We start from the raw sequence: 121,896 nt of genomic DNA, 5'->3' as shown, positions 1-121,896 counted from the left end.
CTCCTTCCTGAACCAGCACTGGAAAAGGAAAATATAATCAATGTGAGGTTGCTAATACTTAGTCATTATGTAAACACACTAAAAATATGAAACCTGATTTTCAGTGGTGTTGAGCACCTGCAGCTCCCACGGATTTCAAATGACATTCTGGGTGTTTGTCACCTTTGAAAATCCGGTTCTTTGAGGACTTATGGTATCATCCTGCTCCTACTGACTTTAATGGAGCAGGATCCAGCCCTTGGTGCTTAGTACCATGTTGAACAGTTTCTTACTTCGTGAGAATTCCGATTGAAATCGTGATCCAAATGCATCTCTGATTTAACTTCACTGACTTCATTGGAATGTCACCAGGATGAATTTGGGCCATTATTCCAAATACAAGGAATACATACATCTATAGCTATCACCCATCCAAGTATTACAAAATGCTTGACAATGGGTCAGTTATAAGTTAAAAAGAAAAAGGTCTTGAGATAATATTTGAAGAAGGCAGATCACTCTACAGCTTCGTATCTGGAGGGAGAGCGTTCCAGGAAATTCACAGGTCTAACACTGGCCCTTTCAGAGGAAAGAGGCCAGTACACCTGTGACTGGTCAGCTGACCTCCAATTAGGCCTAAGATGGCACCTGGGCCTTAGAAAGAAGGAGACTGAGGAAATCTAAGAGCTGAAAAGGACCAGCTGAGAACAGCCAGGGAGTGAGAGATCGGCAATTGAGAGCTCCCAGAACCAGGAGTCTGCAGGAGATCCCTGAAGGAAGCTGTAGGTGGTTCCCTGGGGGAAGCTTAAGGCAGGAGAGCAGCAAGAGGGATTTTCTGGTTGACTTCCCCAAGCCAGAAAGCCAAAGAAGAGGGCTGCAGGCAGGGGAGCAGTGGAGGAGCTTACCCACTGTTGTCTCCTCGCTGGAGCCAGAGGGCTGGAGCAGACTGACAGCCAGTGAGCGTGAAAGATGCCCCCTTGACTGAGATGAACTCTCACCAGAGAAACTGTGGGGGTTCCCCTGTGGAGGAGTAGGGTCACACTCCAAGTGGAAGAGCTGGGAGGGCTCTAGGATTAGAGTGAAACTAAGAAGATCCCAGTTACTGTGGAAGACATCAAAATGTGGTATGTACTATGTCAATGGACCAGAGAATATGTCAGTTAAAGGACTATACATACTGGGTGTGAGACATGGTCTAGGTCTGTGACTTGTGTTGTGTACTGTTTAGACTATGTTTCTGTCAGACACTGGCCCCAGTATGAGTATAACTGAGTCAAGAGAAAATGTCCTAGTGTGCTTGGTGCGATTGAGAAGGGAAACTGAGGCAGGTGTGCCTATTCTACCAGAGCCTACCACTGTAGGGCACTCCAGGCAGGCTGCCATATTACAGTAATGTTATGCAAGTTTATGAGGAGTTCTGAAAATAAAAGTTTTTAATTTGATAGAAGTGAATAGGAAACCAGTAAAGGTGACAAAGAACGTGGGTATTATGTGCTTATTCCAAGAAGGAACATGGACTACCTGTAGCATACTAGACCTCCTAAACTTTAGATAAGGAATTTAAGAAGACAATAAAAGAAGGAACTGCAGTAGGCAAGGCAGAAAATAATTAAAGTTCTGAAACAGAAAACAAGAATATGGATGAATTCTGGCAATACTGAAGTAGACAAACTTGTATACAGGAGATGGGAAAAGAAAGGGTCATTGCTAAATCTGTATTTCCTCCAAGACCTCTGGAACTGAGACCCAACTTAAGGAAAGCAATAACAGAGTGTCACATGGCACACAAAGGATGTTTTATCCAAGAGGAGGATTTCAGGCTTTGAAGCACTGAGTAGGAGGAAATTAAAGATAACCAGGATATATCCTTCATGTGGATAAAGTGTGTGTTTACATAAGGATTATGCATGGTAGTTCATCTATACAAATATGTGAGTGCATTCACAAGAAAATATCCCCCTTCTGTCTCCTCCACAGCTGCTTCATAGGATCCAGGCTGTTTATTCACTCAAAGAGAAACGCTTTCCTGGACCAAAACAACAGATTACGAATGAGTTGTTGTGTGTTCTATCCAAACAATTCAACTAAGCTTATATTAAACAGGACATTTAAAATAATTATGAGTTGAATTTTTGGTATGGGCGCTCTTTCATTTCTTAATTTCATTCCAAAACTCTGTGAATTTGGGACATTTCCAAAACCTATGTGTAGCGAAGCAAGGACTCACTGGCGTGGCACCTCCTGCTGGTTGTCTTGGGAATTAGCTCTTCCAGCCTGGAGCACCCTCTGCAGGCTGGTATCTCACCTATCACTGACCCCTGTGTTCCTCCCAGACCCTGGTGCCCTTTAACTTTGGGGTTCTGCCCCAGCAGTACCCCCCCATGCTCTGGGTCTCCCTTCCCAGGGGAACCCCCAAGCATCTAAACCTACCTCGGCTCAGTGGCTACTGCCAGTCATCATCTAGCCCCTGCTCGCTGGGGCAGACTGCAGTGTAATAGCTGCTCATCATTGGCAAGGGGTTAGGACCAGCTACCTCTGCCTATTCCCAGACTGCCCCTCTGTAGCCCTAGTACCTTTCTGGGCCTTTACCAAGCTGGAGCACCCCAGCTCCCTTTGCCCTTCCCCAGCACTGCTCCAGCTCAGGTACCTTGCTCCCAGGCAGCTAGCCTTTCCCACTCCAGGGCTAGAGTAAGATGCCTCCAGCTTCTGGCCTGCAGCCCTCTTATACGGGCCAGCTGGGCCCTGATTGGGCTGGCCTCACTCAGCTTCCCCCAGCTGTTCTCACTCTTCTTCCCCCAGCAGCAGCCCTCTCCAGGGCTGCTTTTACTATTGGCCCTGCAGGCAGCCCTCTCCCAGGGCTGTTTTAACCCCTTAAGGGCCAGAGCAGGGTGACCACCTCCCTACTCTATGATAAAATATTCATGGGCTGGCTATATCAGGACTGATATACAAGACTGACCTGTGCAGGGGACAAGTATTTTCTTGTAATACTAGCCATAGTTGAAATAATGAGGAGGTGGGATACAGCAGGGTTTTGTCACTGTGCTGTCCTGTCCTTTTATGTGTTCAGGGATCTTTGTGCTCTCCTCTCCCACCTCCCCTGTGCAAAACCTCACTTGTATATTAGTTTTGGTTTTGCAGCCAGCACAGCACACAGTTAGGTGTCCATCAAAGCTCCCTCTGCATCTGTGTGTCTGTCTCCTTCACTGTTGGCTCCAGCAACACTAGAGTGCATCGACACTAGCTGGTTTTTCTGAAAACGCTTGCATCACTGCTCAACCTGGCGCACGTCCACTGGTTGCCGTGTTGGAGAACACAGGGTTGCAGGTGGTCACAAACTGCTGGCACTGTGCTTACCCAAACCTACTCAGGCACAATCTGTGCCACAAACACCCAGGTCCATGACAGTCTTGTTCAGACCAGTGCTACCCACCGTCCTTGCTGCCATGGGTGGGAAATTTTAAAGACAAAACTGAATGGGGACAAGAGAGCCTGGCAGCTGGAAGGGGATCAGAGCATTTGTCCCAGGATGAGTGAAGGAATGGGGAGGTCTGCTAGGAGTGCTGATCACAGGAGATAAGGGGGTTATTTTATCAGGTAAGGAGGCTGGGAGGCTTTGATTACTAGCGGGTATGAAAAAGTTTAGCAGGCAGGGTTAGGGTGAGGGAGCATCTCAAAAGAGGGCACAGGAAAGTATAAAAGCAAGGAGAGAGGTTAGTTGAGGTAGTCCCTTTTTAACTGGCGAGTTTATAAAACTGGGGAAAGATTGGGTGAAGGAAAGATGTAGTAATTGCGGGAATTTGTAACTGGTCTCACCACTCTGTATCACCCATTTACTTTCCACTCTTCCTACCCCTCTCCACTTCCCGAACCTTCGGCTATATGTATGCCAGCTTGTGCGTGGCAGACACAAGTTGAATTACTGCATAATGTAGTATACAATTGAGTCTGGATGCCCTTCAAACCCTGGATTATTTTGCATCATTGAAATAACTAACACACTTTGAAATTATCCTTAAAAGTTTGGCAAAAGTAATATATACACTGTGTCCTCCAGAAAGTGGTGGGTTCATGCAGCACAGTGTGAGAGATTTTGTAGTTTCTAATAAAGCTTATTTTAGTAGCAGTTCATGTTAATTACTACTTAATATTTTTGAATGACTCTGCTTGGGTCTTACCAAGAGGATCAAGTGGAACACAGACCTAAACCATCCCTGTCTAACCTGTTCTTAAAAAATCCTCCAGTGACAGGGATTCCATAACCTCCCTCTGGAACCTATTCCAGTACTTAACTATCCTTCTTTTTAGAACACTTTTCCTAGTATCTAGACTCCCTTGTGGCAGATTAAGCCCATTACTTCTTATCCTATCCTTGGTGGACATGGAAAACAATTGATCATCATCCGCTTTTATAACAGCCTTTAATACATTTGAAAACTTATCAGGTCCCCCCTCAGTCTTCTTTTCTCAGACTAAACATGTCAATTTTTCCCCAACCTTTCTTCACACATCAGGTCTCCTAAATCTTTTATCATTTTTGTTGCTCTTCTCTGGACTCTCCCATTTGTCTTAAAGCATGGTGCCTCAAACTGGACACAATATTCCAGCTGAAGCCTCACCAGGAGTACAGCGGAACAATTACCACTCCTCTCTTACATACAACACTCCTGGTTTTTTGTTTTGTTTTTTGCCGTTTCATCACACTGACTCTCATTCAATTTGTGACCCACTACAGTCCCCAGATGCTTTTCAGCAGCGGTACTACCTAGCCCCAATTATTGTCTGTTCTATATTTGTGTATCTGATTTCTCCTTCCCTAGTACTTTACACTTATCTTCATTGAATTTCATTTTGATTTCAGACCAGTTCTCCAATTTATTAAGGGCATTTTAAATTCCAATCCTGTCCTCCAAAATGCTTGCAACTTCTCCCAGCTTGTGGTCATCCACTCCATTATCCAGGTCATTAATGAAAATATTGACTAGTACTAGCTCCAGGACACAGACTCCTGGAAGACCCCAGTACACACATCCTCCCGGTTTGAAAGTGAACCAGTGATAACTACTCTCTGAGTTGCAAAACTTGTTACAGAAAGAAACCACCTAAATATTGGAAATAGCTTTAGTCTATTCTTCTTTTGACTATTATGAGCAAACTCTATTTTCCACTTTGCTTTCTTATTTTCAAGAGTTATTTCCTTTGGTAGCAAATGAACTGTAATAAATGTCCTAGCATGGGTAAGATATTGATGCAAACCACTTGTGAATTAAGAAGTCTGTCTGATTTAATAAATTACACTGACCGGTTGAGTTTTACTGGCCATTTAAAACGTTTTCTAAAATGTGGTTACTTTAGCCAACATTTTGAAAGTGGTTTCCTGGTAAAGGCAAATAAAGGGAGCCTTGTATCTCCACTCACCAGGAACAAGTCCAGTATCAAAATATAACCTTCTTCAAACCACCACTACCACACAGCCACACGGCAGTGCTGGGCGTCTAGCCACACGGCAGTGCTGGGCGTCTAGCCACACGGCAGTGCTGGGCGTCTAGCCACACGGCTATGGAACCATTTTTGTGTAGTAGTTGGCACATATGGGCCACGCATGCGTTCGGAATCCCAACATTCCAAGACCAACTGCTGGAGCAGTCGCAGAACCAATTCCCTCCCTTCTTCCACTGCAAGAGCAGTAGATGAAGTTCTGTAAATAGTTCTTTACTGGATTGGATAATTGGTCGATAGTCTTAAAAAAAAAATCTAAAGTTTCCATACATTTTCTTCCTGCGTTTGTATAACTGGGGGCCCTTCCCACACTGCCACATCCAGTGAAAAACCCACCTTGTAAAACTGTGGGTTTGGGTTATCTTCTTGCCATGCTAAACGCCCCACTTCTGACAGGAATTATAACTGCTGGTTAGGGGCAGGAAGAAAGCCTTTGATTGAAAAGGCTATGATGTCTATAAGCTCTTTTTAGAAAGCTCAAAAAGACAAGCTGATGCCGCTCAGGAAATAATAGTCTGGTCAAAGTTCACTCTGGTAAAAAGATCCTTCTTACCAGAAACTTTTCCTACTCCTAAAATAGGCTGTGGTCTGCGTTCTTTTCTAGAATTCTACAAATTTAACAGACTCTAAAGGGAAATCAAATTCCACCTGGGTCCTCTGGGGAGCATAATCACTGCTCTCAACTTTCAGGGCTGGGTTGGTAAAGGCACAGAAAATACCTGAGTTTCAAGCTAGGCAATTACCTGTACCTGTACAAAGTACTACCCTTCAGGCTGGCAACAGCTCCCAGGCTATCAACCCAAGTGCGAGCCAAATGGACACTGCTACTTAAAATCTTTGATTAGATGCGCAGATACACCTACAGTGGAGCATGCATAGAGACACTACTCAAAAAAGGAAAAAAAGCAAACAGATTGTTGGGAATCATTAATGGGCAAAAAGGGATGGATCACTTGATGATTACTTCTTCTGTTCATTCTCTCTGGGGCACCTGGCATTGGCCACTGTCGGAAGACAGGATACTGGGCTAGATGAACTACTGATCTGACCCAGTCTGGGTTTTTTTATGTTCTTAGGAAAGCATAGTTTTCAGAGTTTAATTTATTTTGCTTTCATATAATTCATGCACTGTTAGAAACAGAAAGAAAGAAAGTGCATGTTCTAAGCATATTAAGGGTTTTGTTTGTTTGTTTGTTTGCAGAAATGAGATATAAACTCAACAAGGCTGGAAGCTTGCTCTTGGGTTCCATTTCTTTGATAAAGTTATCTGCTACAGAAAATAGGATAGCAGGAAAATTAAACCTTTCTTCATTGGGAAGCTTAGGAAGGTTGAGCACAGAAAAAAACTGAAGTTAATCAGTCAGAGAATCCTCTTTTTACATCCCTGCAGGGCATGACCATGACTTCTTGGGGAGGCCTAATCATTACTTTCGTAGTGGCTTTCATACTAGAACTTCAACACTGTGCCAGTAATTTTTTCCCCTCACATTTACAGATGTATATTTTAGTCATCTAGAGCTATCAGCATTTTATTTATAAGCTATGTCATCCAAGCCAAAAAAAAAAAAAAAAAATCTGCTCACACACTAGCACTGACAGGAGAAAACTGAATGATCTAAATTTGTCCACGCAAGGCCGTGGCACTAACATTCTAAATCGCTATGACAAAGTGAATGCTTTCATCATGAAAACTGAATTCTGGGAGTCCACAAATATGGAGACAAAGACTTTACCTGTTTTCCTCTACTTCGTGCCTGTCACTGCTGTCTGCACAGGGGAAAATGAGCACAGCAAAATTAAAGAAATAACAGTAGATCATTTAGCCCACTTGCCATCTGAGTTAACAGATTTAGACTAGTTTAGCCTTTTGATTTTGTATCCAAGATCAAGCTACTTCTTAAATATTCTCCTCCTGTTTAAAAGTGTAACTTTTAATGTAACAATGTGACAAATGCCTTTAGCTAAAGTGTGTAACAGAAAGGTGCAAACCCTAAAAGGCAAATGAATACACAAAGGCATCCAAATATGGAAAGATGCAAAAGAAAACAGAATGAAATTATAGCAATTATAATATGATGCTAAAACTATATACAGATTGCAAAATAAAGCACTCCAAAATTGGGAAATGCCCAAATTAAGATAGCCCATGCAATCTTAATTCAGCCCCATTACAAGAACAAACTGGCCAAGTTTAGGCTTGAAATTAGAAGATTTCTAACCCTCAGAGGAGTGAAGTTCTGGAACAGCCTTCCCAGGGGAAGGGAGGCCTAACTGGTGTCAAAAGGCCTAACTGGTTTCGAGACGGAGTTTGATAAGTTTATGAAGGGAATGGTATGATTGCCTTCAATGGCATGTGGCACGTCTGCGACTGCTAGTAGCTAATATCTCCAGTGGCGGGAGACAGGATAGTAGACAGGGAAGACTCTGAGTTACTACAGTGAATTCCTTCCCAGGTGTCTGGCCAACATCCTCAGGGTCTAACTGATCGCCATATTTAGTGTCAGGAACGGATTTTCCACCAGGTCAGATTGGCAGAAACCCTGGGGATTTTTTGCCTTCTTCTGCATGGGTCGGATCACTTGCTGGTTTGAACTAGTGTAAATGGTGGATTATCTGTAATTTGAAGTCTTTAAACTATGATTTGAGGACTTCAGTAACTCAGCCAGAGATTATGAGCCTATTCCAGGAATAGAGGAGTGAGATCTGTGGCCTTCAATGTGCAGGAGGTCAGTCTAGATCCCTGGTTTTCCAACCAGGGATAGGTGTATCCCTGGGGGTACGCAGAGCTCTTCCAAGAGGTACATCAACTCGTCTAGACATTTGCCTCGTTTTACAACAGGCTACATAAAACACACTAACGAAGTTAGTACAAACTAAAATTTCATACGATGACTTGTTTATACTGCTCTATATACTATATTAAATGGTAACGTAACATGCATATATGAACTATTAGACATGCGTTATGTCATTTACTGATTGTGCAAGCATGTTAATGAGGTGAAGTTGTCATGGTGTGTATGCTGTTGTGATGTAAAAATGGCTAGATTTTTAAAACGAGGAGTTGGAAGCAGCGGTAGTGGTGACACTAAATTTGTAAGAAGTTGAAATGACCTGGAAAAAAACATCGTCATTTCTGCGAAGAATATATTGCTTTTCAATTCACATCTACAAATAGCAATCCTCCTCAAGATTTGCGTTTCCTTTGCACAGAAACTATCAGATAATAGTATGAAGCTGGTGTGTTTGCAATGACATTTGAAGCCAAAACACCTTGTGCATGTGGGTAAGCCAGTAGAATTTTTTCAAATAAATCCAAGTCCAGACTTACCAGCTCAAAATGGAAAAAAGCTTCACTTTTTCTACAAAAGCACTTGAAGCTTCATATGCTGTCTCCTTTCTTGTAGCAAAATAAAAGAAGCCGTACACAACTGTAGAAGATCTGATTGTCTGTTGTTGCAGCGCTTGCAGAAAACACGCTTGACAAAAAACAGTTGATATTCTCAAGAAAGTACCCCTATCTAATGACACTGTGTTGTAGAACTGAAAAAATGGCTGAGGATATTCTCTCTCAACTTGCAGAGAAACCAAATGGCAAAAACATTTGTCTTTCAGCTTGAGGAGTCCATAGATATTAGTAGAGAAGCTCAGCTGATTTCACGGTATTGAATGTAAGCAACTACGGATGTCAAAAAGCACATACTGTTTTGCAAAAGTATAATGGCAAACTCAACCAGAGGCGCCATTTTTAAACTAATTGACTTTTTTTCTGAACACCATTTGAGTTTGATTTTATGCAAATTCACCTGCACTGACAGGGCTGCTGCAATGACTGGGAGAGTGAATGGACTTGTAGCTAGAATCAGAAAAGAAAATCCTTCCTTCCAGTGGGTGCACTGTATCATACCCTCCAGGCACTTGCTTCAAAAAATGAGTTCTGAGCTCCTTGAAGTTTTAGATGAGTCCATCAAAATTGTCATCATTATCAAGTCCAGGCCAATCAATGCTTGCCTGTTTCGCTTTCTTTGTGAAGAGATGGGGTCAGAACATCAGCAACTGTTGCTTCACATAAAGGTTCACTGCCTTTCAAAAGGGGAAGTACTTGACAAACTGTTATGCACAGAAGTTCACATGGTTTCTTCCAGATCATTCATTTCCCTCTTGCCTCTGTATTTAACAATACTGTGTGGTTAGCTCAACTGGCCTCCCTCACGGATATATTTAGCAAGCTGAATGATCTAAATTTGTCCACGCAAGGCCGTGGCACTAACATTCTAAATCGCTATGACAAAGTGAATGCTTTCATCATGAAAACTGAATTCTGGGAGTCCACAAATATGGAGACAAAGACTTTACCTGTTTTCCACTACTTCGTGCCTGTCACTGCTGTCTGCACAGGGGAAAATGAGCACAGCAAAATTAAAGAAATAACAGTAGATCATTTAGCCCACTTGCCATCTGGGTTCAAGTCATATTTCCCCAACATTCAACATAACTCAGCTCAACTGGGTCAGAAACGCATTCATCTTGTCACGTTAGCAGCAATAACCTCTATCAGTCAGCAAGAAAATCTTCTTGAGCTGTCCTCAGACTGTGGTGTGCAAATGAAGAGGGGGCGAGACCCTCAAAAGTTTGGAAACTGCTGGCTTATAGGCAGATCAGTGGAAAGCAGGACCATTTCATGGTCAGGATTTTTTAAAATTAGCCAGTTTCATATTTTCAGATGTTTACATCTGAAATTTCAAGGTGGTGTAATCATGGGAGTCCCAACACAAGAGTCGGAAGGGGGAAAAGGGAGGTGGCAAGGCTATTGTAGGGGGATGTACGGGGCTATTGCAGGGAGTCGTGGGATCACTACTCTTACTTCTGCCCTACTGCTGGCAAGAGCACCGCCTTCAGAGCTGGGCAGCCAGAGAGGAAGGCTGCTGACTGGACACCCCGGTCTAAAACCAGAGCTACTGCCAGAAGCAGTAGTTTACCACCTACTCTTCCCTAACTTCATCCTTAGAAATGGCTAAATCGTTTTCACTGAAATGTTCCAAAAAAATTCACACTGAACTGAAATTAGAGGGAAGACACAGCCCAGGGGCAAGAGAAACTCAAGCCTGCAGGGGTAAAGGCAAGGAGCATCCTCAATAGTTACTACCATTGCAGGGACTGTCAATCCTGGATGTCATCAGACTGCTTTCTACAATTTGAATCTGGCCATTCTCTCCCTGTGCTGACTGGTCTGCCCCCTTGCTCAGTCCATTCACCTCAGCCTCATTCCATCTGCCCTGTGTGCTCCCCCTACATTCTTCCCTCCCTTTTTAACACTGTCCTTATCCTCCTTATGCTGTCCCTTCTGTCCCTTGTTTTGTCTGTCAGCTTCGCTAATCCACTCCCCTAACAAGAACCCACTGCAGAGGTCTTTTTTAAATTTTGTGCCAATAACATATCATTTGCAAACCATCCCTCTGTTCTATCCATTTTCCCTACCCCCATGTCTGTCTTGTCTATTAAGCTCTTTAGACAGGGACCGAGTTACTCTATTTGTACACTGCCTAGAACAATGCGGCCCTGTTCTCAGCTGGTCCTTAGGCACTTCCATAATACAAATAACTAAAAATAAAAACAAACATGGAAAGTTTCACCTCAATTGATTAAATTCTGGCAATGTTATAAATAACTGAAAATAGAAACTTATAATGAAGTGTTAGGCAGCATTAATTATGGGCATTGCTACTATCTCTGCCTATAAGGGGGAGCAGAAACCTGTGTAGATGCAAGCACAGACTCTATGATATGACAATAATAATTTAGCAACAGAATATGTTATGTACCATTACTGAAATACTCTCTGAATTCTTTATGTTCACAAAGGAGAATAGAAGGCAGACACCAGAAGTGCCTGTGGTTCAATAGGAAAGGGTCAGTGAATCTATAATGAAAAAAACATAATTCAGTGATTCAGATGTACTACTGCTAAGATCCTTGGTCCACCATCCACCCCAGGTGGCCAGGCCAGACTGTCTCCAGCTGAATTAGGCTCTGCAACCCCCAATGTGCACCGAGGGCCTGAAGATACAAAGATCTCGAAGATGGTGGAACCCTAGCCCTGAACTCATCCCTACCACAGGATACCTAAAGCCCAGCCCTTCATTGAGCTATTCACCACCCTCACCACCAGCCCCCCCAACACTCTTGCACACAAGAATGCCCCCTTTCCCAATGTTTGTGGAACTTCTGAATCCCTGGAAACAAAGGCTGGATTTTAGCCCTGAAACATAGTTCCTTTTAAAAAAGCAGATTTAGTCAAGTTAACGTAAAGGAAATATAAAGGTATTATTATGTAGTTAGGGACAGAACAAACAACCAGTAAATATTCTCACTGGCCCTATGCTAAAAAAAAAAAAAACCACTGAACAAAACAAATGCAACACTTTGGTCATTAGTCAGCAGAACTCTAAAACTTTGGCCCAATGCTTGCTGGTAATAGGACAAAATACGTGGAATGCCTGTGAGAGTGGACCTTCTCACAGTGGATACTTCCTCCATTCTTTGCAGTTTCCCCTTACGTGCTTTATTCTAGATGCAGTCTTGCCAGTGCTACCCAGAGCAGTACTTTTCATTCAGTGATCCATGGAGGAATGCATCAGTGGACCCAGCCCAAAATCAAAGAGGCAGATTCTTAGCTGTTGTAAATTGTCATCATTCTAACAGCAACTCCCTCCTTCCACTGGAAGTATGACAGTTTACGTCAGCTGATAATCTGCCCCATAATTTGTTTTGATGTTTTTTATCTGACTACCCTATCACTTTGCAAACTCAACAGCATACCGATTTCCTGCCCATTACCACCCACGGGCCTTTAAAATATTACTGCTTTCCAAGTATCTCAAGCCAATTGAATATCTGTTTTTGATTATTATATCCCAGTTATATAAGCTTGCATTTTTGTAGCTGAATCTCATTGTGTTACTTCCTAGTCATGTTTCTAACTTATCTTGTTTTATATCTGTCTCTACATATCTAATTCAACCCTTCTCTCCCCACATTTAACCTGCAGATTTAATTAACATGATATTTTTCTGCTTCCAAACTATTAAAGTTGTTATATTTACAGCTCTTCAAAATTTCATGGCAGAAGCGCACACACACTACACTAGAAACATTACAGCTGGTCTTGGCAGACAATGATTCAGAAAGAAATTTAAAATTTCAGATATGTACTTTTGATAGCAAATATGGGCACCACACCATGCTCTTCAAGAGGTGAGTGAATAAAAGCTGTTTGCAGGTAGAGCTGAATTCAACTTCAAATTCAAAAATGAACATATCATAATAACAGTTTAAGTAATATAATTTGTTACAATTTCCACGACTACTCTATTTTCAAACAAGGGAGCGGTTGAATTGCTGATACACTTTATATTTTAACTCACAGAAATCCAACTAATATTTGAAACCTTGGTCCTTTCAAAAATTTAACATGAGGCTAGCTCATCAGTTCCTGAATTTAATAAACAGTCTTTGGGCTGGATATTTTCCCTCCCCCAATTCTCCTAAACAAACCTTTTATCCCAGCTGCCAGGTCTTTTTAACCAGCTTCCTTCCCACCACACCATACCATACCTTTCCATAGCAGCAATACACCAGCATGATATTCCCTTTTGGCTGCCCAGTTTACCTCTAATTCTCCATTTTTTTTCCCTTAAAGAGCAACCTCTTCCTAGACCCTGTGTTCCCAGCTGCCCACTGTTCCCATAACCTTCTTCTCTTCCTCCTCTCACACAACTATACAACCCTCCGGAAAACACAACCCACTATGCCACCATCCTTTATCATCAGCACACATAGGTGTGAAAGCAGAATGAATTATATTGAAATTATAATTCATTAAAGAAATGCATCTGGTGGGTTTGTTGAAATATAGTTGTCAGGAAGAGAAACATTAAGGAGTGTGAGACAAAGGTCCTCAAACTAATTAACTTAGAGCTCCTACTGAGCTAGGAGATTGGTAAATGTTAGTATGCAAATAAGATATGTATGTATATTTGTCAGTTTCTGCTTCCTTTTGTCTCTTATGTTAAATTGGCTTTGGCTGACCTGTATAAATAAGCTAGCTTGAGCTTTTGCAGGGGGCTCACAATCACATGGGTGCATTGGCAAAGCGCTTTGCTAATAAAGAGTGGTCTGACAAATTCTGTGAGCCTTGAATCTGACTTTGACAATTTGGAGGTCCCACCGAGATGGCAACCATCTTCACTGGGGACATGTGACTCCTGACACTTCTTAGGACGGCCGTGGCAAGCCGGCACCTGGGCATTTGGCTTGAGCGGTCCTCCGCCAGAACAGAAGGGTGCATGACCACAGTGACGTCTACGCCATCGAACCTGTTGGTTCCCACTCTGTTCTGGTAAGGATCCCAGGATCTGACATCAGGAATCTGGTCAGGTAATTATTTCTGTGTTTTGTCCAGACTGAGGACTGTCTTGTCTCTGTGTCTATCCGTCCTCCCTGTCGTGTGTTTGAGTCTGGGCGCCGTCTCCATCTGGGGATCGGCTGACCAAAGGGTTCCTGTCCCCACGGTCTGAGTGAGTGAAAGCTGCACAATCGCAGCCTCACCGCACCTTGGGTAAAACCCTTGGTGTGAAAGCAAGGGCGATTGAGGCAGTAGCCTCTGGGCTCCTTTTGTGTGTTGCACTGGGCATCGCTCTGACGAACCCGACTTTCCTTCTTGTGTGATTGATGTGTAAAGTCCTCCTGTATGGGTAACCAAACGTCTAAGTCGGGACAGTTCCCTAAAGGAACGCCGGTGCATTTTATGTATTTTAGGAAGGGTCCAGACTCTTGTAAATTTCTGAAAAAATGGTCTAGGCTAACTCAGGAGAATCCCAAAATTCAGTGGCCACTGTTAGGATCCTGGGACAAAGACCGAGTAGACGTCTTAAAAGACAAACTCGGCCAACCTAAAACTAAATTGGCAAAAGGAGAGGTTGATTATTTCATGCAGTGGTGGGAAGAGGCAAATCATAGGTGGACAGAATCAAAACATGCCTCTCTCAAAGATTCTGGCTTCTATCCCACCAGATGCAACTCATTTTACTGTTGTTGATTTGTGCTCTGCTTTCTTTTCTGTCCCGGTTCACCCTGACTCCCAGTTCCTGTTTGCCTTTTCTTACAAGGGGCACAGTACACATGGACCACACTGCCCCAGGGGTACACTGAAATCCCGTCGTATTTTTCCCAAGCATTAGCCCGAGACCTTGCTGACCTTGTTTTCCCGTCCAGGTCCACACTAGTCCAATATGTAGATGATCTACTCCTCTGTTCCCCTTCATTGTCTGCCTCTGAAACTGACTCTTTAGTGCTCCTTACTGCCTTACCAAATAAGGGTCACAAAGCTTCTCGCTCTAAACTACAACTCTGTCAAGCTTCTGTCACATACCTTGGCTTTCTCTTCTCCCAGGGTTCCCGTGCATTTTCTCCCATCCGCGTCCAAGCTATCCTTAGCTTTCCCCGACCCCGCGCCCCACGCCAGGTCTGGAAGTTTTTAGGCATGGCTGGATTTTGCAGACAATGGATTCCCTAATATGCCTCCCTTGCAAAACCTCTCCAGGAACTCACTCGATTCTCTGTGCCTGACCCCATGCCGTGGCCCCCTGAGGCCAATTCTGCCTTTGTTTCCCTCAAACAGGGTTTGGCTTCTGCCCCTGCCTTAGGGCTGCCTGACTATTCTAAGCCTTTTACCCTTTTCTGCCACAAACAATCTGGGTGTGCACTTGGAGTTCTCACTCAGATGCACGGAGAAAAGAACCGCCCAGTGGCTTATTTCTCTGCCACTTTAGACCCTGTTGCCCAAGACTTACCTCCCTGCGTGCTGTGGCTGCTGCAGCGTGCCTAGTCGAAATGTCTGATTCCCTTGTTCTCTGCTCTCCTCTTACCCTCCTGGTCCCTCACTGACCTCACCCTCCTCCAAGACTCTGCCCCAGAAACCGAGAAAGAATCCTGGGTTGCCCAAGGTTGCTCTCTACATCCCGATTCTTTTTGGCGCTCGCCTACTGGCGCCTTTGTAGCCCCCTTTTCACTCTATCCGCCTCTGGCCACCCTGCTACATGGTGTTTTGCATGTCAGAAAGGAGGGGATGGTCTCTGCTGTAACAAAGACAGGATGGTGGGCCCCCCCATTTTAGCTCTTTTGCAGCCCGCCACTGTGCAGCCTGTACCATTTGCCAAAGCCATAATATTGGTAAACCTGTAAAAGTGGCCCAGGGGTTCTGGGGCCTGCCTCAAGCACCGTTCTTGCATTGGCAACTTGATTTTCTACAAATACCTAAGTGTCAACAATATGAATTTATATTGTTATGGTATGTTTATTCTCCGGTTGGATTAAAGCCTTTCCTTGTTGCAAGGCTGACTCACTGTCTGTTGCCAAATGTTTGTTAAATCATATTATTTAGGGAATTCCTGCTACTCTGTCCAGTGATCAGGGTACACATTTTACTGGACAACTTATTCAACACCTGGGCCGTATATTGCATATCAAATCCCTGTTGCACTGTCCTTACCACCCACAGCGTGCAGGTGCAGTTGAAAGACGAAATGGTGTACTTAAGAATAAGCCTGCTAAAATTTGTGACTCTATAGGATTAAACTGGCCAGTAGCCTTAACATTAGCCCTTATGGACATGAGATCCACTCCATCCCAAAGGCATAAATTAAGTCCCTTTGAAATTGTTATGGGATGCCCTATGCGAGCTATGACTACCATTACTCCCGTTCCAGATTTGAACTCGACTCACAGTGCGCTCCTTCAGTATTGCAAGGGACTGATGCAAGCTGTAAGTCACTTCCATTCACAGGTTCGAGCCGCCTGGTCCACGGAACCCACCTCCGACACTTGCCAGAACCTCGAGCCAGTGATTGGGTCTACGTATGGTGCCATCATCGAAAGAACGCCTTGGAGCCCCAGTGGAAGGGTCCTCATCAGGTACTGCTTAGTACACGGATGGCTGTTAAACTATCTGGCATCGCAACGTGGATACATGCTTCACAGTGTAAGAAGGCACCATCCCCAGAGAACCAATCATCACCTCAGGACAACGCAGAGTCAATTTTGACTCCAGAATAAGACGTAGAGGAACAGTCTGCAATACCTTACAATCTATGCTCTCGTAAGGGTTGCCAGAAGCAGACGCTGTTTCTCGGCTGCTGGTATCTTACGGTCTGGGGAGACCATGATGACAATTCTTTTATCCAGCAGCAGGTGTGGATAGCTCAGACCCTTAATATTTCTAATTGCTGGGTCTGCAGCCATATCCCAGCCCACTCTCAAACTGGTGTTCCTGTCCTGGCTATCCTACTCAAGTCCCCAGACCTCACCGGAGGGCCTCGTCTGTTTAACAAAATATGGAACAGCAATGACACTTAGCCCTGGTCTACACTAGGACTTTAGGTCGAATTTAGCAGTGTTAAATCGATGTAAACCTGCACCCGTCCACACAATGAAGCCCTTTATTTCGACTTAAAGGGCTCTTAAAATCGATTTCCTTACTCCACCCCAGACAAGTGGATTAGCGCTTAAATCAACCTTGCCGGCTCGAATTTGGGGTACTGTGGACACAATTCGATGGTATTGGCCTCCGGGAGCTATCCCACAGTGCTCCATTGTGACCGCTCTGGACAGCACTCTCAACTCAGATGCACTGGCCAGGTAGACAGGAAAAGAACCGCGAACTTTTAAATCTCATTTCCTGTTTGGCTAGCGTGGCAAGCTGCAGGTGACCATGCAGAGCTCATCAGCAGAGGTGACCATGATGGAGTCCCAGAATCGCAAAAGAGCTCCAGCATGGACCGAACGGGAGGTACGGGATCTGATCGCTGTTTGGGGAGAGGAATTCGTGCTATCAGAACTCCGTTCCAGTTTTCGAAATGCCAAAACCTTTGTCAAAATCTCCCAGGGCATGAAGGACAGAGGCCGTAACAGGGACCCGAAGCAGTGCCGCGCGAAACTGAAGGAGCTGAGGCAAGCCTACCAGAAAGGCGAACGGCCGCTCCAGGTCAGAGCCCCAAACATGCCGCTTCTATGATGAGCTGCATGCCATTTTAGGGGGTTCAGCCACCACTACCCCAGCCGTGTTGTTTGACTCCTTCAATGGAGATGGAGGCAATACGAAAGCAGGTTTTGGGGATGAAGAAGATGATGATGATGATGAGGTTGTAGATAGCTCACAGCAAGCAAGCGGAGAAACCGGTTTTCCCGACAGCCAGGAACTGTTTCTCACCCTGGACCTGGAGCCAGAACCCACCGAACCCACCCAAGGCTGCCTCCCGGACCCACCAGGCGAAGAAGGGACCTCTGGTGAGTGTACCTTTTAAAATACTATACATGGTTAAAAAGCAAGCATATGAAAGGATTACTTTGCCCTGGCATTCGCGGCTCTCCTGGATATACTCCCAAAACCTTTGCAAAAGGTTTCAGGGGAGGGCACCTTATTGCGTTCTTCATGGTAGGACACTTTACCACTCCAGGCCAGTAACACGTAACTCGGGAGTCATTGTAGAACAAAGCATTGCAGTGTATGTTTGCTGGCATTCAAACAACATCCGTTCTTTATCTCTCTGTGTTATCCTCAGGAGAGTGAGATATAATTCATGGTCACCTGGTTGAAATAGAGTGCTTTTCTTCAGGGGACACTCAGAGGAGCCCATTCCTGCTGGGCTGTTTGCCTGTGGCTAAACAGAAATGTTCCCCGCTGTTAGCCACAGGGAGGGGGGAGGGTTGAGGGGGTAGCCACGCGGTGTGGGGAGGCAAAATGCGACCTTGTAACGAAAGCACATGTGCTATGTATGTAATGTTAACAACAAGGTTTACCCTGAAAGTGTGTAGCCACTGTTTTATAAAATGTGTCTTTTTAAATACCGCTGTCCCTTTTTTTTCCTCCACCAGCTGCATGTGTTTCAATGATCACAGGATCTTCTCCTTCCCAGAGGCTAGTGAAGCTTAGGAAGAAAAAAAAACGCACTCGCAATGAAATGTTCTCCGAGCTCATGATGTCCTCCCACACTGACAGAGCACAGACGAATGCGTGGAGGCAAATAATGTCAGAGTGCAGGAAAGCACAAAATGACCGGGAGGAGAGGTGGCGAGCTGAAGAGAGTAAGTGGCGGGCTGAAGAGAGGGCTGAAGCTCAAATGTGGCGGCAGCGTGATGAGAGGAGGCAGGATTCAATGCTGAGGCTGCTGGAGGACCAAACCAGTATGCTCCAGTGTATGGTTGAGCTGCAGCAAAGGCAGATGGAGCACAGACTGCCACTGCAGCCCCTCTGTAACCAACCGCCCTCTTCCCCAAGTTCCATAGCCTCCACACCCAGACGCCCAAGAACGCGGTGGGGGGGCCTCCAGCCAACCAGCCACTCCACCACAGAGGATTGCCCAAAAAAAAGAAGGCTGTCATTCAATAAATTTTAAAGTTGTAAACTTTTAAAGTGCTGTGCTTAAAGTGCTGTGTGGCATTTTCCTTCCCTCCTCCACCACCCCTCCTGGGCTACCTTGGTAGTCATCCCCCTATTTGTGTGATGAATGAATAAAGAATGCATGAATGTGAAGCAACAATGACTTTATTGCCTCTGAAAGCGGTGATTGAAGGGAGGAGGGGCGGGTGGTTAGCTTACAGGGAAGTAGAGTGAACCAAGGGGCGGGGGGTTTCATCAAGGAGAAACAAACAGAACTTTCACACCGTAGCCCTGGCCAGTCATGAAACTGGTTTTCAAAGCTTCTCTGATGCGTACCGCGCCCTCCTGTGCTCTTCTAACCGCCCTGGTGTCTGGCTGCGCGTAACCAGCAGCCAGGCGATTTGCCTCAACCTCCCAACCAGCCATAAACGTCTCCCCCTTACTCTCACAGATATTGTGGAGCACACAGCAAGCAGTAATAACAGTGGGAATATTGGTTTCGCTGAGGTCTAAGCGAGTCAGTAAACTGCACCAGCGCGCCTTTAAACGTCCAAATGCACATTGTACCACCATTCTGCACTTGCTCAGCCTGTAGTTGAACAGCTCCTGACTACTGTCCAGGCTGCCTGTGTAGGCTTCATGAGCCATGGCATTAAGGGGTAGGCTGGGTCCCCAAGGACACATATAGGCATTTCAACATCCCCAACAGTTATTTTCTGGTCTGGAAATAAAGTCCCTTCCTGCAGCTTTTGAAACAGACCAGAGTTCCTGAAGATGCGAGCATCATGTACCTTTCCCGGCCATCCCACGTTGATGTTGGTGAAACGTCCCTTGTGATCCACCAGAGCTTACAGCACTATGGAAAAGTACCCCTTGCGGTTTATGTACTCGGCGGCTTGGTGCTCCGGTGCCAAGATAGGGATATGGGTTCCGTCTATGGCCCCACCACAGTTAGGGAATCCCATTGCAGCAAAGCCATCCACTATGACCTGCACATTTCCCAGGGTCACTACCCTTGATATCAGCAGACCTTTGATTGCGTGGGCTACTTGCATCACAGCAGCCCCCACAGTAGATTTGCCCACTCCAAATTGATTCCTAACTGACCGGTAGCTGTCTGGCGTTGCAAGTTTCCACAGGGCTATCGCCACTCGCTTCTCAACTGTGATGGCTGCTCTCATCTTGGTATTCATGCACCTCAGGGCAGGGGAAAGCAAGTCACAAAGTTCTATGAAAGTGCCCTTACGCATGCAAAAGTTTCGCAGCCACTGGGAATCGTCCCAGACCTGCAACACTATGCGGTCCCACCAGTCTGTGCTTGTTTCCCGAGCCCAGAATTGGCGTTCCACAGCATGAACCTGCCCCATTAGCACCATGATGCATGCATTGGCAGGGCCCATGCTTTCAGAGAAATCTGTGTCCATGTCCTGATCACTCACGTGACCGCGCTGACGTCGCCTCCTCGCCCGGTATCGCTTTGCCCGGTTCCGGTGCTGCATATACTGCTAGATAATGCGTGTGGTGTTTAATGTGCTCCTAATTGCCAAAGTGAGCTGAGCGGCCTCCATGCTTGCCTTGGTATGGCGTCCGCACAGAAAAAAGGCGCGTAACGATTGTCTGACAGAGGGAGGGGTGACTGACGACACGGCTTACAGGGTTGGCTTCAGAGAGCTAAAATCAACAAAGGGGGTGTCTTTACATCAAGGAATATTTCAGGCAGGACTTCACGGAGGGTTCCAATAAGAAATGGTGCACCTAAGTTATTGTTCTTATTGGAACAAGGAGGTTAGCCTGGCCTCTGATTGATACATGGCTAGATTTACCTCGCTGCACCTTCTCTGTGAGTGACTGCAGTGTGACCTAGAGGAATGAGTCTCCTAGACAGGGGAGGAGGCAAATGAGTACAAAACAAATCTGGTCTATTTCTTGTTTTGATCCACTCCATCTATCTTTTACATCTTTGGCTGGCAGCAGACGGTGCAGAAGGACTGCATGCCATCCATATCTCATGGCTGCTCGGCAGAAGATGGTACAGTACGACTGCTAGCCATCCTCATCTCTTGCCTGCCTGGCAGAAGATGGTACAATACGACTGCTAGCAATCCTCATCTCTTGCCTGCCTGCAGAAGATGGTACAGTACGACTGCTAGCAATCCTATCGCCTGCCTGCTCACCATAAGACGGTTCAATAGGACTGACTGCAGGACTAAAGAGAATGACCTGGTCAAGTCACTCTAAATTAAGTCCCTGCGCCCATGTCTGTCCAGGCGCTCCCAGCCGACGTGGCCAGGAGCACCTCGGACATGACGATGACAGCTACCAGTCGTATTGCACCATCTGCTGCCACAAGGCAAGGGGTTGCTGCTACTGTGTAGCAAAGCCGTACCGCGTCTGCCAGCACCTAGGAGACATAGGGTGACAGTTACCTAAGCGGGCTCCATGCTTGCCGTGGTATGGCGTCTGCACAGGTAACTCAGGAAAAAAGGCGCGAAACGATTGTCTGCCCTTGCTTTCACGGAAGGAGGGGGGGAACGGGGGCCTGACAATATGTACCCAGAACCACCCGTGACAATGTTTTAGCCCCATCAGGCATTGGGATCTCAACCCAGAATTCCAATGGGCAGCGGAGACTGCAGGAACTGTGGGATAGCTATCCACAGTGCAATGCTCCGGAAGTCGACTCTAGCCTCGGTACTGTGGAAGCACTCTGCCGAGTTAATGCACTTAATGCACTTAGGGCATTTTCTGTGGGGACACACACACTCGAATATATAAAACCGATTTCTAAAAAACCAACTTCTATAAATTCGACCTTATTCCGTACATACCCTAGGAAGCAGTGGGAATAAATGCATCTAAATGGATAAGTGTGGTGAAGGGAAAAGGTCATCGGTGTTGGGTGTGTATTGGGACAGGGCTGGATCTGGGGAAAAGCCGTTGCCTTCAGCATATTGTGGCTAATGGTGTATGGGATTATTCAAACAAAACTAAAAAGTGGCGGGCCGGGTATGGAGATATGAATTTTTTTCTCAACCTGGGATCAAACAGAGAAATCAATCTCATGTTCCCCCTACAGTAACCTTAGTGAAAATGATACAATCTTTCAAGGTCATGCAAATAACACCACTCCTCATAAGGAGAATTACCCTGTACCCTTTGGGGGATACTACTCCTCCTTTGCAAACACCTATATGACAAATGGGTGCAACCGACTCTTCCCGGCCTTAATAGGCCATCACTGGGTGTGTGGGACCAGAGTTTATACCGCACTACCAGCTAATTGGTCAGGAATCTGTTATCCCGCCCGACTCTTCCCACAATTCCGAGTGCTAGGAACCTTCCCTCGAGAACACCTCCGCAATTTCAGGCGAAAAAGAAGGGATTTAACAGGTGCCCAATGGTATGTAAATAACATAAGCCCCTTAACCTGGGAAGAGGCCATTGGCGGTTCCGTCATACCATTAGGGGGAATAATACACCATGCAAAAAGGCTCCTAAGGTTACAAGCAGTAGTTGAAATAATGGCAAATGAAACCGGAGAAAGTTTAAGAGCCCTGGCCAAAGAAACAGGGGCAATCCGACAGACGGCCCTCCAAAACCGTCAGGCATTGGACATAGTGCTGGCGACAAAAGGAGGGACTTGTGCTCTCATTGGAAAAGACTGCTGTGAGTATATACCAGACAACACCAATGAGGTAACAGATCGTTCTAGCCACTTAGAACAAATCACATATCTTCCCCACAAAGAGCCAAGATCTTTATGGAAGTGGCTAAGTAACCTTTTCCATTTCTCTGGCATAGGAAACTGGTTGTTTCAGGGAGCCCTAACTCTCCTGTCTGGAATCCTCATAATTTTTGTACGTTTTCAGTTATTTTCCTGTTGTATCCAAAATTGTGTCAGGCATGCTACACAGATAGCTGCCCCAAACCAGAGTACTAATTTGATGATTTTAAATATCCCTGATGAACAAAGAGATAAAGAACGATTGATATGTGGAACCCAGTCATTGCTGGTCATTGCGTAGCTTGACCAAAAGGAGGGATTGTGAAAGCAGAATGAATTATATTGAAATTATAATTCATTAAAGAAATGCATCTGGTGGGTTTGTTGAAATATAGTTGTCAGGAAGAGAAACATTAAGGAGTGTGAGAAAAAAGGTCCTCAAACTAATTAACTTAGAGCTTCTACGGAGCTAGGAAATTGGTAAATGTTAGTATGCAAATAAGATATGTATGTATATTTGTCAGTTTCTACTTCCTTTTGTCTCTTATGTTAAATTGGCTTTGGCTGACCTGTATAAATAAGCTACCTTGAGCTTTTGCAGGGGGCTCACAATCACGTGGGTGCACTGGCAAAGCGCTTTGCTAATAAACAGAGTGGTCTGACAAATTCTGTGAGCCTTGAATCTGACTTTGACATAGGTCAACATGAAAAGATTTTCAGAATTAAGAACACACGTGTGCCACTTTTGAAAACATCTTTTTGTAACAGAAGTCTACACATTTCTACCCATTTTTAATAGAGGCAAATTTCTTCTTCAAAACAATCCTGAATAATCTGTGTGTGAAATTCATAGTTCCAGAACATTCACACAATATTTTAGTATAATTCTTTTAACATTTGGACATCAAAATGATACATTAACACTAACACAATTTTTTTTATACACACGCTTTGCTCAACAAACAGGAAGCAAGTGATTTGTTGCTAAGAGTAGATTTCAGACAAAAACATGTTTAGAAGTCCAGTTAATTATGACTTTATTTAAACAAAAACAAAAGACAGTTTAATGTTTTCATGCAACACACACACTCTGATCTTAAATAATCATGACAAACAGCAAAAGTAGATAAGGAATGCTGCACTAATCATAGACCTTAGTGGATATACAAAAAGACTCAATATTATAGGTTATATAAAGTAAAGAATATCTTAAATACTTTTCCAAAATACTGCAGCAGCCAAGACAGTGATATGCCTTACAAGGGCATAGGAATGGAATTTACAAAATCACACAGGAACTACCCATTTCCTTTAAAATCATTGCGCAAGACAAAAGCAACATTCAACTTCACATACTAATTTTACACAGAGTTTCTATGAAGTACCTTTACTTTTTATCCAAATAACAAAAGTTAGAAATGTCTTTGTTTGGTAAACCTCAATTACATTTTTCCTTGATTTTACCTGTAGTAGCCATTTTATTTAAAAGAGGGCAGGTTTGGCACTTTTATACTGATGTCACCAATATTAATATTTCTTGGGATCTCTGGAAGATTCATATTCTTTACAGCTGACACAGCCCGGGCTGGGGCTCCTGCTAAACCAGCCTGTATATAGATGTAAAGAAAAAAAATACAACACAGGTGAAGCCTATTACTACAAGTGGTATAGGCAGACAACACTAACATTTAAATTGTTTGCACGGTTATGAGATTAGAAAGACCAGATAGTAGTTTGGGTTGGAATGAAATGGGTTATTTGGAAATACTAAACCAGAAAGAGAAAACAGTTCACACAACGTCTAAAATATTATGGAAACACGCTGTGTCAATTTGATGAAAAGTATATGGGAGTAGGGAAGGACCAGAGGAAACCAGGCTAAGTAATATGTACGTTGTAAAACCACCACACTGAGATATAGCTGAAGCTAACATACTGTCTTTAACTTGTACTGATCCTAAAGCCACTTACATGATCCATAATCTCAAATCATTCGAGACACCTGCAATTCCTAAGAATACTGAGACATTAACAGTCATAGCTTAATTTTATTGGCTTGAGTCAAGTCAAACACTAAACAATTGTATTTAGTGTTAATTTCCTCTGCTCTGGTCTTTAATCAGTTAAAGTCACTCATTAATCTGTAAAATAAAAGAACATTTTACAACTAATTTTATTCTAGTACTGCCATTTAGACAAAGTTGCTGCCATGCCTAAGTACCACGGGCTAGATCCTCAGCTGGTGTAAACTGACATAGCTCTGCAAACTTCTATGCAGCTACACCAATTTACAGCGAACTAATGATCTGATCCCAAGTCTGTACAAGGGGCAAAAAACCCATACAACTCTTTATTTTAAAGATTTTTTGCACAGTAACTGGTTTTCTAATGATTTATTCTAGTATTTCTTTTAAAAAGTAATGACTTGAAAAATACATAAAATACATTTAGGATCAAAGGCCCATATTTTTAGAATTGCACCACCACCAACAAAAATGTAGTACTGGAATGTACACAACTGCACACAATCACAGTAATTACGTGCATGCAATTCTGAAAAGCTGAGCCTAACATTTTCAATGGAATGCAAAACAAAGCATGAATCATTTGAATTTCTTCTGCCCACTTACTAACGATGCTGATTTTTTCCCCTTTAATATTTAAGGGGAAAAAATGCTCATGAGTTAAGTTTTTTATGCCAAGCATTATTACCCTGTAGATTTTTTGTATGGCCAAATGACAAGTTGTATCCCCTGAAAACAAGGATTTGTAGTAGAAATACTGACTAAATAATTTCCAACTCAGAGCTCTATGGGATACAGAGAACCTCTCTCCATTATTAGTTTCTAAATACAGGTGTTCCTAATTGAAAAGCATAAAGAATTATTTAAAGATAGAAACTAGAATCAAATCACCATTGTATTTACTAGTGTGCAGAAAAGCTAAAACTTATTTTAAACACCATAACTTTCCCCATTAATAAAACAACTCATTGCACATGTATGGTCAGATGTAGAATGTGAAAACAAGACTGACTGTCTTGCTGAAACATATGTAGAATTTACCTGTATCAGTATTTCAGGTTTACAACACAGGAAAAAAGAAAAGGAGTACTTGTGGCACCTTAGAGACTAACCAATTTATTTGAGCATGAGCTTTCGTGAGCTACAGCTCACTTCATCGGATGCATACCGTGGAAACTGCAGCAGACTTTATATATACACAGAGAATATGAAACAATACCTCCTCCCCTATTACCAGCAGGAGAGTGAGTTTGTGTGTGTATGGGGGTGGGAGGGATGTGAGAATACCTGGATTTGTGCAGGAAATAGCCCGACTTGATTATGTAAAGAGTTGTCACTTTGGATGGGCTAGCACCAGCAGGAGAGTGAATTTGTGTGGGGGGGTGGAGGGTGAGAAAACCTGGATTTGTGCTGGAAATGGCCCACCTGATGATCACTTTAGATAAGCTATTACCAGCAGGACAGTGGGATGGGAGGAGGTATTGTTTCATATTCTCTGTGTATATATAAAGTCTGCTGCAGTTTCCACGGTATGCATCCGACGAAGTGAGCTGTAGCTCACGAAAGCTCATGCTCAAATAAATTGGTTAGTCTCTAAGGTGCCACAAGTACTCCTTTTCTTTTTGCGAATAGACTACAGACTAACACGGCTGTTACTCTGAAACACAGGAAAGAGACCCATAAGCAGCTAGAGTGTTAGACAGGCTGCTGGCTATTCTCACTAATATTACTTTTTTAAAAGTCTGCAAAATGGTTTTAAAAAGCAAAAGGTATTTGGAAAGATAGAGATTTAAATTTAATATTCTCTAGATTAAGAACATTAAAACTTGTCTATCGAGGCTTAACATAGTGCTTAATACATTAACAATTTTTTTGAATTAAATTTACATAGGCAATTCTCAGAACTAACGATCTTAGAAAGCAATATTCCTGTACAATATTTATACTTGGGGGACTTAAGTAATGAGCTAATATAAACAAATGGCAAGAAAAAAAATGTAAAAGCTATTCCAATAAACAAAAGATTAAACATTTGGAGATGGAAGGTATCTTAAGATTTTATTCTAAACTGGGTAAGGACCCTGAATTCTGAGTGAGCAACATGGCAAAAAAGAATGGTGGTTTTCTGGAGACATCTGATTCATACTTGTTCATAATAGTATTTTCTGTAATTAATTACTGCTCAAAGTACAGTCTCTACATGTAATGTATAATGTTTTTAAAAGATAGTTTGTAGTATTTACAGTAATTGGGGTAAGGTGCATGTGACATCTGTGGTATCAGCTTGCAGTGGTGAACAAAACCCCCACAGATATGCAACAATTCATTAGATATTGCTACGCAATATCCAGATTTAAAGACGGACTACAAAGTGGAACAGTATTTTTTCTCTCCACTGCTCTTTTACAAGGACTAAAGTTGATCTAAGATTTTCCCCAACCCCATACAATTTTGTTTTTATACAAAAGACAGAAAAACCGAAGATGAAATCCTCACTTCTCTGGACTTTTTATGCCCCATGGAAGGGTTAGTGCAGTGCAAACGGGCTCTTAAACTTTTGGATCCAGCCACAGGAGGATCAGGGTTGAAGCAGATAGCTGTGAGTGTCTTCTGTGGACCCCTCACAAACACTGGCATAAGAGGCATGCCAGGTTGAGAAGGGCATATCAGGGACGGCACTGTAACACTAGAGATTCTAGGCAGTGCTGCAGCACATAGGAAGCCAGACCATGCTGCCGTAACTTAATCGGTGCCCCATCCCCACCCTGGCTGTCTAAATGGTGCTGGGGAACATGAAGTACACCAGAACTGGGAAAGCTTGAAGCCACTTCATGGGCTGAGGCACAGTACAGAACCTCACCTAAAAAGAATACCAGAAGTACTGTACCCTGACTTCCCTCTTGTAGCTGGAAAACTGTCACCATCATCTCAACTCCATGAGAGAGGAAGTCAGGACCTGGTATTACTAATATAAAAACTCACAAGTAGAAATTTAAAAAAAAAAAACCTTGAAGCTCACTTTATACATCACACAAGAGCACTGCCAAGCACAGCACTACCTTTTTTATTGTGGTTTGCCTTTAAAAAAACATAATGCAATGAGATAATGCAACAAGAAATTGATTGTAAAACCTCCTTTTTGATTTGAGAGTCTTGAAACATCTGTATTAATACACAAATAACTGTTCAGAAAGTTTTACAAGATACCAAAGAAAATGTGAATTTCCTCCTCTAACTTGATTTCTCTCTCTTTTAAATACAATATTGAGTTGCCGGAGAAAAATCCTTTGAGCAATTCCAAGAATAGGACAATGTAAACTGTTTTCCATACAGAAGACGTAAATACTGTTAAAGCAACAACAAAAGCAATGAATTATACAATTCAAAACTTAAACAATGGGAAACCAGCAAAATACTATAAATAATGCACATGGTCCACATAGACAGACATGGGTGGCAATTTAAAACACAGATGTCTTTCTAGGTGACTAGGATGGAGATCCCGTACCCTAATTTAATGCAGATTAGGGTTCAGGCAAAAATTTACTCTAATTTAATGAAGGATAATTTTTCTTTTTTGAATGGACAAATAAAAACTTGAACATAACTGGCCATTATTTTTACCTACCTGCAGCTATCCTCTTTACATAGACTTACAGTCCCTGACTCCCACCCCAAGAAAATGAAGACATAATTGAGAATTATTTAAAATACCATAATTGACACCCAAAAAATAAAATAATTAAAATAAAATCAAAAATACAACACCACACTTTTAACTAAACTTCATCTATGACAATTTTGGTTTAAGATCAAAGAATATCCATGATAGGAGGACTACGGCATTTCAGATTGCCTCTTCTCTGCCTGCAAGTGAAACAGTTTCCAGAGTGAAAGATAAGGATACATCTTCATACACTAGAGCGTAGACATTCTCAAGCCACCACTCCCTTTTCTCCTAAAGTCCTCCTCTTTATTAAATGGATTTGTGATTTGACATGTCTCATTTACATACTGCAATGCCCTTTTAGCACAACCATTCTCACAATTTTATAAGCACAAGACAAAGTCATACAGTACTTCTAAGACACACTGAACAGATTTTTAGATTAAGAGGTCTAATAAAAAAAATCTGACAAAAGGTATTACAGTAACAAAAAAAGTAATCCACAGTAAAAGTAGTTTGTGTTTGTATTAAGTTGTTATATATTGAATGCATCAGCAGACTTATCAATGTTTAGTATGTCAAGTAGTAAACTGGTGATCAATTCTGCTATTTTTCTGTAATTCCTGCTGCCAAGAGAAAATTTAATTTATGAAAGAAAAAAGGAATCACAAGAAATACTTCAAATTCAATTTGTTCATAAAAGGTTTGCGGCAGGTACCTGATGAGAAAGTAGTTACTGTAATATTGCACAGTATAGCTTTCAACTACTTTTATTATTCAATACTTTAGAAGAAAAGTTAGGGTGGCGAAGGAAAAATTATAACACTTTAAAAAACTAAGTGGCAAGCCTTGATCATGCAGTGAATTATGAAGGTTCACAGCAAGCAAAATGACCTAAGCAAGTGAAAATGACATTTTTCAAGCAAGTTCATGAAGTTTTAGAAGTACGGTATGAACTTGCATATAGCTGTTATTACAATGAACCAAACACCGTATTTTCCCCCTAGCTGCTTTGTATTCTCCATTTCACTGTTAAAAAATGTTGTACACTAATCCTGAAACACCTGACATGTTAATGCTTTATTCACAGCCACTGCAAGAATGTTTGTAAATCTGATAGTATACTTAAAGGCTTGTGGCTTCAACATGAATTATCAATGCCACATAAGAAACTTTAAATAATATGGCTGTTTTGCTTGAGATCAAAGCTAGCACATTCCGTTGAGTAGCATGAACAGAAAATGTTCTTCTATTTATCAAATGAGAAATTTCAATTCACTTAAATACTAAATATGTGAGGTATAATTTGAGGTCATTATTTTGTTAATAGGGCAGTTATATGTCACAATATTCTTTCCTGATAATCCTGGTATAATGTGTTACATGAAGATAACCCTAGAAATGTTGATTTTATTCACATTTTTTAAAAGATCTCAAGTACATAGGAACAGATTACTGGTGCTTTTGAAAGTTTAGGTAATATCCATGTATGCTTCTTACTACACAAATGGATAAATATTTAGCTTGTGGAGCTGTTGGAAGGGCAGCCTAACTGTTATAGTGAAAAGGAGGGACAAAAACATGAAGCTTACTTGAAAATGAATTAATGAAGGCTGAAACCCTGCTAGAGAAACTGGTCTTTTCCATATGTATTGGAATGTACTTGGATATCACTGCTGCTGGTGTTTTATACCAACTTCTCCTCCCAGAGGAAGTATGATTTCAAAGCAGCAGGGTTATGAATAGGATGAAAGGATGCAATACAGAATAAAAAGGAATGATCATGTTCTCTGCTCATGAGGTTAGATAAATGAACAGAATTAGAGAAAAAACAAAATGAAGTCTGCAGGTATATCAAAATGAGGCCAAACAGATAGAAGACTTAGACATACTCTTAGAAATTTCAAGCACTTGAATCACAAAGATAGTAATGGATGGGAATGATTTTTTGTTTGATTGTTTTTTCTTTAAATTGCCAGACCCAAAAATAAAAAACAGAACCTGCGAACACAACAGAAAACAAAAAAAGTAGCAATATGCCAAAAACTATTGAAAAATTAGCTCCTCTTTCTTACATAGTGAAATATGGCTTATTTTCAGTGACTTGAGGATGAGGATGGTAATTTGTTTAGATTACTTCCTTCATATAATACAAGAAGTTTCAAATTCAAGTAAAATATGTTCTTACCATATAAAATATTTCTACACTAAGCCTTTAAAATGCAGAATAGTAAAACCTGACTTCAGATAAGCTATACTTGTTGAAATATTCTTTAAAAAATCATTTTAAAAAGCAGATTTATTTCAAAGGTATTCTACAACTAATGCACATTGACATTTAAATTACTGAGTTGTACTTAATGTTTCAAATAACCAGGGTCAAAGGGGCAGTCGGCACATTCTGAACTTAAAATGTTCACTTCCTTGTCCTTTTCCAAATTCTTTTTTTTCATATCTGACTTGGATCGCTGGCTGTTGCTCCATAAGACTCCCTGTGAAAATACCAGAGTGTCTCCTGAAGAAGGAGCCAATGATCCACAACTTCTCTGGACATCAGTACTTGCAAAAGGAGAAAAATATACATTTGAAGTTCATTATGTGCAGACTGTCCTTTGACCCTATTCATTAGTGACATTCAGCACAATAACTTCAACCTTAAAAAGCCAATTATAACATCTGTAGGTCATCTTTACATTTCACCTCTATAATTTTAAATTCTATGGATTATTCAATATTTATTTGGGATTAAACTTTTAAAACAAAAATGCTTTGTTGTTTATGTGCAACTTGTTCTAAAATTTCACTCCAATACAAGAGCATAAAGGTTCTGATTTTTAATTTGAAATACTGAGTTTGGAAGCTGTACCATTAGAGCAAACACTCACTATGTTAAGGCTCTCATCGGTAGAATGTTCCTGACCATACACTTAGAGTTTAAGTTTTTCAACCACGTGACACTGCACTTGTAATGTCAGCTATTTGTGTGCTCAACTGTTATTCAGATTAATATTTTTTAATTAAAAAAAGATCCACAATTTTTGTAATTTAAATGCTGACACAAAAAAACCCAAAGTTAAATTCTACAATGTAGGAAGAAAAATAAAATAAAATAAAGAACATATGAAGTAAATGACAAGCTAGTAAAATACACTCTGGCCAATAAAAGATGAGGGAACTACAAGAAGAAACTAGCACAAAAAGTAGGCTACAAGGACTGGCATGGGTATATTAACACATAATTTTTGAGTCTGGCCTAAATAATTTATTGCCTTTGACATCATTTTGCTTTCCCTTTTTGTTAAAAATACATTTTTTTCTCAAAGTCAGCAATACCTGTGTCTACCTGTCCTGTCTGGGAGACTGAAAGATAAAGGTCTGTAAGAGAGAAGAATGGAAAGAGCTAGAAAAGATCAGGAGGTTTGGAAAAATGAGGTCCGACTTAAAAGTAAGACTAAATTCACACCCATCTTAACACCCCAAATAGAACACAAGTAGCCCAGTTTTAGCTGTGGACCTGATAGCATCCCAATGATCTTCTCCCTTAAGCTTCCCTCCCTTAATCCCAAATCACAGTAATGTTTTTGGTTCAGAGGGATTGACCAGGAATCCATTCAGGGACCAACAATGCTGCTCCGTAGTCACATGTGTCAGCAATGAAGCGCACGCGACACACTTCCCCTCCCTCCAGAAAGGGGCATATTGCCTCATATTCTCATAGTCCAGGTGACAAAGGATTATAGCCAGAAACCAAATCTGAGACTCCATCACAACAATGCAAAGTGCTACTATTCTGCCAAGGGCCCTGGCTAAGCAGTCTTTGGTTTGATAAAGGAGTTTGTTACTCACATTTGTGAATGCAATAAACACATGTTTAATTCTTCATGTTAAATTTCAACTGAAATCCAACAAAAAAAACTTGGAGCAGCTTAACTGTTCAAATGTTTGACATACAACAGTAAGGCAGACAAAATCTACATATAATCATCTTGCATTTTATTCTATTGAAACTGAACCCAAAACTGAACCCCACACCTATCCACCCACTTTATATTAAAATTTAAGTGAAATGTAAGTAATTTCTGAAGATGTAGGCTAAATATATTTCATGAAATTTGCCATTTTAGCTGCAAAAGGAAAAGCAGCTTATCTTTCATACAACTACTTTCTGGACCCAAGCATTTCTAATAGATGGAAACCATACTAAAAGTCAAGAGCTGTAAAGCGTTTGGAAGCCTTGGTAATCTTACGAGTATGAAGTACAAGATCCCATTGAAAACAGCCTCTGGAGAGCTTTTGTTCATTTATTTCTAACGTTGTTTCAATCAAAGGTTATCAAAATGACAAGATCCACTGGTTTCTAAAAGTTGTCTGCTACAAAAGAACTTTAATATATACCATGTAGATATATGTTTCAGTTTAAGGTTTGTATCTGGTCAGTTCACCTTTGGGAAAATGAGCTGAGACACAATACCTTTAGTCAAAAAGGAAACAGGAGAAGAAATAGAGATCAGGGAAGAAATGAAGATTAGGTATACATGTAACAAATGACTAATGAATTGACTGAGTAAACATTCACGATGGACTCTAGAATATCATAATATTACATTAACTGTCAGAGCTGAAAAAGAAACAGTAACTGTACTCAAAATCTGCATTAATGAAGAGCAGATTGTGAAGCTATCCACTCCATCCCAGTCACCAAGTATTTCAGTTTACTACTATTATAATTTTACCTTCTATAATTCATTGCTCTATACAACAGGCAAAATTGCTATGTGGCTAATATATGGAGCCAAACTTCCCATGAGCCAAATTAATTACTTGTTTGTATTTTTCTATTAATTAGTTTTGTATTTCAGGCATCATATTAAGAAAAAGGTAGTTAACTTGCAGATGAGGTAGTGGGAAACAATAATTAATAGGGCTCACTGCACTCAACTGACAGATTTGAGATGAGTAATCAAAAGACTGTTCTCTGACTGATTTAGCAACAGAATTAACAAGTTAGTGAATAAATACCTTAACTAGTGTTTTTAGGCAGAGCTTAAAGAAGTTCTTCAAACACCATGACATAGTAATCTTAAGAAATTATGCCTCTTAAACCTTAGGTTACTGTCTTGCTGTATCCATCATAGAAAACTATGTAAAGAAGTTACTCAGATAGATCTTACCTTATTTTATAAGGGGGAAAAAACAAACAACATTTACTTGGGCAAGATCAATAACTTCGTCAGAAAGTTAAACGGCATTTTGGGCATCTTATTAAAATTCTATAATTTATTATTGGGCATACATTGGCATAAACAGTATCATATCATTGTCAACTTGTGTGTTTCTCAGTCAGTGCTGTGCTGCTTCTTTGAAGCGACCAAGAAGTGGTGCAAAATGGAAAATCAGAGGCACAGACAGACTGAAACGGTTGCTATGCCAGATTACGAACTAGGAGTAACAGTATAAATGGCTGGACATAACATAGCTTCAGAGCTCATTTCTCATTTAATTTGGTAGATGTAATAAAAATATTTGTTAAAATGGAAACTATTAAATTTGCAGTGTTTTCCCAATTTGAACGATAGCAATGAGCTTCCAGAAAAAGATAAATTGGTCAGACACAGGATTATCGCCTCTCACAAACAAGGATCAGTCAAGGAGGTTTAGCTAACATATTGCTGGTTTACGCTGCAAGTGACACAATATATAAAGATCATAACATTTTATGTCACAGTTATATTACTTCTAGCATTCTCCCCACTGCAAATTAAATTCAGCAGTACTAAACTAAGCCAATTAGATATCAGGTTCTGCAGAATCAAACACTTGGCACTGAATTTATTTAAACTACAGTTATATCCTGCCAGTGAATTGGTGATAGCCATAAGTATAAATTTGAGCACATTTGCCTACTCAAATTTATTTGGCCACTGTACATACAGAATGCAATCTTCCTATTTGAAGGTACACTGAAGACCAAATCTTAGGGTTTGTCTGCATGAACAGTTAGACTGTGGCAAACTGAAAAGTAGATTCTAGCCAGCACTTGCCTACTGCAGTCTCGCTGTCCATGCGCAGCCTGCTGACATGCCTGAACAGTTCATTACTGCGCTTTAATCTATATTCCTCTTTGAAATGGGACGAGCTCAAAGTGCTCTAACAAACTGTGTGCATCAGCAGGATGCACAAAAATAGTGAGACTGTGGCAGGGTTGCGTGGGGTAGCTTCAGATTCTAGGTTCTGCAGTCAAATTGTTCATGTAGACAAACTCTTATTGCTGCAAATAATGGCAGAACTCCCATCTGTTAAATGGGACCAGGATTGGGCTTTAAATGCATAATCACCCTCCCACTTCCACCCCAGTTTATCATTTTGTGTTACAGTATTACTATGACACCGAATACACTACCACTTATTTAACACTTTACAATCTTGTTCGTATAGGTATATATATATATACAGGTATATATATCTTTTCCCTTAAGTTCTACAGCCAGTATTGGGTTCCATCATGAAAAAACAAACAAACAAACAAACAAACAAACAACAAGAAGCCAGAGGTCTTGAGTGAAAGAAATTTAAAGGACTATCAATGCACACTGATACCAATGGCAGATGTGGCTTTGTTTGATAAAAGTAACAAAAGAATAATTAGCTACTATTCTATGCAGTTATCACACAAGATGAAATGTACCACATACTAAATGTGCAGTGTCAATGTTTAGCACTATAAGCAAGCAACTGTATCTCGTATGGTATTGAAGGACAAACAGCACAGGCTGCATATCATGCAGATATTATGATCATGCTTTAAGTTAAAGGTCATTATAGTCTCTCAGCCTTACCTCAGATTTCTCCAGTTTATTTTGTGCATCAATTTGAGTGACAATTTCATTCATGTTGGTCTCCAAAACCATTCCACCCATGACCATCTCAGCAAGAATGTTATGGACCTAAGAAAGGTCACAAAACAATATTTATTTTAATCCGCAAAATACTGTCTGAGTGTTAAGGTGCCAACTACACCATTTACAGAAAATTTATATTTCTGGGTAACATCTAAACAGCCTTTTAAAAATTGTAGGGTACAGAAAAAGTTGACATGAGTCCAAAGTCCACACAGCGAGATCAGCAGCCCTGCCTGTTTGATGACTAACACCGGAATAAGTGGGAACACTAGTCTCCATTCCCTTTTTAGTCTTTTCTGCAGAGACTGCCAACAAGGGTGCCAATTAATACCAGGTACACTAATGTTTTTAAGAAGGGAGCATTTATGGGATTAAAAACATTGTTCAGAAACATACATAACAGCAATGAGCACCTTGGACAGGCAGTTTTTTGGTATGAAATAAAAAAATATACAGTTTAAGCTAAAATAACCAGATAACTTTCATTCCGTAACAAACCAGGCAGGATTAAGGGAAGTAGACTTCAGCTAGACAAGGAAGTTGAGTTAATATCTTTTATTGGATCAATTTCTGTTGGTGAGAGAGACAAGATTTTGAGCCACACAGAGCTCTTCTTCAGGTCTGGGAAACAAAAAAGCAAAATGCAAGGTGGAACAGATTGTTTAGCGTAAGCAGTTAGCACACACTGTAAAGTGGCCCTTTAACACCTCTGCAGTCATAAAACAAAAAGAGGGGGTTAGTGGGTTATAGATTATAGTACATACATCCAGTGTCTTTGTTCAGTATATGATTTTTAGAGTCTAGCAAAATAATGAATTTAAGCTCCCAGGCATGTCTTTTGATAGTGTTGTACATGTTTCCTTTGAAGATGAGGACTGATAGGTCAGACACAGAGTGATCGCTTTGTGAAAAGTGTTTGCCCACAAGTGATAAGGTTTTTTTGTCTTTCATGATTTTCCTGTGTGAGCTCGCTCAAGCACACAGTGATTGTCTGGTTTCACCCACATAATTGTTATTGGGGCATTCAATGGACTGGATGAGGTATATCACATGTTGTGATAGGTACATGTAGAATGTGTGGAAGGTGTGTTGTGGTGGTGGGGGGGGGGGGTGCCGATCATTGTAGCAGTGGAGATATTTCTGCAGGTTTTGCATCTGTTGTTCTGACAGGGCCTGAAGCCACTTTGAACTGATATGTCCCAGTCTGTGGGGACCTTGCTTTTGATGATGAGTGCGGAAAGGCCAAGGGGCTGCCTGAAATCCAGAAGTGGGAGTTCAGGAAAGGCCTCCCACAGGATGCGGTACCCACTGAGTAAGGGTTGTAACCCTGCATGGGCTCAAGTGTGGGGTGGCAGGCGCCAAACAGGGGGATGTGGTCAGAGGGGGTCTTATCTCTGTATTGAAGCAGGCTCTCTCAGGGCATTTGGGTGGCCCATTCCATGACATGATCTACTTCTCTGGTGGAGTGTCCCCATCAGACAAAGGCAGCCATAATGTGCCAAGATTTACATCCTGTAGCACACGCTGTGGCATCACAGATTTCTTGGGGTGGTTACTGCATCCATGAAGGTAGGCATTGTGTTCTGTGGGTTTTTTGTATACGGTTGTCTACAGGGCTCTACTGCTGAAGTCAACTGTGGTGTCCAGGAAGTTGATGCTAGTGTGGGAGTGTTCCAGAGAGAGTTTAATGGATGAATGGTGGTTGTTGAAGTTGTGGTGGAAATCTATGAGGGAGTTTAACCAATCTGTGCAGAGGATGAAAATATCAGTGATGTATTTCAGGTATATCATTGGTTTCATAGTGTATCGGTGCAGAACTTCTTCTTCAAAGAGGCCCATGAAGAGGCTGGCATATTGGGGAATCATCCTAGTACCCATGGCTGTTCCTATGGTTTGAAAAAAAAGTGTATGTTGCTGTATATAAAATTGTCATGAGTGAGGATGAAATGGATGAGTTTGGCAATGTATTTGGGGTAGATATGAGGATTGCCCATTGTCTTGTAAATATCTGAAGCAGACCGCGATTCCATCATTGTGTATGGGCAAATGACATCCATGGTGGCAAGGATGGTGTTCTTATCAAGGTTAATATTGCTGAATTTGTGAAGGAAGTCAGTTGTGTCCTGGAGGAAGCTGGCCCTTTGTGGGGTGAGTGGTATGACGTCAGTTTCTATGAGCTCTGATATTCCATTAGTAAGAGTGCCATGGCCAGATATGATGGATTTATCCGGGTTCCCTTGTTTGGGTACCTTGGGAAGCAGAAGATCTCTAGAATGGGTTTGTGGGGGATGAGTTTGTAGACTCTCTCTTGGTGTTGTCTGGGGAAGGTTCTGATGGTATCCTAAAGCTCCTGGGTAAACTGTAGTGTGGGGTCTTTTGTAAGTTCTTTATCATAGGTTGTGCCGGAGAGTAGTCTGTTGGCCTTGTTAATGTTGTCATCACGGTTGAGGACTACAATGGCGCCCCCTTTGTCTGCTAGTTTGATCATTATCTGGTGGTTAGATCTCAAGGACTGCATGGCTGTCCTCTCGGCAGTGGAGAGATTATGGTGGATCTGAAGTTTGTTAAGGATTTCGTGGTTAATTTTTTTCCTGAACCATCTTTTCTCTCTAATATCCTGGGACTGAAACAGCTACAACTGCGCCTGCAGACTTTAGATGTTCAGTCTAATCCTAGAAAATATCTGACTAAGATTGTTCTTGCCCTCCTAACCCCCGAAAATAGTTTATTACTGCATTCAAGGTTACTCTTTTCTTCTTGAGAGATTGCTAAACCATTACTTTGCCACAAGAGTTGGTTTGGTTGATAATTAAATGGAAAACTGATCAAGCTTCTTTAGAAATGAAAACTTATGGAAATAAATCTATCAAAATGAAGTTCAGTCCCATTGCTGTATTCTGTTCACCTTTAAATCCATCTTATGGCATTTGTTTCCTGAAGTCATTCATTTATGTGAAACACATACTTAAGAGAACATTGTCCATTGCAGATGCTTTAACAACTTCTAGGTCAAAAGTTACATTTCTCAACATGACATCCTCCAAAACGACTCATGCAGAATATTAAATTTTTGTGCTTTGCAACTGCTACAATGCTACATTTACTAATAATTTAATTTTTTAAATAAATTATACGTATTTACAGTTAACATTGCTAATTCCCAAGAGAGTCTGAATTTTCAAATTGTCCCAGGTATTATAAATCAAATAATTTTGTGCCTCTCCAGTAAGCATTTTCAAAATTAGACAAATTGTTTTTTAAGATACTGTTTGAAACACAGTTTAAGTGTGTAACACACACCATCTAAGTAGTGTGGCCTACTCTCTTCACCAACTTATGGCAAAGCTATTCTAACTACCTCTAAGTTCTCATGAAAATTTGATTACATTCTCAGAAACGGATAAGTAATATAACAGATGTAGGTTCAATGAACTTGAACCATAAAAAATTGTAACTACGTGGGATGTTTAAAAGACAAGGGAAGACCCAGTGGGGGGAAAACCTGCCCTATTCATTGCTTTTCTTTGCTTCAATTTAGAAAATTCACATGGTGAAAACGTTCTAGAACATGTATTTAAAACATTTACCATACATGTAGCTGCAAAGATGCAGGAGGCAGTTTCAAAAAGAGTAAAATTGCCAATAAAATCATCTTGATAGTTCAAAAATAAAAGCCATTTTGAAGATGAAAGTGCTGATGAAAAACATTTAAATCTCTGAGCCCTAAATTGTGGAATCAGCCCACTATTACTACATTAACAATTCTTTGAGTTATCCACATTGATTCAGATGTATTCTATGCTTATGTCCTGGTTTCAGGCAAAATAGTTTTCATACATGAATTAATCTTGGCTATATATTTAGTAATGTGCAGTATTTCAACCCCACAGTAACTGTAAAGACAACCAACATTTGATAACATTTGTAGAGAGCTAAAGAGTGTGACGTGCAAGCAATCTGGCACATCAAAGCATGCTTCTTTCATCATTTTGGCTATTTGTAACATTTCCCAGTTATGGAGATAGATCAAAGAAAGAAGCAAACAGAGACAAAGTATAATGAGATAGCAAAATGTGAGGCACTTATGTACTGATCTAAAAAGAACCACCACAATTCCTGTTTTTGTGCTACAACTTTGAAGGAATAGTCTAAAGAACAGTATTGAAAACTAGTTTGTTAGTCTATTTCAATTGAAACATGATAAACACATTCAGAGAAGAATGAACAGCTCTCTTCCCTCACGTGCCTCTGCTGCAGAGTTTTAAGAGTCAGACTATCAAACATTAAGGGAAATGATTAAAAAAAAATCCTTATTAGAGTGGATTATTTCCCCTGGAAAGGATGTGCACACTGTACATATGCCTTGTAACACAGCCAACAGAACCGGCCTAGAAAGAGTAAACTAGGGGTGGAGAAAAAGAGTTGTCACTCCTCCAATACTGGCTTGTACCTAGATTAATTCAGCACCTTCCAAATTCAGAATTAAAAAAAGGGGAAAAGTGTTATTTTGGCTTTAATATATTATCTAGATCATTCAAACTAATTAAAGCGGAAGAAAGAAAAAGAACAATCCCTCGTCCTCCCCCAGTAGTTTTTATTCATTTAGACAAGGAAATAGTTTATTGCACTATATAAATGCACAATTTCAGTAAGAGAAGCACATGACTAAAAAAGGCTTATACCAAAATGAGGAGAGAAAACTGATCCATCGCCTAACACTGTGAAATATTTATCACAAAATTAGATGTTCTGAACATTTTGCTGAAAATCTGCAAAAACTGATTTCTCTCTCTCACAGGACTCCTTTCCTCCCTCCCTCTCCCACAACATAACATGTCACTTTATTAAATAGAATCAACCAGGAATGAAAATTAAATCTTTTTCAAACAACGCAATTTCATTCAGATGGAAAGAAGTTTTTTGAATTTAGACACTGTTGGCCATTGCTCAAAAAGTGAAAATTTCTTAGTCACAAAAGTAGCTCTGAACAATGTTTTTGCACCAAAAAGTAAGTGGTGGTCATTTTCATAAAGGCAAAAAACATTATGGGGAAATCGTAGCATATTCATTACTAACAAAGGCCTCACTCAAAAAAATGCTACAGTTCCTAGAGCTATGGCTAAGACGACTGAGGAGCTACAGTGTGAGAGGCAACAAGAGCAATGTTGGATTTGGTTAGCCTTGGAGGAGGAGACAGTACATGATGAATGTGTTTTTATCTCAACAGTAGGCAGAAGCTCTGCAGTATGTAAACGCCAATCATCCTTCATTAACCAAGAAACAAAAGGTTCTTTTGCAGAGTTGTGATCATAAAATACCTTGCAGACAAGTTTACATTCCTTTCTCACCCTATCTCACATCAGATATGCCAATTGGGGGAGGAAAAAGCTGTCCAAACAAGGATGTAGAAGGTCCTTAATTTTAAAAATATGCACAATAATTGTAAGATAAAAGTTTAAAACTGTAAGTTATTCAAATTATAGCCTGAATAAACTAAAATATAGTTTATGCATAAAAGCTATATTTTTACATTGTTTAACAAACATTTAATAAGCAAAAGTAGTTTATATATCAGATTTTTGTGAAATTCTATGAGACTCGGTCACTGCTTTTCTGGTTTCTATATGTATAGTACACACACAATATGGTGGGCGATAAATGGTAATCTGGCTCCTTTTCCTCAATGAGTAAGGAGTAAAATTTTCAGACCAATCTTATACAATGAAGAAATAAATTATGGAATATTTCTTCCATCCTTCACTAAGGCTCTTAAGTACAAATATTACCGTTTTCCATTGCCACTTATTTGCAGATTTGCACTATTTTATTTTCTCTTTACAAATATTACTGTCACCATCTTGCCTGCCATGCATCAGAGTCTGTTATTTTAAAAATCAAACTAAAAAAAGAGAGAAATCAATCAGCCCTAGCATAAATGCCAAGTGCAAATCCAGCTTTGGGAAAATATTTCCACTTTGCTCTGGCAGAATTCTTCTTTTGACCTAGCTACTACCTCTCAGAGAGGTGGATTAATTACATCATCAATGGAAAAAACCCCTTCGTTGGTGTAGGAAGCATCTACACTACAGTGGCAAAGCTGCAGCACTTGTAGTGTAGACATAGCCTACGGTTCATAAATTACAAATGGCTGAATAGACTTTATCTACACTTAGACAGAAGCTCTGGATGCCACATTACAGTTTAAAATGAGTCTCAAATTCATTCACTGTAAGATCAGAAAGGAGCATTGGGATCATCTAGCCTAACCTCCTGCACATTGCAGGCCACAGAACCTCACCCACCCAACTCCTGTAATAGACCCCTAACCTCTGGCTGAGTTACTGAAGTCTTCAAATCATGGTTTAAAGTCTTTAAGTTACAGAGAATTCACCATTTACACTAGTTTAAACCTGTAAGTGACCCATGCCCTATGATGCAGAAGGCGGCGAAAAAACCCCAGGGTCTCTGCCAATCTGACCTGGGAGAAAATTCCTTCCCAACCCCAAATATGGCAATCAGTTAGATCCTGAGCACGTGGGCAAGATCCACGAGGCAGATACCTGGGAAATAATTCTGAGCCCTCCCCATCTAGCTTCCCATTTCCAGCCATTGGGGATTTTTGATACTGGCAGTCGCCAATGGGCCACATGCCATTGTAGGCAGTCACCATCCCCTCCATATATTTATCAAGCTCAGTCTTGGAGCCAGTTAGGTTTTTTGCCCCCACTAATCCTCTTAGGAGGCTGTTCCAGAACTTCACTCCTCTGATGGTTAGAAACTTTCGTGTAATTTCAAGCCTAAATTTATTGATGGCTGTTTATATCCATTTGTTCGTGTCTCCATATTGACGCTTAACTTAAATAACTCCTCTCCCTCCCTCCCTGGTATTTATTACTCTGATCTATTTATAGAGAGCAATCGTATCGCCCCTCAGTCTTCTTTTTGTTAGGCTAAACAAGCCACGCTCCTTGAGCCTCCTCTCACAAGGGAAGGTTTCCATTCCTCGAATAATTCTAGCAGCCCTTCTCTGCATCCTGTATTAGTTTGAATTCTTCTTTCTTAAATATGGGAGACCAGAATTGCACACAGTATTCCAGATGAGGTCTCACCAGTGCCTTGTATAATGATAGTAATATTTCCATGTCTCTACTGGAAATACCTCTCCTGATGCATCCTAGGACTGCATTAGCCTTTGTCACAGCCACATCACAATTGTGGCTCAAAGTCATCCTGTGATCAACCAATACACCCAGGAATTTCTTCTTCTCTGTCACTTCCAACTGCTAAGTCTCCAGCTGACAGCAAAAATTCTTGTTGTTAGTCCCTGAATGCATGACCTTGCACTTTGCACTGTTAAATTTCATCCCATTTCTATTCCTCCAGTTTACAAGGTCATCCAGATCTTCTTCTATGATATTCTGGTACTCCTCCATATTGGCAATACTGCCCAACTCTGTGTCATCTGCAAATGGTATTAGCACACTCCCACTTTTTGTGCCAATGTCAGTAATAAAAATGTTAAATAAGAATGGTTGCAAGACCGATCCCTGAGGAACTCCACTTGTAACCTCCCTCCAGCCTGACAGTTGACCTTTAAGTATGACAACTGTAGTCTCCCCTTTAACCCATTCCTTATCCACCTTTCAATTCTCATATTTCATTTTGCATTCATATTCTCATATTTCAATTCTTAATCCCCAGCTCTCCAATTTAACTAATAATTTCCCATGTGGGAACTGTATCAAATGCCTTGCAGAAATCCTGGTAGATTAGATCTACTGCATTTCCTTTGTCTAAAAAAATCGGTTATCGTCTCAAAGAAAGATATCAGGTTGGTCTGACACTTTTTGTAAAACCGTGTTGTGTTTTATTCCAATTATCATTAACCTCTACGTCTTTAACTACTTTCTTTTTCAAAATTTGCTCCAAGACCTTGCATACAAACTAACAGGCCTGCAGTTTCCTGGATCACATTTTTTTCCCTTTCTTAAAAATCATATTAGCAATTCTTCAGTCATAGAGTATGACCTCCTTGTTTACAGATTCATTAAAAATCCTTGCTATTGGACTTGTAATTTCATGTGCCAGTTCCTTTAATACGTCTTTATGGACCAGTTACAAATCCACTGAAAAAAAACTAATAGCCAGAGTAGCTCAAATGAGACGGTTATAATCCTGGTAACCTTGTTCATTGCACTATCTTGAAAACGGTCACAATACAATCCAAGAACTGTAGAGATTAATGCCAGTAGTTTCAAACCTGCAGGCCTTAAGTTAGGCCACTTAGCAGAAGTGTCCTGATTTTTCATCTTCGGAAAAAAATAAATAAGGCCACTTTTGCTTAACTATGGAATTAATGGCCTAATTTTAGGCTGCAGGTTTGAAAATATTGGCCTAAGCCATTAGTGGATTCTGTCTAGATTCAGTTACTTTCTTTGATGAAAAAACTGTTTTGTCATAAAGAGAAACCCACAAGGTTATAATAAAATATTTGTCTATCACTATTTGCAATCTCAATATTATCAGCATAATCAAAAAAATTAATTTTTAGGAGCAAAACCAACTTCTCTTTTGGGATGGGGAAAGCACAATTAATTTATTACTGTGAAATTTTAATGAACTTTTCAGGAGTATCAAATCAGTTCAAACACCAACACAGATCTATTGAAATTTTCAGTGATCAGTGTCAACAGGTAAGCATTCTTTTTTTAAGAAGGATGTGGTCAGCTTGCAATCAGCTATTCAGCTTCAAAAGGTGAGTTTCAGGTAGTACACTTGCCCTTCTTCCTCTTTCCAGTTTTTGCTGCATCAATATCACATTTCCCTTTAATGTTTTTCTTGCTCTTTTGAGATGTGAAAACCTCTCACAAAGAGGGGGAAATGACTGCACACACAGAACAGATATATGCACAAAGTAAACACAATGAAAAAATTGAGAGGAATAACCATTTTCCTCCAATCTCTCTCAACTATAGTCATTTTAGATGTTACTTGTAGTCAGAAGTTTACAGTGTCCTTGTAAATGACAGACTGCATTAGTAACAGCATGTCCTTATACCAGACCAATAAATAAGTCAATTATACCATCTAGCTGGGAATTCACACAGAACCTTCTATTTAAACATGAGAAAAGACATTAATATGTATTAGGGGGTTCAGTACAGAATCCATCCCACCCCCAGTATACTAACTTCATTTCTGAGTTATGTTCATAATAAAATATGTGAAAGGCAATTGCTGGATTTGGAATGCTAAAATCCAAAGTTAATGTCAATTCTGAGTAACATATCATTAAAAAAGAAACCTGGACGAAAATATTTCTTGGAACCATCAGCTTCCCTCATCGAAGAACAATATTCTGGTATCTCAGGTTTTGCATTTATACACACAGTTACATTGCAGACACCTCCTAAGTAAATGTACTAATGAATTTCATTAAAGACATGTTCCAGCACACTTTTTGCACTTTAAAAATAACTTGATAGAAACTGACAAGATTTCACCAACAACAAGGATAGGCTTGTTATACACTCTGTCAGATTCAGGACCAAATGTTTCTTGTCAAGAAGAATGTTTGGTTCAACTGATATTATAGTAGCTCAGCACAGTACCTTGTCTACATGGAAAATTAAATCCAGTTCACAGACGTTTTCAAAACATTTGTCTAGTGTTTCCACGAATACCTGCGGAAGAAAAAACAAAGCAAAAGGTCAAGGTTTAAGAGCAACGCAATCATTCCAATATTTATGAACTTCAGACGTGGCACATATGGAAAATAGAGATCATGTAGATTTTACAAGGCCTACTGTATCTGAAAAACATGTGTGGTTAACACTATTATTGGGATCCTCTAATGCTGGCAGGCCCCAGGCAAAAGGGTATGTAAAGTAAGACAGCTTTTAATACAGCTCTGCAACGTGGCCAAGGGATTACACATATACAAAAGTTAAAGAATAGTCACACATTGAAAGAACATTCCAAGAAAATCTATACTGCAATTTTATGCAGTTGTGATCTGAACTGTTTCTTCTAATTTTATTGGGATGCCAACTATCTAGTAAAAATGAATTTCAGCTGTTTATTTTTACCAATTTATTATTTATATTCCAGTAGCTCTTGACGGCCCCAGCCTGCTTCCACTTCTCTCCTCACAGAATCTCGCCAATTTCTTCCAAGAGAAAATTGCTAAAATGTGACGTGACCCTCACACTTCCCTTGGCTTGCCTTCTCTTCCCCTCCTACAACCCTCTCTTCCTCGTCCCCTGTCACAGAGGCAGAAGTTTCTCATCTACTTTCCTGCTCTATCCTCTCCATTCGCCTCAGTGATCCCATCCCATCATTTCATCCCCTCCCTTCTTCTTCTTCTTAACCTCTCATGCTCCTCTGGTTCTTCCTCCCACTCCCATAACTCAAGCATGACTTAGTCTCTCCCATCTTAAACAACACCCATCATTGACTCCACTTGCTTCAACTACTGCCCATTTCCCTTCTCCCTTTCAACTCTAAGATCACGGAATGAGCTGTCTATAACTATTGTCTGAAGTGCCTCTCCTCGAAATCCATCACAGACTGGTTTCAGCCCCAGCACTCCACTGAAATCACTTCTGCCAAATTCTCTAATGACCATGTCCTAACCTAGCTAAGAACTTGTTCTCCATCCTCTTCCTCTGTCACCCACCTTCTACACAGTCAACCATGCTCTCCTTGAAATGCTGTCCTTCTTTGGCTTACATCGCTCTCCCCTCTCCTTGTTCTCCTAATCGCTCCTTCAGCAGATCTTCCTCATCCCTCTTCCATCTTTCTGTGAGGGTTCCACAAGGCTCTGTCCTTGCTCCCCTTCACTTCTCCCTTTGCATCCTATCTCTGGGTAATTTCATCTGCAAACACAAATTCAATTACCACATCTCTGCTGAGCACTCATAAACCCATCTCTCTGCTCAAGACCTGTCTCTTTCTGTCCAAACTAAAATCTCAGCTGGTGTCTCTGACATCTCCTTGTGGATGTCTAGCTGTCAGCTCAAGCTCAACACAGGTAAAGCAGATCTTAATCTTCCCCCATGTCTTTCCCATTACCTGCTTTCTCAATCACTGGACAACACCACCATCCTGACAGTCACCTCGGTGTCATCTTCAAAGTGAACATCTCTTTATGTCCAAGTCTCGCAGATTCTTTCTGCATAATATCTTGAGATACAGACTTTCCTTTCCATCCATACAAATAAAATTCTCATCCAGGCTCTCATCATACCACGTTGCAATTACTGCAAGATCCTTTTATCTGGTCTTGACAAATGCAATCTTGCCCCACTCATATCCATTCAATATGCTGCTGAATGGACCATTTTCCTACCCCATTGATTTGACCATGTTGCACCTCTCTTTATATCCATCCACTGTGCATTCCCACCAGCGGAAATATAGATGCCTACTGAATTTAGGCAACTACAGGATTAGACGGCAGCGAGCAGGGGTTGAAGATCTCAATGGTGCCTAAATGTTTTTGTAATGTAAATGGATTTAGGTGCCTCTGCCTCTTTATGGATCTAGACCTGTGTTATTTCTTAAATGGATTTAATACAAGAGTTACTATGATAATTAACCTTACAAATAAATATCTTAAATTTAATTGAATACTAACCCCAACAAGCTGCCTCTTTTCTTCATGCTTAAAAAGTACTAATTTTCTTCATATAGCTAACTGTTAAGACACCAAATGTCTTCTAGAAACAGGGCACGTTTACAAATGATTAGTTCATATGTTAAACTGCTTAAATGATGTTTACAATGTGGCTCAGAGAAGCCATGATTGCCCAGGGGAAATTCTCTTAACTTCTGTGTGCCTCAAGAGGGATGTATATATAAGAGCAGTTTTGTCTAGCATGTAGCCACAAAAATAAGTGTATCCTCTATCTAGAGGAAGTTATCCTGATTCTATTTATGTTTAGAGGTTGGGGGTGGGAAAAAGCACAGGTTTCCAAAGCACAGACAACAAAGATATTTATAAATTCTGACCTTAAGACACTCATTTAGTGCCTTGAAAAATGTTCCTTTATACAAAATGACATTTTAAAATAAGGCATAAGAAGCGAAGTGTCTTCAGTAGCGATATTTATGTTCACAGACAGGGGAACAGAAAAGGAGCAACTGAACAGTATTTCACTCTTACACTGTCCCAACAACTAGGACCTCTCCTCACAACAGCCTTAGATCCATAACTTCAGTGGCTGCCCTTAAAAAATTTTATTTAATTAATGCAAATATCAAGGTATCATAATTAGTTATCTAAGACAATACAGGAAAGTTTTGGAAGATAACCACTGAAGCCCAAAGACCTCTGTCTACACAGCATGATCATTAAGCACTAAATACACTGGTAAATTAAGAGAAAACTATTAGTTTTGCAGAGCCCCACAGTTGGAATTTTCACAAGATAAAGATTTCTATTAATAAAATAGTTGAAATTTCTCAGTCTTCTACTGGTGACAGCTGGGATTATGTGTGACACTGGTAGGGCAGAAGCCCAGAATCAGACTGTAAACAGGTTTATAACCTTTTATGTCATATTCATTTTAAAAAGTATTACTCTAGAATACAAGTTATGAGAAGGGAGATTAATTAAAATTAAGTATTTTTAAAAAGTCTCAGAATAACTGCATCAGTGGATAAAATAAGAGCCAACATGCTTACAACACAAAATTTATTTTAGAGTCAAACATGTGCACCAAGAGATAAAAGCACACAGATCTCGAACAAGGCAGTAATTGCTTCAGATGCGTTAGCACTTATGGGTCATGAGAACCGGGGTTTCTTTCTCCTTAAGAGAAAAACTAGTTCAAATGTACTATTGGGATGCCACTGCAGCTGAGACTAACTATAGGACATTAAATTAATCATGAAACTGACATCCAAGGAATTGCTGGCTACCTACTGACTTTCACAAAGCAACTTCATAAAAAAGATTGAGCAACAATGCAGGAACAATGTGAGTCACAGAACTGAGAATTAAAAATGACTTCTGCAGGCAAATAAATCTCAAGCCAAGACCTGGTGACTAGAGATGTAGAAATAGCGTGTTTTCCGTAACTAACTATGCTCCAAAGTGAATTTTTAGCACCCCCTTGTGCTTTACTTTTAGAATTACATGAATTATTACAATAAAGCTGTATTTTATTTTTTGTTTTAATTTTACTCAAATATTAATAAACCTAAATACACACAATACTAACTATAGCATACATAATCAAAACGTCAGCTTGTTCTTAGTGTTATGATAAGACAAATTAAGAGTCCATTGTCAGCATCAGGGCCCACTGTGCTCAGCAACATAACAACACAGTCCTTGTCCTGAAAAGCTTCCATTCTATATGGACAAAGTGGGAGAAAAAGGACACACACACAAGCAGAAGATTGGGAACTGAGGGACAGAACGACTAAATGACTTGCCCAAGATCACACAGGAAGTCCGTAGCAGAGAAGGGAATTAAACTCAGATCTCTGAAGTCCAGTGTTTTAGCCACAAGACAAGACCATCCCTTCTCCTCTTGCATTAAGTACTCACATTCTACTACAGCATTAATGGCTGAAAAAAACAGATAACTAATCAAATGCATCTAAAACACAGATACTATAAAACGATAAATCTATATAAGAAATATTATGGAATGTCTATTTCAGATCTAGAAAATCCTGTTTGTATTTGGTGTCAATAGACCTACTTTCTTAACTCAGGTTTTCGTGTGTCACCAAATCTAGAGAGCACTAGCAAACCTCAAGAGTCTGCCTGTGAAAGGGTTTTTACTACAGTGCAAGCTGTAATGTCATCATTCAGACAACTGGCTCAAAGTGATTTCTGATAGATGCGTGGGACAATCATCCAGACATTTAATACCTAAATGGTTGGACATTAGTAGTTATAGCAGTAAATAAATGCAGCACCACCACACATGGGGCTGACTTTGAATGAAACTTGGAAGCTTTAATAGTGCTGAGTATAACAATCCATGTTCCTAGTGGAGCTGGTCAGCATGAGCACATTACACTTGTTCTACATAAACTATACTGACTTCCCCTCTGCTTCTGGGTGCAATCTGAAGTATCTGGTTTACTCTATAAAACCTTATATGGTTTAGCAGGTGGCTGCTTTAAGGATCACAGAATTCCCTGTGCACTATTAAAAACTGCTCAAGTCAGCTGAGATGCTTTTGCTGAGAGTCTTTTTGATCACAAGCTCCTTGGGACAGGGTCCATCTCTTCTTATGTTTGTGCCAGGTCCTGCACAACAGGACTTGGGTACTGACATCTGGGAACTACTGCACTTGAAGCACTACAAAAGTTAAGTTTCAGAGTAGCAGCCGTGTTAGTCTGTATTCGCAAAAAGAAAAGGAGTACTTGTTGCACCTTAGAGACTAACCAATTTATTTGAGCATAAGCTTTCGTGAGCTACAGCTCACTTCATCGGATGATTTCCACTGAATGCCACAAGTGCCACAAGTACTCCTCTTCTTTTTACAAAAGTTAAAAAAAAATTTTGAGCATTTCCAGCCTCCAGTACATAAGAGGGAGGTCAGACCGTGGAAATCACTCCCTCTGGTGGTCAGCCAAAGCACAAATCTGTCAGTTTTCAGGCAAATCTGTCAAATGGACCTTAACTACAGTTGATTTTTTTAAGTTTTCAATTTCATCAACCAGAAGAAAGTTTTTTGGATTTCTGCCCAGCTCTAACCTAAACTAAAAGAGCTGACCTCGTACCAGAGCCAGTCAGGAATTTTTCAACTAAACATTTTCATTAATAAATGCCTATTTGTTGAAATCAAATCTGTCTGCAGGATAAGGTTGGTTCTGATGAACATCCTGTGGGAAAAAAAGATTTGAAAGAAGTTTTGAAATTGCTGACATGTCCCCTGAATTTCAGTTCAAAATTGAAGTTAATTTACAGTAAACTAAAAAAAAATGTAAAGGAAAAACGTAAGTGAAATATTTTGAAGTTATCAAATGTTTCAACTGAGCCAATCTGAATTTTTCCCCGGATTTCTGGTTTGTGAAAATTTTAGATGGACTTTTTGTCCCAAGTTGGGACAGGAAAATTTTCTGAAATCTCAAAACTTCTTCCAGAACAGGAAAATCATTTCCCACCCAGTTCTACCTTGTATCTTACATACCTGTTTGAATTAATATTAAGCTTTTTGGACCCCAGACTTGTTAAAGATTACAGTAGTCTGTTGCCCCAGGACCTCTAGGTTTAGTGTGCCTCTAAAGATTGCAATATTTGCATGTGATTTACCTTGCTCTACTTGGATGCATCTACGGTCATGATGACTTAAGATTAAGAAATTAAGAAATCCACCTTTCAGACCAAACTGCATTATGCCTCCCATAAAACTGTCTGATTGCACAAATGCAACTTGCAAGGCTCTGTACAGCTTTTAACCACTGAGATCTCAGTATTCTTTGTGGGTACTTCATGGGGAAGTGAGCCTCAGAAGTCAAGACTATACATAAGGGGTAAAATTTTCAAAAGTGCTAAAGCAATTTAGAAGCTTAAGTCTCACTGAAAGTCAAAGGGACTAAGTTAGTTAGGTTCTTTTGAAAGTTTGATGCGACTCTCCCTCACATTGCCATGGCTCTGGTTGTTCACCAAGGTTCTAGTTTCATTTTGCTTACTGTGGCTATAATATCATAAACTCTGCTGAGAGAAAAAAGATGAACCAAGGCCTTGATTTCCTCTTGTAACACTTCAAGGGAGATTTAAGAATAACTCACATTTAACCCTGTAGACTTTACATACCCACTGATAATGATGCTAACCCATAGCACTCTCCCTTTTCTAGTTAATCACAAACACCAATACAAAGAGCCTTTAAACAATTTGTATAGAGCCTTAAAAGTGATTGTATACAAGAAGTGTAAAATTCATAACACTAAAATGTCTGCAGTATTAAGGTGAAAGGTTTCACTAGTCCCTCCTGACATGAGAATCCTCTGAGGCAGAGACTGGAAGCTGGACAAACATGTACAGTATATCCTCTGAGTGAAAGTCAAAGATTAATATCCATGGAACACCTTGATCTGTTAAAGGTGACCTAGAAAGCATTTATAAATATATTGTTTCCTTCCCACAGTTGTTTATGTTTCCAAGCATTATAGCTTCCACAGGGAAGATGTCAAACTGGTATTGGGAGATGAAATGGTGTTCATAGGTTGAATTACTTCTTGTGATAGACGTGCTTTTGTGAAGAAGTTTGAGAACAAAGATTTAATTTTGATGATGATTGCACACCTACCTAGAGGCTTCAGTATGCATAAAGCCATTGTCCTAAAGACACGAAAAGGAAACACAGGCTAGACAGTGCCATTGGATAGTGGAATTATTGGGAGGTTGCTGAAGTATCATCATTGTACATATCAGAGCACAGCAAGAAAGAAATCAGTTGGAGTTGCATAAGTGGCCCTGCAAAATGCAAGGGATCAGACTGGATAACTCAAGTGGTCTTTTCTGATCCTATTGTTTCTAATTAAGAATGAAGATGTATATTTTGTAGATAGAGTGAATATTCAGAAATACCTGAGAAGTTGCATTAAATATTAATTTGCTGCTCTTCTCACTTTGTAAATATTTTAACACATTTGAGTAAGAAGATATGCTACAAAACAAAGCAACTCTACTCTGTAGAGCAAACAGCTGTGAAAAGATGATTCATTGTATGTGGTATCCAATATCTTGCACTGTTCAGACACTACAAAATGCCAAAGTGAGCAAAGAGGAAACAAAAATCTAGGAAAACAGCCATCTGAACTGAATGAATCTGTTACCAAAACTAGACCCCAATTCTCTGCAAAGATGCAACAAAATATGGCAGATTATAATTTAGGCTCATTACCTGTCAAATGAACTGTTTTCTTACCTAAACATTAATTTGTGAAAAAAGAACTTTCTCTAGTAATGGTAGGAAACTGTACAACGATTAACACAAGTATGTTGTACTTTACACTATAATGGAAGTCATCTTTATTTTCAAGCAATTCAGAAAAAGGTAAGCCAGAAGGCAGAAACACCAAGTATCTTTAAAAATATGGCATTTCCTTTAAAAACAACACTTACTTGTATTAGGTCTAAAATGCCAAGTTCACTTTCTGAAGAATCCACACAGAAGACAAAGTACAACGTGGCATAGTGTCGGTAGATTAGTTTGTTATCAGATCCACCTATTAGTCTAAATAAAGAGAAGCTAGGTCAGTGTCAAGACAAGATGAGCAAAAACTCATTAACAGCAAATTGTATCCTGAAAAGTTTATAGTTTAAATTTAAATTACATCATGAAATAAGTATATGTTGAAAATACTTCAGCCATTAACAGTATAATAGAGAACCTCATAATTTAATGTAAAGGTGCTCTGGAAAAAACCAAGCCAAACCAACATGACATCTTAACTCTGAACTGTAATTACTGTTAGTAAATATCCTCCTAGACAGTAGTAAGCACACCGATATATGCACCTGCACATCAGAACTATGGCAAACAGATCAATAAATACACTCTTCCACTAAGATGTGTGCAAGTGTCACTCTGACATTCTAGCAGGCACTGAGCAGAGAGTAAGGAATACTACTCAGAAGGGGGTCGGTCACATGCCCAAGCATCTTTCCCAGTCCCACTCAGGGGAGCCATGGAGAGAAGTTGAAAAAATTTAAGTACACATGCACTGAAGTCAGTGATTAGTACACATGGATTGCACGGATATTCACTTAAACAAAATTTATGATCTTAGGGATAAACTGAATTAATACAACAGTTGTGCTACAGAATATTTGACATTACAGAAAGTATGAGTGCATTGCACTCAACTGGTTGTATTACAATATTAAAAGAGATGCAGAAATTTAAATTCCTTATATTTCTCCTTAATCATCAAGTTAGCGAACTACAAAAAGAAGAGTTATCTTAAGTGAATCAACAGTGATATGCTTCAGCCCATCCTCTATAGCCTCCCCCTGAGAGAAACTTTTAACTGTAAATATCAGAAGGCATGTATCTCTCTTCTTTAGGTGGCTAAAAATTCTATGTTAAGCAACAACATGGTTCATGTATAAATGAAAACATTTTGTGACACATGGGTATACAGGTATTAAGCTGATGATTCTGAACATTGGGGAATAAGCCATTAAAAACCCCTCCTAAACTGGATTTACAGAAGAAATCACCAGAGTCTAATAGATCACAAATCTGCACAAAGAAATGATCCCTCTAATTTTCTATTCTTTATTTGTAAGTTAAAACTATTAAGAACCTTTAGAACACCTGCACTTTCCACACAGCTTCACATTAATGCTTGAAGAGACAAGTCCCATGCTCCCAAATACTAAACAAAAATAGCTAAACAAAAAATTTACAGAGTTTTCGTGATTTGAAAACTTAAAAAAAAAATAAAATGTGAAGTAAAGGTTTATACGGTGTCCTTAATTTATGACAATTATCTAGATATTGCAGTGCATGTGAAGTTGTTCCACACTTATTGCTAGAACCTCCAAGTACCTTACAAGTATTATATTACAATTATGCCCAAAATGTGCAAATTGCTCTACAGAGATACAGGAAGACTGTCCCTGCTTGAAAAACTATATCAAATGGGGACCTGAAGAAAGGAAACAAAAGTTGAGCTTGTGCCACCCACCCCCCATACTTTTTTTTTTTTTTTGCGCACTTCTTTATGATGTATAAAAAAAATGCCTGAAAGGATGGGCTTTTGCTCTGTGGCTTTTTTTTTTTTTTTTTTTTTAAACATTAGAAATTCAGGTCATGTCCAGCCTGGAAGACTATGCTAACTGGAGAACTACTGCAATGATACTTCCAAGAGTGAAGAAAGCAAAAGTGGAATAATTAAGAGGAGAAAGGATTGTTCGTCAAATGTTAGGCCTTGTCTTGACTAGGAAAACAGGTCATGGTTGGTATCATGGTAGCTACCACAACTTTGATCATGATTGTGCTCCAAGCGTAGACACAGCTTTTAACATGTTAACTGGCTTTAGTCAACCCTAGGTTCCCCCCACAGAGGAATGCAGCTAGTTAACTCGTGTTAAGTGTCAATAGTGGTCTACAAAGAGACCAAAATCATGGCAGCTAAAACAATGTCAATCATGACCTCTTCTCCCAAAAATTGTGGTTTTTGTTAATACCTATGTAACTTCAATTACTAAAATTTTGAATGAACACGTCTCTTATTTCAGCACTTCTGCCCTCTGTTAAGGTGTGAGACCTCACAACAAACATGCTCTAAGATCGCAAGGAGTAAAAAAACTTGACATTTTTACCTTAAAAATCCAATCATCACTTCAGCACTGACAACACCTGTCATCAAAAATATCTGCCTCCTTATCAGCCACCCCAATACATCAGAGGAAAACACTCCACAGTTTTAACCAAAGGTCAAACAAATATGCTTTATTTAAACACCAGGCTCAGAGGGCACAACTAAACTAGGAAAAACAGACATGTTTTGAAACACATTAGCTAAACACATTGTAAACAGGATTTTGTACCTAGTGTAGACAGGGAAAGTCAAGTTCAAAAACCTGCTACATGGGAGAAGCCTAGGGTTGATCATGGCCAGCAAACACAACTTGCTGTCTACACTGTGCAAAAGACCCACTTTTAAAAATGCGTTTGATAACACAGTTTTTAAAACAATCATTTTTCTTAATCCAGACTTGCTCTGCAGCTGTGTTTTTCAAACCGTGGGTCGTGACCTAGTACTGGGTCACGGCATGTCAGGCACTGGGTCGCCTTGCTCTCATCAGCACCACCGACCGGGACATTAAAAGTCCCGTCGGTGGTGTTTCCCAACTAAGGCAGGCTAGTGCCTACCTTTTCCGACACCGCACTGCACCCCAGAAGCAGCCAGCAGTGGGTCCGGCTTCTAGGCAGGGGGCCCACGGGGCTCCGCGCACTGCCTCCACCCTGAGCACCAGCTCCACATTCCCATTGGCCAGTTCCCAGCCAATGGGAACCAGGGGGAGCGTGGTGCCTGCGGGCGAGAGTAGCGCGGAGCCGCTTGCGCGCCTCTGCCTAGGAGCCGGACCTGCTGCTGGCCGCTTCCGGGAAGCCTGCCTCTTCACCCCGGCTGCGCTGCTGACCGGGAGCCACCGGAGGTAAATCCGTGCCCCAATCCCCTGGCCCAGCCCTAATCCCCCCCAAACCTGGAACCCCTTCCTGAACTCCAAGCCCCTCATCCCTGACCCCCCCAAGGCCTGCACCCCCAGCCCAGAGCCCTGACCCCCTCCCGCACCCCAACCCCCTGCCCCAGCCTTGAGCCTCCCCCCAACCCAGAGCCCCTCTTGCATCCCAAACCCCTCATCCCCGGCCCCAGCCCAGAGCCCCTCCCACACCCCAAACTCCTCATCCCCAGCTCTGTTGGGTCAAAGGCATCAACAGTTTTCTTCAACTGGGTCCCCAGAAAAAAAGTTTGAAAACCACTGCTCTACAGACCAGCAAACTTGGACTCTGGCAGAAATCCATGGAATCTTTAGGTCAGGAACCCTCTACCAAGAGCACACAGCATCCAAATATTAGGAGCTCAGGCCTAAGTACCCAGTAGACAAGTTGCCACTGATTTCAAGTTTTGCAATGGTGTAGTGAAAGTCTCTCAGGTTGACCTCAAAGCTTTAGCTGGGCTTTGGGAATATAGTTAGGTGCCATCTAGGCTACTATATATTTGTTTCTGTATTGTCTCTGGATCAGGGACAGCTGTGTTGTAACCATATCCCCTAATTCAGTTACAACTGTACAACAGACAGGGCCCTAGAAGAAATATTTTTGTTAAAGTCAGAGAACACTTTATAACAGAAGATAGTTATAGCTACTTAACTGTAACAGCGTATTTATTACCAAGATACAATGGAGACGGGTAGATGGTCTTTCTCATGGGTGCATCAGAAATATTTAGACAGAAATTTTAACTAAATTACTGCTGTAGCTCACGAAAGCTTATGCTCAAATAAATTGGTTAGTCTCTAAGGTGCCACAAGTACTCCTTTTCTTTTTGCGAATACAGACTAACACGGCTGTTACTCTGAAACCTGCTCTAAAATATGGTACTCTTGAAGGTTTTTGTGACAGCCCCTGTTATTCATTAATACTAGAAATTTCTGTTAAATTTCAATACTTACAAGCCTCCTTCTAGGAAATTACAAACATTTTCATCACGTTTGGATACCAAATGGAAAGTTTCTCTGATAATTTGTTGCTGTGTATCTTCACTCTGTGAAAAAAAAAAATGTATTTTACTATCAGACTAAAGTGGATTAGTTAACAGTAATTTATATTTATAGGTCATATAGTTTGCACTCCGTTTATTAACAGCACTAGCAAGACAATCATCTTTGCTGCCTTCTAATCAGCCAACCCTCAATTTATTGTAACACTATTTCATTGTCTTTGAGGTCCGTCATTAAGCTATATGGTGACACTTCTCTAAACTAAACTGAACAAAGCTGTTAAACAAGTTGCAACAGTAAATAAGTTTTACTGCTCTCAAAAAACCTACATTGATTTAACATAAACTTTAGGACAAGTTATTTTGAGTAGAAACATTCCCAGAACCATCCCTGATAACTGAACTGTAGACTGAACAAAATGTTATTTTGCATTTTAGATCTTGTCTACAAACAAATTTCCACCAGTTTAACTGAATATATGTTTTTAGTTAAAGCAATACAAACCGCTGAATTGATGCTCTTAAACCAGTTTGAAGACTGTGTATTGATTTGGTTTATATCGATTCAGCCTAAGATTTACCATTTCAAAACCTATTTAAGATAATCCACACAGGGGTTTGCAGTGCATTACCGAAAATTATTTTTTTTAAAGTATCTTTAGTACACCAGTACAAGTCTGGGTAAACAGGACCTTATCCAAGAGTTGTTCAGGAACCTATTTCACACTTTTAAATTATGACAATGGGCCTACATTCTAGAACCACCATGAGAGTACAACTTTCCAATAGAAAAATCACCCAGATTTTTCAGTAGCAACTCTCCCTATCCTCTCTACCAGATTAGACCTTAATTTAGTTATGGAAGGGATCTGTCAGTTTTGCTATCAACAAAGCTACACATTCCAAAAATCTCCAGAAAACTGGAAGAAAGCTAATATTGTGGCAATTTTTCAAAATAGGTAAACATGATGACCAGAGTAATTATAGCTCTGTCAGCCTCACATCAATTCCAGTCAAGATAATGGAGGATGCGATAAAGAATTAAAGGAGGGTAGTGTAATTAAGGTAAATAAACATGGGTTTATGGAAAACAGATCCTATCAAATTAACATATTTTTTGATGAGATTATAAGTGTGGTTGATAAAGGCAATAGTGTTGACATAATATGTTCAGACTTCTGTAAGACAGTTGACTTGGTGCCACATGGCTTTTGATTAATAAACTGAACATACAATTAACATGTCACACATTAATTGGATAAAACAATCAGCTAATTAATAGTTCTCAAAAGGTAATTGTAAAATGGGGAATCGTCACACAGCAGGTGTGTTTCTAGTGGGATCCTGCAGATATTGGTTCTTGGGCCCTACGCTATTCAACATTTTTATCAATGACCTGGAAGAAGACATAAAAATCATCACTAATAAAGTCTGCACATGAAACAAAAATTGTTGGAGTGGTAAATAACAAAGAGGATCGGTCAGTGATACAGAGCAATCTAGATCACTTGGTAAGCTGTGCACAAGCAACTAAGATGCACTTTAATACAGCTCAATGTAAATGTATACATGTAGGAACAAAAAATGTAGTCCATACTTCTATGACGGCTGATTCTACCCTGGAAAGCAGTGACTCTGAAAAAGATTTGGGGGTCCTGGCAGATAACCAGTTGAACATGCGCTGCCAGAGGGGTGCTGTGGTTAAAAGAGCTAATGCGATCCTAAATGGATAAACGGGAATCTCAAGTAAGAGCAGAGAAGTTATTTTACTTCTACATTTGGCACTGAAATGACCGCTTCTTGGAATACTGTGTCCACTTTTGGTGCACACAATTCAAGAAGGATGTTGATAAATTAGAGCGGGTTCGGAGAAGAGCCACAAGAATGATTAAAGGATTAAAATATATGCCTCATAGTGATTGAGCTTTTTGAGTCTATCTATTTATCTTAAAGAGACGAGTAAGCAGTAACACGATTAAAATCTGTAAGTACCGACATGGGGAACAAATATTTAATAATGGGCTCTTCAGTGTAGCAAAGAAAGGTATAACATTATCCAATGGCTGGAAGTTGAAGGAGACAAATTCAAACTGGAAACGGCATACATTTTTAAATGGTGAGAGTAATTAACCATGAGAACAATTTACCCAAGAGTCATGGACTCTCCATCACTGACAATTTTTAATCAAGATTGGATGGTTTTCGAAATAATCTGCTGTACGAAGCATTTTGGGGAAGTTCTATGGCCTATGTATACAGGAAGTCAGACTAGATGAACATCTGGTCCCTTCTGCCTTGGAATCTATGAGTGTCTTATTTTATAAGCTTGACAAAAGATGACCTGTTATGCTCAGTGCAGTGCATCGGATACCTAGCAGAGACAGGAGAGGTTTGTCTCCAGAACTGGGTTTTGTTCCACTTAAATCTAAATCTGCAAAATCCTCTTAGAGTGCAAGCCTAATTTTCATTGACCAGAACACACAAATGGTTCTGCCTTTTAGAAGGGAAAAAAGTGTGTAATTAAAAAGACTTAAAATACAAGCACTGGAAGTCAGATTGGTAACTAACAAGCATTTTCCAGTAGCTATTATGAAGTACTTATTCAATGAACCAGGTAGCTTTTAAATTCAAGTGAAGCTGGGGAAATCATACATAGCCATTAAGTTCCACAATTGTTACATGGTACAATTATGCAACTGGTGGTGGGTGGGGAGGGAGGCTGTTCTTCAAATTAACATGTAATCTTCATGTTCTTTTTCCTTTTACATTTCTTAGCATAGCTGCGCTTTTTGAATTTCAGATAGTCCCCCACCTCCCAAACACAGAAACTGGATTACTTCATTTAAGAAGAATCTCTTTCTTATTGGTTAACAACATAACAAAGTCAGTCCGTGTGCTAAATGTAAATTAGGTTCACTAAATACTAGAAGTTTCCTCTGAAATTGTACCATATTACAAGTTCTCAAATATGGATTTCAAGAAAGAGGGGGAAATCGTAGGTATCACCCACAATTGTATGAAGAACACATTTCTGTCAAAACATTCCATTCAATTAAAGTCATAATTACACAAAATGTAAAGTTTTCCTCCTCCTCCCAGGGTATCTGTACACAGCAAAGAAAAACCTGTGGCTGGCCCATGACAGCTGACTTGGGCTCACGGGGCTCGGGCTGTTTCATTGCTGTGTAGACTTCTGGGCTCAGGCTGGAGTCTGGGCTCTAGAGCCCTACAGGGTAGGAGGGTCCCAGAACCCAGGTTCCATCCCAAACCCAGAAGTCTACACAGCAATGAAACAGCCTCACAACCCGAGCCTGAGTCGGCTGGCACAGGCCAGCTGCAGGTGGTTCTTTGCTCTGTAGATATATCCTCCGCCTTCGCAAGACTTTAGGCAAGGGCAGTTTTCTAGCACAATTCAGAAGTGTCCGGTTTTAAACACTGTAGAGGACTTGCACTTCAGAAAATATTTTCATTTAAATTGTTTAGTTTCATTCATATATCTGTAATTGTTCACCCAGACGCAGAACCTGTTGTTCTACTGAACTGTGTTTTTTTGTCCTAATTCCAGTATGGGTGGTGCAAAACACTAGTGTAGACAAGGAAAGCTGGATTTGCACAGTGCAGCTCACCCCAGTTTCAAGTACAGGGTGAGCTGCATTGGTGCAAAGTGCGGCTACATTCTGGGCCAAAATTAAATACTGTATTGTGGACATACTGTTAGGTAAACTAAAACAAACAAACAAAAAGACTTATCACGGTGCCTAGGGCATACTAAACGAGTTGTAGATGTGTAGAAGGAAACTGTAAACAAAGCAATGATCATACACAAATATTTATTCAAAGTAACAGTAACTACAGTACAACCTCAGAGTTATGAGCACCAGAGATATGAAGTGACCAGTCAACCACACGCCTCATTTGGAACTGGAAATACACAATCAGGCAGCAGCAGAAACACCCCCCCCCCCCCGCACACCACCAAAAAAAGGAAATACAGTACTGTAGTGTTAAATGTAAACTACTAAAAAAAAAGGGAACTTAGCATTTTTCTTCTGCATAGTAAAGTTTCAAAACTGTATTAAGTTGATGTTCAGTTGTAAACTTTTGAAAGAACTACCATAACGTTTTGTTCAGAGTTACAAACAACCTCCATTTCCGAGGTGTTTGTAACTCTGAGGTTTTACTGTACATTCTACTGTCACTAAACTATGGATCAAACTAATTAGTGTTTTACAGTTGCTGCAAGATTATTGAATTGTGAAGCTTTTAAATGTTCCCACAATTTTACTGCTCCTCAGGCAAAATAATCCTGCTTAACAGGAAGGGACAGCAACAAATCTAAGTCAAGTGGGAGCAACCCCACTGTCCTTCAGTTCTTTGGACAAATGCAGCTCAGGAAAAAGGTGGGCAACCACAAAGCCATCCCCCTACTTTTCCCAGAGCTGCTGCAGCTGCAACAGGCATGGACAATAGCAAGGAGACATACAAGAAAACAAATCAGTGATTAAATAAATCTTAGGATAGGAAAGAGAAAATAGAAGTGAACTGATTCATTTTAAAAAGAAAAGGAGTACTTGTGGCACCTTAGAGACTAACCAATTTATTTGAGCATAAGCTTTCGTGAGCTACAGCACACAGTATGCATCCGATGAAGTGAGCTGTAGCTCAGGAAAGCTCATGCTCAAATAAATTGGTTAGTCTCTAAGGTGCCCCAAATACTCCTTTTCTTTTTGCGAATACAGACTAACACGGCTGTTACTCTGATTCATTTTAGTAAGAGTTTCCTATAGTCAAGTCCCTTTCTGCTACCAATCCAAGTAACAAACACTGTAAAATTAACAGACAAAGGAAAATAACAAAATCCCTTCCCTGAAATGTCTGAAATCCCCCCTTTGAAATTGGGAAGAAGAAAGGGAGATTCACACACACAAAAAATGAAATTGAAGTCTTACAGACATAGCCGGCCTGAAACTCTTCACATAAATTTTAATTTTGAAATGGTAAATCAAGATAATCAGTTTGCTGGCTGTTAAGTGCTAAGAAGAGGTAGTGGGTTTCTTGACCTGTGTTATAGTTTCTCCAGGTTCTCTTTCCCAGGGAGGGGATGAAATTCTCTCACTCAGAGAGAGTGGTTTACTGCCAGCAATGTACTCATTTATTAAACACTGGCAGTGCCACCCAGTGAGCCACAGTCATCATTTCTGCAAAGGTACATCCTTGATCAAACATATTTTTAACAGTAAAAGTTGTGAAGTTATATAATTCTGAACAATGCAACCTTTGTGTATTTGACTGACTAGCCACAGACATCAAAGGTGAAATCCTTTCCATTGGTACTAATTTTAATATCTAGATGTATGTAATTTTGCTGAAGACAAGTGTTTTTGTGTATTTTTCTACACCCAATGGTAACTCCACAGCTGGGAAATACAGCACACAGCTTAAAAGATTATACTTTAGTTTTATCCTGGGTTAACTCTTTTGTTTTGTTCATTCCCCAATCAAGCCTGCGGTGGTAATTCCTGACTCCAAAGCACATATTTACATAGAATTTTGCATAAACTTCACTTTCCCACAGGTTAAAAAAAAACCAAACATGTGCATAGAATCACATAATATTAGGGTTGGAAGAGACTTCAGGAGGTCATCTAGTCCAATCCCCTGCTCAAAGCAGGACTAACACCCACTAAATCATCCCAGCCAGGGCTTTGTCAAGCCGGGCCTTAAAAACCTCAAAGGATGGAGATTTCACCACCTCCCAAGTAACCCATTCCAGTGTTTCACCACCCTCCTAGTGAAATAGTGTTTCCTAATATCCAGCCTAGACCTCCCCAACTGCAACTTGAGACCATTGCTCCTTGTTCGGTCATCTGCCACCACTGAGAACAGCCTAGCTCCATCCTCTTTGGAACCCCCATTCAGGTAGTTGAAGGCTGCCGTCAAATCTCCCCTCACTCTTCTCTTCTGTAGACTAAATAACCCCAGTCCCTCAGCCCCTCCTCGTAAATCATGTGCCTCAGCCCCCAATCATTTTCGTTGCCCTCTGATGGACTCTCTCCAATTTGTCCACATCCCTTCTATAGTGGGGGGACCAAAACTGGACGAAATACTCCAGCTGTGGCCTCACCAGTGCCGAATAGAGGGGAATAATCACTTCCCTCGATCTGCTGGCAATGCTCTTACTAATGCAGCCCAGTATGCCGTTAGCCTTCTTGACAACAAGGGCACACTGTTGACTCATATCCAGCTTCTCATCCACTGTAATCCCCAGGTCCTTTTCTGCTGCTTATCCAGTCAGTCCCCAGCCTGTAGCGGTGCATGGGATACTTCCTTCCTAAGTGCAGGACTCTGCACTTGTCCTTGTTAAACCTCATCAGATTTCTTTTAGCTCAACCCTCCAACTTGTTTAAGTCACTCTGGATCCTATCCCTACCCTCCAGTGTATCTATCTCTCCCACCAGCTTAGTGTCGTCTGCAAACTTGCTGAGGGTGCAATTAATCCCATCATCCAGATCATTAATAAAGATTTTGAACAAAACTGGCCCCAGGACCGACCCCTGGGGCACTCTGCTTGATATCGGCTGCCAACTAGACATCGAGCCGCTGATCACTACCATTGAGCCCAACACTCTAGCCAGCTTTCTATCCACCTTACAGTCTGTTCATCCAGTCCATACTTTTTTAACTTGCTGGCAAGAATACTGTGGGAGACTGTATCAAAAGCTTTGCTAACGTCAAGATATATCACATCCACTGCTTTCCCCATATCCACAGTGCCAGTTATCTCATCATAGAAGGCAATCAGGTTGGTCAGGCATGACTTGCCCTTGGTGAATCCATGCTGACTGTTCTTGATCACCTTCCTCTCCTCCAAGTGCTTCAAAATGGATTCCTTGAGGACCTGCTCCCTGATTTTGCTGGGGACTGAAGTGAGGCTGTATTGGAAGTCTGTAGTTCCCCGGGTTCTTTCTTCCCTTTTTTAAATATGGGCACTATATTTGCCTTTTTCCAATCATCTGGGACCTCCCCCAATCGCCACGAATTTTCAGAGATAATGGCCAATGGCTCTGCAATCACATCAGCCAACTCCCTCAGCACCCTTGGATACATTAGATCAGGACCCATGGACTTGTGCTCGTCCAGCTTTTCTAAATAGTCCTTAACCTGTTCTTTCACCACTCAGGGCTACTCACCTCCTCCCCATACTGTGTTGCCCCATGCAGCATTCTGAGAGCTGACCTTGTCTGTGAAGACCAAGGCAAAAAAAAGCATTGAGTACTTCAGCTTTTTCCACATCATCTGTCACTATGTTGCCTCCCCCATTCAGTAAGGGTCCCACACTTTCCCTGATCATCTTCTTGTTGCTAACATACCTGTAGAAATCCTTCTTGTTACCCTTCACATCCCTTGCTAGCTGCAACTCCAGTTGTGCGTTGGCCTTCCTGATAACACCCCACATGCTCTAGCAATATTTTTATACTCCTCCCTAGTCATCTGTCCAAATTTCCACTTCTTGTAAGCTTCCTTTTTGAGTTTAAGCTCACTGAAGATTTCACTGTTCAGCATCTGCTGTTCATTAATTTTTTTCCTTTGTATGAGAATCATCACTTTTCTAATACTATAGGAGTTTACAGAAAAAAAGTTTGCTGACTAACCTCTACCAAAGGCTGGAAGCCTTTTTCTCATGTTCTCAACGCTAGCATCTCTGTAACTACAGAGGCACGTAATGGTGCACAAGAGATACAGAAAGGAGCGTAAAAGAACTCTCCAAAGCATATTGTCTAAGATTTTAATTCTTTTTTCCAATATTTTAGACAATTACTATGAATCTGCAGTAACGGCTCCATAGTTAAAGCTGTAAATCATTTTTATGGGAAGTCAGAATTCTATATTCCTTCACCTTCAAAATAAATTTTGTTTTGATATTAAACTGTTTATGACAGAAATAGTGCATGAATGATTTTTGGTTAAACAAAATTGTCAGTTGGGTGGGAAAGCTTGAGAGCTTCTGTTTTTTCTTGTAAAATCATCTCTCAAAAAAAACACTTGGTTTAGAATAACTATTTAACAGTCCTGGACAGTATTATTAACAGACATAATTAATGGTCACTTATTATTTCATATACAGGTTGGTGCAATATTTTGGAATGTGAGCAAAAAGGAACAGCAGATGGCTGAGGTCTCTGTCTCTATAAATTTGGTCAGCTATGAATCAATTAGGTTATAAGAGGTTAAAAAAGTACTTTGGGAAAAGTAATTGATTTGAATATATTTTCTTGTATTTCAAAGAAGAATATATAATGTCTCTACATCACATCTCTAATTTTAAGACAGTATGGCATATCAGAAGAAAACCATATAAACCACGTTATCACCTATCATGATTTTTAAATTTTTAAAAGAATTATGATTCAAACACATTAAACAGATATAACTATTTAAAATGAATATTTAAGACTATTGTTTTAATTTCTGAAATACTAGAAACCCATAGTTTCACTACAAACCTTAACATGAAACCTATTATCAGTGTCCATCCTCTGTCTGCCCAACATCCTCTTACCTAAGTTCCCTTTAAGTCCTCTCTCTCCACCGCAGCCCCGGGGCAGTATGCACCCCAAAACCCTCATCCTCAGAGCCCACACCTCCAGCCAGAGCCCTCGCCCCCCTGCACCCCAAGCCCAACCCTCTGCCCTAGACCTGAGCATCCTCCCACACTCCAAACCCCTCGGCCCCACCCCCACCACACATCACCTCCATATTGGTGCACATCATAGAACTCATTCGGCACATGGATGTAAAAAATTAGAGGGAACATTGCCTTTTACCCCAAATTATAAGAGATCCTGAGTTACCAAGTTTGGATATGAATTAGACACACACCCAAAAAAATTAAAAGCTGGTCAGAATCAGGTATTTAGCTCAGTTCCAGGTCTGCATCTAAGCAATGTACTGGAAAATCATCTTCGCTTATCACATAGTCAGTATCAATCACTGTTACTGGGAGCCTCAGTATTGGTGGTGCATGATTTTGGCTAATTTGCACTGGAAGTGCCTGTGCCATAATCAACGACTGCGTTGTAGATACAGTTCTAAGCTCTGGACTACCATATGGGTATGTCAGATACGGTTGTGATTTTTATCGTTACACTGATACCATTTTAAGCCCACTATGGATGCAGTTATACCAGTACAAAGGTACCTAACACTGGTATAATTTATTTCCCTTTCTAATCTAGAATAAACCATACTTGTATAAGCACTTTTATACCCGTTTTACTGCATCTACACTAGGGGGTTACTGCTTTAATTATACTCGTATAGTTCAAACAATAAGACTTCCTAGTGCAGACAGGCCCTGAAGTCAGACATGGGCCACCAACCCCAAAGAGACCCAGATCACATCAATTGCCTGCTGATACCAAGACCCGCCAACACCCAACCACCTACCAGCGAGAAGTCGCCGGCCCGCCGACAGGGAGCCTGCATCCGCCACCCTGCACAAGAGTCGCCTGGACCCATGGCTCAGGCCGGCGGGTGCTGGGAAGCGGGCAGAGTGACAAGGGGTCACCTCCGAGCTGCGCTCCGGCGGGCTAATAACTGCACCGTCCCCCAGAGCAGGGGCTGCACCCTGATGGGGAAGGCAGCCCACGGCACAGACCCACTGCCCGGCCCTTCCCACTCCTCGCTACTGCCCCTACCCGCACCCCGCCTCTCAACAGCCTCCTGAGGCCCCGGACTGGCCACACTCCTAGGGCGGGACAATCTCAGAGAGACAGAGACCCCCCGCCCGCCGCCGCCGCCGCGCCCCGCCCCCGTACATAGCGCTGGTAGAACTTGGAGAGCCGGGGTTTGCCGTGGTTGTTGAAGATGAGGATCGCTTTGATCATGGTGAGGCGGCGGGAGGAGGCCGCTCCAGCCGGCCGGGTCACTGCGAGCTCTGCCCCTCCCCCTTCACCCGAGCAGCAGCTCCCCCACGACTCGGGCCCAGAGCGGAAACAGAACAGCTCCGGCTGCCCACGTGACACGAAGTCACCTGACAAGGCGGTGCGGCTCATCGCGATTGTCAACATTCGCTGGGAATGGTGCCCTTCGGTCACGTGATCTCAGTGGCCCCCTGCCAGGAGTTACTATGGGTCACGTCACGTCCGCCCTTACTTGCCTGTAAGCAATATGGCGGAAGTGGAGAAGCAGCTACCGCTCTCTCCTCAGGATGGTAGCCGAGGCGAGTGTGGAGAAGAGCGCCCGAATGGGGGAACTGCGGTGGGGGTTGCCGAGCCGGCTCCCCCTTCAGCCGGCTCCCCGGTGACCGAGGAACCCGCCGAGGACACCAAGAAGAAAAGTAATAGGAAAAGGAATTATTGCTCTGGGGGCGGGGCGAGATCCTGGGTTCGCTCTGATTGCCAGGCGCATTGGCCAATCGGGTGAAAGAAGGAGCCGCCTACTTCAGCTAGTTTAACCAATTAGAAAAAGACAGAGGATACGATCGGGGCGGGGGGGAGAGAAGAGGAGAAAATGCTCCAGCCCCGTCGTACGGGCGCCTTGGTATCTCCCGGCCGCGGGTGGGCCCACAGGACAGCGGCCAATAGCTTGTCCCGGCGCGAAGGGGCGGGGCGGGGCCTGTCGCTGTTGCGCTGTCGGTGCGGCGGGCTGCCTGTGCCTTGGGGCGGGGCTCCTGCCTCTGCGGCAGGCAGGTGCGCGGGGCTGGTTTCCTTCGCTCAGTCTCGGCTTTCGCCCTAGTTGACGTCCTGCTGAAGGCTGTGGGGGACACGCCGATCATGAAGAACAAGAAGTGGGCCGTGGAGAGGACCCGCACCATCCAGGGGCTCATTGACTTCATCAAAAAGTTCCTCAAGCTGGTGGCCTCGGAGCAGCTGGTACGTGCCTTGCCTTGTTTAGTCTCTGAGCCGGGGAAAGATGCGGTGGGCACTGGGGCTGCTTGGTGTCTTGTAGACTTGCCAGGTAATAAAAGGGTGTTGAAGTGCGGGGCGTGTGGAGCTGGCAAGGCTGCAATCCGTGAGGGCATCATGTTGCCTGCTTCTTAATTGTGTAAGTTGCTTTGTATGGTGACAAGGGAACTCTCCGCCGGGAACCTGAGAACAAAAGGGGCTGGTAGTACTTCCTGACCTTGGAGCCCCTACGGTTGCAAAGCTATGTTAGCATCACCCCAGAATGCAGCTGCAGCCCGCACTAGGGAAGGGGTTTTTCCATCAGTGTAGGAACACCAGCTCCAAAAACAAAGTTAGCTACCTCACCAGAAGCATTTTTCCATTGACCTAGATGGGTCTACATTGGGGTGAGGTAGGGTGACCAGATGTCCCGATTTTATAGGGATAGTCCTGATATTTGGGGCTTTGTCTTATATAGGCACCTGTTAGCCCCCCACACCTGCGTCCCGATTTTTCACACTTGCTGTCTGGTCACCCTAGGACAGGGGTCCCCAACATAGTGCCTGTGGGTGCAGTGGCACCTGCTGAGGCAGTTGTGTGTGCCTGCAGGACACCACGCTGCCGAAATGCCGTCGCCGAGCGTGGCCGCCAGAGAACATCCCACCGAAATGCTGCCGAGAAGCGTTGCCGTTTCTCGGCGGCATTTCGGCAGCAGGGTGTCTGGCGCCTGCCACAGTCTCCTGGGAATAGGAATATGCTATTCCCACTGAAAGGTTGGGGACCACTGCCCTAGGATGAGGTTAGCCTAGCTAGGCTAAGCACAAATTCAGCTGTCTAAATAAGTGAAGGAAGTGAAATACATATATAATAAAACATAAGGAAAACACAAATCATTGTAGTGCATACAGGAAAAAAATCTCAAAACCCTTATATTAAATAAAAGCTATTGCATTTTCCTTATGCAATTGTATAGTGCCTAGCACACCAAGGTCCTAGGGCTCCCAGGCACTATAGTAATACAAATGATTAATAATAATATAGATACATACATCTATGGTCTTACCATCAGTCTCAGACACTCCTGTTCCCCTGGAGGCCAGTTCCTGGTTTTCTTTTAATAAACTTAGACGTTTTCAGCACTTAGGTCTTGTCTACACTAGCGGGGTAAATCGACCTAAGTTACACTACTCCAGCTACATGAATCATGTAAAAGGAGTCAACGTAGCTTAGGTCGACTTACCGCAGTGTCTTCGCTGCACTGCGTCGATGGGAGATGCTCTTCCGTCAACTTACCTTACTCTTCTCAGAGAGGTGGAGTAAGGAAGTCAACTGGAGAGCGCTCTGCTGTTGATTTAGCAGGCCTTCACTAGAAGGGGCGGCAAAAGGGGCAGCTGCCCCAGGGCCCGGCGATTTAAAAGGGCTTGGGGCTCCTGGCTGCCGCTACTGCCGGAGCCCTGGGTCTTTTAAATCACTTCCGGAGCCCTGGGCAGTGAGGGCTGGGCAGCGCAGAAGGGCTGGCTGGGGGAGGCTGATCCCCAGCCCCACCCCTTCCACCCGAGGCCCTGAAATTACTGGTAACACTTTTATGTTACTTTCACCCCTAGATAAAAGTTTCCATGGGTATGTTTGATGCAAAAAATTTTACACTAGACAGGAGGTCTTGGTGTTGGATATTCAAAGCAAAAGAGTGAGGACCACACCATTGGCTTGATGGCAGTGTGCAAGACAAGTGCATGATTGCAGGTCCTAGTACAAATGGGTAGCATGCTCAGACTCTGGGGAAGCGGGGGTGTCTCACATTGTTCCAGCAAAGACCCTGTTGGCCAGTTAAAGAACAGAATTGGTAGGTTCCATGCAGTACCTCTCTCCCTAAATAGTGGTGGCTCTGATGCAGAATTTTCAAGGTGTAAAGAGAGGTAAATATGGTGAACAGAAGGTAGCCTTCACCATATCCCTGCCAGGGGCACAGGTTTGAAAAAGTGCTCCTCATAGGTAGGAAGATAACTCCCCAGGCAGATTTTTTCACTTTCTGTTTTCTTCCCTCACAGTTTATATATGTGAATCAGTCCTTTGCTCCTTCTCCAGACCAGGAAGTTGGGACACTCTATGAGGTGACTTTAGTTTTGAGTGTTATTCTTTCTTAATATTTGTTTAGTAGAATCTGTCTGTACCCTTGTCTGCCTTTTTAAATCTGCTATATGCCTGCCATGCCCAAAGTGGTGACATCATAAATTTGTCACATCATGGATAACATCACATAAATATATTAATAACAGGTGACACTGTTTCATGATGCATTTGTCCAATAGTAATAGTTTAATTAATGAATGGACTGCTTCATTGGTAATCTAACCCCTTGTTGCTTTTCTCTTTCTCCATTCCCTTTTCTTTCCCCCTGTAGTGTTTTGGAAGTGATGGCAAACTTGTACTGCATTACTGCAAATCTCAAGCGTGGGGATGAATGGTAAGCAGCCACTGATGCATAGGACTTCTGGCCTTCAGAAAGGAAAAGGGCTCTGATAATCTTCAAAAACCATGCCCATGGACATGCTGAAGAGAATTGTACATTACTGCCTATGAATTTATTTTATTCTGTGCATTTATGTACAAAATGATGCAGATGACTTGCATAAAAGAAGAGCTACATAGGCTTTTCAGCCACGTAATTCTTTCTTCATTGTGTCATTTGTGGTATGAAAATAATTTTGCATGTGCCATCTGTAGAATAGAGCCATCTTTCCTGCTGCAGAGCTCCTTGGTTGCCACATATGAAAGGACATTATTTCATGCCTTGTGAACTGCATAACTCTCCATTGCTCTGAATGCTGTATTGAGGATTTAGCTTCCCTTTATTAGGAGGGATATTTATTGCACATGTGCACAGGGATTTAGTTTACGTCTGACATAATGTTCATCTCTATTATGTGCAGTTTACTCTTACATGTTGTGAAGTCTTTACTTTGAATGCGTAGTGTCTCTCTTATGCCTCACTTCAGGCAAGTATTTTATAGTGTTTTGTCTCATAAGTAACCTATATAAACAGTTGCACACAAGGTAGAAGATGTATTGTCATAGCATATAGTCTCTCACACCTTAAGCTATGTGAGTATCTGATACAACTGCCTTTCTTGAACTATTTTTTTTAATAAAATGTCTAATTTTTTCCTTTAGCAATAGCAAGACACATGCTTCTCAGCTTTTTCTTAATTGTTTCATATTTTCAAGAAAGCTATAATATGCTTGGGAAAATGTCCCTGGCAGCTCTCACCCACCAGTAACAGCAGAAAGAGAGTGACCCAGCTATTGACTCTTTCAGTTCCGTGGAAATAGATGTTGGATGGCTAAAGCCTACTGTAAGCCTGCTTCCACTTGTGCTCCTGGTCCCCTGCTTCATCTGCTGTATCGTCACTGTTCCATCAAAAGAAATGCAACACCACTTCGGGACATTTTTACAACTGTCACAAAGTAATCACAGGAAGTGGCTCTCCTGAAGAGGACTTACTACCACAATAATGGGAAGAAGGATACTGAGTCTCCATCCCACCCATGCACTGACATCTGCCCTGTATGGGAAAGGAGGTTTGCCAAACAGCTCTGTTTAGGGATGGGCAAAGGCTTAATCAAGTTCCTCTACCAAATAACTTCCCCTGTTATTAACATGAAGGAATACTAAAGAATTATCTGCAGCCTGCTGATCTATTAATATGTGATTGTAAATTTGGCTGCTTGCTAATATATGCTACCCAAAAGTGTGGCTACATCCTCTGCATGCATAATTTTTGTTCTCTTTAGGATGTTTTAATAAACTCGGTATTTTTTTCATATTGAAAGCTAAATCAAAATTCTTTGATTTCAGCTAATCAAGTTGCAACCAACTCTAATTTATGCAAATGTGTTGATTAATTAAGTGTGTGTCTGTGTTTAGATGATCAGAATTCTGAAGGTTTATGAATAGGTGTGTTCTAAATCTGTTTCCAAATGAATTATTTTAGTGATAATTACTACATTTTTAGAAAACTGGTATAATACCCAAGGTTATAACTCCTTATTTATGGAATGATGTCTTCCAATAAATACAAAAACATTCTAGAACAGTTAAACGAGTACTCCTTTGATTAAAATTCACAACCAGAAAAATAAATACCTGTTATTCTTTCAGAGCCAACTATTGGGTTGCTCTGAAGCAATTGTAACCTTGAACAGCCACTAGAGGGTACTTGAAGATAAAAAGACTTGCATATTTTTCAATAGATTTTGAAAGTGATATGGAATTCCCGTTTTGCCTGCTAAACACATGTGCGTTGAGGTTGCTCTCAAGCTTGTGGCTCCTACGTGGCAATCTGTTTGGCTAAGAGAGAAACCACAACCCTGGCTCTCTTTAATTAGTTTTAGACGGAGACTGTAAATCTTAGTTGTCTTAGTTAATCAAACTACTGGTGTGGTGCATATAGCCATTTGGAATGATGCGAGAAGCAGAAAAGGAAAGAATAGAAATGAGAGGTGGAAGAGATGTAAGTCATCTTATCTATCCACCTTCCACTGTAGGATTGTTCGTCTTGCTGCATTATCAGTTTTATCCGTTTGAGTTTTAAATGAAGCAAGGGCTTCTCTTGCTCCCTTGGGGGCTATTTTACAGTGGTAATAGACCTCATTGTTAGGTGTCTGTTTCCTTGCATTCAACATATGTATTAATTTGCTCAGTTTTGTCCTATTTCAAACTTAGAATCATAGGGTTAAAAGGGACTATGAGGATCATCTAGTCTACCCCCTTGCCAAGATGTAGCACCTACCTCTTATTTATTTAGATGTATAAAATGTGCTTTTCCTCGGGACTTGGCAGGTCCATTCAACCACACTAAATCATTCCTGTTTGTCCTTGCATTTTCACTTTTTATAGACTTAAAGACAGTTGTTCTTTTCCTCCCACACTTGTTAGCTAAAAAATGTTTTGTTCTTTCAGTCTCTTAACTGGGGGGGGAGGGAGGGTCTAAGGAGATTTCCTTATTCACTTTGGTTCCTCTCCTATGAATTCATTCTTTTTCTGGCATTGAGAGGGAGTGCTAGTCTTTTAATCTCCTTTCAGTAAAGCGTTTCACACATACCAAGATTTTGCCTCAAGGTTACAGGAGGCTTCTCGGTGGTCCTGTTTTCAGCTGCTTCTAGCAGTGATCAAGTGGCCATCTCTCCATTGATCACAATAAAGCACTTCGAAGACCACCAGTGATCCATATGCCACCGTTCAGGAACCACTGATAGCAACTCCTCCCTAAAAGTGGAAATTCTTTATCTGTGTCTGTCTGAAATTATGGATTATTGTATAAACTTTCTAAAGGTGAGTCACGTAGCTTATTAAAGTGAGTGACTAAATGGCTAGCAGCTAAAAAGAATTTGAGTCAGAAGTGTGTGGTCTGTGGAATCTGGCAAGGAATGAAGCCCCACAGTAAATAAATTGATTTAGTCAAAGCTATAATGTGTAATATCTCAATTTGCAGATGAGCCTAAAATGAAGAAAGTGGTTAAGAAACACGGGAGGTAGCTGTATTGCAGGATAATTTTGATAGATCAGGCATCAAGTCAAGAGGTGAAATATGAAGTGTAAAATAATGGAAGTGTAAAATAATACCTGAGCTATGTATAGTTTAAATGACGCTGAGTTAATTAATGCAGTACAGCTGAAGAAATACATAGCTAAATTGGAGGGAGTACAGTCTAGGGCAACAGATAGTAAAGGAAATAAGAATAGTGATAAAGTTTCTTGATCATGAAACGTGATGAGTGAGAGGTGACAAACTGAAATATTTTTAAATTAGATAGGATTTATTATAAAATTAAATCATGAAGGTTGATGACTGGGACCATTGACATCACACTAGGATGCGGTTGCAGACTTAATCTGTGAGGGAATTAAGGGAAGTCTTACACATCCTGGGCCCAGTCCTAAAGCTTTTAATCACGTGGAGCTTGACTATGCACCTTTCCTTGTTAAGGGTAATCGTCACTATTCAGAGTGTTCACCAGTGTGGGTAAATTTTAAACTTTAGAATCCATTTGAGTTGTAGGATGAGTGCAAAAAGATAAACTAATACAAGTAAGAGAAAATATGCATATTTTCATTTTTTATTTAAATACATTTCATAAACGATATTAACTAGAACTGTATCTGTGGTGATACAACTTCTCAAACTCCCAAGTTTATTTAATGCATGGAAGGAAAATACAATAGTCATGTGACTGCCAGAGCAATTTATAGGCGTCATGGCATTACTGTACTGTTTGGTGTATCTGGACCAAGAAGTACTAGGTTGTGTGCAGAAATGACTTCTATTGTCAACTATTGCTAAAAATATCAAAAAAACTGACAAAATAATTTGGAAACTGATATGAATTTATTATTTTATGTGTAAAGCTACACATTTTTAAATCTACAGAACTAGATAACCCGCATTCAAGAGTTTAAAAAATTGGTTGAAGAACTGTCTGAGTAATTAATGTTAATTCTTGACAAATCTTGGAACATTGGGGAAGTCTAGAGACTGGAAAAAAGCTAATGTTGTGCCAATACTTAAAAAAAGCCTACATTATCTTGACATTTGATCCAAGGCAAAACCATGGAAAGGCTGATATGGGATGCAATCAGTAAAAGAAAAAAAAATAAAGAATGGTAGCATAATTGATGCAATCATGCTGGTTTTATGTCAAATACGTCTTGACAAACTATTTTTTATGACTTTCGAAATTTAATTGATAGAGGTAACTATTAATATAGTAACTATACTGACATGTTCTACATAGATTCCTGTAAGTCAAATGACTATCTCATGTATATTCTGATATTAATAAATACCACTATACAAAATCCATAGATCTATTAGTGGATTAAAAACTTACTTTTTAATATCTATCAGCTATTAATTGTAAATAGGGAGGCATCTAAGGGGGTGTTTCTAGTGGGGTGCATCCAGGAATGCATTCTTGATCTGGTGCTATTTAATATTTCCATCAGTGATAGCATCATTTTTGGTAAAATTTTCAGGTGACAAATTTGTGAAGCAGTAAATAATGACAGCTCAGTTCTACAGAGCAATCTGGATTGTTTGGTAAACTGGGTTCACTTGAACCTTGAAAAAAACACGGTGTTTTTGTTTGCTGTTTTTCACACAGCTAAAGGGGAGCCAAAGGTATGTAAGGTCATAAATACCATTATGAACAAAAAATGTAGGTCTCACAGGATGGGGAATTGTATTTTGGAAAGCAGTACTTCAGAAAAAATGCTTGGGGCCACAGTAAGTAATCAACTGAACATAATGTGTCAATGCGATGTGGTGGCTAAAGCTAGTGTGATCCTTGGATGTATAAGCAGAGGAATATAGAGTAGAAGTAAGGAAGAGGTGGTATTACCACTGTGTATAACAGTGAGACATGTTTCAGAGTGGTAGCCGTGTTAGTCTGTATCAGCAAAAAGAGGAGTACTTGTGGCACCTCAGAGACTAACAAATTTATTTGGGCTTTTTGTGGGCTTTTGTGGGCTAAAACCCACTTCATCAAATGCCTGGAGTAGAAAATACAGTAGGAAGATAGACAGATATACAGAGAACATGAAAAGATGGGGGTTGCCTTACCAACTCTAAAGAGACAAATCAATTACAGTGGGCTATTATCAGCAGGAGGAAAAATCACTTTTGTAGTGATAATCAGGGTCGCGCATTTTAAACAGTTGACACCACTGTTTGAGTTGGTATGCAACCTTCATCTTTTCATGTTCGCTCGCTCGCTCTGTGTGTGTGTGTGTAATATCTTCCTACTGTATTTTCCACTCCATGCATCTGATGAAATGGGTTTTAGTCCACAAAAGCTTATGCCCAAATAAATGTGTTAGTCTCTAAGGTTCTTTTTATTAGTGAGACAGTTACTGGAATACTGTTTTCAGTTCGGGTGTCGACACTTTAAAAATACAAATTGGACAGAGTTCAGAAAAGAGTTCTACGTGAATGGTCTGGAGAACCTGCCTCACAGTGAGAAGCCATTCTATTTAGTTTATTCAAGAGCAGGCTAAGTGGTGACTTCATTGTGGTCTATGGGGAAAAGGTTCTGATAGTAGAAGGCTCTTCAATCCAGTATAGCAGGCAAAAGTATAACCAGATCCAGTGCCTGGAAGTTAAAGCTAGACAAACTCAGACTAAAAATAAGGTATAAATTATCCATTGGAACAACTTATTTAGGAATGTGGTGGATTCTCCATCACTTGAAGTTTCTGAGTCAAGACTGGATGTCTTTCTAAAAGATGCTCCAGCTCAATTCGGAGTTATGGGCTTGATGTAGAATTATGGGGTGAATTACAGAATGAAATGTATTGTGCAGGAAGTCAGACAAGATGATCATAATAGTTCCTTCAGATCTTAGAATCTATGAAAAGTTTAAAAAAGTAAGTGTGACAAGTGTCAAATCAAATTTGACTTTCACTGTTTCCTCGTCAGTTTATTTGTTTCTTTAAACTGGAAGTTTACTTGGTATACAGCAGCAGGATAATATAATCATAATCATGATCTTGCCTTGCTGCGACAGTCTCTCTACCATTTTTGCCCCTTGTCACTTGTTACAGGCATAGTATTTGATATAGCTGAAATACTGCACTATCTGCACAGATGGTAACGTTGATGTGAATGTCTAAACTACTTCATTTGGTTTAGTATGGTCTGAATGTGTTATTAAAGGTGTAAAGTATTTTTATATTTCCTCTCATTATTTCCAAATTAACAGAAATGCTACATTTCACTCTGTGCCTAGCAACTGCAGACTCCAAGGACCTAACCTGTTCCTTACAACGCCTAAATAATTTCACTTTCCAGCTAACAAAGTCTAGAACCTCTTTTTCAGCTTGTTGATGCTACTGGAACTCCCATCATCTGATGATTGCGCCTTACAGCCTCTCGCATCTTTTAAAAAAAAAAAAAAAAAAAAAGCAGTGACAAAAGCAGTATCTCCCACCCTCTCAGACTAGGTGAAGGGGTAATTTCCTGTCACCCTCTTAGAGCTCCATGATCAGCCCTATACATCCTCTACCAGCTCCTGTATCCTAAGAAAATCAGTATGACCACCTGCCTTGTATCCAAAAGCCACCTGCCTTTTATCAACGGCTATGAATGAATATTCCATAAGTATTTTCTTATATAAAAATTAACTTGTACTGTTCAGTTTTTTAAATTAAATATAAACTAATAATTGAAATAAATAGTAAGCCAGGTAATCAGAGGTACTGAATGAAACTGGAGTTGCCTCAATTGGAACCTCCTTAATAGGGAGATATTGAATCAACGGGTATAAGTATTAATGTCAGCTCAGTGCCAACTTTAGCAAAGACCTTCTCAACCCTGTTTAAAGTGTGGTTCTAGTCTGAAAAATGACCCCCCATTTTGATGTTTCTATGTTTGTCATCCCAATAACACCAGCTCAGATATCATCAGCTATCTGTCACCTCTGCAAATGGAGCTTTTGCTCTGAGAGACCAGTAGGTTATTCCCATGCATCATTGCTAGCACTAATGATCCTACAAATTAAGTTTTGTCTTTAATGGCTGTAGAAACCATTGTGTTCTCAGCTAGCCATCTGAGGCCTCATTACCTTTTGGGCTTGTATGGATGTTACTGAGGGTATAATTGGGCCTGTAGCATTTTTGTTATTGGTGATAATGCAAGAGAAGGAAAGAATGCTCCTTGTCCACGGATCACTGATGGGGATAGCTAACAAAGTTATCAGCCTTGCATAAAACAGCATGAGCTCCAAGATAGTCAGTGTTAATCTTTATATGTTTTTCCATATACAAAGATATACTTTCAGCATAAGTGACTTTTATATTAATCGAAGACCACAAAGAAGGAACAAAAGTAAAGTCCCCATTAGAGATCATGATATGTTTGTGTGTCTCCTCTGCCAGAACATGAGATGGCTGCTTGTCTATAAATAGTCTTTAGCTATTTAAAGGTACAGTACACATAATATAAAATAACATAATTTCCATAGCTAAATTTACCATGGTCCTGTGGCAATCTCCATGTAAATTGATGAAGCAGATGAGTTTGACCTACTGGATCGAGGTAGAAGTGAGTTAACATTAGTTTGTCTGCTTCATATGCTGTTATGGAATACCCATTCACAACTGTCAACTTGATCTAATTAAACTTTATATATATAATATGTTATTGCTAAATATCTGTACCAAAAGATGATGGGGTGTGCTGTAGCATAAAAATATCAAAACAATAGATAAAAATAAAAAAACATAAAAATAAAAAATCAATATGGGATGTTAAAATGGGCAAAAAAGTCTGACACACACTCTTGGCTTAGTTTTGGAGCTAATAATCCCTGCCTTCTCTGGGAAATGGAATGCACAAAAGGAAGTCTATTTCTAAAACAGCACAATTGCAAAGCAGAGAAGAGGGGCTCCAAATAGAAGACCCCCCAATAACTATTCTAGAGAGAAGGCTTAGGGAGATTTGATTTTCTCATTATTTAACTGTTGCAAATTGAGAGAGTGGAACATCTTAGTTAAAAACGTGTTTTCTCACAATGTACATTAAACAAAAAACATAAGTGAAAACCTAAGGTTTACCACATACTTCCAGCAGGCTAATGTATCCCCAGACTGAGGACAAACCGGTGGCTAAGGGGGCCAAACTGGGGGCAGGGTTGGGGCTGAAAATCACAACTCTCTGATTAACAGTATTTACTTCGCCCAGCAGTTCATACATCAATGTGAATGTATCTGTGTCAGTGGGCAATACGTTATTCAACATATAGCATGACTTAGTGAAATGCGTACATCACACACATTGTGAGGTATATGTTTCATAGTGTGATGTGATGTATGCTTGTGATGTTTGTTATATATTTCTGAATAGTAGAGTTTTAATTATGCTTGCAGCAGCTCCTGACATGCTTCTGGTTCTCACCGAAAAGATCATACATTATGTAAATAATTACATCCACAGGAATTTAGAGCAAACCTTTATGTGAGAATTTTGTGTGGTGTAAATCAAAACACTTTCAATTTTATTGGTACAGCCCCTATTTTATAAAAAAGTATTCTCCATTAAGGGTCCAAAACACCCCAACAACATTGTAAGATGTAGTGCTTTGGAGCCTTCCTGTAGAATAAGCCCAACAAAGAAAATAACAGAACGCCACTAGCCGTCACCTTCAGCCCCCACCTAAAACCTCTCCAACGCATCATCAGGGATCTACAACCTATCCTGAAGGAAGACCCATCACTCTCACAGACCGTGGGAGACAGGCCAGTCCTTGCTTACAGACAGCCCCCCAACCTGAAGCAAATACTCACCAGCAACCACACAACAGAACCACTAACCCAGGAACCTATCCTTGCAACAAAGCCCGTTGCCAACAGTATCCACATATCTATTCAGGAGACACCATCACAGGGCCTAATCACATCAGCCACACTATCAGAGGCTTGTTCACCTGCACATCCACCAATGTGATATATGCCGCCATGTGCCAGCAATGCCCCTCTGCCATGTACATTGGCCAAACTGGACAGTCTCTACGTAAAAGAATAAATGGACACAAATCAGACGTCAAGAATTATAACATTTAAAAACCAGTCAGAGAACACTTCAGTCTCTTTGGTCATTTGATTACAGACCTAAAAGTTGCAATTCTTCACCAAAATCTTCAAAAACAGACTCCAACGAGAGACTGCTGAATTGGAATTAATTTGCAAACTGGATACAATTAACTTAGGCTTGAATAGAGACTGGGAGTGGATGGGTCATTACACAAAGTAAAACTATTTCCCCATGTTTATTCTCCCCCACCCCCCACTGTTCCTCAGACATTCTTGTCAACTGCTGGAAACGGCCCACCTTGATTATCACTACAAAAGGACCCCTCCGCCCCCTGCTCTCCTGCTGGTAATAGCTCACCTTAAGTGATCACTCTCGTTACAGTGTGTATGGTAACACCCATTGTTTCATGTTCTCTATGTATATAAATCTCCCCACTGTATTTTCCACTGAAGGCATCTGATGAAGTGAGCTGTAGCTCACGAAAGCTTATGCTCAAATAAATTTGGTAGTCTCTAAGGTGCCACAAGTCTTCCTTTTCTTTTTGTGAATACAAACTAACACAGTTGCTACTCTGAAACCTGTAGAATACCATCTACTTATAAAGGAATATTCTTTGTAGCATATTATTTACATTATGTTCATTTTTATTATCTGCTTGACAAAATGTTTTATGCTGTATATACCTGTTTGCTTATTTACAGTGAATTCTGTGGTCGTCCCAGAATCTTTAAGGCACATTACCTTAAACTGATAAGAACCCACATATTGCACTTGACTGGGCAGAAGAGTCAATCCTCTTTTGCAAATATATAGACTCTTGAGTGAATTTAGACACTTAATATTATTGGTAAATAATGAGCAGTACAGGGATCTATGAATGAGCAGTGAAGACTCACACCAAGGGGGTGAAGTGCTATCATTCTTTTCTCTCAGGTTAGCAGCACAGAGGGGAGGTAGGGGGATCAAGTAGTTAGGGAATTAGCCTGGGAATTAGTAAATGGCTTCAATTTCTTGCTGCACCACAGGCTTCTTGTATGAGCTTGGACAAGTTACTTAGTCTCTCAGTGACTTGGTTGTCAACCTGTAGAATAGGAATAATAGTACTTCCCTACCTCACGGAATATTGTGCGAGGGTAAATGAGGCACTCATGAAAACAGAAACCATATGAGAACTAACATAAATAAAAAGAAATTTCATGGTAAGTTGTTTAATTGCTGGCCTCTGAAATACCCAAATGTTTGGTATTGTGCAATTCTACTATTGCTATTGGTTTCGTGATTTTTTTTGTAAATCGAAGTAAGAAAGAAATTGTCCACTGTCACTTCATTCAAGAGTCTATTGCACATCCTGCAGAGGCCCACATGTATCTTGGGCATTGTGATAAAGGACTACTTGAGTATGTAGTGTCACTATGAAATGATGACCACAGTGTCATGATACAGCTCCACGACTACCAAAGGTGAGTGGTGTGGTTCCTGGGAAAAACACAAACATGCGGCATTCCTAGGCTAAGGGCTAATAGTTCATTTGGAAAAAAATAAAGGTATAGTGGTATAAACCTGATTATGGGAACTGGAAAACATGGCTTCTTCTGACTCATTTAATAGGTATTGTGATTGTGATGTGCATGTGGGAATTATGGGTCTGCAGATCACGAAAGTTGAAGACTGGGACCATTGACATCACAGTAGGATGGGGTGGAAGACCTAATCTGAGGGGGAATTAAGTGAAGTCTTATACATCATGGGCCCAGTCCTAAAGCTGTTAATTACATGAAGCTTGATTATGCACTTCTTATTCCTATGGGTAATCTCCACCACTCATGACAGTGTTCACCAGTGTGTGGGTAAGAGGTGGAAAATCTAGCTCATGATGAATGGTCATGAATTAGTGGTATAGGACTGAGTCCCATATTTAGAAACATTTAGATTTAATACATGGGACCACTTGCCTCAACATGTAGCTTTTCTTTAAGTATGTTTTAAGTAATCAGTTTTATACAAACCTATTTAACTCTGTTTTGAAATGTTGCCATTTACAATATCTCTAGTGAATTCACTCTTTTTTGTTGGAATAAGGTGTCCTGTAACCTTATATTCCGACATTACAATGAATTATCTTGAATATGTATAATGGCTCATCTTCTACAGGAGTATAAGTACACACCTTTCAGGGATTTAAGGAAGTGTTTAAAAATGTAATGCATTCATTCACAATAAATTGAACTCTGAATTTGAAAATGGTTCCCATTTATATTGGGATTAAATCCCCCTACCACTCTTTTTTTTATTGTTTTCATTGGGTAAATCCTATGTTGACTGGGACTATATAAGACCTGGATCCTAAATAGTTCCATGCAGTCAGGAATCTGTGCCTGCATGGAGTCCATTGACTTTACCACAGTGCTGACTAGAGTGCTTAGTAATATCTCCAAATAAACCATTTTCCTATTGACTTCAGTGGGGTCTTTTCACAGGAAAACTGTGAATATGGCTGGAGATATCTTTCAAGCTTTGCTCTTGTGGTTATGATACCAACAAAAGAGACAAGGTGAGTGAGTTAATAGCTTTTGTTGGGCCAACTTCTAACGGTGATAGAAGCTTTCAAACTATACTGAACTCTTCAGCTCTGAAAGGTTCTCTCTCTCACCAACAGCAGTTCGCTCAGTAAAAGATATTACCTCACCCATCTCGTTTCTTTAATATTCTGGGACCAACACGGCTACAACAACACTACACAAGATCTTTTATAACTTGGCTATCTGTGTGCAGTGGCCATCACCATTACTAAAATCAACACAATTCTGCCTGTGAAATAGCATGGGAATATCATACTAATGTTAATTTTTTGCAAAGGTAAATCTGCACAAATTTTAAGTGTCCATTGTTCTTTATATATCTTCCTGTGCAAATACATAAAATGAAGCACTATTTACGTTTATAGAGCTTTCACCATTTCTATTTGGTTATTTCCATTCTGCTAGATTAATTTTAAAGGTATTTCTCCAGGATAAACTGAGGGGAGGAGGGGCAGATTGAGGGAAGTGTCAATTGTGTGTGTGTGGAGCTATTCTCTCTCTTTGGTGAAATGACTAGCCGTACATACACAATGGAACAGTTTCAACAGGGGAGACAGAGAGATCCACTCTGGAATACTCAACAGCCCAGTGGTTAGGGCACTTATGTGAGAGACCTGGGTTCAAGTCCTTGTTCCATATCAGACAGAGTGGGGATTCAAACCCCCATATCCCACACTGGGTACAAGGGGGCCACCTCTTCCAGCAAATGTAGGCTTATTCAGAGCATGCCTACTGGATTGGGTCCCAAAGCAAGAGAGGGAGGGAGAACCTGGTTTGTGAATCCCACCAAGATTTAGCCATGAGCTAGGTAGTGAGCTGCTGGACATCATCAGGACTTAGGTGACAGTGTTTGTGCCCAGCCACTGAAATTTAGGCACTTCTGGGATTTTAAGGTAAAAACATAGTTGGCACCTAACCCTGTAGGCTTCTAAAGTCCCTTGGGGTCTGAGGGTTGGTTGTGTAAATGCCAATGTTGGACTTAATAGGCACTTAGGTGCAGAGGTGCTGGAACAATTTTTATGGGGGGTGGGGTGCTGTGAGCCATTGAACCAAATTGTAAAGCCTACATATAATGGAAACTACTTCAAGCCAGGGGGTACAGCAGCAGCCCCAGCACCGCTAGTTCCAGCACCTATGCTTAGATGCCTAAGTCCCCCATCTGAATCTAGACTCAGAAGCACAGTTTTCTGGCAAGGTGTGAATTCAGTGTTAGTCTGTGACCGCGAAATAAAGTGTGGTATACCTGGGTCCTGTTTATAGAATTCCAGTCACCATGGCTAGGTGCTAATGGATGTGAGCAGTCCCATTTAACTGACTGGTACTGCTCAGATGCAAATGCTGTGCAGGAGCATGGCCTTAATGTGCTCTGGTAGTGTAAATTGTATTTGAACTAAATATCCTTATCATGTCTTTTACCTACATTTTATAAAAAATATATACATTTTTTTTTTTAATCAATCTCATGTCAACCTTTACATTTCTTCATTACAGCTTTCCTGCTTGGAGACTTTTTGAAGTGTCTACCTCCTTCTTATGTCCATAGCATAAACAGAAAGGTGAAAGATTCATTGCATGTCAGTTTTGTTCATAAATGATGACCCTGTCCCCATGGTGACTGCATGTACTGCGCTTTGTCAAAAGAGAAGAGAAGCCACATGGAGAGGCCTCACACAAGTGGAAGAGAGGTGCTGAAGATGGTGTTGCTCTTAGTTTTTCCCCTTTTCTCAGCAGCAGCCACCTGTTCTCTCCCACCCCAGCCCTCCATTGCACACCTGCCATATTTAAAATCTAGGAATAGGTTTGTTTGGGGAGATGGGGAAGAAATCTTTTTTTCTCCACTAAACTACATGGAAGTAAGAGGGACTATTTCTGGAGGGACAGAATGAGGAAAATTATAAATCGTTTTGCTAAAAAGCATAGGGTCTGCCCTTCCTAAATGGGTCCAGCTGGTTTGAATTAGGGCTGTTGCTTAATCACAGTTAACTCACATGATTAACTACAAAAAATGAACTGCAATTTAAAAAATTAATCGTGATTAATCGCACTGCTAAACAATAGCATATCAATTGAAATGTATTTAGTATTTTTGGATGGTTTTCTACATTTTCAAATATATCAATTTCAATTATAACACAAAGTGTACAGAGCTCACTTTATATTTTTGATTACAAATAAAGAAAAGAAATAGTATTTTTCAAGTCCCCTCATACAAGTACTGTAGTGCAATCTCTCTATCATGAAAGTGCAATTTACATACATAAGTTGTTTTTTTCTGTTTGTTACACAACTGCACTCAAAAACAAAACAATGTAAAACTTTAGAGCCTACAAGTCCATTCAGTCCTATATCTTGTTCAGCCAATCACTAAGAGAAACAAGTTTGTTTACATTTACAGGAGATAATGCTTCCCACTTCTTAATTACAATGTCACCTGAAAGAACAGGCATTCGCATGGCACTGTTGTAGCTGGCATCACAAGATATTACGTGCCAGATGTGCTAAAGATTCATATGCCTCTTCATGCTTTGGCCATTGATCCAGAGGACGTGCTTCCATGCTGATGACGCTTGTAAAAAAAAAATGTGCTAATTAAATTTGTGACTGAACTCCCTGGGGGAGAATTGTATCTCTCCTGCTCTGTTTTACCCACATTCTGCCATATATTTCATGTTATAGAAGTCTCAGATGATGACCCAGCACATGTTCGTTTTATGAACACTTTCACTGCAAATTTAACAAAATGCAAAGAAGGTACCAATGTGAAATTTCTAAAGATAGCTACAGCACTCAACCCAAGATTTAAGAATCTGAAGTGCCTTCCAAAATCTGACAGGGATGAGGTGTGAAGCATGCTTTCAGAAGTCTTAAAAGAGCAACACTGATGCAGAAACTAGAGAACCCGAACCAAAAAAAAAAAAAAATCAACCTTCTGCTGGTGGTATCTGACTCAGATGATGAAAATTAACATGTGTTGGTCTGCACTGCTTTGGATCGTTATCAAGCAGAACCTGTCATCAGCATGGAGACATCCTCTGGAATGGTGGTTGAAGCATCAAGGAACATATAAATCTTTAGCGCATCTGGCATGTAAACACATTGCAACACTGGCTACAATAGTGCCATGTTAATGTCTGTTCTTACTTTCAGGTAACATTTTAATTAAGAAGCAGGCAGCATTATCTCCTGAAAATGTAAACAAACTTGTTTGTCTGAGCAATTGGCTGAACAAGAAGTAGGACTGAGTGGACTTGTAGGCTCTGAAGTTTTCATTGTTTTATTTTTGAATGCAGGGGGTTTTTGTACATAATTCTACATTTGTAAGTTCAACTTTCATGATAAAGAGATTGCACTACAGTACTTGTATTAGGTGAATTGAAAAATACTATTTCTTTTGTTTTTTTACTTTGTATTCTGTGTTGTAACTGAAATAAATATATCTGAAAATGTAGAAAACATCCCAAAATATTTAAATAAATGGTATTCTATGATTGTTTAAAAGTGCAATTAATCACACGATTATTCATGATTTTTTTTAATTGCTTGACAGCCCTAGTTTGAATGACTGGGGAGCTCTCTTTTGGCTATTGGTTTGGTGGTTGCCTCCTAAGCCTGTGCTGTCTGTTGCTCCTCCTCCGCTTCTGCACTTTTCAGGAGTGTCTATGACAACCTGCCCCTGTTATTTAACAGTTCCCCTCTCCTTTTGTAAGCAGCTAGGTTTGAGGGAAGATATTGACCTTAATGGCCTGCAGGTAGCCCGTAGAAGAGGTCTTGGTGCTGTAACCCCTTTCTCCCCGCAGCATAGGGAGATGGTAAAAGGAGGACCTGGTGCTTGATGAAGCCAGGGGTATGCACAAAGGTAAGTGCAGAACTAGAAAAGGAGAAGGATGATATGTTTAGGGGACCATCTTAGAAGTCAGAAAACCTGGGTTTTATTCCTGGTTCTGCCACTGAATTCCTATGTGGCCTCAGACATCACTGCTTGGTGCCTCAGTTTCCCTCACGGTGAAATGGGCGTATTTTCCTACCTCACTAGGTTGTTCTGGGACTAAGGGTGGGATATTCAAAAGTGCCTCAGTGACTTTAGGAGCAAGAATTCCTTAGGCATGTGTTCCTAGGTCACGTAAGTGTTTTTGAAACTGTCTCCCTAAATTCATTAATGTTTGTAAAGTGCTTTGAGGTGCTGGGAGGGAAGGAAGTATTGAAGGGCAGTGTATTTATTATATTATAAACTAGGTGTTGCTGCAGAAGGAGGATCAAGGAATTCAAATCCTCAGAGACAATTGCAAATGAGCTGAGATCTGCAGAGTTGATGCTTTTTCACCTCCAGCTGGCTAGGAAACTTTATCCCTTCCTCTCAGACAAGGATGGGGACACAGTGATCCCTGCTCTGCAGAGCTGATGCAGCCAAGGCAGGGCTAAGTAACTGCTATGAGCTTGGGAAGAGGAGTCCCCTATTAAGGGGCAGGGGGAGGGGCTGAACCGAGTTGGTGAGTATGCTGTGGGGAGAGAAGGGGTCATTCTGAAGCTATGTTGTGTGAGAAGGAGGGATACTTCGGTACTGCATGAGGTGAAGCAATGCAAACCTCTGGGATAGATAATATGGTGATGGATACTTTACTACACTAAGCAGACAGATTAGATGGATTAGAGTGGGGACCATTCATGATTTATTTTTTAATGTTCCTGCTTTTTCCCTTGAGCATGCAGGGCTGGGGCTTTCTAGCTGCTACAGAGTCTGGCACTTAAAGAAGAGATTCAAATGCACTTTAAAAAATGGCTGGGAGTGGGGCAAAACATTAGAATGAAGAAGTGCAACCTTCCCATACAAAAGGAGGGGGGACTCTAAGAAGCCATACCTGAACTCTTTGTCAGGAGGGGGGAGGAGGTTCTTTCTGTTTGCATAACCCAGGATCCCACAGCTCACTAACCAGTTTTGTGAACTTCCCTCCCACCCTCCTTGGGTAGTTGGTACATTCCCACTGTAACTTCAGGAGCATAAATACAGGCAGCACCAAGCTGCGAGAAAATTTGTTGTTTGCTAGGAAGGGGAAGGTGAATCTGCTTGTCCAAGCACAAGCAATTTTGCTGCTTGCAGCCTGTTGTGTGGAAGGTGTATCATGGAGCAGCCGGTGCAAACAGAAGTGTGGAAAGCGCAGACTTTACAGGAACTGATCCAGATCCTGCATCACTTATTTTCTAGTGATAAAGTCAGTATAGAAGAGGTGCAAGCCTTAATGGAATCGTATGAGAGCAACCCTGTGGAGTGGATGAAATATGCCCAATTTGACCAATACAGGTAAAGTCAGCACTTCTTATTTCAGTGCTTAGGGTGGTAACGCAAAAAGGAGTCTGTCTAAATAGTAAATGAACAGCGCAGCAAGCAAGACGGACAAACACACCTGGTGGGAATTGAGGGACGTCGTTTGTGCTATTTTTTTTTTTTGGGGGGGGGGTAAATAAAGTGAAATTAACAGAGCTCGGAGGAGTGGAATGTAAAGTCTAGGTATGACCAGTTTCCACGAAGCCTGAATTAAACTGAAGTAGTTCATGTGTGCATGCATACATGGAGCTATGGAAGCATTCACTCCAAATATCTTTTAGAATCGGTTTGAGGAATTAGAGGAGGAGTCTTTGCAATCATCTGGTGTTCTAATAGTTGGGATCTACATAACGTGACATCTGGGTGAAGGAGGCAACTGGCATCTCGGTGTAAACTTAATTATAATAGAGTGTAAAATAAAGAACATGGTTGGAATACACAACAATGATGAAGAGTCACTGTAAGGGCTGGATAACAGGACTGTATCCTCGCCCCTGCTTATACTGTTGCGATCATTTCAGTTAGGTACAGCTGTGGGTAAGAATCTGATCTAGATGCACGTGGCTTTTATTCTTTATTTTATTGTCTGCTAAAGCTAGTACACTCCGTGCTTTTCCTAGACCGCTCCCTTCAGTTCTAACTGTTCTCCAGATGCGTGGTTTTCATACGAATAGCAAAGATGTTTTAGGAGGTGACGGATGGGAGGAGGCACCTCCCCAAGCGTGGAACCGTTTGCAAATTCAGAATGAAGCCAGTCTCCTGGAAACAGCTCAGAAACTACGAACCCAGAGAAAATATCTTGGCAAGTTTCCCAGACTGATCAGCAGTAGGAGACTAATTCAGCTCAGCTCGGTACTTTCGCTCCGCATCGCCGCGCTCCACAAAGCCGGTCTTCAGGGCTGGTGCGCGCCGCGCTGTGGGAAGGGGGGCCGGGGCTCACCTCTCTTGTTCGGTAACGGTGTCCGCAGGGCCAGTTATTTACTGTTGCCTGCTGCGGTGACTCGTTAGGGACAGGTCAGCGAAAGCGCTTGCTCAAACTCACCCAGTCCCCAGCCCAAGTTCCGGGGGCGGGCTGGCGGAGGTCAGGAAGCCTCGGTTGTGCAGCGAGTGGTTTGAAATAAAGTCTACTCGGCACCAGACATCCGCCTCGGCTTTTGTTCTGCAAAAACTCTTCTTCTCCCTCCGCCCCCCAGCCCCAACCAAGGGGTCGCGGCAGTAAAACCCCCTCTCCCAACACTATCCTGCCACCTCCCGCTGCCTTTGCCAGGCACTCCTCCTCTCCCGCCCTGCACGGGTCTGGGGTGGCATTTCCCGTGCCCTTCGGCTCTTCCTCTGCCCCCGCCTCGTGTTCCCTCGGGGCTCCCGCGCTCCGCTTCCTTTGCGCGCCTCCTTTCGACCCCGCACACGGTGCGCGCGGGGGAGCTCCCCTGCAATCCTCCTTGGGCCCTTCCCCGCACGCCGTGCTCCCCCGGGGGGTGCGGCGGCGCGCGTGCAGCCCTCCGCCTTCCCGTCTGCTCCTTGTGCTCCGCGGGCTGCGGATCCCCACGCCATGCCCGCTGCGCTATGCCCTTCTCCCGCCCTTCCCCACCAGTTGCTTTGCAGGGTTCCGCGCTGGCTGGCAAAGGGCTGTTCAGAGGGAGGGCCAGGGGCAGGGCTCCGGCAGCCAATCAGAGCTGCCCCTCAGCGACGCCCAAATCAGAGCCGGCCAGCGTCAGTGACCTACGTGGCTGCCTGGCTGGCCGGGGCTTGCTGTCTAGCCTGATGAAGCTGGAGGGCGTCAGGACCAGGGGCAGTCTCTGCCCCATGGGCTCCTGGGCATCACTTGCGGGACCTGGCGCAGATTGTTGGGGGGAGGGATAGCTCAGTGGTTGGAGCATTGGCCTGCTAAGCCCAGGGTTGTGAGTTCAGTCCTTGAGGGGGCCATTTAGGGATCTGAGCCAAAAATTGGGGATTGGCCCTGCTTTGAGCAGGGGGTTGGACTAGATGACCTCCTGAGGTCCCTGCCAACCCTGGTATTCTATGATTGTTTGCCCTGTGCTGCAGCTGGCACCCAGACACTGTTTATAATAAACACTATTACCATGGGAAGGACATGGACTGTGGCTCCAAAGTTACCCTGTGCAGCTGCTCTCCAGTCTAAGGGTTGAGCGGGAAGCTCAGTAGGCATTAGCCTGTGCTCCCCTGGTGTAGAAGAGTATGAAGTCAATGGGCAGACCTGAGTGCATGGGCAGTGTCCTAATGCAGGAGCTTAGATTGATTCCCCCACCCCTCTCAATTTCTCCCATCCTGGCTAATTACCAAGATAATAGACAAACATTAGAGCTGTGCTTATGTATGACTATCTGTTTAGGGTAGGGGGTGCCCAGACATCCTGTTTGGGCCGGGACAGGGCTGTCCCGGCTGTCCTGACTTTTCTGGCAAAAGTAACTTAGACATTTGTCAAGAGCAAGCGGGACAAATGCCACTTTTGTCCAAAAGTGGGGTGCAGGAGGTGAGTGGCAACGGCAGCTTCATGGGGGTGGGAGGGAGAGGCAGGGCTCAGATGTGGGCAGGGCTTGAGTGAACAGCGACACCAGCTGAGGGGTGGGGGAAGCAGGGCTCAGGCTATCGGCTCGGGCCAGCCCCACATGGGGGGGCAACAGGAGGCCTTGGGCTAGCGCGATGTGGTGTCCCATTTTCCCTTTGGGAAATGTGGTCACCCTAGTTTATAGGATTTTCTGCAGTGTTCATCAGTGCCGCACCCCCCTCCGGACATTCATGAAGTTGTCCTCATGCCACCCCTGCAAGGTAGGGCAAGTATTATCCCAGTTTGCCGGTGAGGAACTGAGTTACAGACTCAGCTACACTAGCACTCAGCCCAGCATCCTTGAGCTCCACTAGTGGAAGGGCAGGTGTAGACAGAGTACAGGGGTTTCTACCACTGTGTCAGCTGGCACCCATACATTGTTTATACTAAACACTATTACCATTGGAAGGACATGGACTAGGGCTAGACAGTGGGAAAAGAGTAATGAAAATTCCCAAGATAAACTTACCCTGAGTGATTTCTCCAGATTCACAGAGGCAGTCTCTGTCAGAACCTGGAATAGACTCTACATCATCTGTATCCCACTCCCGTACCTTAACCTCAAGAACATCCTTCCCTTTAATATGATGACTAGAGAGAACTTGACTGATTATGTCTTAGGTGAGTGCCCTAATCAGCTGGCTTTTGGCTGTTTTGGAGTGGTATGTCTCTCACTCTGGTTACTTGTGAAAAGCTGTAAAAGGTCTCAGTTTCATCTTGATGCAGAACCGGAAAACTTGCATTCTTGAAAATATTTGTCGGACGGGAAAACCACTTCCTGCCCACCTCTACATTTAAGTGTGTCAGGCGGGTTGCTAAATCTTGGATGGGGGGAAAACACATCACCTTAAAGTGTGGGATCTAGTTTCATTGAACTCTTGGGGGTGTGCACAATATCCTGTCATCAGGCTGTGAGAAGTACCATGTTGTCCCTTCTTCACTTTCTTTGTTTATTTGATTCCTTTCCCTCAGCCCCCTCTGATATCATCAGACTAGGTGTTTCTTCCATCATATTCTTGCTTTAGCAGAGAAGAAAGTACAATATCAGTTCAGGCTTAACAGTAATTGTTACTTTTCTAAATATTGATTTGCCCCTTGCAGCTGGTGTCTTTCCATTGTAACTCAAACATACATTATTTCTACACTTCTAAAAAAAATCTTATTTTTCTCTTTATCGTGGATGCATTATACTGGACTAAAAAATAAACTCCTTTCTTCTCAGTTTGACTTTTTTCCCATTCAGAACAAACCTCAAAACTTGTGTTCCGATATAAGCATTGTAACACTAGATGTATGTGTAGCCAGCCACCCATGCTGTGCAGAAATGACAGATTGTGACCTGTTTAATCAGACAAAACTTGTATTGTGATGTCATATAGAAGAGAAGTTTTATATAAAAATTAAAATTAAAAATAGTGAAGAAACTAAAGATGGAATGAGATGAAATGCAGAAACTAACTTTATGATTCAGTTAAGGCAAAATATGTGGGATGAACTGAAAATAATTTGTTACCACCATGCTGTTTTGACAGAATACAACAAAGGGATATCTTGTGGGAAAACAGCAGATTAGGCAAAACAAACAGCCAGTTAACACAAACAGAAAAACTTCTTCTGCGTGCCAAGTGAGAATCTCCCACCAGTTACTAGTGGCTGCGGCAGAGGGACACTTTTTGTTAGGGACTCATACTGCTTAAGACCCCGGGCCTGCAAAGGTATAAGCATATGCTTCACTTTTCACACTGTCAGTAACCCTATTGAAATCAATGAGGCTACTCATGTACGAGCTTGCAGGATTGGGCCTTCAGTTAGGAATCAGAGGATGAAATCACCTGTGTTGTTTAGGGACAGGAGGCCCTCAAGCCATGAGAATGGAACATACCCTTGATTAACCACATGAATAACATGTATGTAAAAAGCAAGCCTTTTCTGCTTTTCTTTTTGTTTGATTTAATATAGGAAACTTTTTTCGTATCTTCTGCTCTTCCGAGCTTTGTTTTGGGTGTAGCTGTTTGACAGAAATTACTGTGTTGGTATTGGGTTTCAGACGTACAAAAAAATTATAAGTACAAAAAACCAGAATAGTCCAGAAAAGCAACAGTTTTACCATATGCGGTAACCACTATACTTCAAAAATCTTTGCCCAGTGCAAAAGAATGCAGTCACCGAAAGGAAAACCAAGAATATTTGAAAGTGAACTATAGAAAAATGTACACATTTCTTTTCTTTGTTGCAGTACTCTGTTTCTAATTAGAAAGCCTGCTGTTGAAATGATCTCATTCAGCAACTATTTATATTAGATTTTCTCTTCTCCTTCAGTTTCAGATATATACATCCAACCCTCAGTACTGGATTTAATTTAAAAGCTTTCCTGATGCTATCAAGCGCTAGTTGTATGTCCATTTTTTTTCCAACCTGAAAAAGTGCAGTGGCAAAAACCACTTAAAAATTCCATTTCACTTTCTCTGCATATAATTTGCTTTCCAAAGCTAAGAAACCTTGTAATATAGGCTGCCACTAACCATGTTTATATTCCCTGTTGTTTCTTTATATGCACACACATATATTTTTAAAAACCACAGATGTTTTCAATTTCAGATACACAAGAAATCTTGTGGATAAAGGAAATGGAAAGTTCAACTTGATGATCTTATGCTGGGGTGAAGGACATGGCAGGTTTGTATCCAAACAGCTTGATACCTGCAGACAGAAATAAAGCTACAGTATTTTTCATTTGGTCTGTGTACTACTGTGTGTCATTGTCCTGTAATAAGAGACAAACCATCTTCCTCACAAACATTAATGGGTAGAGGGTGGTTAACTGATAACTACAAACAAAATAAGTAGTAATAATCAGGATGACTATGCCAAAGGGGTAATTTTGAAAATTGTGTATCTCATGATTTTAGGGCATTTCTGCGGTTTTCAGTCTTCCACCAAATCTAAGCTTCTGTTTTGTCCATTGAGCTTTTTTAACCTTACAGTTACAGAGCTGGATCTTGCATTCTTTAGTAAAACTGCAGTTGTTTTATAGGAGTTCTGCCTGATCAGAACTGCAGGATCAGGCCCATGTATTAGAGGCTATAAAAGCTTTTGCTTCTATTACACCTATATAGTTTAAATCCTGGTCTGTGTGGCCGGCCTGAGAAAACGAGGTTGGATTAGGCAGTTTGGAGTGTGGGAAGGAATGGACTCTCCCCACCCCACGCTACTGTATAACAAGGCCACTTTGTGGTTGCTATCACAATGATAAAGGGACAACAGCTGCTGTGACCAGTCTACATGGGATGTATGGGGGCATCAACTGGTGGATCTGCATAGTCATAGTGCAGGGGTTCTCAAACTGGGGGTCGGGACCCCTCAGGGGGTCATGAGGTTATGTGGGGGGTCGCGAGCTGTCAGCCTCCACCCCAAACCCTGCTTTGCCTCCAGCATTTATAATGGTGTTAAATATATAAAAAAGGTGTTTTTTATTGATAAGGGGGGGTTGCAGTCAGAGGCTTTCTGTGTGAAAGGGGTCACCAGTACAAAAGTTTGAGAATCACTGTCATAGTGCCTCTGAAGCTCCCTGCAGAGCTTTCTTCTATGGTATGCAGGAGTTTCAAACTTCCTATATATATTCTGTATAGCCTGCGTCTTCTGCAGTGCTGAACCTTGCCAGGACTGTTGCTTATTGGGTGGTTTTATGTGCCTGCGGACATGGGGGCAGGATCTGTCTCTCTGAGGTTCTTTCACAACTTTGTTGGCTAACCAAAAAAAGTTCTAGCCTGTAATTTTTTGTCACATAATCTGCATTTAAGCAGAAAAACTATAATTGTTTGCTTTAGATGTGAAAATGAATTAACATTGTCAGGTCTAATTTGGGATGGTGCCATGCTTCCCCAAATAGATTTAAGAGGGCAGTCTAGATCTGCAGCCCACCAGCTCTTTAGTATAGGGTCTTTTCTGAACAGAGACTAAAATTATTGTCAAATGGTGTATTGGTTTATGATTTGGACAAGCATCTGCTGGTGACTAAAGTGATACCACAACTGGTTTTCACTCCCTGTGTAAGCAGGATAAAATAGTTAACATGATTAATTGGAAGAGAAACTGCTGAGGGAGTGACGACATGGCATTCATGAACTTGCCTACTTAAAAAAACCCTGCTTTTTGCAAGTCAACAGCAATATAACTTCTGTTTGGATTGGAACATTTGCTGTGTATAACACTTAAATCCATCATATTCTAGATTGAAGCTTAATTAGCCTTGTACATTGGGGTCAAAAAATCCACTTGCCTGAGTGAGTACGAAACCATCAACTTCTGCAGCAGTGAAGCTTTAATTTCTTTTTAAGTACATTTCTAGCCCTTACGGCTGCAAATATAGCAATTCAAATGTATTCCTGAGTAGGTAGCCAGCCTGCACCACTGCTCCTGCTGCTGATCACAGCTTTGCCAAACAACAGCAAAGTGAAATGAACAGCTCTGTCTGGTCAGTTTAATTGTTGCTATTAAATCCAGTGGGAAGCAGTGAAACTTCCTTTCTCCTGTGTACCTCACATCCATCACAGCAGCAAAGAAGCCCTGAAGATGGAGACGAAGTAGAAAGCTCCCTCTCCCAAACAGTGGGGTGGAGTTTCAAGTTTATTCCTAGACTGTAACTGATAGGAAAGATAGAACCCCCAAGCAAAGTCCATGGAAAGTGCCCTGTTGTTTCTCAACAGCCAGCGTGTGTTACCTAGACTTTTCTTTTGTGTTTACTTCTGGCTAGTATGGTTAATCCTTCAGCTAGTAGTTATCTGCTAAATTTTCCAACACCTGTATTTGTTGTTAAGTTATTGTAATAGCTTTCTAATACATCAGCCTTTATTGAGTATCTTTCAGTCACAGTAAATATTTCTTTGAGATTTGCTGGTGTTCTGATAATGTGACAAGTGTGCAATAACATTCATGTCCTGCACATACTGTTATACCTCTACAATACACCATAGTGTCTGTTTCTTCTGGGGGAATTCTTTGCCACTGCGCACGTGCAGAATTCATGTCCCCCGCAGATTTTTTTCTCAGCAGAAAATACATTCTGCCGGAGAGGCGCTGCAATCACGCCTTTCGCCCATCAGGGCTGCTGTGGCGCCAGAACAAAGGGCAGTTGGCTCGCAGCCAGCTGCGGATAGGGAGGATGAGGGGCAGCTTTCCTCATAGCGCCCTGCCCACAGGGCCAGGTGAGGAGGTCTGGGATATGCGGGGATGGATAGAGCAGGGAACAGGGAGCTTCTGGGAGGGTCACATAGATGAGGGTTCAGAAGGGCTAGTGCGGGGAACAGACTGGGGCAGGGGCTAAATGGGAGTAGGGGTGCTGGACCACATGGGGATGGGGGGCAGGTGTAGGGACACATGGGGACAGGAGAAGATGTGCCTGACTGAATGGGAGAAGCTAGGAGTCATCCAGACTCTGCATGGGAGATGCTCCCCACTCCCTAAAAATCACCCCCCCCCCCCCAAGAAAAACCCTGTTCCATACTTCTCCCACCCAGACCGAGCAACCTTCCAGGTTCATTCCTAGGCTCCTTCCTAGCAATTACTTCCCTATCCCTCAGCTCCTCTGTTACCCCAGATTCCCCCAAGCCTTTGCACTGTTTCTAAGGGGTGTGGGAAATATGTTTCTGTTTTGTAATTTACATGAATTATGAGTCAAAGTTCTGTATTAATATGCCTAATAAGGAATCTATTTGTCAAAAAACATTTCTGGAATCTTTTTTGTTGTCTGTATTGTTACAGACATACTTGCTTACAGGTATTTTGAAATAAATTACCAAAATACTTGAAACTAGCATGACTATATTGTGTTATTTTGACAAATAAAATATGCATATTTTTAAAATATTGTGCATAGAATTTTTAATTTTTTGGCGCAGAATTCCCCCAGAAGTAGTCTGTTAAATTTGTAGTAGGTGGTATTAAATGTATACATCACACTGAGTTCAGCTATTCTGTGTTTCTATAGCAGTATTCATGATCACACTGACTCACACTGCTTTATGAAGATCCTTCAGGGGAATCTAAAAGAGACTCTGTTTGAGTGGCCTGGGAAAAAAGGGACTGGAGCAATGACGAAGAAATCAGAACAAGTTTGGGGGGAAAATCAATGTGCCTATATCAACGGTAAGCTTCTTTTTAATGTCTCATATATGACCATTTCATTGCTGCCCATCAATGATTATAACTCTTAACTGAAAAGTTCACTCTTTAATAAACTGGTCTAGCTATAGGTTCTTGTATTTCGTCTAAACCTGTTGTATACAGCACCTGTGCAGACTCAGACTCTCCTCAAACTTGTGTTTAAACTTAAACAGTCTAAAAAAACCCCATTCATCTAAATTCATGATTAAGATACTGCAGTAAAGGCTAAGATCCTTCAACAGCTCCTGAATGCTCAGAGCCTTGCAGGATTGAGCTCCAAATCACTAACTGAAAATGCATGTGGATGTGAAGTTGAAAATGTAAAGCAATAGGCAAATCACATGTATGAAAATCCAAAATTCATACATGTCTCCAGGGCTGGCTCTACCTTTTTTGCCACCCCAAGCAGCGAAGCAAAAAAACCAAAACAAAACATAACAAAAAAGCAGCCGCCGAAGTGCCACCGAGAAAGGAGTGCCGCCCCTTCTGATTTGCCGCCCCAGGCACCAGCTTCCTTAGCTGGTACCTAGAGCCGGTCCTGCAGGTCTCTGTTTGGATTTATGAAGAAAATATCTCTTGGGTGTGTAAGGTCCTTTTGGGTTACAATGGAAAGCCTAAGAACAAAACTGTAGTAGAACAGTAATTGCCCACACAATCAGTACGTCTAATAGCTAGCAATAGAATGGATAATGATTGAAATGAACATTGCTCTGGTCTTTTAGAATTCTGTATTTACACTTTTTAGGATGCACAGATACCTATCTTGACTTGGGGTAGAGAGTGGAGGGGTCTTTTTTGTTGAACAATGTTCACTATGTACAAAAGTACACTAAAGCTCAGTCCTGCAGTGCTCAGCACAAGTAGTGAAGTAGTGCACAATATTGTATGAAAATGGTGGACTTCTTGACTACTTCTGACACATTGTAATATGTGTAACTGCTTCTATACAACTCTCTGTAGGCACTGTATGCTGTTTTCTATATTTACTTCTGTTGTGAGAAGCTTCCAAATAAAACAAAAGGCTTGAACAATTTACTTGACCCCTGTACAGCTAGTCTTTTGGCTAGCCAGCCAGAGGCCAGTGCCTTTGAAAACTTCCTGAAAACTTTTTCTTCTGATTATTTTCTATGCTTGCTCTCACCCCAGAGGTGGATTTTCATTAACCAAACTTTCTGAAGTGGAAGGAGAGAGAAATCTGTTCAAGTGCTCAGGGTTTTTATTGGGGGTCAAGGGGTGTTTTTTTTTATAATACAATCAGTGCATTGGGAAGTCAGTCTTTTTTACTGGTTCAGAAAACATTTGCACTTTATGTGTGTGTATGCTCCAAAAACAAATTGTTTGGGTTGTTGTTTGTTTTTAAAGCAATCTTTTTAAAAGCCTCTAACTAGTCCTCTGAGAGAACTGTATGCCTAGCTCCTCTGCTGTGTTTCCTGGCTGGATATTTCAACTTAAAAGTAACAGAAAATTAAATGCTGTGCATTCACAATTTGTTGCCTTAAACTCTTTAACAAAGCCCTAAGGTATTTGTGTTTCTATTTGGATATCTGCACATTCAAATAAATGGTGCTGATGCAGAAAGAATATCCCATGTAGCATGGCAGTTCCTTTTTGTGCTAGTTGCCTATTACTTGGTGTTTCTACTTTGCTTATAAGACAACTCACAGGAGTGAGTTGATTTTAATCTCTCAGTACATGAATATAAACTTAGGGATTTTTACCCTCATTAAATGAAAGTGTAAATGAAATGTACAGGTGTATAGTTTAAATGAGCCAAAGTTGGAATGCACCAGTGCTTCCCACAGTAACAGTATCTGGGCTACATTGTACAATTAAGGGGTGAGTATTATATAAGATATTACATAAGCATAAAGGGCTGAGTTGCATTTGCTCTGGGAATCATAAACTTTAATTCTTGAACTCTTGAGCAGTTTTTAAAATTCTTCCACAGTGCTCAATCAACATGAGTTTTGGTAGATTTAATGTTCAGACTTTGGGTATTTTATAGAACTCTGCTTCTGCCCTCTGGTTCTCTGAAAGTGCTGTCAACTTATTAATAGCCACACTGTGGGCAGTGGCTTGTTTTATTACCTGTTCAATTATATTTGCTGTTTCAGTGAAGATTGGATGTTTGCCATGCTCTGGTAATTTGTCACTTTAAATAAAAGCCCAGACAAATGGGAAAGAGTAATTGGAAGATGGACAACTGTAAAAGAAAGCAACTGTCTCCTTGCCCTGGAATTTACACTTGAAACTCAAGTAGTTCAGTCTTAACATGGTTGATGTCCTTGTTATCAGGCTGAAGACTAGCAATGCAAAACCCTGTTTTCCTCTGAAATATCTTGTTTATTCTTTAGAAAAACAAATCTTCCATCCAACATCTTCAGAGCACCAATGTCTCCTAGGAAAGAAAATATCATTTGGGGATGGCAGCTGATAATAAATTACCAACCATGTGCTCTTCCTAAAGCTTCTGTAGATTCCTGTTAAGCTTTATACCATAGTAGATAACAAAAAATTCTATATATGGAAAGTTAGAGAGCAAGACATTCTGAAGTCCCAATGAGTTTGGGGATCTGTCCTAAAGAGTAAAACCCAAATTCTCTTTTTTAAGTTAAAAATTCATCCTGAAAGCGTGGGTATGTCCAGCTGTCTTGTTGGTTTAGAGATGGTGCTTTTCCAGGCACGTATCAGATTTAATTAGATCTGTCTGTTAATGTAGCCTTTCCTCTTATGTCCTCGCTTGTCTAGACTCCATTGGCCTGCACCGTGTGGAGAACACAAGCCACACAGAGTCTGCTGTTAGTCTGCACTTGTACAGCCCATCCTTTGACAGCTGTAACACCTTTGATCAAAGAACCGGACACAAGCATAAAGTCAAAATGACATTCTATAGTCAGTTTGGAGAAAGGACTCCAGGTGTAAGTACAAGCTAATGAATACCCTTTATGTTCAACTATCCTGTGTCCTCATGAGAACAGAGCAGAGACCTAGCTTGCTGTGTTGCTGCCCATCATTGCAAACCAGCCCTTGGCTCTCTTGGTGGGTTGTCCAGCACAAGCACAGTTCTTGTTATGGACTGTCTGGTCATTTTTAGGATAGAGATGAAACATGTTTCAAAAGGAAGCTCAGTTTTGGTGTCAACTTTAAGTTTCCCTTTACACACAGTTTTTAAAATGCTACTTTGCACTTACACTGAAGTTCTTCCTTTGCCTCTTCAAAGCATGGTACAAATATTATTCTCACAGCATCCCTAGGAGGCAGGCAAGGGTTATCTCCATTTCACAGATGGGGCAGTGTCATTTGTCCAAACTGCAATTGGATTTAGGTATTACTGGCTCTGCTCATCCATCTGCCCCCTGCTCCCCAGTAAAAAAAAGGTCCAATCTTATGAAGTACAGAGGAGCCATCAGCTCCCCTTGATAGCAAAAGGAGTTGAGGGTGCTGTTGGGCTAAGCAGTTTCACATTTCAAGTCCAAATTGTTTTCTCCCTGTAATTTGTTGGCAACAAAAACTGACAGTGTCATGACATTTTTAAAAAACAAACTGTGAAATGCAGACTCCCCGAGCAAGGTTGGTCTGCTTAGTGGCATAGCACCAATGCTGTGTTCGTCTCTGTCTGGAGCTCTCAGTACCAGGACTGGAGTGGTGGGCTTCCCTCTGGAACTCTTTAGTGTGTCTAAACCTGGCCACAATTTAGGACCTTTATAGGAGGAAAGCTGCTTAATGGTAAAGAAATGGGGCAGATTTTCAGGACCTTGTTTAGGATAGCCCATGGCTGGACTGGATATTCACAGAGGGCTTGATGCTGAGAGGTACTGAGCACTCTTAACTCTCACTGATGGACTAGCAGGAAATGAGTGATCTAGCCTTTAGTAGGTGAAGTTCTGCTAAGGTTTTATGTATAATGGGCAAAATCCCTCCAGTCCAACAAGCACAATGCAAATAGCTGTGCTTCTTTGCAGCTTTTCACATTAAAGCACCCAAACTGTAAACTTTACACGTGTGAAAGTCCTCCAGACAACTAAACTCCTTCCAGTCCTTACCATTCAGAAGAAATAAGATAAATTTTGAATAGCACAGTCACATGAGAGTAAAAATTCAAGATTTTTGCTGCTTGTGTTTTCTATTTCTTTAAAAAAAATTTACCTGAGAGGAAGTCTTGGTTGGTTTGTGTGTGTAAGATAACAAGTGAAATATTTGGAAACTAGCTATTTGAACTTCAAATATTTTCCTGTTCTTGTTCTGTAGCAACTGGTAACTTTTGTACCTATGATGGGAAGTTTTATCTGATTTTTGAGAGGGAAAAATCTTAGTCATTGGATGTCTCCACTTAGTTCCAGTAACTGCAGCTGGTAAACAGGGGCTGGATGGAACCTGGGTTTGGCCATACAGCTGTCTCAAATGACTGCATGTTGCAGAAAACTTTTGGCTTCAGTGAGGGTTTCTGGAAAGCTCATTGGAAACGGACAGTCTTTTGCTGTTTACCAGGTCTCAAAGGAACATGGGGAGGCAGGAAAGTGTAAGATGGGAGGAGAGGTTAAAAATGCAAAGGATAGTGCAAAGTGTATGTACGTTTTCTTAGGAACAAGAAAATCTACCTGAAAATCTAAATATTATAAACATGCAACACTTTCTGTTAGCTTTCCTTTTCATTCAAACTAAACAAAATGTGCAAGTAAACTCCTGATGTACTTTTCAATTAGTTGTCATTAAATGTTTAGCTAGGGTTTAATAGAGGAATCTAGCTGTGCTGGAGGATTTTTAAAGCTAATCGGTCAATTATTCAGAAATTCTGTGTGCACCTGCACCCAGTTGTACATAGAATCATAGATTATCATAGAATCATAGAATAACATGCCAAACACTGAAAGCCTGTTTTTTTCAGTGTTAATCAGTTAACTTACCAGTGACTTTCCCCCAGAAAGTAGCCTGCTATGTGCTTAGTCAAAGAAAACTATATGGATCTAGAGTGCACTTTGAGTGCTACTGTGTATTTATACCAGAGTATTAATATAGAGAACTTGCTTGCCAAGAAAAATCCCATAAGCTTGATCCTGCCCTCTGATAGGTGTAGTACATCATCATGTTTTTTGCTAGTAGGCATTCATGTGCAAGTGCAGTTAGATGATTCTCACCCCCCATCCCCACTAAACTGGGGGTCTAATTTTGCTGACAGGATCAAGCTTGATTCAATAGGTCTGAGAGGAAGGATGTCTGGTGTGGATAGGGCACGAGTCAGGGGTTCAGGAGACCAGAGTTAAATTCCCTGTTCTGCCACGGACATACCCAAGGTCACACCATATCATATGGTCTTTCTCTGCCTCACTTCCCTAGCTGTAAAATGGGGATAAGAGCACTTCCCTCTCTCACAGAGGTGTTGTGAGAATAAATACATTAAAGATTGAGGCACCCAGCTACTATGGTAATGGGGGCCATATATGTACCGTAAGTAGATGGGGCATCATAATCTACTCAAGTCTTTTCTTTTAAAAGAATCTCTCCTCTTTCTTTTAGGCAACAGCAGTGTCACAAGAGAACAACTGAGAAGCACCAGAATTAATGTGTTAAGGCCTGCTGAATGTTTGACCAGGGACAGAAGAATTGTCTAGCTGATGCTGGCTATAGTTGAATAACCCGTACATAGAAATACAGTAGGGAAGCTTCCTGGCAATATGTAGTTATGTTGAATGAATACTGATTATGGGACCCTAAGGTGACTAGTGCTATAAGCTGCTGCAGGGGTTAGATGCCTTTACATAGGCTGTTGTAAAGTCAGAATCAAGTACTTTGTTTTTCTGATCCTAGCCTCTTTTAAATTCCACTTTTGAAACTGTACTGGGAATATCAGTAGCAGGTGTTTTAAATACCATTTGACACTTTTTATAGGTCTTTTTATATGGTATGTGTGCTCAGTGTATTTAGTAATCTAAACTTTGTAGCCTCAAGTCACCATTTGTACCCATTTGTAATGTATTGGATACTAGTAAGAGCAGTTGTCTTTTTTTTTTTTTTTTTTTTAGTTAAGCCTTTTATGTTTTAATGCTCTGGAACATTTTGATAGTTGTGCATTTTTTATTTTATTTTTGTTAAATTTCATTTGTCAGATCTGTTTTTAAACAGGAGCAATAATGCACTTCATGTACAATAATGTTTGAAAAGTTAACTGAGTTGGGCAAAGGTCTGGGTTTTTAACCAGACTAATTATGTTTAATATGGCTAACATCCAGTTTCCAGAGTTCTGTTGTGTAGCTACTGAATGCCTTTAGGGAAACGTAAATAAAACTGGATTTGAGCACAAATTTCAAAAGATTGCAGCCTCTTTCCTGATAACTAACATATATATAATGCTCATTACTCATGATTAATTCCATCCTCTGTAGATCTCTCATGAATCTCTCTTAAATCTTACCTAGGTGATACCATTATTAGAAGAGGAGTTAAAAAGACAAAAGCATTTAAAATTTACTGTGAAATCCTGACCCCATTAAAGCCAGTGGGATTTTTTGATAGATTTCAGTGGCTCCAAGATTTCATCCTTAACCCTGAGTTACAATACACAGGAGTTTTTTCAAAACATAATTATAATAAAAACAGAAATGCACCAAAAATCAGTGAGGTCTGGTTTTTTTCTTCCTCCATAAAAGACTCTCTTTATTTATCTGACCTAACATGTACATGAGAAGATGAGATACACTAAGTGAAAATACACCTTTCCTTAATTTCCTTATAAAAACAAAAGTAGAAAATGGGGCTGTATAAAGATCCTACTGCACTCTTCACTCTCTTCTTAAGTGACTATGTTCCACTGGGCAGTAATGTAGTTATGTTTTTAAAATTTTAACAGTACCTTTTCACATCTTCCTCCTTATTGGAAGTAAACACTACAGAGATTTTTAGAATCTCAGTAGCAGCCATTTACCATGTGCTCTGTGATAGGCGTAAAAACTGTTTTCTGTCTTTGGCTCTTTTTCAAGTTTCCAGGAGTAAAAAAAAAAAAGTCTGATGGGAGAAACTTTGGGAAGGGGTTTCAAAAACAGATAAGAGTTAGGCAACAATTCCCTTCATAAATCAATGGGAATTTAGTGCCTAATTTCCACAGGTGCTTATGAAAGTCCTAACCAAATATTACACCAGGTAAATTCAACACCCGGGTAAATCTCTTAGGGTGTGAGGGAGTGAATCTTAGGTTTCCAATGGAAAAAACAAACCAGAGGGAATTGCAAGATGTTAGCAAAGGGAATCAGGAGTCCAGGGAGAATGTCTACATAGGGAATCCTCTTTTGGAAACCCATTAGGAAGTTAAAGGAACATGCCGAGTCCAAAATTGGAAGGGAAAGGAGCAGCAGATCCTGCTGGCAAAAGGCACTTCAAATGCTGAGTTTTACTGATACTTTTCTGGGCTCCAATAGATTCCAAAGTGTATCCTGTCCTGATATATTACTGCTGAAATTCCCAAAAGTCTCTGCAACCTGAATGGTGGTCCTGAGCTAGGACCAAAGTCATATGGTGGCAGCACTTTCTGCCTCTTCCTAGAGGAAATGAGCCACATCACCTCACCTCTCCAACAGGAGTGTTTAAACTCGTCTTCAGAAACACAGAAAAGTCTTTGGAGTGGGTGCTAACAGTGGGTGTTCACCTATGTGGCTCCACTGTCCGTCCTTCCTCTCCTACCGAGGTGGTATTGCAGTCATGGAAATAAATGCGGCTCAGGAGCTGCAGATACAAGGAGGATTTGTTTGTGTGCTGAGTAACTGGAGGTCAAAGATTCTTTTCACCCTGGCCCAATAGAGTAACCTCTGTGCAGAGCCAGCTCATTTGTGCTTTTTAAAAAAGATTGACTTCATCATGTCTCATGGGTGTCTTCCCCTCTCGCCCTTTTGCTGTCGTCTTTTCTTTCCGTCTTTCCTAGGTCTTGTCTATTATATAGGAGAAGTTGCCCTGGTTTAACTACATTTTTTAAAATCAATCTAGTTAAGCCAAGGCAAACTTATTATGTAAATACGTTTGAATCACTTAAACCCTTGCCTAAATTGGTTTAGCTTAATTTGGCAATTTACTAATGCAAGTAAGACTTACCTGAGCAAGGTTTAAACTGGTTTCATTGCATTTAGTAAGGGGTTTAAAATTGATTTAGTTAAACTGGTGCAAATTCTCCACTTCACATAAGGCTCTAGTGGTACATAGGGCACTAGCTACAGAGTCCAGAGAACAGAATTCTGCCACTTACTCATTGTAGAACCTTGAGCAAACAACATAATCTCTCAGTACCTCCGTTTCCCCAGCTGTAAAATGGGGTTAATAATATTCACCTTGTGAAGCACTGTGAAACCTATGGATGAAAAACACTACACAGTGCAAAGTATTATGATATCCCCTTGTCCCCAATAACTTGGCATCTTGCTGTTTGTTTTCTTCTCAGTGGCTTTGCACCTTTATTTTTATATTTGCTGAAGATCAGTAAAATGGTGAATCACAAAATAAAAGGAAAAATAGTGTGATTTTTGTGGACACAAGTCCAACAACTTTGGCCTCCATGAGAAGCAGAAATGCCAACACTGTAACTTTCCACCAGTTGTTGTAATCTCTGCACTGTTTAACTTGTTCGTTTGCTTTTCTGTTTTCAATTTCTAAATAACAACGTGTGCCAGATGAAACTGTGTGCTCCAGCAAGACTTGGGTTTTTTCACTGCGCTTGCCATAGGGGCAGAGAAACAACAGAACAGCAATGCCAAGATCTGTATTATCTGCAATTTGTTTTTTGTTATTAAAAAAGCCTGTTCCTGAGCTGAAAGGATACAAATGGTACATGTTGTTCGTGAGCTTAGTCTTAAATTGTTTTTTCACATTCCTCCCAAGCCTGGGAAAGAGTTGTTTGTACTGCTAGGGTGTAGCCTTCCTGAGCTTAAAGCAGGCAGATCTGCCTGCAGTTACTCTGAGACTTCTGTTGTTTTAAAGCATTCATTTTGTATTGTTCTGCTCTTAGGGTGTGCTATAATATTCTGCTATAATTGTGCTATAATAATAACATAGCCCATACTGCCCCCTAGTCTTAAATGGCTCTGCACATGAGAAAGGTCCAGCTCTGTACATAAGAAAGGTGCGGACTGATAAACTCTTTAGCCACAGAACAAGGACAAATGGAGCAGCAGATTCCCCACACTGGCTTGCCAATGTTTCATCAGTGCTGATCACCTCTAGGGTCAGGCCCCATGCCTGTTCAATACTTGGGCTTTCTGATGAGATTGCAAATAAAGTTGACAACAGTCCTGAAGTTACGGATACTATTCACTAAGAAATTGGCTGAGACCACCAACTTATTTTACAGTCATTAGATAGCACTGATTTTTTTGTCACTACCAATTCAAAATCAGATGTGAACCAGTGCCCTGATGGCAAAAAGCTGTTTCCCATTATTACTAATCTTCTGAGCCATCTGTGGTACTCAGTCTGTCTCTGCTACTGCTTATTTACTGTTCTACCTCTTCCTACTGGTAGACCCTCAAAAATGAGGTGTATTAGGAAACATGTTTTACTCACACATCTTATTTAACATGTTGTTAAGCACCTACTGTAGAGAAAGACATGTTTAGAAAGCCAGCTGGTTACATGTTAATAACGTGTTACTTAAAATGTAAGTTAACGCATTTGCTAACAGGAATAATTTTTCCCATTGTAGAAAATTTCCAATTCTCCAACACGCAGCTATCCCAACCTGTTCCCTGCAGGATTATAAAACTGTAATTGCTCTAGCCCTAAAAAACAACATCAGAATGGAAATTCTGTGGAAAATTTTATTTTCCTCCGGTGATTCTCTCTGTGTTTCAATAAGACGCATGGGAAAGTACATGCAATTACCATGAGCATAACATGTTCTCTGGGTGGGAAGAAGGTTTTGCTCTGCTATGAAAACAAGCCACATCTTGCTGAGCTGCCCCCGCTCAACTTTCAGGTTCAGCCCCTGAGTAGTGCAATTTTTTAATCTCACTTTGAGTGCCACGTGTTGGCCTTCTAACTCATGTGTTTTTTAGGAAGCCCTCAGAGCAGAAGCCAGAAAATTAAACCTTCCCTTCACTCCCCAAACACGTGCCTCAACACAAACCACATATTTGCTGTCAGCAATCCAACTAATTAAATGTGCCAAGGAAGTGGGTTTCTGCCACTGTGTCTTTCTGCATCCAAGGACATGGCTTTATACTTAACTGAAGGCTTGTCAATACTGGAATTTTAACTTAGTTTGGATTTAGTTTGCCCTAAAGGTGTCTTGTGTCCACCATACACCACCTTTTTTAAAAGTGAATTATTTGGTGTCTTAGGTCAGTGGAGTATGCAGAAGTCTTCCAGGGGCTACTCAACTTGTCTAGCTCAGTGTTTCTCAACCTGGGGCTTGCAGCCCCCAGGACAGTCACGCGGTGGGTTTAGCAGGATTGCAAGTGCAGGGCCAATATTGGGGGTGGCAAGCAGGACAATTGCCTGGGGCCCTACGCCACTGGGGGCCCTGCGAAGCTAAGTTACATGCTTCAGCCCTCCTGCCTGGGGCTTGAGCTTCAGAGAAGGCTCACAAGTGAAAAACAGGTTCAAATATCACACTGAAATGTAAGTACAATATTAAGATTCCAATTGATTTATAATTATATGGTAAAAATGAGAAAGTAAGCAGTTTTTCAGTAATAGTGTGCTGTGACACTTTAGTATTTTTATGTCTGATTTTGTAAGCAACTAGTTTTTAAGTGAGGTGAAATTTGGGGTACTCAAGACAAATCAGACTCCTGAAAGGGGTACAGTAGTCTGGAAAGGCTGAGAACCACAGTAGTCCTCCTTGGGACAGGAGTAACTCCATGTCACAGTGAGTTTGTTCCTTTAAGGTTCATGTAGCCGAATTACTAACTACTTTGCTGCTGGTAGGCCTCCAGTTACTATCCCACACTGCATTGCTTCACACCTTCATGTAGTCAAGATGTGCATTGCTTCACAGCTGGCTTAAATTGTTTTAGTATCTGTGTGCCACTCAACAGCTCCAGGGTCACCTTAACTAGCTGTCACATCTCCATTTATAATGCTGGCAGGCAGCCAGGTGTGCCCCTTTTTTTTATACCAGGTAGGAGGAAGTTCATATACTCATGAAAGCCATGCCCCCGTGCATCCGCATAGATCCCTTCAGAGGTCCTGGAACTGATTATCTTCTTTGGAAAGCTGCATTTTCAGTCCCAGCTGGAGAACAATCACTAGAATGCAGATATCTGTGAGACACTGTTAGAGTAAATGAAGGTGAGGGGCCATTCCCGGAGCTGATCTCAGGTTTACAAATAAAAAGATGAAGTTCAGTGTGAAGACATAGGACTAAACCATGTTTTAACCATCTGCACTGCAAGGCTACTGAGTACTGAGGAAATGGTTGGGTTGTCTTTGGATTCCTTGGCACTGGTTATTTTTGCAGTGCAGACAGGACCTTGGAGGAACGAGGGCTGAGGAGTCTGGGTTTGCTGGCATTAAGAGTCAGACCATTCCTGGTGGGAAAATGCCATTTGAAAGTGCCCTCTTCTTGAGGGTGGTGTACAAAGCCACTTTGGAGTACATTCCTTTAGAAACGAGGCACCAGGAAGACTGTGAGCTCCTAGGTTCCAGTTCCTCAGCTGATGTAAATTGGTGTCATTCCATTGCTTTTAACTGAGCTATTGCCATTTTACACCAGCTGAGGATCTGGCCCTTAGTTTAAACCTCAGATTATGGTAAATCTAGTCTTCCCTTAATCTGTCACAATCAGCTGTTTACACTGTTGTAGCAAGGGAAGTCTATTTACTGTTTAAGAGAAACTTCCAAGTCTAGAATTGTCTACGTTCCATCAATAAGAAGCATTAGAATCACTGAGGATGGCGTGAGTCAATCCTTGAGGGGGTCATTTAGGGATCTGGGGCAAATATTGGGGATTGGTCCTGCTTTGAGCAGGGGGTTGGACTAGATGACCTCCTGAGGTCCCTTCCAACCCTGATATTCTATGATCTCCTCTTCAAACATAGATTTATGACATGAGTGTGAGAGAAACCTCTACCACACCACTATGAAAGTGAAAAGAAATTGTGCGCTCCTCTAGCCTTTACCACCCCACTTCCTCTTCATTTACAGCTTTTTCACATCATTGCTTCAGCCCTTGATGAATTCAAGTATGCCATCGTCATCACATTAGAGATCTGATTAAGGATGCACTTTCATTTGAATCTATTTTCAGATTTTTATAATCTATTGGGAAAATTAAACCTTGGGTTTAACTCTGATTCTGGACCCCACTCTGGAAAATCAGCTTAACTGGCTACCTGGAGGTTCTCACTAGGGAAGGGGAATTCCCAGGTGTCCTAGAGCTGATATAGCAACCAACATTCCCTCCTAGACTCTAGTGTACAGGGTGTTCCTGAGACAAAGGAGGCACATGTGGGCATGTCTGTGTTATGGCAATCCCCAGCTGCTGCAAGGCCTTCTGGGACTATGGGTAGCCAGTCTTTGGGTTGCTGTAACTCAGGGGTCTCAAAGACACGGCCCACGGGCCGTATGCAGCCCGCAGAGTTATTTCCTGCTGCCCGCCATAGGCGCCAACTCCACTGGCAACCAAGCTCCCCTCCCCCCTGGCCCTTCCCGAGCACACCATGTCCCCGCTCCTCTGCCTACCTCCCAGCACTTCCTGCCACCAAACAGCTATTTGGCGGCGCATAGGACTTTCCCGGAGGGAGGGGGGAGGACCGGGGACGCAGCACGCTCAGGGGAGGAGATGGAGAAGAGGCGGGGCTGGGGCGGGGATTTGGGGAAGGGGTTGGAATAGGGGCAGGGAGGGGGCAGAGTCTTTGGGGAAGGGGTTGGAATGGGGGTGGGGAAGGGGTGGGAAGAGGCAGGGCAGGGGTGGGGCCTCATGGAAGGGGTGGAATGGGGGGCGGGGCGAGGCAAGGGGCAGGGGAAGGGCTTTAACAGAAGTAATTCTAAAGTAAATGCGTGTTTTGTCATTTGAGTGAGGTGCATGACTGAGTGTTTATATTTTATTAAAACTCCTCTTTGCATTACAGTTTAAAAAAAGTTAATACATTGACTTTTAATAGCATACTATATTATTCTTCATTTTTTTCATTTTTCACTATACTTTTGTATTGTTGTATGAAAAGGTTTCAGTGATGTGGCCCTCGGGCCAATGTACTAGTCCTCATGTGGCCCTCATGGTAATTTGAGTTTGAGATCCCTGCTGTAACTCATGGCAAGGGCCAAATCATTCCTGGCCTGTCCCAAGAGCCAATGACCACAATGGTGGTATGAAGTTATCTTTCTCTTACCTCTGGGTCCTGTGCCAAGTATAGTGTGGTCAGACAGAGATCTGGTCCAATAGATTTTTTTGTTTTGTTTTTGCTTTGTTTGTTTGTTGGCCAGATTAGATCACATAGTGAGTAAACAGAAAAACTTCCACTTGGGTAGCCTTTTAACCTGGGAATTGTATTTTTTCATGCATTAAGATAATTTTTAGATCCACCCATGTGAGCGTGGATAATGAAAACACACTCATTCTAAAACTTCAGGATTGTCTTAGCTCAGGGATAACCTAATTAGGAATAAGTAGTTGAGAAAATAAGTTTTTGAGTTTTTTAAACTCTTTATTGTAACTGTGACAAGAATATACATGTACATAATGCTTTCCTTTTGTTTCCAATAACATATCTAGATCTAAGCAAAGGTGGGCACAATAACTGTATAATAACATCCAAGGGGCACAAAGCCATACAGCAGGGGTAAGTCCTTGAATCAAATGTTATTGGAGGAGGCGCCAACCTATAACATTTAGCCCAGGGGTTAGAGAATTGACCTGAGATGTGGGAGAGCCAAATTCACTCCCCCCACCCCTTGCCATGGGAGGAGAGTATTTGAGCAGGGGGCTTCCATCTCTCAGGAGAGTGCTCCAACCACTGAGTGAAGGGATATTCAGTGTGGGGCTCCCTCAGTGTCTCCTATTCAAGCTGTTCCACTCTGGGTGAATAATGAGAGCCATTGGAGCAAGGGGTTGGAGCTGGGGTCTCCCACCTCCTGCATTTGTGCTTCAGTTTGCCCACATGTAATAAGGGAATGTACTTCTTCCCTACCTCACAGGGATACATTCATTTAATGCAGGGGTGAGCAAACTATGGCTCAGGAGCCACATCTGGACCACCAGCCGATTTAATCTGGCTCCAGCCAAGGAGCGGGGTTGGGAGCCGCTCTGTGCACACATGCTGTGACTCCACGTGGCTCCCGGAAACAGCGGCATGTCCCCCCTCCAGTTCCTATGCTTAGTGGCATCCAGGGGGCTCTGCGTACTGCCCCCGCCCCAAGCGCCAAGTGGGGACATGGCGCTGCTTCCGGGAGCTGCTTGAGGTAAGCGCCGGCCGAAACCTGCACCTCTGAGCCCCTCCTGCGTTCCAACCTCCTGCCCCAGCCCTGATCCCCCTCCCGGCCTCCGAACCCCTCGATCCCAGGCCAGAGCACCCTCCTGCACCCCAAACCCCTCATCCGCAGCCCCACCCCAGAGCCGGCACCCTCAGCCGGAGCCCTCAACCCCTCCCACACCCCAACCCCCTGCCCCAGCCTGGAGCCCCCTCCCACACCCTGAACTCCTCATTTCTGGTCCCACCCCAGAGCCAACTCCCCCAGCCTGAGTCCTCACCCCCTCCTGCACCCCAACCCCAATTCCATGAGCATTCATGGCCCGCCATACAATTTCCATACCCAGATGTGGCCCTCGGGCCAAAAAGTTTGCCCATCCCTGATTTAATGAAGCGCTTTCAGGTTTTTGATAGATGTGGTACAAAAGCTCGTAGTATTACGGAGGCACCTAGTAGCGACTTCGTAGTTAGGCTGTGTTCTAAAATGGGATATAATTTCCAAATTTTTTTCTAAAATAGGTTGCCAATGAGGGTTAAATTTTGCATCCTGTTTGTTTTTATGCCTTTTGAATTTTCTGCATAGTTTTTGCTTGGTTTCTCTTTGTACATATGAAAAGGAAAAATGAAGCCCTCTAGTTATAAAGATAATTAATAATCATCATAATAAATAAATATTGACCTGAAAGAGTCCTACAAAAATTGGAAACTAGGTCAAATTACAATGGATGAAAATAAACAACCATAAGCTTGTAGGGACAAAATTAGAAAGTCCAAGGCATAAAATGAGCTAAGGACACAAAGATTAACAAGAAAACATTTTACAAATACATTAGAAGCAAGAGGAAGACTGAGGACAGGGGTAGGCCCTTTACACAAAGGCAATAACAGCAAATGTGGAAATGGCAGACATGCTAAATGACATTTTGTTTCAGTTTTCACCAGAAAGGTTAGCAGTGATCAAATGACAAACAGTGAACACCAGTGTAAATGGGGTAGGATCTGTGGCTAAAATATGGAAGGAACAAGTTAAGAATTATTTAGACAAGTTACATGTCTTCAAGTGGGCAGGGCCTGATGAAATACTTCCTAGAATACTTATGGAACTGGCTGAAGAGAACTCATGGAAAATGGGAGAGATCCCAGAGGGCTGGAAAAGGGCAAATATAGTACCTATTTATAAAAAGGGGAATAAGGATAACTCAGGGAATAATAGATCACTCAGCTTAACTTCGGTACTCGGAAAGGTAATGGAGCAAATCGTCAATCAATCATTTTGTAAGAACCTAGAAGATAAGAAGGTAATAAGAAACAGTGAAGAACAAATCATGTCAAACCAATCTAATATCCTCCTTTGACAGGGCAACAAGCCTTGTGAATAGGGAGTAAATAGTAGATGTGATATATCTTCACTTTTGTAAGGCTTTTGATACTGTCTCACATGACCTTCTCATAAGCAAACAAGGAAATATAGTCTAGAAAAGCCTACTATGAGGTGGGTACGCAACTGGTTAGAGAACCATACTCAGAGTAGTTATCAATGGTTCACAGTCAAGCTGGAAGGGATTATTGAGTGGGATCCCACAGGGATCTGTCCTGGATCCAGTTCTGTTAAATATCTTCATAAATGATTTGGATAATGGCATAGAGAGCACACTTATAAAGTCTGCGAACGATAGCAAGCTGGGAGGGGTTGCAAGTGCTTTGGAGGATAAGGATTAAAATTCAAAATGATCTTGACAAATTGGAGAAATGGTCTGAAATAAATAGGATGAAATTCATAAGGACAAATGCAAAGTACTCCACTTTGGAATGAATAATCAACTGCACAAACACAAAATGGAAAATGACTGCCTAGAAAAGAGTAGTGCAGAAAAGGATCTGGGGGTCATAGTGTATCTCAAACTAAATATGAGTCAACAATGTAAAACTATTGCAAAAAGAGCAAACATCATACTGGTATGTATTAGCAGGAGTGTTGTAAGCAACACACAAGAAGTAATTTTTCTACTCTACTCAGCACTGATTAGGCCTCAACTGGAGTACTGTGTCCAGTTCTGGGCACCACACTTCAGGAAATCTGTGGATAAATTGGAGAAAGTCCAGAGGAGAGCAACAAAAATTATTAAAGATCAAGAAAATATGACCTATGATGAAAGATTGAAATAAATGGGTTTGTTTCATCTGGAGAAGAGAAGACTGAGGTGGAGACTGGTAGCAGTCTTCAAGTATGTAAAATGTTGTATAAAGAGGAGGGTGATAAATAGTTCTCCTTATTCACAGAGGACAGGACCAGAAGTAAAGGTCTTAAATTGCAGCAAGGGAGATTTAGTTTAGACATTAGGAAAAACTTCCTGTCAGGGTAGTTAAGCACTAGAACAAATTACCAAGGGAGGTTGTGGAATCTCCATCATTGGACGTTTTTAAGAACAGGTTAGACAAACACCTGTCAGGGATGGTCTAGAAAGATAATACTTAGTCCTGCCTCAGTGCAGGGGACTGGACTAGAAAACTTATCAAGATCCCTTCCCCTCCTACATTTCTATTATTCTATTCTGTGATCGATACTGTGGTAGTTATTAGGCCTCATCTAGATAAAGCCCCATTGCGCTACGCACTATATAAATTATATAGTAAATTATAATCCCTGCTCCAAAGAGTTTACAATCTAAAATACTGGATTTAGAGCTAATGGATTGGATACAGTACTTGGTCTGTATTGGATGAGATTAAAATCAGTAAAATCTCCACTGTATTAAAAAGTCAAGAATGGTGGTTACACCCCAAATTCTCCATTTGCAACTTTTACATTTCTAAGTGGTTTGTAACCAGGCAATGAAATCAAAGATCTCCCACATTCACTGAGAGCTCATCTGCATGAACAAGGTGTGTTGGAGGAGGCTGGTTAATCATATTCACTGACATTTTTTTAACAGATAAACCATAATGAGCCACCAGGTAAACTCCAAATATCAGAGGGAAATACCACAACTTTTCTACTCTAGGTGGTCCAAGAGCATTTAATTGTATTGTAGACTGATAAGGGTAATGATACTTTGCATTTACACAGCACCTTTGTTGTAGAATCTCAGCTCTTCTCACAAACATTAATGAATTCAGCCTCACACATCCCTGTGAGGTAAGTAAATCTGCATTTCTGATGAAGAAACTGAAGCACAAAAAGGTTAAGTGGCTTGCCCCAGGTCGTAGAAGAAGGTGGACCTTAGAACAGGACCCGGCCCTCCTGATTCCAAGCCATCCTCCTTAACCACAAGTTATCAAAAGTCAGAAGCTTATGGTATTTACTGCTTGGAGACACTGACCCTGAGCTGGAGCCAGTGTTCTCTCTCTGCAGACTGATGCCCAAGATGGATAGATCATATTTCAGAAGTAATATGATGACTAAGATGAGAATAAACTAGTATATAACAAGGTTCATAATGAAGATGAGGTTCTTCCTGAGGAGTACTGTGATAACAGCAAAAAGGAAGTAAGCAATGGAGTGTGAGTAGGACAGAAGCCTCATAGATAAGATAATGGGCAAATACTTCTGTGTCAACCAACAGAAATTTCACCATGAAGGGGTCCAACTTTTGGATTCTAACAGAACTGACTCTTTAGTAATTGTGGATCACAGCTAGATAGAATTATGAGTTACTAGCCAGTGTTTTTATGGTAGTGTTCTCTACTATTGAAAGTTCAGAGATCTGCCTTATATTCCTATCTCTACGATTTGCTCTATGACCTTGTTTGAGCAAGTTTCTTAACCTCGCTCTTTTTCCTATATATAAAATGGGAACAGTAAAGGTTACTGCTGCATCAGCAACTTTGTTGACTGGCAGTGTTAACCCATTGTACAATCCTTTGTCCACTTATGGCACTAGATAAACAATAATCCAGTTTGTGAGGATTCCAAAAGGGAGTGAAATTATATCTGAAAAGAAAATCTGAGGTCATGCGACTGGCCTCTTGACCAGGGACTGAGGGTGTTTTGTAAGATTATCTGACATCTCTCAAGATGTCCTGAACATCTGTAACTGCCATCAAATCTGATCCTGCTCCTACTGAAATCACTGTGAGTTTTGCCATTATGAGTTACTACTCCCATGTGAATGGAAGTAGCACTGGATTCAGTGGAAATTGACCCTTTTCTCTCCCTTTGACAACTGAGTAGCTTGTACAATATCCAGTGCACCTGTGTAGCAACCATTGGGCTGGCAGGGATGCAGTAACTCTTCTCCATTTAGTGTTCATTCATCGTTATCCATTAACTTTCATGCACAGCACAGGAGACAAAATGTTCTTCCAGTAGGTGAATAGGTCAATACCCTCTGTCCTAGCCAGGATCCCAAGCACATGGATGATTTTGTTATGCTCCTGATTTTAAATTCTTGGTATCCATGTCCATAAGATGGGTGTTGCTTCACGGCCACTTTGTCTTCATGGAGCAAAATTTATGATCATCATGCAGGAATGTTTCCTGCTTCCCACAAACTCAAGCCTCTGTTCTGGCCAAATTTCAACTCTGGCTGTTTCTGCCTGCCTATATGCAATTCCCATGTAGCTTCAGCTGTATTCAGTGCTCTTCACTTCCTGTCCTAAGCTGATGAGTAGTGTTACTTTAATTGACAAGCAGCTCTTGTGTTTCATTCCAGAGGTGACATTTCAGTTATGGGTGGAGTGATCCCTATATATCATAAAACTCTTGCAGCAGCAGAACCAGGAAGGTTTTCATACTCTGGGGTGAAACCAATCCTTATTTGTCCAGAAATGCCTCAGACAGTGCAAACATGCCAAACCATTTCAAAAGAGTTGTCTTTATATTTTTAGCATCTTACTTGCCACTGGCTTGTGTCTGTGGATTGTGGCATTAACTCACACTCTTCCCCTCCTCATCCTCCATTCTATCTTGTTCTCTCCCCTCTTCCCTCACCCTCTTTTGTCTCTCAATTTCTCTTCCTCCCCTTCTTCATCCACATCTCTCCTTGCTTGCGTTTATGTCCCTTTTAGGCTGCAACCAGTAGAGGGAAACTGATTGCATACACTGGAGCACCTCTGACAGTCATTCTTCATGAGCTTTTCTTGACCTGCTGCTCACAAACTGGGAAGAATTAGTGGGGGAAGCAAAAGTGGATGGGAATCTGGGAGGCAGTGACCATGAGTTGGTTGAGTTCAGGATCCTGACACAGGGAAGAAAGGTAAGCAGCAGGATACAGACCCTGGACTTCAGGAAAGCAGACTTCAACTCCCTCAGGGAACAGATGGGTAGGATCCCCTGGGGGACTAACATGAAGGGGAAAGGAGTCCAGGAGAGCTGGCTGTATTTCAAGGAATCCCTGTTGAGGTTACAGGGACAAACCATCCCGATGTGTCGAAAGAAAAGTAAATATGGCAGGCGACCAGCTTGGCTTAACGGTGAAATCCTAGCGGATCTTAAACATAAAAAAGAAGCTTACAAGAAGTGGAAGGTTGGACATATGACCAGGGAAGAGTATAAAAATATTGCTCGGGCATGTAGGAATGAAATCAGGAGGGCCAAATCACACCTGGAGCTGCAGCTAGCGAGAGATGTCAAGAGTAACAAGAAGGGTTTCTTCAGGTATGTTGGCAACAAGAAGAAAGCCAAGGAAAGTGTGGGCACCTTAATGAATGAGGGAGGCAACCTAGTGACAGAGGATGTGGAAAAAGCTAATGTACTCAATGCTTTTTTTGCCTCTGTCTTCACGAACAAGGTCAGCTCCCAGACTGCTGCGCTGGGCATCACAACATGGGGAATAGATGGCCAGCCCTCTGTGGAGAAAGAGGTGGTTAGGGACTATTTAGAAAAGCTAGACGTGCACAAGTCCATGGGGCCGGATGAGTTGCATCCGAGAGTGCTAAAGGAATTGGTGGTTGTGATTGCAGAGCCATTGGCCATTATCTTTGAAAACTAGTGGCGAATGGGGGAAGTCCCGGATGACTGGAAAAAGGCTAATGTAGTGCCCATCTTTAAAAAAGGGAAGAAGGAGGATCCTGGGAACTACAGGCCAGTCAGCCTCACCTCAGTCCCCGGAAAAATCATGGAGCAGGTCCTCAAAGAATCAATCCTGAAGCACTTACATGAGAGGAAAGTGATCAGGAACAGTCAGCATGAATTCACCAAGGGAAGGTCATGCCTGACTAATCTAATCGCCTTCTATGATGAGATTACTGGTTCTGTGGATGAAGGGAAAGCAGTGGATGTATTGTTTCTTGACTTTAGCAAAGCTTTTGACACGGTCTCCCACAGTATTCTTGTCAGCAAGTTAAAGAAGTATGGGCTGGATGAATGCACTATAAGGTGGGTAGAAAGTTGGCTAGATTGTTGGGCTCAACGGGTAGTGATCAATGGCTCCATGTCTAGCTGGCAGCCGGTGTCAAGTGGAGTGCCCCAGGGGTCAGTCCTGGGGCCGGTTTTGTTCAATATCTTCATAAATGATCTGGAGGATGGTGTGGATTGCACTCTCAGCAAATTTGCGGATGATACTAAACTGGGAGGAGTGGTAGATATGCTGGAGGGCAGGGATAGGATACAGAGGGACCTAGACAAATTGGAGGATTGGGCCAAAAGAAATTTGATGAGGTTCAATAAGGATAAGTGCAGGGTCCTGCACTTAGGACGGAAGAACCCAATGCACAGCTACAGACTAGGGACCGAATGGCTAGGCAGCAGTTCTGCGGAAAAGGACCTAGGGGTGACAGTGGACGAGAAGCTGGATATGAGTCAGCAGTGTTGCCAAGAAGGCCAATGGCATTTTGGGATGTATAAGTAGGGGCATAGCGAGCAGATCGAGGGACGTGATCGTTCCCCTCTATTCGACATTGGTGAGGCCTCATCTGGAGTACTGTGTCCAGTTTTGGGCCCCACACTACAAGAAGGATGTGGAGAAATTGGAGAGAGTCCAGCGAAGGCAACAAAAATGATTAGGGGTCTGGAACACATGACTTATGAGGAGAGGCTGAGGGAACTGGGATTGTTTAGTCTGCAGAAGAGAAGAATGAGGGGGGATTTGATAGCTGCTTTCAACTACCTGAGAGAATGGTTCTAGACTATTCTCAGTGGTAGAAAAGGACAGGACAAAGAGTAATGGTCTCAAGTTGCAGTGGGGGAGGTTTAGGTTGGATATTAGGAAAAACTTTTTCACTAGGAGGGTGGTGAAACACTGGAATGCATTACCTAGGGAGGTGGTAGAATCTCCTTCCTTAGAAGTTTTTAAGGTCAGGCTTGACAAAACCCTGGCTGGGACGATTTAATTGGGAATTGGTCCTGCTTTGAGCAGGGGGTTGGACTAGATGACCTCCTGAGGTCCCTTCCAACCCTGATATTCTATGATTCTATGATTCATGCAGTGGAGTATGGACAGAGACACACTTTCTGTGATGGTATATAGATTGGTCTACAGCGTCCTTCTCTCCAGCTTCTAGCCGTACCTATTCTGTTTTTCAATGCTGATACCAGGTAAGTAAATGTACTGAGTTCCCAATGTCCTCTGTCTTCCCCTGACAAAGATTTCTTTGCCTTCTTTTCCCCTGCCAGACCCTTCTTACAGGTCTTGTCTTGGGTATATGTGGCATTCCCAGTTTGATGTGTATTTATGTATCTGAAATGTTGGAGTGTATTTCCAAGTAAAATGTATTTCAGTGGAGTTTAATGTGCGCCTATTTATAGCTTTCAAATGCTGGCAAGTAGAGAAAAGCTAGCACATTGCCATGTGCTACGCAAGATGCTTGGGTGAAAGACTAACCAGCACCTCAAAATCATTTTGTGACAGATGCTGTGAGAACAACTTAGAGGGAAACTGTCTGTTCCTGGGGTGAGAGTGGGGGGTGAGTGCCTGCATCATAAGGAACCCTAACACTAGTTTACAGTTCTGTTCATGTGTTGGGGGAAACTGACTTCCTGCCTTCAGCCAGTCTTGATGCTGTGATTCAGCTGTGGCTTGTGTATATACAGAGGAGGGCTGACATTAAAAAGGGCAAGAAATTGCACTGTAGAATGAAGCATCAATGAAATCTACAAGTCCCTCTCTTGGACTCATTTTGAAGGCTAGGTCCCTTCCTTACTACAGTGAGGATCCTCAAGAGAGACACCATAGCTGAGTAGAGCAAGGGGAGGGAGAGCCTACAGGGATTATTATATATTATTCTTCCACATGCAAGATGTGCAACCCAAGAAATGACAGAAATAAGCAGTTATTTTAAAGCTAGAGGCCAGATCCCGATGTCCTTAGTAAGATAAAAATCCCCATTGCTTTCAAGGGGAGTTGTTCAGGGTCAATCCCTAGCACTGTAAAATGGAAGCTTATCTGCTACCCAACATGCCAAGTAAAGTGACCCAGTGCTGTGCCAAGTGTCTGACACATCACATATACCAAGGTGATCTTGAGGGAACACAAAGGGAATCGAAACTTTCCATACAAACACCAACATCATTAACGGCTAAAGTCCATATAAACTCCACCTGGCTTCTGAGAAAGGCCAGCTGAGGTGTGTGGTAAAACAGATGGATGAAGTTTCTAATGCCTCTACTATCTCACACTTTGAGTCTTCTTGGTGCCAGGTCTGAGAACTCTTCCTTTAGTAGGCAAATCTTTTAATTCAGAATATCATAAAAAATAGTGCACACATTAAATACAAATATTATATCTTCACTTTGGAGGACAGAAACATTTTAAAAATTCATCTGTAAATTTCAATATAGCTGGTGCAATAAATAAATAAATAAATAAATAAATAAATAAAATATGTATTCAGAATGCTAAACTCATTTTGTTTGACTGTCTTCATTTTCCACTTTTCCAACAGATTAGTTTGAGAGTGGAAATATTTTCTGAAGAGTGTATTTGGGTCACTATTTTGAGAAAGTGAATTGTGATTTCCTAATCACTGTTATTTGCACAAGAATCAGATTCTAAGAGTTGTATTCAGCCAGTTGGGAAGCAGTTTGGATTTTCAATGCTCACAAACAAGCCATAGTTCAAGAACTGTTCGCAAAAATTTTGCATACCATTTTGAACAACAAATACACAGTGGTGAAAGTTACAATCTGTTTGTGGACAATTTGCCAGCAGTAATTAAAGATGAATTGGTTGAATATATTAAGCAATATGAATCATTTTCTAATCTAAAGGAGCTATGTTTAAATAATAATTCTAGCTTCACTGGCTCTGTAAAGTTAAATGGGAGTGTAACTACAGCTAAATCATGTGTTTTGATGCAGGACAAGGTATTATGTAATGACCTGGCTAGTGTGTATACCATTGCCCTCTAATGGGACAGAATTAGCAGGACAGTCTATGACACACCATTGATTAATTCTAATAGAAAATCATTTTTAGCTCACATGGTAGCAGTGTATGCTTTTGGAGCAGAAGGATCTGAGTTCTCCAAATGTCATTATAAAGTTCCGAATGGCCAGAATATGCTATATAATGAAAACTTAGGTCCTAGATGTGAAATCCTACAATATTATCTATCAAAGAGGGAAACAGAGTTGCTGTTATGTACAAATAAGCAATACTTTGTTTAACACTCAAACAGCATATAACTGGTATAAATGCATCATATGAAAGTTTTAAATTCTCTATTAAGAAATACTGTATCTGTTCAAATGGAAACATGGCCCCTTTCTGCTGTCTGGAACTTGACTTTTGTGTAGTTTAGTGACACACTGTCTACACTAAGGTGTGAGAACAGTGAGCCAGACCCAAAAGCTGATTTAGTCCAGGGGAGACACAATGGAAAAAAACTCCAGTTGATTTCAGTGGGAGCAGGACTGAAGTATTGATTTTCACACCTTTACACCTTATCTTTGGATATCTGTAGGTCTAATCTGGAGGCATAAATGTGCATATTGGCAGGTGAGCATAAGGTCTAAACACAGTGGATCTAATTTACCTCGATTTCAGTAAGGCATTTGAAATGGTTCCACATGGGGAATTATTAGTTAAATTGGAAAAGATGGGAATCAATATGAAAATTGAAAGGTGGATAAGGAACTGGTTAAAGGGGAGACTACAACGGGTCACTCTGAAAGGTGAACTGTCAGGCTGGAGGGAGGTTACTAGTGGAGTTCCTCAGGGACTGGTTTTGGGACCAATCTTATTTAATCTTTTAATTAATGACCTTGGCACAAAAAGTGGGAGTGTGCTAATAAAGTTTGCAGATGACCCAAAGCTGGGAGGAATTGCCAATACAGAGAAGGACCGGGATATCCTACAGGAGGATCTGGATGACCTTGTAAACTGGAGTAATAGTAATAGGATGAAATTTAATAGTGAAAAGTGCAAGGTCATGCATTTAGGGATTAATAACAAGAATTTTTGTTATAAGCTGGGGACGCATCAGTTGGAAGTAACAGAGGAGGAGAAGGACCTCGGAGTATGGCTGATCACAGGATGACGATGAGCCGCCAATGTGATATGGCCATGAAAAAAGCTAATGTGGTCTTGGGATGCATCAGGCGAGATATTTCCAGTAGAGATAAGACGGTGTTGGTACCATTATACAAGGCACCGGTGAGACCTCATCTGGAATATTGTGTGCAGTTCTGGTCTCCCATGTTTAAGAAGGATGAATTCAAACTGGAACAGCTACAGAGATGGGCTACTAGGATGATCAGAGGAATGGAAAACCTGTCTTATGAAAGGAGACTCAAAGAGCTTGGCTTGTTTAGCCTAACCAAAAGAAGGCTGAGGGGAGATCTGACTGCTCTCTATAAATATATCAGAGGGATAAATACCAGGGAGGGAGAGGAATTATTTAAGCTCAGTACCAATGTGGACACAAGAACAAATAGATATAAACTGGCCATCAGGAAGTTTAGACTTAAAATTAGACAAAGGTTTCTAACCATTAGAGGAGTAAAGTTCTGGAACAGCCTTCCAAGGGGAGCAATGGGGGCAAAAGACATATCTGGCTTCAAGACTAAGCTTGATAAGTTTATGGAGGGGATGGTATGATGGGATAGCCTAATTTTGGCAATTAATTTATCTTTGACTATTAGCGGTAAATATGCCCAATGGCCTGTGATGGGATGTTAGATGGAGTGGGATCTGAGTTACTACAGAGAATTCTTTCCTGGGTGTCTGGCTGGTGAGTCTTGCCCACATGCTCAGGGTTTAGCTGATCACCATATTTGGGGTTGGGAAGGAATTTTCCTCCAGGGCAGATTAGCAGAGGCCCTGGGGGTTTTTCACCTTCCTCTGCAGCATGGAGCACGGGTCACTTGCTGGAGTATTCTCTGCACCTTGAAGTCTTTAAACCATGATTTGAGGACTTCAATAGCTCAGACATAGGTGAGAGGTTTATTGCAGGAGTGGGTGGGTGAGATTCTGTGGCCTGCGTTGTGCGGGGAGTCAGATTAGATGATCATAACGGTGCCTTCTGACCTTAAAGTCTATGACTCTATGACTGCAAGATGGCAGGATTAGTTTACCAGTAGAAGTTGTAAATTAAAGTGGAGGTGATCTGCATTAACTTAGACCCACTTGTTAGCTGCTTTTCCTGTTGCAGCTGATTATTCTGGTCTCTTAACATGTACATTACACCAGCTTAAACTCCCTTAGCCTTCGAGTGTTGAGTTCAGAGAGAAACTGTTAGTTTACACTTTGGTAAATAGCAGTGATTCTCAGTTAGCCACTGAAGAGGCTGGAATCAGGTGTAAATTACACCAACTTAAATTTCCTTAGACTCATTTCTGAATTTGGACCCACATCTCTCAATCTAAATATGAAGTCCATGAATCAAAACACTTAAGTCCAAGTTCTGTCTTAACTTATACTCTTGCAACCCCATTGAAATCATTTGGTTATAACTGAGGACAAATTTGGCCATCCGGTTTAAATTCCGTCGTTGAATGTATGAATGTGTGACTCCCACTGATTACAATGGGCTCTAAACATATGGAGACAAGGTTCAGAATTTGGTCTGTGGCCAGCATATCTTCAAGTCTTTGCTTTGCCAA

The 121,896-nt window shown here is 41.4% G+C and overlaps 3 protein-coding genes across 9 annotated transcripts; 2 read left to right on the top strand and 1 right to left on the bottom strand.

The window, feature by feature from the left end:
- Positions 1-23,657: 23,657 nt before the first annotated feature.
- Positions 23,658-66,467, bottom strand: AP3S1 (adaptor related protein complex 3 subunit sigma 1). 5 transcript variants are annotated; one of them, XM_048851330.2, is made up of 7 exons: positions 66,253-66,467; positions 56,388-56,479; positions 52,326-52,437; positions 44,839-44,910; positions 35,165-35,272; positions 31,662-31,703; positions 24,153-24,244 (listed from the first exon to the last, which is right to left on the bottom strand). In XM_048851330.2, the coding sequence occupies exons 1-6, from the start codon at positions 66,319-66,321 to the stop codon at positions 31,668-31,670; spliced, it is 489 nt and encodes a 162-aa protein (XP_048707287.1). In that variant the 5' UTR covers positions 66,322-66,467; the 3' UTR covers positions 24,153-24,244; positions 31,662-31,667. The 5 variants fall into 5 exon arrangements, with proteins under 5 accessions (XP_048707286.1, XP_048707288.1, XP_048707289.1 ...); XM_075128615.1 differs by lacking the exon at positions 24,153-24,244 and adding an exon at positions 27,681-28,528; XM_048851329.2 differs by lacking the exon at positions 31,662-31,703 and having other exon boundaries at positions 23,658-24,244; positions 66,253-66,465.
- Positions 66,468-66,581: 114 nt separating this feature from the next.
- Positions 66,582-71,414, top strand: ATG12 (autophagy related 12). Of its 3 annotated transcripts, none has more exons than XM_048851338.2 (5): positions 66,582-66,773; positions 67,172-67,308; positions 69,369-69,431; positions 69,722-69,784; positions 70,637-71,414. In XM_048851338.2, the coding sequence occupies exons 1-4, from the start codon at positions 66,605-66,607 to the stop codon at positions 69,779-69,781; spliced, it is 429 nt and encodes a 142-aa protein (XP_048707295.1). In that variant the 5' UTR covers positions 66,582-66,604; the 3' UTR covers positions 69,782-69,784; positions 70,637-71,414. The 3 variants fall into 3 exon arrangements, with proteins under 3 accessions (XP_048707295.1, XP_048707294.1, XP_048707293.1); XM_048851337.2 differs by having other exon boundaries at positions 70,492-71,414; XM_048851336.2 differs by having other exon boundaries at positions 69,722-71,414.
- Positions 71,415-86,471: 15,057 nt separating this feature from the next.
- CDO1 (cysteine dioxygenase type 1) lies at positions 86,472-101,831 on the top strand. Its single transcript, XM_048851335.2, has 5 exons — positions 86,472-86,780; positions 91,969-92,046; positions 95,357-95,514; positions 98,281-98,450; positions 101,047-101,831. The coding sequence occupies exons 1-5, from the start codon at positions 86,602-86,604 to the stop codon at positions 101,074-101,076; spliced, it is 615 nt and encodes a 204-aa protein (XP_048707292.1). The 5' UTR covers positions 86,472-86,601; the 3' UTR covers positions 101,077-101,831.
- The last annotated feature ends 20,065 nt before the right edge of the window (positions 101,832-121,896 follow it).

This window comes from Caretta caretta, chromosome 5 (genome assembly GCF_965140235.1).
Source record: "Caretta caretta isolate rCarCar2 chromosome 5, rCarCar1.hap1, whole genome shotgun sequence".
Taxonomy (NCBI): domain Eukaryota; kingdom Metazoa; phylum Chordata; order Testudines; family Cheloniidae; genus Caretta; species Caretta caretta.
This window is presented reverse-complemented; position numbering and strand designations above follow the sequence as displayed.

Coding starts and splice junctions, on each gene's coding strand:
- AP3S1 (XM_048851331.2), bottom strand. CDS start 65,953: ATGGGTCCAGGCGACTCTTGTGCAGGGTGGCGGATGCAGGCTCCCTGT. Junction 56,480..65,881: donor GGGCCGGCGACTTCTCGCTG/GTAGGTGGTTGG, acceptor TTTTTTTCACAG/AGTGAAGATACACAGCAACA. Junction 52,438..56,387: donor AATTTCCTAGAAGGAGGCTT/GTAAGTATTGAA, acceptor CTCTTTATTTAG/ACTAATAGGTGGATCTGATA.
- CDO1 (XM_048851335.2), top strand. CDS start 86,602: ATGGAGCAGCCGGTGCAAACAGAAGTGTGGAAAGCGCAGACTTTACAG. Junction 86,781..91,968: donor GCCCAATTTGACCAATACAG/GTAAAGTCAGCA, acceptor TTTCAATTTCAG/ATACACAAGAAATCTTGTGG. Junction 95,515..98,280: donor TCAATGTGCCTATATCAACG/GTAAGCTTCTTT, acceptor TCGCTTGTCTAG/ACTCCATTGGCCTGCACCGT.
- ATG12 (XM_048851338.2), top strand. CDS start 66,605: ATGGCGGAAGTGGAGAAGCAGCTACCGCTCTCTCCTCAGGATGGTAGC. Junction 67,309..69,368: donor TGGTGGCCTCGGAGCAGCTG/GTACGTGCCTTG, acceptor CTTCCCTCACAG/TTTATATATGTGAATCAGTC. Junction 69,432..69,721: donor AAGTTGGGACACTCTATGAG/GTGACTTTAGTT, acceptor TTCCCCCTGTAG/TGTTTTGGAAGTGATGGCAA.